The sequence below is a fragment of the Fundulus heteroclitus genome, chromosome 5, assembly GCF_011125445.2.
Source record: "Fundulus heteroclitus isolate FHET01 chromosome 5, MU-UCD_Fhet_4.1, whole genome shotgun sequence".
Taxonomy (NCBI): domain Eukaryota; kingdom Metazoa; phylum Chordata; class Actinopteri; order Cyprinodontiformes; family Fundulidae; genus Fundulus; species Fundulus heteroclitus.
The window spans coordinates 30,446,809-30,590,987 of NC_046365.1; the positions used below are offsets into that span (position 1 = coordinate 30,446,809).

The 144,179-nt window shown below is 40.2% G+C and overlaps 6 protein-coding genes across 9 annotated transcripts; 3 read left to right on the forward strand and 3 right to left on the reverse strand.

Moving 5' to 3' along the window:
* Positions 1-12,376: 12,376 nt before the first annotated feature.
* On the forward strand, positions 12,377-51,077 carry lpar2b (lysophosphatidic acid receptor 2b). 4 transcript variants are annotated; one of them, XM_012881782.3, is made up of 6 exons: positions 12,377-12,540; positions 12,722-12,851; positions 33,431-33,898; positions 36,225-36,719; positions 40,599-40,843; positions 48,636-51,077. In XM_012881782.3, the coding sequence occupies exons 3-6, from the start codon at positions 33,649-33,651 to the stop codon at positions 48,726-48,728; spliced, it is 1,083 nt and encodes a 360-aa protein (XP_012737236.2). In that variant the 5' UTR covers positions 12,377-12,540; positions 12,722-12,851; positions 33,431-33,648; the 3' UTR covers positions 48,729-51,077. The 4 variants fall into 4 exon arrangements, with proteins under 4 accessions (XP_012737236.2, XP_035993279.1, XP_012737239.2 ...); XM_036137386.1 differs by having other exon boundaries at positions 12,377-12,851; XM_012881785.3 differs by lacking the exons at positions 12,377-12,540; positions 12,722-12,851 and adding an exon at positions 32,126-32,145.
* Positions 51,078-53,689: 2,612 nt separating this feature from the next.
* LOC105939518 (calmodulin-regulated spectrin-associated protein 3) lies at positions 53,690-84,565 on the forward strand. The gene is given in 21 exon segments (XM_012881746.3): positions 53,690-53,743; positions 53,853-54,105; positions 61,681-61,958; positions 62,270-62,410; positions 63,890-63,976; positions 64,266-64,301; positions 66,075-66,122; positions 67,301-67,439; positions 68,716-68,855; positions 71,174-71,267; positions 71,355-71,406; positions 72,875-72,936; positions 73,021-73,051; positions 73,198-75,625; positions 78,220-78,341; positions 78,467-78,756; positions 78,840-78,936; positions 80,512-80,624; positions 83,161-83,279; positions 83,391-83,570; positions 83,572-84,565. Coding segments are annotated over 21 exon segments (4,908 nt in total). The 5' UTR covers positions 53,690-53,704; the 3' UTR covers positions 83,731-84,565.
* Positions 84,566-85,933: 1,368 nt separating this feature from the next.
* Positions 85,934-93,174, reverse strand: soul5l (heme-binding protein soul5, like). The gene is made up of 7 exons (XM_012881818.3): positions 92,954-93,174; positions 92,176-92,235; positions 90,263-90,344; positions 90,050-90,170; positions 89,139-89,278; positions 87,858-88,021; positions 85,934-87,736 (listed from the first exon to the last, which is right to left on the reverse strand). Coding segments are annotated over exons 1-7 (1,050 nt in total). The 5' UTR covers positions 92,956-93,174; the 3' UTR covers positions 85,934-87,255.
* A 1,618-nt stretch (positions 93,175-94,792) lies between these two features.
* On the reverse strand, positions 94,793-107,693 carry LOC105939592 (protein GPR108). The gene is made up of 18 exons (XM_012881828.3): positions 107,236-107,693; positions 106,251-106,370; positions 105,159-105,209; positions 104,885-104,976; positions 104,732-104,802; positions 104,416-104,615; positions 104,274-104,336; positions 104,084-104,185; positions 103,875-104,008; positions 100,872-100,947; positions 100,675-100,748; positions 100,470-100,587; positions 100,247-100,377; positions 98,796-98,839; positions 98,663-98,712; positions 97,500-97,583; positions 96,470-96,591; positions 94,793-96,353 (listed from the first exon to the last, which is right to left on the reverse strand). Exons 1-18 carry the CDS (start codon positions 107,329-107,331, stop codon positions 96,266-96,268), a joined length of 1,716 nt encoding a protein of 571 aa, XP_012737282.1. The 5' UTR covers positions 107,332-107,693; the 3' UTR covers positions 94,793-96,265.
* Positions 107,694-118,352: 10,659 nt separating this feature from the next.
* LOC105939603 (intercellular adhesion molecule 4) lies at positions 118,353-124,811 on the forward strand. Its single transcript, XM_012881839.3, has 7 exons — positions 118,353-118,588; positions 120,869-121,028; positions 121,134-121,209; positions 122,131-122,269; positions 122,360-122,692; positions 124,033-124,125; positions 124,267-124,811. The coding sequence occupies exons 1-7, from the start codon at positions 118,534-118,536 to the stop codon at positions 124,335-124,337; spliced, it is 927 nt and encodes a 308-aa protein (XP_012737293.2). The 5' UTR covers positions 118,353-118,533; the 3' UTR covers positions 124,338-124,811.
* A 756-nt stretch (positions 124,812-125,567) lies between these two features.
* ubn1 (ubinuclein 1) lies at positions 125,568-134,161 on the reverse strand. The gene is made up of 13 exons (XM_012881865.3): positions 133,880-134,161; positions 131,802-131,900; positions 131,627-131,722; positions 131,220-131,369; positions 130,462-130,544; positions 129,753-130,350; positions 128,945-129,015; positions 127,266-127,395; positions 127,059-127,183; positions 126,723-126,806; positions 126,472-126,615; positions 126,348-126,395; positions 125,568-126,266 (listed from the first exon to the last, which is right to left on the reverse strand). The coding sequence occupies exons 1-13, from the start codon at positions 134,108-134,110 to the stop codon at positions 125,837-125,839; spliced, it is 2,289 nt and encodes a 762-aa protein (XP_012737319.2). The 5' UTR covers positions 134,111-134,161; the 3' UTR covers positions 125,568-125,836.
* Positions 134,162-144,179: the final 10,018 nt, after the last annotated feature.

Sequence of the window (144,179 nt, forward strand, 5' to 3'; positions counted from 1 at the left end):
TCATTTGGCTGCAATAAAATGGGAATTTATTTGAAGGCTTTTCATATATCTTTATGAACTGGGGACTGGGGGTTCCAATAATTGAAATGTTGAATGTTGAAATATGAAATGTTTCTGGTGCCTCTTGGCCAGGTCTCCCTCGAAAAGGAGATTTTATCTCAAGGGACTTCCTAGTAAAATAATTAGGGTGCTGTGAGGAAAGAAGTGAAAGCATTATAACTAGAAATAAATTCAAATATATTTATTAATCCCAAAGGGAAATTAAATGTTGTTGTAATAGGGCTGGACGATAATTCAATAACAATATATATTGATCGAGTATACATATAGGGAACATTTAACCTCAATAGACGAGTGGTTCAGTAGAAAAAAAACCCACGGTCAATAAAAAGTTCAATAGAAGAACAGTTTTCCTCCCTTTTGCATTTTAGCCTATCATGAAGGTTAGTACTACAGTCATTACATCCTCCCAACCAATCACAATCATGGACACAGGAAAACTCCTTCACCAAGCTTCAGAGTTCAGAGAGCACCCGTTTAAGACTTTAAGAGTTTTGGTAAAAATTTGGTTGAATAAAGGGTTGTGTTTGAATTCAGTGTTCTTTATTTAAAAATAGGTCATTAAGCAACAGCATAAAATGACCAGGACTGCACTTAAAATATATTTTTTAATATAATAATAATTATTGATATCGATCAATATGATTTCTATTTTATCTATATGCTTTTTTCTTATATATATATATATATATATATAGTCCAGCCCTATGTTATGTTGTAACTCCTATTGATCCAAGAGTTATTGTAGATACTGATGGCAGGTTAAAAATGTAGGTTAAAAAAAAAAGAACACAGACATAGATGACAAAATTGGAAATGAATACTAGAATGGAGTAAGTTGGCCCTGATTTAAGGTGCAAATGAAGATTTTTGGTAAGAAGATGGAAAATTATGGAGGCTCCTTTACTTCTATGCCCTTAAATAAAATCCTGCACAACCAGCTGCCATTGAAAGTTGCCTAATAAGTCCTGTGTTTGCTTTAATGTCGGCGCTTATTCACCTGTCTTGAAGCATTAAGAAGGACATTGAGAGAAAACTGCAACAAGTCCTGCTTGCAGGTTACCAAAAATCATGCGAGAAAAATAGCAAACCTTTGGAAAAAGGTGCTGTGTTCAGAAATGGAGCTAAACGAAACACGGTGAAGATTCTTAGTCATCCAGGTCATGATCTTGTTTATTTTTAAACTGAAACAAAACTTTCTGACCTACCGAGCTGCGTCTCGGTGTATAAATGTGTGCGCGTTAGTGAGAGTGACTGGGTGAATGTGACTATAGTGTACAGCGCTTTGGGTGGTCAGCATGACTGGAAAAGCGCTATATAAGTTCAGTGCATTTACCATTTATATTCTAAAAACTGCGTAAATGGTCAGAAAGATCAAACGTTTAGATTAAAGCATGTTCAGCATGTTATACTGGTCCATTCAGAATACAGAAACAAATTCAAATGAGAATCTGTGGGAAACCTTAGCGTTCCAGACCCCGTTCCATTTACTCATACTGAGCTTGTGGTAATTTCTGAAAAAAAGGACAAATAATTCCATCTGTAGGTGAGAGAGGACCGCAGAGGCGTGCACCAACAAACTAGCAGCTTTTACTGCTGCAAAAAGTGGCTCTACAAAGTATAAGGGGCTGCACACCACACTTTTCAGGGTTAGTTGTACCAAAAAAAAGCATAGATGAGAAACTAGTGGTTTTTAGCAAACGCTGTGCCATTAAAGGATACTAGAGGAAGATGTGGTTGAGACCAGTTCAAACCAGCTACATGTTGCAAGTAAGCAGCAGAGACACGTGAAGGTCATTAATAACCGACTCTGAAATCAAAAATACTATATTATTTACCGCTGTTTCTCTTTTGTTGAAGACAACCCCCTAATCATGTGCTATCACACGTCTGATTGCTCGGCGCACAGAGAGAGATTGTAAAAAACTGCTCCCTGAACCGGCCTTGAGTAGCTCTGCTCGCTGATAACGCCCACCGCAGCTAGCGAGGATGTGTTTTAACACCACGTTTCTCAAGCAGTGACAGCAAATCATTTGCCGGCTTTTGGGTTTCGAACGAGTGGTTCTGTGGTTTTTGCACGGTGGAACAGAAACCCCTCGCTTATCAGACTAGTGAGCGAATGTGACGATGAGAGAAACTGACAAGTTGGTCTCTGAACTCATCAGGTGAGAGGACCAGAGAAATTCAACATAAATAGAGATTGAGATCTTTACTTTTTCCGAAAATACTGTTGTGAGACAAAACGCCTTTGGAGGGTTTGCGGGGTAAAGTACCTCCAAATGAGAGTTGCAGGTGGAAGGAATGGAAACATTTCAGAGAGGTTACCGAGCGAAAAGGAAACATTGAGAGACATCAGCTTGTGCTGCATGCCGCATGAGGCTGCAATGAGGCCCTTGAAGTCTTGTTTGAGGAAACGAGCAGCTGTAGTTGTAGCGGGTCTTTTTGTAGAAGCAGCTCTGCACGCTTGACTTGTGTCTAGTTGGTTATCCTGCAGACAAAAAAAGGAAACACTGCTTTACCCTACTTCTCTATTTGCTTTGCTCTGCATTACCTTCATCTTAATGACTTGGATTTAAGCTTTTTGAGATGTCATTCTTCTTGGAGTGTTGCAGCTTACAGTGCTGCAGCTTACAGTGCCTTGTAACACCCTCACCACCACCACCACCACCTGAAAACTGAAAATGTGGTCCATTCTTCTTGCAAAACAGCTTAACCTCAGTTAGATCGGATGAAGCATCTGTGAACACACATTATCAACTGTTGCTAAAAATTCAAGATTGGTTTAGCCTTTTTCTTGACTGGACCATTCTAACATAGTATTATGACTTGATCATTTCTTCCTTGTCTACCGGTTTAGTGTTGCACTGCTGGAACGTGAACTTCTGCATCAGCCTCAAGTCTGAAAATGGGACTTCTTATGGTTTTTCTCCAAAAAATGGCTTCTTTCGTGACAATTCTGCATAAATGGCAACTGTGGTTCATGGGTAGTCGTCTTGTCATCAGAAAGTTGTGGGTTCCGTGATAGCTTCCTCCAGCCGTGTGGGGAAGAAGGCACTAAAATTATCTTTTTAGGCCTTTATGCAAAATGATGTGTGTGGTGTGTCACTTTGAATGCATCATACGCACAGTGACCCATGGTAGGTGACAGCATTATGCTGTGGGGAAGCTTTTCTTCAGCGGGAACAGGGCCAGAGTCAACGGGAAGATGGATGGAGTTAAATGCAGGGTTGTTCGGGTTAAAAACTGCTAGAGGCTTAACAAAGACTGGAGGCTGGTGGTCCACTTCCAGCAGGATAACAACCATCAAACAAAGCCAGAACTAAATCCAGATCCAAATCCAATTATGAATTGAACTGAGGAAAAACGGGTTAAAAGCTCAGGGTCCACATGGGCAAAGCTGGTGGGCAGAACACCAAAAGACTTGCAGCTTTGACTGCAGCAAAAGGCGGTTCTACAAAGTGCCGACTCAGTTGGGCTGAAAATAAATGCACACCACACTTTTCAGATTTTTATTTTGGAAGTTCTTTGTATTGAAAAATAAGCACAACCTTGTGCTTACCAAAAATCCATTATGATTAGCGCTCATCGTGTGACGAAACGTGGGAAAGTTTAAATGAAACTAAAGATGTCTGCTTTTTCATTGGATGGTTTTATTCTGAACTTAGAGGGAAAACAGCTTCATTAAAGTGAGCAAACAAGCTGAAAGCCTAACCCAAAACACTTGAAAAGATTTAGAAAATCTGACTTTTCAGTATTAGCTTCTGCACATGCAGAGATTGATCCACACATGCAGCTTAACAAGTTCCAACCTAATGTGCGTTTATTCACCTTCACAATCCTCCAAGGCAAACCGAGCGTTCTGCTCTGGTCTGGTTTACTTACTTCCTAAATGAAACAAGCAGGGTCACACTAAGTTCCTGATCTCATCTACACTATATTTCCCCTTCCTTCATCCTTAAGCAGGCAGGATGTGTCGATCTGGAGAAGAATGGGGGGGAGGAGGTACCTCCAGAGAAGCCCCACTGACGGCTGGTGATAAACATGTTTGGACCCGTCTCCATCCTCGGTTGGGGTCGGAAACCGCCGCAGTCTTCCCGTCAGCAGCATTAAAAGAGGCGGTGGATGGAGATCAGTGATGGGAGTAATCACAGGGACATCAAGGCCTTCCCAAATATTCACGCCAGATGGCAATAAGCAACTCCACGTGTGATTTATGCACACGCAATCACGCAAAGTCACAATTCAAGCTTTTAGCACGTTGCACAAGACCCCCGTATAATTCTGTGGAAAACACATACTTAGAGCTGCTGACACATTCTGCAGCTTACACGCAACGGGCCCCCATGCTGCGCTTTGGGCTGCACATGGTTGCCTGTGGGAAGTGATCTGGCTGCCATTTGGCTGTTGACCGGGCCTTCCCTTTCTGTCTCTGCTGTCTCACCACACACCGGCTGAGAGCATTTATGCCATAAATCACTCTGAAGAACGTCTGCTTTTTTTGCCTCGCTGTTCTACAGGAATCCTCAAGCCTTTCCTTCCCTCCCATCCTGCTCTAAAACAGGACTTCCTTTTTGTCTGTTTGACTCTTTTTTTAGTAACAGAAGACATTTAAAAAAAAAAAAACCTGTTGACCTTTTCTTATTGCAGGATTTTTTTAATCAAATGTTTGTTCACGGGTACAGGGTTTCTCTAAGATTCCTAATGAATGTTGTAATAATTCAGTTAACAGTTTTCTTCAGTATTTCTGAAGATTTCCATATTTATTTGAACTTTAGTTCAATTTTAAGTCATTACCAGTCCAGAATTATCATCATCAGCTTATTTTCTTGTTTTGTTAAACCACTTAACTTTGACCTATGACTCATTTAGCTACAAAAAAAACCTCAGAGGTATTGTTTGTACATATAGGGAACATTTAACCTCAAAAGTATCTATATCCATTACCAACCAACCAAGTAGTTAGTTTCTGGAGGAAATGAAACAGCTCTCTCTTAAAAGATGATCTAACAGTGTATAAGTATACATTTTTGAAATAAATTATTTACCTGTCTTTATTTAAATGTTATTTTGAAATGGTCTTTCAAGAATCAGTAATATCCTTCTCAATGAGCAGTAAAAAAAATCTTGCTGGCGTTTCAACTAGACCAGGGGTGTCAAACTCATTTTGGTTTAGGGGTCGCATTCAGCTTAATCTGATCTCAAGAGGGCCACACGAGTAAACGCATTGCAAGATTAAATAGAACTAATAAAAGTGGACTTGTTGTTGATTTTTATAGCAAATGAATTTCACTTTTGCACAATATATTATGAATAACCTCAACGTTTCTAAGAGAAGTATGTGCAATTTCAACAATACTTTTACTCAGTTAAATATTTACTTGTGCATTATGCATAAGAACTGATCACAGTTGAAAATCATTTATTCACATTTTTTGGAACTTAAAAACACTGTCCTGCATGACAAAATACATCAAACAGATAAAAACTAAGAAATGATTGAAAATAAATTTTCTATATCTGAAGCTCAGTGCTACCATCTGCTGATTAAAACACAGCGCCCCTCGTGGACAATATAGGAACAGCAGATTTTCAATTAAACGAAGTACATGTTTTTTTCAATAACTGTTTTATCATTCTCTTCCTTTTATCTCCTCTTTCTTTCACCTTTTCTTTTTTTTCTTCTTGTTCTTCCTTTCCTCTCCTACTTTCCCATTGTAGTGTCCATATCATTTGAGATATTCCCCGCATGAATTATAATAAAACTATTCACATTCATAAATCAAACCGAGCACTATGGCAAAAGCAGTAATGCTCCACTTGTGAAAGTCAAATCTGATGAGCTCTTTCTGGCATTAAGACAACAATTCCTATTGCCACATTGCCAGACAGGACACTGGAAAAAAAAAATAATACTAATAATTTTTTTTTAATAAGGATAATGCATTTAGCCACCGGGCTGGACTAAATTGTTCGGCGGGCCGGAACCGGGCCGTATGTTTGACACCCCTGAACTATACCTTCTTATAGCTGCTGATCAGCTTTTTGCATGTTTCCACTGGTATTTTTTCCATCTTTGGTCAGGACTTTCTTCCCATCACCATAATCTTTCATTGCCTCCACAGATTCTCAATCAGAGTCAACACAGTACTCTGAGGCTGCTCCCAGATTGCTTCCAGTCAAGATTGAAGATTACTTTAAACCAAAATCTGCCAGGAGCATGAACATTTTAGTTTTTTTTTAGTTTTTTTTTTTTTTTTTTACATATTTAGCAAAAAACAGATTTAACCCCATAATGTAAAATGTATATTTTTTTATATCCAAGGTACATTTATTTGTGCAGCACTATTTATGTAGAAGGCAATACAAAGTACCTTTAACAGGTAACCAAAGCAACATTAAACTCTTCAAGATTTGCTCAGGAGAGCCTCATGTGTCAAACACCATAAAGTATTTCATAGAAACAAAAGTTCAAATTAAAATTCAAAACAGGTAGATTGCTTGAAAAATTGTGAAAATCCCAGTCAAGAGATAACTGTTGAAGTTCATGGCAGTGTTGGCCATCTTCAATCTCATGACTCAGTCACTCATCACGATTGAGCAAAATAGTTAATTTGTCAGATTTTTTGATCAATAGCTGCAGAAAACCATAATATTTTCAGTCATGATTGGGGTTTCAGGTTTTCAGCGGTTTAGGATCCACTATCTCATCAATAAACTTAAGACTTTCATCAAAAACTTCATCAACCCAATGTGACAAATGCTCTTTCAGTCTGTGTGTGTGTGTTTTTTTTGTATTACATACAGAATACATCTTTATTGACTAGAAAAAAATCTGATAAACACAAGACCCTAAACACTTTATGCATCAATTATGATAAAAAAAATAAATAAAAAATCATACGATATAAGAGAAATCAAGGTACTCATTCACTGAGTCGAGGAATAGTTAAAATAAAATTTAAAATATTGATTATGATTTCCTGTCTACCTTAAAGATGTTAAAACTGCCAGCCTGTCACCAAAAACAATTAGTTCCCTTTTGGTTTTGAACTTTATATATATATATATATATATATATATATATATATATATTATATATATATATATATATATATATATATATACATATATATATATATATATATATATATATATATGTATATATATACAATAGAAAGATAAAATAAGAAGGAAACACAGTTTTCATATTTATTAGAAAATAATATTCTACCTACATTGCACCTACAAGGTAATTCCCATATATTTATAGCAAATAGATTTGTTCATCAATCATCTAATGATTTATGCATTAGACTGTCAGTGTGTAAATTAAGGAACATTTACCTTCAGCACTGGCAAGTGTGAGGTACATTTTTAAAACTTAAATAAAAATGCTGCAGATATTTATAGAGATACTGTCAGTGATTTGGACCCAAATTGTTTAATGATGTTTGATTTCTGAATTGGGTTCATTGCAGTTTCTAAAATCAAAGACACAGAGCAAGGGCAGCTCTTGTAGTGAGTTATCAGTACGCAGGTGTCAGTATCTGTTGGAAATGGTTGGTAAAAGAATGTAAGCGTGTACTTTTGCTCACAAACAACACTACCTTGAATTGTGCTGTGTCGACTTCACTCAGGTTTGGGTTGTTGCTTCCCTCAATTCCAAAATCAAATTATTAATCCTAAATGAAAAATGTTTCCAACAGAGAGACTGTTTTAATGAGCGAATAGAAATCTGCCCTGCTTGCCTATACTTACTTCCAGATAGATCACCCTCATTCCCTGCATAAACGATCTTTGTGGCTAAATAACTTGCTATATTCTTTATCTGTGTTCCCAAAAAGGTGTTGTTTATTCCATCTACATATTCTCAATAAAGAGGCCTTTTTACAGACAGACCCTAGAAAATGGTTTGTTTACATCCATTGAGACACAAAATAGTCTTTAGGGTCTGGTAAGACTCGTAATGAGTTCCGAAACTTTTTGAACAGTATGAATTACTGTATTGTTGTGTGAATTAATCACTCAAACACAAAACATATTTCACTAAAACACTTTAAGATGCAATAAAACAAAAGCACTAAGGACTAAATGGCAATATTGCACAAATATTGACTTTGTTGGTTCTCTAATTTCAGTCACCCTTCTTCTCCAGGGCCCAACCACTCTATTAAAGTGCTGCATTGCCACTGGTCCTAAAACCAGGAATAAGAAAGGGCAATCAATAAACACTTATACAATCAACTGTGTGCAATTAATTCTGAACTGCCCAAATATGCTTCCTTAAAGTGCTGCATGCTATCTAAAGTGCTAAATATGCAAGTTAAAGTCTTCAAGTGAAAAGTTAAAGGTGTTAGACGTAACAAGCGGCTGTTTGTTACAGTGTAACAGACTCAGTCTTTTCAGCAGGGGGTGATAGCCCTCACAACTTTTGTGAAGAAGCTGTTTCTGTGTCTGTTAGTTTTGAATTTGATGTTCCTGAAATGTTTAACTGAATGCGTCTGGCCCTTCTTTGGACTCACCGTGCATATGCAGATAATGTACTGTTATCGTCTATATAGTTTTAGCTCTAAAATACAATTATATATTCTTTGTAAAAATCTTAGTAGATCATCTCTGTAGCCATGATGGTGCACTGTTTCCAGGGCATCAAGTTCAAAGCCATAGATCCTGCACAATGTATCCAAGTATTATGGCCACTTTTTCCGTGTCACAAATCAGCTCCTACTGTATTATGTCCTTCTATTTTTAAGGCCACCCTCTGATCTTTTGACAGTGCTTGATGGTAATTCATTTGAAAAACACTTTTGGAAGATGCGATCCTTGCTGCAAAGAGATATCATTTTAAGCTTAAAATTCAATAGTAAGCTGCCCCAGTCTACTCTTTACTCTGGCCGTCATCCTTTGATTGCCCGGACATGGGAGATTTGTTTGGTCATGTATTGTGTCAAACAGGTGTGGGAGGCCCAGGAATAGGCTTTCTTTATCTTCACAGCGGCCCCAACTGCTGCCCCGAGGCCGTTGTCAGCAAGCCTGGGAGGAAATAAGACAATGAAAAGACCCGGCACAAGAAATTGCAAACTACAAATGTTCAGTTACTGACAAGATACAACCTTTCTAACCAGGAAAGATGGCTGCACATGTAGAACAAACACAGGCGACAGACTCCTGTCTGCAAAACGCATCATGTGTGTAAACAGGAAGGGGATTTTATTACACCTTTTTTTATCACCACTATTTCTGTTTGCAGTACTGATGTTGTTTCCTTATCTTTTACCTCTCATTTTACGGCTCATCATTTGCAATGATGATCGGCCATTGACTTTCATTACGTTTATTGCTGTAGGGGGGCGGGTTGGTTCACTGAAGGTGTTGTGAAATGTACTGTTGGAAAATGTACAGATGGAACTTCATCAGTACTGCATACAGTACACCAAATAATAGGTGATTAACTTGTTAGAAATGGCCAAATGTATTTAATAATCATATTAAAAGTAGCGTAAATTATTACAACAGCATCCATTATCTCTCCCGGATCTATTATATATAGGCTTTTAATATGTTCAGTTTGTAGAATCAATAATAACTGGTGATAATGGCATGATTCTCAATGGTATTTTCATGAGGGCCGCTGAGAATCATGATGAAAATGGATTAAGACTGAGTTTGGCTTGCATTATGTGGTCGTTAAATACATGCAACTGATCTAATCTCTGCTTTAACCCTTTTACAACAACATAAAGCTCCAAACTTTTATTTTGACTTATATTTTTATATTGTTTTTTAAAATGACGTTTTTTCTTTTTTTTGGGGGGGGGGGGGGGGGGGGGGGGTTCCAAAACTCAGGGGAAAAGACATGATTACGAGACTAAATGTGACAAACATCTGAATTGTAGATAAACCTGAAAGCCTTTTGTTCCTGGGAGCTAGAAAGTCATTATAAAGCGGTTGTGTCTCAAACACACTCACTAATGATTACCAGCTATGTTCCAGGTAGTACATAAATGGTGGTACATAAAACTCAGATGAGAAGTGGAGAGAACTTTTATCATGCTCCCACGCGGTTTTTAAACCACATGTAAGAAAAAAGGTATTAAAACCCTCTGATTTACTGCTGATCTCAGACTGTATTTATTATTAGTTTAAAAGCATTAGCTTTTTTCCTTTTACTTCAACCTTTTGTTGTAATTACACTTTTTCAGATTCTCTTTTTTCTGTATCACACTTTAAAAACATAATTGTTAAAATAATAATCATTATAGAAATTATGGCAATGAGATAGAATTTCTAAAGCGCTTTTCTAGTCATGCAGAACCACTCAAAGAGCCACATTCAGTCAGCCACACTTGTGGATTCATGGACACTTTCATGCACCAGTATACAAATTGACAAACTTGAGGTGAAGCGCCTTGCTCAAGGGCACATCTACATGTGATGAGGGATGAAGCTGTAATCAAAGACAACTTTCTGGTTGCAGATTGAGTACTCTTTCCACGGTTCCAGAGTTGCCCCAAACATAACAACAACAATAATAATATTGATGGAAACTTTCTTAAGCTTATTTCCTTCTCATCTTTATGACACGCAAAACACTAAAGAACAGGTGTAAGTTTAAATGACAAACTTCTTCACGGGTTTCCTTTTCTTTCACAGTTTGTTTTGCCCCTGATTTCCTTCCAGACTTTTTTAACATGAGCTTTTTGTAGACGTTAATAGATTAATCCATCATTTGATTGAAGATCAGAAAGTATGTGTAACAGGTAATAAAAAATCTGATGGGGAGGCATATGACGTATTCAGGGAGTGGGCATCCTGTGTGTGGAGGCTGATTTATTTTGTCTCACAGAAACCTGGCTGCAAGAGGACTACGTTTTTATAAATCAGTCAACTCCCTCTAATTAATTAAATTTACACATTGCCAGGACTACAGGAAGAGGAGGAAGAGTAGCAGCCATCTTTCAGTCTGATTTATTAATTAGTCGCAGGCCGATTAATAACTACAATTCTTTTGAACATTTACCCCTCAGTTTCCCTCATCCAAACTGAAAAGCAATAAACCTTCTACTATTTGTTTTTTTATCGATCACCAGGCCCTTACTCTCAGGTTTTAGATAAGATCTCAGACTTCTTATCTGATTTAGAATTAACACTGACAAGGTTGTTGTAGTGGGAGATTTTAACATTCATGTTGACACTGAATGTGATAACCTTAATGTAGCCTTTAAAACTATCCTAGATTCAATTGGTTTTGCTCAAAATGTACATAAACCGATGCACTCTTGCCTTCATACATTGGACCTTGTGCTGACATATGGCATTGATTGTGAAGAATTGACAATACCTGTCCAGGAGTTTGATTCATGATTCTTGTCTGGTTGCTGTGGATGAGGGCCAAATGTGTAAATCTTTCAGAACAAACAAAGAAAACTGACAACCCCCCCTCCAACTTGTACTTTTTTTTATCTGACTCTTTTGGAAGAAGCTCTAATGGAAAGCTTTCCTTTCTTTGTGGCATTTCCTAGCAGAGCTTCATTAGTGAAATGACTTGATTGCAGTAAGAAGGCACTTCAGTAAGAGGTGGTGGCAATCTGGAAGAGTTTAAGTATCCATGTCATGTTCTATGAAGAATAAAGTCCATTAGTGACCGGAGGATCAGTTGTGATGAAGGGAGGGAAGGTATCCATTTCCCTGATTGAACATCACTGGTATCTGTTACCAAAATGTCGGTGGATCTAGAGAGGGCCATTAAGAAAGTGGTGATAATAACAGATCTGAATGTCTCTGTTCAGGTTTCTTCACTCTGCACAGCAGAATAAAATACCACAAAGAAAAACTGTGTTTAAAAAGTGTTGAACTCTTTTTAATAATGGAGGGACCCTCTCAGGATGGAACACTTGTTTTTTTCATCGGTCTTATCCTAATTTTATGGAAACCGAATTTTGGCTTTTTGTCATTTCCAAGTTCATAATCATCAAAAGTAACACAAATAAGCTCTTGGAGTATGCCAATGTGTGTACAATACGGCTATAACATCTGAGTTTCACTTTTTTAACTGCTTTTTTTGATGATACTGTAATTTATTGAGATGCACCTGTATACTTGAATCATTTGAGATACTGTTTATTCAAATGAATCACTGCTAACTTTGCCATAACATTCCTCTGCTTCCTTGGCTGACCTTTATCGCTAATGAACCACCTCCCACTTTTATCCTTAAATTCCTCGGTTTTTTCCCTCCTTATTTGTCACTCCTCAGTGCGCCTCTCATTGGCTCGTCCATCCCTTCGTCAGTCAACAGGGGGCAACAGGGGGCGGATACGGAGATCTGAGATTGGCAGAGGTAGCGTGGAGTTGCGGGTCCCGCTCCCTTTAGTGAAAACGAACCGGGCTGATTGGGAACAGCAGCCGCAGTGGCAGCTGGAACGCAAGGAGTGTGCCGCGCCCTTTCAGCTCCTCCTCTCGGTGGATCTTTGCGCGCAGGTAACGAGCGCTGAAACTACCGGAAGCAGCCGGAAAGTCCCAGTAGAGGCGACTGCAACTTTATTCCCCGCTTTAAACGTTGTCGGTACAAGAAGAAGCGGCGTAGAACTCAGTGACACAGCGCCGTTTCTTTAGGATTTCGCCCCACTTCTTTTTTGTTGTTGTTTTTTTTTTCTTCCAGCGCGCCGGACGCGTTCAGAGCGCGCAGGTGATCTCCGATGTAGATACAGCGATCAACAGCATTGTTTAACCACTGAATGTAATCTGAACTGGATATACCTGACGGACACGTTCACGGGCGCAGACACAAGGTGAGTTAATTATTTTTTTTGCTCCTCTAAAAAAAAAAAAAAAAGAAAGAAGAAGAAATCTTAATGTGGGTTTGAATAATGCGCACACGGGGACGGGTGAACTTTATTGCGTTTTGAAGGTCGAAGTGTTGAGCGAATTTCACAGTGGCGTGGACCGAGCCTGGACTTCATTATGTCCTAACGGACCATGTCCCATTCCCTTTGAGCGTGAAGCCACCGCAGGCAATTTCACCCCTGCTTTATGCAAAAAAAGGAGCCTTATCTCCCGAGATAAGACGTCTCATTTTTGTTTCTTCCTTTTCCCGGATGCCTAGGTTGCACATTCCTACAAAAGACAACACAGAGAGCATGCATTTCTGTTAAGCAGACCGGACTCTGTGCACTATAAAGCCAGAGTTTCAGAAGATATTAAACTTTTACTCTTCACATGTTTCAGGCATATATTATATTACTGTCTGATGATTACATTCTCACAAGGTTAGCTGCTTTATTTTGGCAATACATCGCAACTAAACGCTTTGAATAGAATTAAGCTGAAAGTGTTGGTTGAATCAACCCTTGGCCATTCTCTTTGGTCCAGCAGAGAACAGTAAGGCTGTTTTTTTTTTATATTGGCTGTGTTATCATGATCAGTTGAGTTAAACTTAAAACATGTATGATTTGTGTTAGAGGAAGTGATGATTTAAGTTTTTTTTAACCATCTTTGTACCTAGTTTAGCAGCTCTCATTGTTAAAGGTTTTGTTGCATTGTGAAGATAAAAGATCAGGATGTTGATAAAATCACATCTAACTTCATTTAACAACTTAGAACATAGTTTTTTTACAGTTGCTTTGTAGACTTTTCTGTTGATACATTTTGTGTAGAGATGCATCAGTCAGTCAGCCAGAGGTTGGAAACAGACAATATTCCCTGAAAAATATTTTTTTTCCCCTAACCTGTAGTTTTCTTACTAATCGGTCTATAAATGCGTCAATGTTTTTCGTTTTCTGTTTAATGCCAAACAGATCAAATTTAGGGACACACACTTTGATTCATAAATGGTGGGATAGTCACAGGATCTCATTGAGTTTTCACAATATCGAAACGCCATCATGTTTCTCATCTGTTTGGCGAAGCGCTATTCGGTGTCAGCGTGTCACGTTGCCTTGTAAAGTAAGTGGTTGAATAGGAGTTCTGGAAATAAAGGATTGGATTTCTATTTAGGATGCTGAATTTGAAGTTGTAAAAAAAGTATTAACTGCTGTGTTTTGCTGCTCATCAGTTTGGCCATAATCTCTGCTTACATGTAGATCGTTTGGCAGCAATTTTGACTGACAAATTTGACTTTGTCTAATTATGTTAGCATCGGTATTGGCTTTGGACCGTATCATGTTCAACTTTATGTTGATCTCAAAGTTTTTATTCAAATAAGACTGCATTTCATCCTGTCTAGCTTAAAATCCAAAATTGTTTGGCGAAAGTCGACCTAAATAAGTTTACAACAAAGATTTGTGAAACTTTTGTTCCAATTATGAAGATGCATGGCTTTTCTGGCATTCTGACCACCAGGACATGCCAAAACTGGACTGACTTATCGAACACCAATTACAGATTATTCAAAAAGGTTTGGCATGTAAAACTTTTTATTCATGTGAGCAAAAAGTAATCCCAAAAACATATTGTTAAAGCGCCGTCTTGTCTCATTCTCTTGATTCAAAGCTGCTTCCTCTTTCACAGAACCTGAGGCACATATGTTCCCTAAAGTGTTAAATAAAAAAACAAAATGAAATCGGTATTGGCCATGAAAAGCCTAATCGGTGCATCCCTGCCTGCCTCCTTTTCAGATTATTATAGAAACTTCTTAGAATAATTAGTTTTTTTTTTTTTTTTTAAATTAGTCAAGTATGTGTATACAAAAACTTGAAGATTCAAATCTCTGAACCACAAGGGTGAAAAATTACTCCTGTGGTAAACAAAGCAAATCTTTTTCTCCCCCAGCAAAACAACTGCTTCTTATGCATAGCCAGAAATCATGTAGCCTAACCCATTTGTTTGTGGAATTAAACAGATGAAACCAAGAAGGGTTACGCTGTGAAGTATCGGTTACATCAGTTTTATGTCACTGCAGAAGGGGATACCAGACTCCTGTATAGATGAGCAGAGTTCTGGTCTTACTAAGGAGTCAAACTGGGCTGGCTGTCTCCTGCGATGCATTGCACGCAGTGGCTCTTCTGTTAGAGGAGGAAAAGGAGGGAGAGAAGACCTGGGTGTGGCTCCTCTCTTAATGACTGGTTTGCTCTCAAACTGGTGTTTACTTATCCGGCCCGTTTCATTCACATACAAATATGGGCACGTGACCTGTAGAAAAACGCATAGCCATGCAAATCCATGGGGCCACAGAAGTGCGGAGGAGGTGACGCAGTGAACACGGTGTGGTCGCGGACTTCAAGCTCAGGCACAAATAGTTAGTTTGAGGTGCTGAAGTTCGATTTTTCGTTATTGGTTATGGTGTATATATTTTTTTTAATCAGATTTTTTTTTTTTTGTTGCTTCTTTAGTTGTAGTATTCTGAGTACAAAAAGACTCTACAGCAGGGCAAAGAGTAGGGGACAGGAAACGGTGTGGCTGTCGGGGGTTGTGAGGTATTTGCTTTGTGACCCTTGCTTATTTTCTCCTCCTCCTCAGCTACCCGCTCCTAATGAGTGGATTTTTGTGCAATTTTCCCTAGAGAATAAAGGTCGTCTTCATGTCCTGATAGATATTGAGTTAACGATGTCATTGCTTTGTTTGCACTCTGTTGTAAGGGTCCTGCCTGCTCTGGGCCTCTCCATTGTTTCTACACCAGCTAAGTAAGAATAGGTGCAGTGGGATTTCCCTCTGGGTTTATAGAAGCTGGTGAGCCTGCTGAGGGACGGCACACCTTGAGGACACATCCCAGATTTTATTTGCACATCATATATCAGTTTAATAGATGGCCAGCAGGAGTTATAATTCCTCTCCCATGCATGGGCTGAAGGAAGTATGTGCCTTATTTCTGCTCTGTTTTATTTATGGTTTTTTGTTGTTTGTTTTGTTGGGGCAGAGTTAATTATATAGTCAAAAGATCATCATACGATGATAATCAGTAGACTTGGTTGGGAAAAAATAGCAAAAGAGTTTTGGTAGACGGGAATCCAATGTGACCTTCGCTATTGCAGATGTCGGTGATTATATTTGTAAGTTAGATACTGTGATGATACCTAGGGTTAAATCTATCAGAAGTTTGTGGAAGATTTCTGATCTCTGATAATTGTGAAGCTTTGATACCCCCCCTCCACCTCCATCTTTTTATTTTAACCAGATATCAATAATCACAGGTTACGGATGAGTCTTTAGAAACTATGGTGGGTTGGATTTCTTTCTCTTTTGTTTTGTCTGGGAATGAACGGCTAACACGGAAGCTAACCGCTAAGCTAACTGGATATAAACACTAGAAGTGCACATGCGCAGCCAGCAAGCGGAAAATAACAAGGAACATGCACGCACACTAGCGTTATGCGATTGGCATTTAGGCAACCAATAAATAAGGTGATGCCCCTGGAACGCGATGGCCGGTGAGGGCAGAACCAAAACTCTGGCAAATCCATGCTCTTCGGTGTCAACAGCAGGGATTGGTTAGAGTTTTTACAGACCTGCAGCTCCCACAGAGAGTGATTTTTATTTATATATTTATTTTTAATACTTCCTTTTCCTGAATAGATAATGTATTTACTACTTTCAAGATGGAAGGAACATTATACCTAGTGTAACAAAGTGTTTCTTAACAGGATTACCAACTCTAGCTTTAATTCATCTCATTTGGTTCAGTTTCACTAACCACATCCAGGCCTGATTACTGTCAGACTTGCTGAAGCAGGAAATTAACTATGCTGCTCATTAATGCAAAACAGGCTAAAAGATCTGATCATCACGATCTAAAAGAATAAATAGATAAAAACAGACGACGAACAAAGTCTCGAAAATGTATTGGTCAGGAAAGGGATATAAAGTCTCTATAGAGTCTTTTGGACTCTAGCCAAGCACAGTGATAGCTGCTGGACAACAACAAATTACTCTAAGAGCACAAAGTAATTAAACTATTTTATTTCAGGCCTTCCTGCTATAAGCTGTTGATACTTATTTGTGCTGGAGAAGAGCCAGTGACACTCTCCATGTGTGAGAGACCAGTTTCTGTGTAACAGGGCTTTACTGTCACAAAAAACAAATGATACAATTAACATTACTAAAGATCATTGTGGCTGGCCGTATAGAAACAGATGTCTAAGTGTATGTTTTGGAGAATTTGGATCTTTTAAATCGCAGATGTCCAGAAAGCTCCCCACGTTTCAAATGCAACATGTTCCTGGACAGACGGAGGTTAGGAGTTCAAAAGGATAAAACAGAGCAGCTTTTAGCCCTGATTACTTTCCTAGTTTTCTGTTGGAAGTCTCTCTCTCACACAGCCTGTGTGAAACACTGTCAGAAAATAAATTTTTCATCTTGAACCCCTTTTGTTGTTCTATATTTCCTCTGAATTTAATTCAAAGCACTTAATTGATACTGAAGATAGCTGAATTTTGAGTCAGTGAGGGCTAATTTTCCTGTGTCCACCGTGCTACGCAGATTTTTATTTAGTTTGATCTAGGGCTGTGCATAAAAATCGATATAAAGATTAATATCGATATTTTTAAAAACGATTTAATATCGATATTCTGGCTTTCAATATCGATATACCTCCCAACCTCTAGGGGGCGTTATTTTTTTTATTTTTTTTCCCAGTGTCCTGTCCAGCAATATGGCAATAGGAATTTATGTCTCAATGCCAGATAGAGCTCGACAGATTTTACTTTTACAAGTGGAGCAAACGACATGACAATGGGAGAGTAAAGGAAGAACAAAAAGTGAAAGAAAAGAAAAAAAAGAGTAGAGGTGAAAGAAAGAGGAGATAAAAGGAAGAGAATGATAAAACCTTCTCTGTCTGCTCCATCACCTGGAAAGAGACACAAAAAGAACAGCACAACCAACAGACATAAAGCAACAGATACACTCGAATAACACCTAGATGCCATTGCTAAGTCATATATATTATTATGTAAGCTGACATGTGTAATGTGATATTTGAAAAAAGAAAGTGAAAGAACATAAATAAATAAATAAATAAATTACAAGATTACTGTATATAAGTGAACACTTAATACCTGGGACCCAGCACCTGTGGGAGATGTGAAAGTGCACTAGTTTAGGTGAACATTATCCAGAAATAGCTTGATAGTGATTGTGGAGAACCGAAGACCCTAGGGGGCGTTATTACAGCGCAACCATTACAGTTCACAGCGAAGGAGAGCGAGTGAGACGAATTTGTGGAACGGCCGACAGGATTTTAGAAGCTCCTTTGACCCTAAAATCAGATGTTTGGGCACATTTTTGGTTTCTGTGACACGTTAAATGCATTGAAGCAAATGCACTTTATTTTCCTGTTAATATGTCTGTGATCAATAAATAGAACATAAACATAATATTTGGCTGATTTTGGTGATTGAATCACTGAGCATTAATTCAAAGTAATAAATATCGATATTGGAATCAAATCAAGCTGAGCTATGTATCGAGAATCGTATCGTATCGTGAGCTGTGTATCGAGAATCGTATCGAATCGGCTCATCCTAGATGATACCCAGCCCTAGTTTGATCGAAATATAACTTTTTTTAAAAAAAAAGATTTGTTAACTATCTAGAAATATGTAATTTCCCCTCTTCTTTGCTTTTGAGACATCAGTGCTCTAATAGACTGAATTAAACTCCGTTTTACCTTCTGTGGCTCCGCAGATCCGGCGCGGGAGACATTTCAGGTGTTTAGCCAGCTGACTACCCTGTACATGGCTCTGTGTAATACTTTAATAAGAGGTTTTGATAATACCGTACCTCTGTGGAATGTTGACTGATCTGCTGCGCTTTGCACACAGCTTTTGAAGCAGAAAGGTTTCCTAGAAGAGCAGATAACATCAGATCAACCCGCTCAGACAGGCATTTCTGTCATTGCTTACTAAACTTCAGCTGATTGCTGTCTCTCTATTAATGCAGAAGCACATGGAGCCTCTGTAGGTTTCTGTGGTGTTTTTGGCTTAAATGAGACTTTAGTATTTCATTAACTACAGTTTCACTGCCTCCTCAGCAACACTTTGCATCTCACAGACACTCCTCCTTGCTGTGTGTGTGTGTGTGTGTGTGTGTGTGTGTGTTTGGTTGTGTGTGTGTATATGCTCGCACGCTCATGCTTTGCTAATGGCCAGGAATGAAAAATGGCACTCATTGACCTAGTTAGTTGGCGGTTTTTGGCCTACCCCTTGTTTTTAGCAGGTTCCAAGTGGGCCAGTAGGAGGTACTCTTGGCATGAAAGTGTTGAGTAAAACTGGTCAGTGAGCACAGCTCCAAACTAAAAAAAACAGAGATGGATGCACAGTTCAGAAGAACATCAAGAAATGGGCAACAGCACTCTATAGTCTTTCTCCTTCCTTGAATATATTGAATTGGTGGTGCAGTTAGCATTGTTCACTTGCAGCAAGAAGGTCCTGGGATCTTTCTTCATGGAGTTTGCATGTTCTCCCGGTACATTTTAGCTTTCTCTCCGCTTACACCAGCTTCCTCAGTCCAAAAACATAACTGGTCGCTCCAAATTGCCCTTAGGTGTGTGTGTGAATGATTGTTTGTCCTGTCTGTCTCTATGTTGTCCTGGGATGGATTGGCGACCTGTCCAGGGTGGACCTCTGTCGCCCGATGCCCGCTGGCGATATCTGTATCAATCGATCAATATGGTTTTTATCACCTGTGAATGTGCTGACGACGGCATTTTGCCAAAATGTGTCCTCCTTGCCCACACTGAAGGAAGAATAAAGGATGCAGAGTGCTAGTTAACCAATTTTTGACAACAACTTCAGTAAGAAATTATGTTAGTATTGATGTGATCGACACACAAGGTTTAAAACAGATGTTCTAATTACTTTTATCAATTGTTCCAATGCTGCTAATTGATGTAACACTGGGTGTATTACGGTGATAAATGGAGCTCCACCACTAAATTCTTAGAAGTAGAAGTTTTCCTTAACCGGTAATATTTAGGTCAAATGGAAAACTATTTTAACATCCCGCAAAATAAACTTCACCTGTCTGCAATGTTTTATAAGTAGGATCAAATTAAAATATGTGTTTGAATATTAATCTGTCTTTATGATTGGATTGACACATTTCTCTGTAGAAAGTATATCTGTCTTGTTGAAAGGTGCCTTGAGAAGACATTTGTTGTAAGTCTGCATTACATAAATCAGCTGAATTGAACTGAACTTAACAGGGATGATCTTATATATCCTTAATTTTATACTCGATACTAAACACTTCTATAGTGCAGGTATCTGTCATGTTCACAAGTGATAGGATGGAGCTGGAGATAGATAGATTGAGGCTTTTTCTGCAGTAAGTCTGTCTGTCCTGGTGGAGAAAATACGAGAAAAATAAATACCCAGATTTAGCGTTCTGTCTATGTTCCGATCCTCAGCTACGGTCATGAGAACTGGATCGTAACTGGAAGAACGAAATCTAATCTAAATCTGAACATCTAAAATAAAAGTTGATACCAGTGCTTTGTACAACATGGTAACCAGATATTTGTTTCCTAAGTTGACGAACTGTATACACTAGTAATTATTTATTTGACTTAGATTTTGTATTGTTTTGCAGGCTTTATCTACTGTCCAAATTATCTTCCCACTAATTTAGTAAACACGGATTAAAGACGTGGGGAAAAAAGAGACGGATGCTATGAAAAGCATTTACATGAACAACAGATTGCCTGGAGATGCATGAGCAATATTAAGTCTCCATTTAATGACCACAATAAATGGGCAAAGCCATATTGGCGCTTCAGTGTTCATTGATCAGAAAGATAATCTTAAATTCTTTCAGCATTTTTATGCTGTTGCCCAACAAACCACAGATCGTGTGCAAGTCCAGCAAAGTCTCTCTACATAGAAGACATGGAATGGCCTTGTATAAGTATTCACACCCCTGTAGGGTTTCCACCATTTGACACACTATAGGAAATAATATTTTTTTTTAGTTTTTGAAGTATATAGAATGATGTAACAAAATAGAACCCCCCCCAGCCCCCCCTTTGTTTTGATGACACACTCCTAGCACGTTCTCAATGAGCTTCATGACATGAGTCACCTGAAATGGTTTTGACACCAGCCTTGAAGGAATCCCCAGATGTAGTAATAAAAATAGAAAAACCATTGAATGTGAAGGCATGTCCCAATTGACAAATGTGAGGCCTCCAGTTGTTTTCAGGGCCCCAACTCTGAACAAATCCTAAATTAAATCAAGTACAATCACATTAGGAAGTCAGCTAATTGGTAAATGGAGAGCGGTTCTGTTCTGTGAAGGGCTCAGGGGTCTGTTAGAGAACATTAATGAACAAACGGCTTCATGCAGACCAAGGAACACCGCAGACATGTCAGGGATAAAGTTGTTAATTTCTATGTTGGGGCTCACGCATCGACCCGCAATAGTCAAGCGTCTCGGGTTTATTTTAATATGTTTACTTTTATATGTTTAAACCTTGATTTTAATTTTGTTTTAATCTCTGCTTTAAAAGGTAAAACACTGTTGTAATGTGTGCATCAAAGGCGCCAGTTCCATCAAAGACAAACATTTTGTTTCGTCAGGCTCTGTTTCCTGGTGAACCAGTTGCGTCTCAGTGAAGTTACCAGTGTTGCTCGAGGCCAGGATTCAGTGTTTGAGAGACACACCTCTGCAGCTCCACTTTAGCTCAAGTGTCAGGCCTCCACCTTCCAGTACCGGATCTTCTTGAGAGATACTTTCACGGATCAAAGGGAAAGAAGTACATGTGGGGAAATAAAGCGGGAAAGAGGAGCAGGTCTCAGGTTTCGGCTAAGGAGACAACGCATGGCTCAGATTCCACTTCCTCCCATCATATTGGCAAATGTCCAGTCCCCCCAGGAATTAACTTGACAAACTTCAGGGTAGAGTTTGCTCCAAAAAGTATTACCAAGACTGCAGGCTCTTAGCCCTCAGTGAAACGTGCCTCACTGATTGGGACTCCAGCTCGGACTTGTCTATTGACGGCTTCGGGGGTCCGTTTCGCCTGGGCAGCGGTAACGGTGTGGAAAACACCAGGAGGAGGGATCTCTCTGTACACTAATAGATGCTGCTGCTCTTCTGTGACTGTGCGAGGGTGTATTCGTACACCACATGTTGAATTAATTTGTTTCACTACAGCTTTTTTTGCATGCCCTGGGAGTTTCCACAACTATTTATTGCAATTTATACAACAAGCCTCCAGCACCATCTGTTATGTGGAGCACAAACTGAAGTCTATCTCTCTAGATGCACCAAACTTTGTCTTATGGGACTTTTAGCATATCTCTCTTTAAAAAAAGAAAAAAAAAAGAAAGAAAAAGTACGATTTTTATGCATGTGCTGCCCAACAAGATGGGACTAGACACTAGATTTATGATGTGATCAGTGAAGGAGGCTTATAAAGCTGTCCCACTCCCTCCTTTGGGCTCTACTGATTTCAAATGCATGTGTATGCTGCCCACGCCTATGACTGTCCTAAATAAATATAAAAGACTGGTCAGAGGGATCGGTTCTCTACCTGCATGAACGTTTCAGCTGTACTGACAGGGACGTAGTCCTATATTGCCCTTTTGCAGGGACATTATTATTCCATGTAAGTGTGTTAAAATCTATCCAAATACCAGACCAGGGGTTACCAAATAAGTCAAGTCTTGTCTACATAAGAAATAACTTGCTTTTAATGAGGAACACTCTCTGATCTCCATTTAGCCAGGATATAATAGTAACTGAAAACACAACAGTAAAACGAACTACAAATCTAAATTGGAGGACAAAATGTCCCCAAACAAACTTGTGTCAGCTTGAGCCAGTATGAACACTATTTCAGGCCTCAAGAATCCACGCAGTCGCTCTCGTGTCTCCTCAGATGGTTTTGATTCTGACCCTGAACTGACTAATGCTTTTAGCTCTTTTTATTGTTGTTTCGATATCTGTGATTTTTTTTTTTTTAGCGAGGACATCCAGGAACTTGTCCATGAACTTAAAGATACTCTGCATTTAACGTTAACTGTCAGAATGTCCAAAAGGCTTTTCACACAGCAGGAGTGAACCGAAGTTTTGTTTCTGATAATGTGTGTGGTCGCTCAGTGAAATCGTGCAGATGAGCTGAGTCCTGTGTTTCATTATATTTAAACTAAGTCCCTAAAGACTGGGGTTGTCACCATACTAAAAGTTCAACCTCGATATCAATACTTAGGAAAATATTTGGTACTCGATACCGTTTTTGACACCATGGGGATAAAAAGAAGACAAATAAACAAAAGGATAAAAAAACATTTTTTTGTATGAAAAACTCACCTTTTCCAATCTCAACACGGACCATGGTTTCTCAACAGAATCACAGTTGCTAGTTAAATAAGTGTTCAAATAAATGTTAAATAGCCCAAACGTAACACATGCCTAGTAGCGTGCTAGCCACAGCTAATCACACAACATTAACCACCAGTCGCGCTAACATCAGCAATACGTTTATTGCATTAAATTTTGAACGGGAACATTAATTTGCTAACCTGTCAGGAGTCATCATGCAGGCCAGGGCGTCGGTCCTTGAGATGTTTGGTCAAGTTTGTTGTGATGCTTGTCTTTGTTGCCACCATTTTCAAACACTGTTTGCACACAGGCTTATCAATATCTTTGGATTTCCCTTCTTTGTATGCAAAATGTTCATCATCGATACCATGCCAGATTAGTACTGTATCCAGATACAGCGTTTGAGTATCAATACTTTCCAGAATATCAATGTTTTAACAGCCCTACTACAGACACATATTTGTGGAAGGATGCTATTATTGTGCCTGTCCAATTGTCCAATTGTCTTAACACTGTGGGGGACTTCAAACCAGTAGCTTTAACTCTTATTGTGTTTCTGCTCTGTCTTCTCTAACCCCCAGTGGGTCGAGGCAGATGACAGTTCACACTGATCCTGGTTCTGCTGGAGGTTTTCCTCCTTGTTAAAGGTTTTTTTTTCCTCTCCACTGTCGCTTCATGCATGCTCAGTATGAGGGATTGCTGCAAAGCCATCAACAATGCAGACGACTCTCCCTGTGGCTCTACACTCTTTCAGGAAGAGTGAATGCTGCTTGTCAAGACTTAATGCAACGTGCTGGATTTCCTTAGAGAGGAAACGTTTTGACCAATCTGTATAATCTGATTTGACTTTGTAAAGTGCCTTGAGATGACATGTATCATGAATTGGTGCTATATAAATAAAATTGAATTTAACTGAACTTCAGTTTTGATGAAAAACTTTGAATGCTTAATCTGATCTGACATGTTTGAAGCAGATTGAACATCTCTTAGATCCGATGCAGTTTGCATACAGGCCTTGCTGAGGAGTGGAGACTGCAATGCTCACTCTGCTAAACCTACTTTTTAAATACTAGAATTTTAATGGGACACGTGCCAGACTTTGTGAATTACTTTTGCTTTTAACACAATTCAACTGCATATTTCATACCAAAAGGCTCCTTGAACAGTTTGATCTAAGTAATGATCTGGTTGGTTGGATCCTGGATCCAAGGCAGCAGAGCAACTCTAAGATTGAAAATATACTTTCACTGAGTCACCAGGGCTCTGTGCTTTCACTTTATCTTTTTGTTTCGTGTCAGAGCAGACATGAAAACAGATTCATAATAAAGTATGCGGATGATTCTGTTATTGTTGGTCTCCTTCAGCACGAAAGCAGCCACGGTCCAGTGACTGACCTCGTTCAGCGGTGTGAGGAGTCTTGCCTCCAACTGATCAAAAACATGTTCATGGATTCCAAGAGGAAACATCACAAGCATGAAATCTCTTTAATTAAAGGTCAGGCCATTTGAGAGTGTGTATTATTACATATGTCTTGGGACGGTTGTATATTATAAATTTAACTTTGAACCTAACATCAATGTCATTCCAAAAAAAAGTAAAAAACAAAGCAACTTGACTTGTTTTCCGTAGTTGAAGACGTTTCGCTTTTTCTCCAGGAAGCTTTCTTAATTCAAAAAGTCTGGAATAATGTGGAGTACCAAGCTGTATACTACTGTCCAAACAAAGGCCTTGTTATGGCTTAGATAACAAGCAAATTCAACCGAAACAGGTCCACCCCTTAGTAATGGGCGGTCGTTAAAGACATTAAGCCAGCAGATTGGACCGAAACTGGTCCACTCCTCTGTAACGAGGAGTCGTTAGGGTTGTTGTTGGCCTGGCTTAAAGGAACGATGTTTTGATCACCCACATGAGGGTGAGAATTGAGGTGATGATTGGCCAGAATTAATCCTATAGTTGTATTGTAAGTTTTTGAGAGTTGGAACCTAAGGCCTCCTCCTCTGTTTAAGGTTGTTTTTTTCTCTTTTAACGTAGATGGCTTCCTTCACACCCCTTTCAAACCATCTCTCTTTGTCCAAAATGTGAACGTTTTGGTCCTGAAAATAGTGTCCTTTGTCCTTAAGGTGTAGGTGGACAGCAGAGTCTTGACCTGAGGAGGTAGCTCTCCTGTGTTGAGCCATGCGTCTGTTGAGAGGTTGTTGGGTTTCTTTAATTTAAAGATCAGAACATTCCGCACAGGAATGTAGGAAAAGACATTTTAAAGCCAGCTTTTTTCCTATTGCTGTTATTGAAATGCACAAACGGTTAACTGCATATTTATCTTGATTGCCCTCCTCTTCTGGGTCCTTTGATTTGTTTAACTGAGCACAGCTATATTTTATAGTTGTAGTTATGCTGAGATCAGTCTCCTCCCTCCCCACCCCCCCAGTGCATGTGTGTTTTGATCCACTGCAAAACAAATCTACCTACTGGTACAAATGAAGGAATCTTGAACCTTGCAGGATCAGAACCGTCTTTATTGGTCAAGATGTCAAGGAATTTGACTTTGCTTTCAAGCGCTCAAAGCATTGAGACATAAGAGATAAATATATACACTTTACAGGAAATAGAAAAGGGTAAAAGGAAGCGTGTGTCTTTAAACACACTCCTATTGTGCAGTGGCCGGTAACTCCAGCTTTGACTCATCATTTCACTTCCCAACTGTCCCAACCACCGGCTTGGGTGTTTTGAAGAAGTCTAAAGCAGTGTTTGATTATAAAATAACAGCCCAAGGTTTGAACTTATCACAGACCACTGTTGAAAAGGATTAAAGGAGTATGGCACAACTGTAAACTGTAAACCTAAGAAGACATGACTGCCAACCTAAACCAAAAGGCTGGGCAAGGAGGGCATAAGTGAGGAAAGCAACCAGAAGGCTAATGGTTACTCTGGAGGAGCTGCAGAGGTACATAGTTCAGGTGGGAAAATCTGTTGACAAGACAACCATTATTCATGCATTCCACACGTTACGAAGTCCCGTTTAAAGTTTGCTAGAAGGCAGAGAATACAGCAGACATGTGGGAAAAAAAGCTGAGACCAATGCTGAACTCTTCTCTGCATGAAAAACATTACACTGGGAGGAAAACTAATACTGGTTATTGAATGAACCATTGCGGTGGCAGTCTCGTGCTGAGGGGACTAATTCAATAACGATATATATCAATCGATATACTTACATCGATAATAGAAAAAAACATCAATAAAAAGTTCAATAGAAGAACAGTTTTCCTTTTTGCATTCTAGCTTATCATGTAGGTTAATACTAGTCTCTACATCCTCCCAACCAATCACAAATGCAGACCTAGGAATGCTTTGTCACCAAGCTCCGCCCCCTTTAAAGAGTTCAAAAAGCGTGTTCTTTTTTTAAAAACTTAAACTAATTTAAAAGTTGGTTGAATAAAGGATTGAGTTTGAATTCAGTGTTTTTGTGTTCTGTATATAAAAATAGGTTGCAAAGCAACAGCCAAAATAGCCAGTACTGCACTTAAAATATATGTTTTGAATTTGATGACAATTATCGCTATTGATCAATATGGTTTTTATTTTATCGATACACTTTTTTTCTATATAGTCCAGCCCCAGTGGGGACTCCAGCAGCAATACTATAATTTTTTTAAATTTTTTTTATTTTCTTACTTTTTATTTAGTGTTTTTTCAGACTTTTATACAGCTTAGAGACAAAAAAAATTTTTTTTTTGGGGGGGGGGGGGGGGGGGTTCGAGTATGCATCCAAAAATAATTTTATCAGTTCATTTCCTTCCAGTGATAATTCTTTCTCAACCTCATTAGTATACTAGAACATTTATTTTAAGATAAGTTGTGAAACCTTTTTTTAACTTTACATTTGTGCACTGCTAGGTATTGGTCTATGAGATAAAATGTTGCACTTGTGAATGCAATATGACAAAAGTTGGAAATAGTTTAAGAGGTGAGATTTTTCTTCTTTTTTTTTTTGCAAGGGACAGAGCACTGTTTGTTGAACTTGACAATAATTGCTTGCAGCAGTTTCCATAGCCTTTTAAACATTTATACACTTTTATAAGTGCATGAGTAAGGTTAATAATATTACGTCCATTTAATCTGTCTTGACCTCCTGAAACGTGTTCTTAGATTTCAAAGTATCTCATCATAATTGCCACACTAAAAGCTGTAACTGAAATGTAATACTTGAGCTGTTGAGATGGCCACGAAGCTCCACTTAGTGTATTCGTTTTCCAAAACACAACTCATTGCTTGGGCTTCAGTGGATACTTTTTATTTAAATATCTAAATTCCTGCTTCCTCCTTTAGGTTCTTGTGCGTACGTATTGACAGTAAATAGCCTCCTTTTATAATTTATGCCGTGGTGTGTTTTGCATCACTTCTGCTGAATTAACATTAACAAAGAAGTATTAGATTGAGGTATAAACTGAAGTGGGGAATTGGTCAGTTTTAACTGAATGAGTTGTTACTCATTCATCTTTATTGTCACTGCCGGCCAAACCACTGTCTTTAATTCGAGCAAAACCACAAGACAGTGGTTTGACTGTTGGGACTTCAGTCAGAGTAGGTGCTGCTGCTGCTTCTCACTTGTATATTCTGCAGCCACTTCTATAATATGTTAGGCTTTAGTTGTTCTCTGAATTTGATTTATTTCTTTAAACAAACAGATGAAAAACAGGATGTTAAATATTGCTAGTAGAGCATGTTTCTTTCCCCCCCACAGGTTTCCTGTTGAATGCACATTTGATATATTAGGCTTCCTTGCAGATGCGTCTGTATCTGCAGACGGTACAGAGCTAAATGCAGTCCAAATGCAACTGCCGTACCGCAGTCTTTCAAGTTATAGTGCGTACCTGCAGCAGATGAGCTATCCAGCGATAAAGTTGTCGACTGAGAAGTTAAACAGGCCTTTTGGCATATGTTAATGCACATTTTCACATTCCTCCTCTGTTTTCTTATAAGGCTGGCAGATACAGAGAGGCAAAAATTCATTAAACCCTGTATTGCTTTTTAGCTGCCTAGTCAATGTTTTTCCCTGGTGACTTATTTTATTCAGTGCATTTTCTGAATGCATGCACTGTATGGGTAAATTCAGCATGCCACTTTCAGTGGCGTGTTGCAAAATGGCGACGCACTAAGAAATGTTGCCTGGAATCTAGCAATTTTCAGCTCAACTGGCCCAGAAAGCTAAAAAGCATGCGTATGCAAACTGTTTCCATTCACGCTGACAGCAACACTCTTCAGTGTGGAAGCTGCTATGGTGGGAAGAAGACTCAATGTTGGCAGTTTTTCGTACCAGGCATTTTTAAAATGAAGTCAAAGGAGGTGCAGAGCTCTATAAAGATGTTTTAAAAGAAGCTGCTTTCTCAATGTTTGTATGTCTGCAGTCCAGGCTGGGAGGGTTAGATAACAGGCTGAATGAAGTACGCCAAGGTAGCTCTGTTTTTAAAGCTTTAAATCAGAAGTTTTGAAAACTTGGAAATGTTTGCGGTGCTTTGGAAACCTCCAAATTAAGTTGTGTTTTTTTTTGTTGTTGCTAAGATTACACATGGAGAATGCAGTGTGAATAATAATGACAACTTATAGTAGGAAAGCTAAAAAACATATGTTGACTGTGGATCTTACATTATACTTGTTAAAGAGAACTTGAAATTGGACTGAAATTGCACTAGTAGGTCAGCACCTTACACAAGCTGAAGAGCCAAACCAGAAAAGGTCACACAGAGTGTAGGAAGCACAGCTGAGAAAGAGAGAGATGGAAATAACAGACATGTACTGTATTGCAAATGATAGCAGATTTTTTTCATGGGTTTGTGAGGCTCACTAAATGTTGTATAGTTTAAAAATGTTATTTTAAGAGATGCATAAAAATCTGGGTGTACAGTTTCAGGTTAATGGTTCTGCAGGTGATTGCCCTTAGGTGTGTGTGAGTGCATGGGTATCTCTTCTGTGTCTTTGTTATCCTGTGATATCGGTGTACCCCGCCTCTCCCCCAGTGACCGCTGGAGATTGGTACCGCTTACCCGCAACCCTGCACAGAAAAGCGGGTGTAATGGATGGTAAAATGCAAAACAAGACCTGTGAAGGTCTTAAATCTGAACAGATTTAAGACCTTGAGGCCTCAAAACAAGATGGGAAACTTTCTGTGACTTTTAAAGACTCGGCAGAGAGCCTGCATTAAACTCGCATCTTGGTGCTGCTGACAATGTTTTCATGTGGAGCAGTTGTCTGAAGTGGGTGGCTAGCATTAGCATGCTTATGCATTAGCATCCTCAGTTTTTGTATGATACATTAAAAATCAGGCTTTTAAAATATTTTTATGTGCTCCCAGGTAATTGTGTGTGGATAAAACGTAAAAAAAACTGAGGAATATAATTTTGCTGTTTTGCTTTGAACATAGTAAAACTTGACTAACAAGATTCAGGACATAGAGTTACCATGACAAAGGCAGTCTAGGAGCTGCAGCAGCCTATACAGTCTCCTTCCCTATAACTAAACCGCTTCTTTGACAACTTCTAGTCTTTTGTGGTAGTTGGGGAAATTTTCTCATAGTCTACAGCTAAAGTCGATCTTGGCAAAAAGCCTTCAGTTGCGGTAAGATTTTCAGGTGACATGAAATGTTTGTTTGAAATCCCCCAAAGGGGCTCCGTGATACTGCGGTCTGAAAACTGTAGTTGGCCTCTCTAGAACTTTCCCTTTTCCCTACTATTTCAGTATCGGGTTCCCCAAAAACGATCCACAGCGATCCACCTCCTTTTCATGTTGACTCTTTTCTGAATGCTGCTTTTATTATTGTGACCAAAAAGTAGATCACTCAAAATAACTATTACACATTATGTGTGGTGTTTCCAGGATATTTGGGGTGTTTTCTGACCAGTTGACCTGACAGAACCCTTTTTCATGAAGTTACCCCTTATCCTGTAGCTTGAAACAGCACTTTACTTCCAGAGTCCTCATGTCAGCTGAAGTTGAGTTTTCTTCCCCTTGCATCACAAATCTATTAATTTTTTTTGTACTACCTCCACCTGACCGTGGCTTAGTTTCAACAGAATCCCTCATTTTCCATTTCTTAATTCCGTTTTCTATTCCTTGGAGATCCTTTTCTTTTTTGCTATAACTTTCTGTTTTGCTGCCTTCTCTCCAGATCCTCTGATAATACTTTGGCCTTCCTAGGAGTCTAAATCTAACATCACCCCATACATCACTGGGTAAAATATAGAAGGGCCTGTCAAGAGCACAAAAGTTTAGACCTTTTTGCACGCATGTTACAAGCAAACTTATCTTAGGCAAGGATGGTTACGTTTAGCCATTTTAACCCCCTACCTGGCAAATATTCAGGTTAAAGGAACTATAAGGAGTCCTAACACCTTGTGGCTCAGATTGATACAACAGCTTGCAGATCACGACAATCTTATATGCCGTTTTTAAACCCTGTGTTGCTGTTGTAAATTTGTACTTACTTGGAATGAGTACAGTGTTGTATTTTCTATTTCTGGTCTGCTTCTCTTACTTGCTTAGGAGACTGCTGCTCTTTAGCCAAGATAAAATGCCAAAATGCTGCGCTCTGTGCTGGGAACCCTGGCAAATCTGCACTGAAGTAGGTTTGAAAGGAGAAAATCATGACTCAGACATTGTTGATGGAGAGGACTAATTGTTTATAAGAAAGTCTTACTTCCATCCTAGGTGACAAATGAGAATGATTTAGAGTACTTTTACAGTAAATATCTTACTTATAGTTCCTTTAAGTAAAGTTGTGATTAGGGTTTTTATTTTAATTTATTTTGTCATTATGATTTTAAATGGATCCAACACAACTGTTAATAACTAATAATTGGCTATATTACATTATCTTTATTTCTGTCTGACAAATGGGCAAAAAAAAAAAAATCCGAAACTGTGCCTGGATATCTTAACTTTTTTGCATAGCTGTAGTCGTCAATGTTCATGATTTCCATTTACTCTTTTATTTCTTCAGATTTATGCATGATGTTTTGGTGCCTGCAATCCCCCCTAACATGCAGTCTGGTCTATTGACAGCCATGATTGCTGCAAGCACATAAAGTGATGCATGGATTAGATTAACAAGAATACGAAGGCTCTGAACAGATACGATCAAGGGTTTGCTTCTCACCAGTTAAAGCTTGTCTCGGGGCTCTGACGCATTAAGGAATGCGTTGATCTGATCTAGAAATCATTGTACATGCAGATGTGTTCGTTAGATTTGCTTTTAAGTTTGCTCATCTTTTATGCTGCAGTTTGTTAGAAGACTGAGTGTGGTGCACGTGGTCTTCCTCTCTTGAAACCAACTACCAGACCTTACAGCAGTCTAAAGAAATTATGTAGGTTTTTACTTCCTGTCTTCACGTAACACAGAGAAAGGCACACTGAAATAACACAGGCCGGGTTAATATCGTATCATTTTATCTGGTTAGGTTGAGTTTTACAGCGGTTCAACTCTGTGCTTTCCTTTTCATGAAGTTATTCTATAATAAAAAACATTTTTTTTCCAATTTTATATATTTCATAGAACATTTTATTCTTATCCCACCTCCTTTGTCTCCAAATTGTTTTCTGTTTTTGATTTGGCGTTTCTTTCCACAAAGCGGTTCACTGAAGCTTCCTCCCTGTGATTGTGTGTGCGTGCTGCGTCCTGCATGTTTGGATTGAGATGGAGTTACATAGTTGGATTGCGTAATTGCGAGGCGTGTCTCAGCGGCTAGGAGCTGCTCTGCTGTTTCCACTGCCGAGCTGGCTGAACTTGGATCTGATGGCGCTGCCGTGTTGTCGCGCTGCTCTGATTTCACGGGCGAGCGGAAAGTATGTCAGACAGTGTTGACTCTAAATGCAAGTTTACCTTAAACAAAAGATTAGAGTGGGCTCCTGCTCTCTGAGATTTCAATATGTGTCCTGCTGTGAAGGTGGGGTTCTGCTCTGGACTGAAATTGGTTCCTTGAATCAAATCGGTGAAGTTTTGTTTTTTTTTGTCGGGACTTTGTTTCTATCGGGCACATGCTTCTCTCACTGTGAAATCAGAGATATCTTAGTTTCTCACGAGGAAATGAAAGTTTAAAACCGAAATCTAAACTATGATCTAATTCCATTTCTTTAAATCAATAGCAACAATTTTCTAGTGTTGCTAATTTGGTTAAATTTCAGTATTGGTTTCCAAGTAAACATGCTGATTGTTTAGAATATTGTGGTGCTCTTTATAGACTAAAACTGAGAGTAGAACAAGCTGATGAGAGCTTTTTAATTAATCAAACCATGATCTTGTGTTAACAGCCTGCAGTCTGCTGCTCAGCAGAAATACCCCTCATAGGTGACTACAACTGTAGTTTTAGAAGAATGTTACTTTAACGGGAGTGATTAGTAACATTTCCTTAGCTTCCACACCGTGGCTATCCATGTTGTAGTTTTATTTTTCATTGTAACCTGAAAGATTTCCAATGACCAATATTGTCTTTTTTTTAATATAAGCACGAGTAACTGCAGAAACTTTCTTTAAGGCAGCTGACTGACAGTGTGCAGGCTCCTTTGAGGTTTTTACATCCTCTCTAAAAGCACACTTCTTCTCCATGGCTTTTAAGCAAGTCTAAGTGGACATTTGACAAAATGTTATTTTATTTTAAAATTAATTTTATTTACATTGCAATATTTAGTGTATTATATTTGATCTCTTTTTTTGTTGTTTTTTTTGCATTGTGTTTATGTATTTTAGCTTTCAGTTTTTATCTTAGGCTCTGCAACTGTGATTTCTGTACAGCACTTTGGTCAACCCCGGTTGTTTTAAAAGTGCTTTATAAATAAAGTTTGAGTTGAGTTGAGGAACGGAAAGGCAAGGGTAGGACTGCAGTACTTTTTCTGTCGTCCAAACTTTAAATAAGCTATACCTGAATCTATTTTTGTCTGGTTAAAGGAGCTGTAAGTAAGATATTTACTGTAAAATCAACCTAAATCCTTCTCATTTGTCACCTGGGATGGAAGTAACATTCCCATTTAATCAGTACTGTCCATCAACAATGTCTTGGTCACATTTTGCTCCTTTTAAACCTAGAGGTATGGTCCAGAATCTTTTTAAATCAATTAATTTATGTCTTTGCAGACGTCCTTAATGCTGTTGGGGACACCTAAGGGAGTAAAGGCTCGGGACTTCAAACTGGATCCCGCTAGTCATCCTTCCAGCTGATGGCGAGCCGACCTCCAAGCCACTGAAGAAGACAGCTTTAAACACCTCCCTAATCTTTGGTCTCTGCTGCCTCTCTACAAAGCGGCCATCTTTTTCAAGTCTTCTCTAACTCCGCATTCTCCAGTGATTTCATCATGGGTTCTGACTCTTCTGCTGGATGCTTCACCAACGAAAGTGTCAATTTTTTTTATATGAATAGCAACAAGAACATCAGTAACGTTTGGCGCAAACGGGACTATGCTGTGGTCACTTTGGGCATGCTCGTCTGCTTCATAGTTATTTTTTCAAACCTTTTGGTCATAGGAGCCATTATCAAAAACCGACGCTTTCACTTCCCCATCTACTACCTGCTGGGAAATCTGGCATTTTCAGACCTCTTCTCAGGTAAATATAATTTTAGTTGTTCTCTCGTAAGAATTTACTGATTTTCTAATTATTGTGTACATGCACATGAAGCTCATTAAACTGCAGTAAATGTCTGCTTTACCTAAAACACCCCATCCTCAGGTAATTTATCTAGCGTATTTGACTTTTTTATATTCATACTTCACTAGGTGATTGAGGTTTGGAGGTAACTCAAAATTTTGGGGTAAAAAGTCACTGAACTTCTTTTGGTCACTGTATCTCTCTGCAAGGAAAATATTACAAAATATATCAAATCTTTTCGTAATACCAGCATTTTTCTTTTGACTAAAAGTAATGTTATGTTTTGTAGTGGCCTACCAAGACTCTCAGTATGAATTTCAGAGAGTCTGTGGAAGCAGATAAAGATTAGGGTGATGGCAAGGAGGTCTTCCTACCTCAAAGAATGACTTCTTGCAATAAAAAGTGTGATTTATTTTTATTTTTTTAAAAAGGACAATATTCTTGCAGCATTTAGGTAGACAGCATCATTTCTGCTTCAGTTCCAGCTCCAGTCTTATCATTCTGATGGACACAGGGCTGATAGCTCAGCTTGTGACTCCCAACATGTGCCACCAGCAGTGCTTGTCCAAGTAGGCCTATTGCTTTCTTTATATAATTAACCCGTGTTTTACTCGTAAGGGTTGAACTACACTACAGTAGTGCTGTATGGAAGGGAAGTCAGATTACTGATACAGTCTTACTGCAGCTGCAGTGAAACATTGTCGCTTATTTGGACCAGACACAGAGACAAAAAAACACACAGCAGAAGCAAAGGTGGAGGGAGATGGAGTTTTGCTTACAGACAGAATTTCTGCAGACTAGCGACAATCAGAGCAAATAGTGTTTTTGTCCGAAATTTGGAAACGACCACAGAGCCGTTTACTTGTTGAGATTATTGTGTTAATGTTGTGAATTGAGTTTAAACAGACGTGATTCTCCTCATATTAGGCAGTCTCTGTATGTTGAGGCGTTCATGAGAGAACAATTTTGTGTAATTTTCTGTTTTAACCCACTAACTGAATGATAAAGTGTTGACACTTTTTTTTAACAAGTAAAACATCCGTTCTTCCATGTCTAGTTGGTTAAAAATGAGACAGAGTTGACTGCATCCACTGTTCCTGCTGAATTTCGCGCTCCCAATGCAGGAGGTACAGATTCTATACCTGAGGGAACTCCTTTGTCACAACAGTGGAGCCGAGCCAACTGCCCCCCCCCCCCCCCCCCAACCACCACTAATCCCCTGACCTCGCACGCACACACTCCAAAAATTTTACATGATCTCATATTGAACTTTCCATAGAATTTAAGAGCTCTGGTTATAAATAATTTTAATCTATTCTGTGATGTGGTTCATTGTTTACTGCCTCAGTAGACATTGCATACATGAGAGCGTTCTTGTACAACTTGATATTAAGTCATAGTTTAGGAGGTCAGGAAAGTTTTTGACAAAAGAAAACCAGACATTAATTAACATTTTTATGTTCGCACTACTGGTGCAGCTTTTGGTGTAACATCTTCTTCTTTAGGCCGAATCATGCTTTGAAAAAACAACAGCGCCTCCCAGAGCCACACAAGAGTCACAGAATATGGTGCAACACATGTTCCACTAAAAATTTGCAGAGACATATATCTGAACTGTCCGTTTAGAGCAAGGATCTTCAATTTCAGTCCTCAAGGTCTGATGTGCTGTAACTTTTTTATGTGTCCCCAGTCCAACACACTTTAGATAAATAAGCAGGACATTAGCAGGACTCTGGAGAACTTAAATGCATGATGAGGAGCTAATTTAGCCATTTGAGTCAGGCGTCTTGGACCAGGTTGCAATTTATTGGATTTCTGACTCTTAAAAGTAACCCTATATGCATTTATCATTTGTGAAGCCCCACTGTTAGACACCTCAAAGGTTCATTTAAATGTTTTATTTCTATTTTACTAACTCTTTAGTTATATGGGTTTTCTCATTGAGATCCAAGATGTCATTTACAAAAGATCTGTTCTGTTAAAACAAACACAATTTTTTTTTTTAGACTTTTGGTTCAGTAACTGTTCTATTTTTTTTTTTTTTAACCAGGTCGCGGCATACAGGCGATGCTGAAGCAGTGTGTAATTTTCTGTTTTGCGGCCGTTAGTGTGCACCATAGTAGGGACGTGGAGATGTGTCGGGAAGTTGTCAGATCTGCACTGATAGATGTGGAAAAAACGTGTGCATGACACAAGACCTATGGATTATTCCAGATGTTTAGTGAAAATGTGCACCTTCTTGTTTTTATTTTGGGCTGTAATCTGTAAAACGTTCTCCCTTCAGGTGTCTCCTACCTCCACTTGATGTTTCACACTGGGCCCTGGACCATTAAGTTATCTACTTACCAGTGGTTTGTTCGTCAAGGGCTAATCGACACCAGCCTTACAGCGTCCGTCCTCAACCTTCTTGCTGTGGCCATGGAGCGACACCAGACCATCTTCAACATGCAGTTGCACAGCAAGATGAGCACTCGACGGGTTTTTATCATCATATTGTCAATCTGGATGATTGCAATATTTATGGGTCTTTTTCCCACCATGGGATGGAACTGTATGTGTGACCTGGAGAGATGCTCCACCATGGCCCCCCTCTACAGCCGCAGCTTTCTGGTTTTCTGGGCTGTTCTCAACCTGGTGACTTTCTCCATAATGGTGGCCGTTTACACCCGCATCTTCCTCTATGTGAGGCGCAAGAGCAGGCAGATGTCGGAGCACACGACCCAGACCAGACACAAAGAGACCGTACTCAGCTTGATGAAGACCGTGTCATTGATCTTAGGTAAGGTGGAAACACATGTTAAATGTCTTCATAAGCTAAACTCCTAAACTTCAAAAGTTTGTTAAAATATCTTAATTTTAAGCTTGTAATTAAGTAATTTACCCATTTTTAGGATAGAATAATCTCAGTTTCAATCAGTTGGTTTCCTTGAATACACAGACATTGTAAACATATTCCATACATTTATAACGTATACCTAGTAAGATTTCTAGCAAGCCAAGGAGCTTAGTGTTGGTCTGCTTCATCTGGTCTAAACCCATTTTTCATGTGTAATTGGGATCATTGTCCTGTTGGAATACCCAATTTTTCTCCAAGTTTCAACCTTTCAGCATTACAGTTTAGGTGACGTAGAAGAATTTGTGTTTTTTTGCTTTATTAATCTAACTACCGCAATGTACCAGTAGCTCTGACTAGGGCTGGGCGATATGGATTAAAAAACAAATCTCCGATTTTATCATACCAAATCCGATTAATCGATTGTTTTTCCTCCTTTTTGTTTAATAAAAAGAAATTAAAGAAATTATTTTAAAAGCTTGCTTTAATGTCAAGCATTTCGTCAGGGAGTTGACCTGAATTCAAAGTGCAACTTAAAAACAAGCTGTAAAACAAGGTTGTAAAACAAGATGGCAGCCGTGCCATTATAAACAATGAAAATATAACAAATCATTTGCTGCTAGTGGTATTACACATTGAGCTAAGAACAGGCTTCACTGCACTTATGAACTTCAAACTAAGTTTAAAAAAAAAGTAAATAAGTAAATGAAGTACCTCGTATTATGGTAAAAAAAAAGTTTCTACTTAACAATATTTTGACAATACATTTGCCTAAACATATATTCAGCATCACATGCTGTTCTCTTCATGGAAACCCAATGAGTGTATTGGCAAAATAAAATCCAGACTTTCCAAAAATGAAATCTTAAAGAATTGTAAATTCGAATTAATCGATTAAAACGATTTATTGCCCAGCCCTAGCTCTGACAGAAAAACGGCTCTGCACCATGATGCCAGCACCACTGCTGCGATTTGTTAGATACTACAAATTTGAAAACCTCACCGCAACTCATTCAAATATTATCGCAATTTTGATAAAAATTGCCCAACTTCTGTCTCATTTGGGTCAAGTTGGGGTAGGTCGTTATCACCAGAGGTGCTGGTGCCCATCTCCAGCGTTCACCGGGCGAGAGGCGGGGTACACCCTGGACAGGTCGCCAGTCTATTGCAGGGCAACAGAGACAAACAGGACAAACAAACTTTCTCGCACACACTCATACCTAAGGAAAATTTAGAGAGGCCAATTAACCTAACAGTCATGTTTTTGGACTGTGGGAGGAAGCCGGAGTACCCGGAGAGAACCCACGCATGCACAGGGAGAACATGCAAACTCCATGCAGAAAGACCCAGGGTTGGACTTGAACCCAGGACCTTCTTGCTGCAATGCAACAGTATGGAACCGGTATTTGTAGTGCTGCTGTCAGTGAATGAGTGAGTGAGAAAGAGCGAGCTTCTGGACTGAAATGTTGGAGCCACTTCTCCAGAGTGAGGGTTACTGTTCCGTGTGCTCTGACGATCATGGGCACCACTGATGTCTTCACCTTCCAGACTCTTTCTAGTTCTTTCCTGAGCCCTTGGTATTTCCCCAGTTTCTCGTGCTCGTTTTTTTCCCCCTGATGTTTCCATCACTCAGGATGGCCGCATCGATCACAACGGCTGTCCTCTGCTACTTATCAATGATCACAATGTCCGGTTGGTTGGCCATTATCATTTTGTCTGTTTGTATCTGGAAGCCCCCAAGGATCTTAGCTCTGTCATTCTCCACCACCTTGGGAGGGGACTCCTATTTTGACCTGGGGGAACCTAGTTGGTATTCTGAACAGGTGTTTATGTGCCTATACCAGCCACTTGGTTAGGGTGTTCCATTTATTCCTTCCCTGCTAGTATCCTACACCCTGCTGTGAGATGCTGGATGGTTTCTAGGCCCTCTCTGCACCTGGAGTCTTCCCTGGTAAGGTAGATCTGGGTCTCTAGTGCTCTGGGGCTCAAGGCATGCTCCTGTGCTGCCATGATCAGTGCTTCAGTGCTGTCCTTCAGCCCTCTCTAGTCATTAGTAGGATTTAATCATATCAGCCATGTCCGCTATCTGTCGGTGGTACATCCCATACTGGGCTTTTTCCTCCCACAGTCGTTCCTTCAGTTCCTTCTTTTCCAGCTTCCATTGTCTGAGACATTCAGTGAGTATTTCAACCCTTGGGGCCATCTTCCTGATATATTCTTGGAACCTGGATGTTTCATCTTCAATGCTGGCTCTGATGCTCACTAGGCGTTTTCCTTCTTCTTTGCGCTTAGTGTATAGCCTGTGGATACTGGATTTGGGGTGGAATCCACCATGCATGGTGAGTAGCTTCCGTGTTTTAACATCAGTGGTCTGGATTCCCTCCTTTGGCCAATTTTTTTTATCCCGGGGTTATTCTCCCCCTGCGGCACCAATGATGGCGAAGACAAAAAATGGAACTACAGGAAAGGTTTGCTATAATGTCAATAGAGAGTTGTACACGGATTTCTGTAAATGGAGTAAATAACTTCCAACATGACATTTTTAAGAAAAAAACCCCCAGTATAATTAACAAATAAAAAAAAATACAATATTTATTAACTCAACATTTACCATGGGTATGAATGTTCTTGGGCTTAACTGTATCGTTTACTGTTCTCCCTACTTTGAAATTATTTTGGGTTGAATCATATCTCTATTGTTCCTGGATACTGAGTTGTCCAAAAATATAATTTTTTACCTGAGTGTGACTCATTTACCAGAGTACCCACAGAAAGTGCTTTATCTCTACAATCTGCATGCAAGACATTTTGTTTTTTGTTTTGAGGAATAAGTAGGGTTTTTCATAAAGTTACTCGATTCATTAGGTGGAGTCTCTCTTTTTGCTGTAGTTTTCCTTTAGTTAATAGGAATCTTCTCCTCTCTCCTTTTGACAACTGAAAAACAGTCCAACTGCTTTATGGATGCCTTTACATGTCTACACTTGTCAGGGCAATCTTTGCTTTCCCTACATACCCTCATTCACTCCTTTCCTGTAACGTAGCTCTCGTTTTTTTTTTTTTTTTTTTTTTTTTTTTTGCCCTTGCCTTATTTTTCTTAAATCTCCACTGCTTCTCCTCCAGAGCTGTGAAGTTCATTAAATTCCTTGAATTTTTAGAAAGTGTCCCGAGCCTTTGTCCTGTCACTCAGCAGCCGAGCGGCCAGGATTCAGCCGTTAGACTTGTAACGAGGAAAAACTCCCAAGCATGCCTGGACATGGAGTTGCATAATTCCAGTGCTGTTAGGAAAGACGGCTTTGACAAGGTTGGAATGACAACCCTGGGTGAACAGGAAATTGTAATCCACCCGTACCATTTTTTTTTTTTACTTTTTCTTTTATTATTTAGATTTCAAACGTGTTAAAGTAGTTGCCTAAAACTGGAGTTGGAGAGGAAAAGTTTTAGGTTAAAATTAGAGGGTGAAGCCGGGTGGCTGCGACCGCTGGAGGTTTGTTTAGGTTTTTAAGGAATGCGTGACATGTTTTAGGTCGTACCTCTTACTTCCACAATGTTTTACCATTTCTCTTCGGTTTGTTTGTGTGCATATATTAGTGCTCATGTGTGTGCATTCCTGAGATACCTAATGAAGTGTTATCATAATAAAACCCGATCCTACAGACTAAACCCATTCCACAAGCCTTCATATCTCTGTGTGTAGGTCTTCTTGGTGTCCATTAGGAAATCTGTAGATCACTCCCTCAGCCACTGTTGATTGCTAACTTCTCCATAAGATGTACGCGTTGCTTTTAAGTTGGGGATCCTCTTAACATCTTTGATTTCTCCCAACAGGCCTCTTCGTGCTCTGCTGGACACCCGGTCTTGTTCTACTGATGCTCGACGGTCTCGACTGCGAGAAGTGCAATGTGCTGCAGTACGAGAAGTACTTCCTGGTGCTGGCCGAGTGCAATTCTTTCGTCAACCCCATCGTCTACTGCTTCAGGGACAAAGATATGAGAAGGAGCTTCAAGGAGCTGCTGTGCTGTTTGTGCCCCCGGAGGAGTGGCAGATCTGAGAGAAACTTTACCACCCTTGAGGTACTGTCTGAAACCAACGAAGATGACGCCACCAAGCACAAACAGAACAACCATTCGCATTAAAGACTGCTTTTGATTTCAAGCCAGGCACCTTAGTTGACTGCAGCTTGACAGTTTTTCTGCGCAATTTGATTGCAGTTTTTTTTTGTCTTTACAGTTAGTTGAATAGTTTATTAGCATATCTAAACAATAAAGCAGAAATGTTCAGGTACAGCTGGGGTAAAAACAACAATGCTACCTTTTATTATGCTTGCGTCCGAGTTTTCAACGAACATAGTTCTGTAACATATGTGGACTCGGCAAGAAATGGATATTTTTGACATCTTCATTTAGTATAAATGGGCCATGACAAACGCGGACCTCTGCCGTATTCAAACAACTCCTGTCTCAAAAAAAACATTGCAGCAGTTTAAGCGAACGCACAGTGGGCAACAATATGTGCAGCGCGCAAAGCTCGCCAATGGGTTACCACGAACAACACAGAATGTTTGCTGTGTTTTTTGGGGGGGAAATTTTCCCCTTTTTTATTTTTGCTAATTGAACACAGGTTTTCCGAGTGTAGTATATTCTAGTCCAGATTTGACTAATCCAGGTACCATTCATGTGGTAATCAAGCTTGTCTAATTTTTAAGGTGCTCGTAATGCCTCAAACCTTTATGGAATACAGGTCTCATAATTTTCTAGCCTAGCTAAGCAAGAGTAATAAGGATAATTTTATCCTGAAAGGAGTCTAAAGTTTAGGTGTTTTAGTCAAGTGGAGGGTCGAATTGCAGAAAAAGCAACAAAAAACCCTGAGATAACCCTTTTGATTTAATAACGATAGCAAGCAGATGCTAACTTTAGCGTTAATGCTTGCAAATTTTTAGGTTAGTATTTGATTAGAGGGGAACATTTTAAGTAGCTGTCTGTTATAAGAAAGCAAGTATTACAAATATCTTATTGCAAGTGATATTTATACAGACTTAAAGCTGCAGTAGGGAGTTTTTAGAAATACGTAGACTTAGCCTGAAAATTTAGCAAGCACACCTTAGTGGTCCCTCCCTCTTGCTCTCTGCTGTGCTACAGCCCTCCCTCCACAGCTCTTCCCCACAGCGGAGCCTGCTGTGCTGCTCCAATGTTTTCCCGTCGTCATCTGAGCAGGTGCTCAGAAAAATTGGCAGTTTTCCTGTAAAGCAGGTTGTTTCTCCATAGCCGTTGCCCACCGGCAATCTTGAGTGTTAATGACGATAGCGCTGTGCGGGGGAGCAGCTTGTACGCAAAAGTGATCGTCACTGCTAGCAACCAATCAGAGAGCCAGACGTTTCCTCCTGGCTCTGATTGGTTGTTTCTGAGCAGGGGCGATATATTTCTGCAAATTGCAATAGAGCTTGATTTAATTTTATTTGATTTTATTTTTTTCCACAGATTATCTGTCTCACATTTTTCTGTCAGGCCATAGTGAGAGTTTTAACAAATATGTAAAAAAATATATATAAGATAAGATAAAATAGTCTTTATTGATCTCACAATGGAGAAATTCACTCGTCACATCGGCTCATACAAGAAGGTGCAGAGTAGGGAAGGTGCATTCAGTTATATACAGTGAATCTTCATATATATAATGGATCAAAAAGAATACCAAAAAATACAAAAAAAAGGAAATAGGACTGGGCATATGATGTCTCATATATACAAAAAGTTAAAGTGTAGCTTTTATTTTTCGGTTGCCTAGTTGAACTGACCAATAACTCTTTACATCCTGCTCTCACTAGAGTAGATCATTGATGGCACACCACCTCCTTCGTCCATTTCCCATGTAAACAAGCATCGGTTTCTGTGTAGATATAAACTCACCTGCAAACATGCCAACAGTTTAAAGGTTCGTCAAGTAGCGTTAGCTTAAACCGCTATGGCGTGCAATGTGAACTAACCTTTGGATTATGACCTTTCCCTTACAAAGACTCTTTGTTGTCCTGTCTACTTCAGCCGACCAGCTGGACTGCAGGATGCAGTCAAAATGAACCCTGAGGGGGATTACGCAATCTGAGGGACACGGCGTGACTTGTCGTTGCGTGTCACTTGGTGCCTTTAAAGCACATTGGGTTCATCTTGCTGAGGCATGCTGGAACAGTGCAGATTACTAGACTTCAGCAATGGACAGGTTTTTCAAAAACGCAGACGCTTTTAATAAAACAGGTTTGTAAACTACAACCGGCTCCCTACCTTGGAGCATCTGTCGCCAACCAGACTCTACTATTGTTGTCTAGTAAATAATAATAATAACAGGCGTCTGATTTCTGATACCGTCGTTATGCTTTGCTTTCTACCTTTCTGCTTGTACTGAGCAGGTTCTAGTGAGAATCCAGGAAGATTCTCTAGCTGTTTGCAATCTTGGATCTTTTATTTTGTTCTTCCCCTTGTTTGTTCTCCCACTTAGATTAAAATAAGGTAAAAAAAACCCAAATCATGCCTTTTTAGATAACTTGTTTTAGAAATCTCTAAATTGTCATCCCCCTCTTGTTCATAAGTAGTCTGTAGATTAGGTTCGCTTTATCTCCTTAAACCTTAGATCATCTGTACCAAACAGGCAGCTTAATTAATGTAGATTCGATTGTCTGTGTTTGATTTGTCTTGGGTTTTATTTTAATTTTGTTCAACTTGTTTTTGTAGATTTAATTCTCAATTTATATTTTTCCCTTTGATTCTAATGTAAAAAAAAATCCTATTTTAAAGTACGTAAAATGATTTGTGTTTCAGATTGATGATATCCGTTTTGAGATTGATTTGATTTTGAAAACCAGTAAGAGCACCTGCAGATTTTAAAATAGTGGCTATTTATTACAGATGGAGTTGTTTTAAGATGGTAAACCTCTGGTGTTGCACACCCCAGGTTAGCTGCTTGGTCCTCGTTTACTAAATGAAGATGCCAGTAGAGTTTTCCACAGAAAAGCAAAATAACAGTTTTTTAGCTTGTTGAGTGCAAGTACCCACATCTGAGTATTTTCCAATACGCTACTACTTAATGCCATTACATTACATGCAATTAATCTTAACATGCATTCTATGCAGTCACAATTACCTTTTAGTGTTATTTACATATATAATTACAATTTCAATGCAATGAATAATTGAACTTCAACATTTCCTGCCTCTTTTCTTTCAAGACAGACAGCTTTGCCATATCTACCACCTGCATAAAGCTCTTTAATCCACCTCACCGTGCGTAGTTGGCTTCTCTGCAGACCTCCCCACTGTGTTGCATGCAGGACGATGCTCAGTACTCTAAAATCGGCCTTCATCCTCTGTGCAGTTAAGCTGACGAGGAACACTGAGCTAACGACGCTTGTCCAAGTATCAGTGGGGAGGCTAAGGGCCGAAACGCCTAGCAGCAAGTCATGGATGTGCGTTTTCACAGTCGTGTAGTTTGGGCAACACCGTGACGTGGTGGCGGCTGAGGAGCTCGTACCCCGGCTCCAGTGCATTGAGAAGACGTTAAATTCCCGTGTCATAAAGAAGGCACGACAGCTTTTAAGCCCCTCCGTTAGTTCATCGGGCACCGGTTGACCTTGGGCATCTTCCTGCACTTCTCCAGAGGTTCAGCAGAAGTTAGCTGCTGTGATTCCCTGAAATTGCTGGCAAACTCTCTTTAAACTCCGTTGTTTAGTTATTGTTAGATGTTTTCCCAGAAAATGCTAGTGTAGTGTAAAAGTGCTGGAATTCGATCCTCAACTTGACACCTATGCTGAGCCTAATTTGTAGTCCGCTCTACATTTCTCACCTTTGTTCACTTGAACATACCTCCTAAGTTATGGAATGGTGTGTGCGCAGACTGATGCCGTGTTATCAGAACCCTTTTATCTATGAGGACACGGACATATCAGACAGATCCTCGATGCCGTTATCGGTGCATCCCTACTTTTACCAGAACCTCACTTTAAAATCCCTAAATTATCTCTTTTTAAGAGAAGAACGTATTGGAAAGTGTTCTTTTCAAGCTAATGGATGTCTGTCTAAAGGCGGAAGAAATGGTTATTGTCTGTGGATACGCTTTATAGAGGCATTAAATAACACACAGATTCTGTATAAACTGCTAATTATTTGTTGACATTATATGAAAAGAAGTGGACATATTAGAGAGAGCTGCGTACTTCGCCGTGCACACCTGACTGCTGCTGTCCGACAGTGTGTTTTAAGAACTGTGGTGATGGGAGATAAGATTTTTTTCAGATCTGTTTGGACTTCCAGGACATGATGTTGAGCTCTGTGCCACCTACACAAGAATTTATATACTATAGGTATTTCTCCAAAGATGCACCAGTTACATAAATGAGTGACGACTTGTCAGTTTGAGTAATTCTGGCATAACTGTACATGTGTCACCTCATGCTGGAATTTACTGTTGCAACCTGATTATCTGCCGTTTGCAAGATCCGTTCCCTTTCATGTACGTGGTACAGACTGGTCAATTTGCATTAGGGCTATTTTTGTTTTGCCTTTCAGTTTCAGCTAAGTTTGCCTGCTAAGCCGTGTTTCTATGCCTGCAAGTGCAGCTTATTCATGTATATGCATGCAACAAATGCAAATATACGCAGTGAGATTGGTATCTTTTCAACTTTTTGTCACTGCTCCAATGAGGAGGACAGAGGATGAAGTTTATCAGAAAAACGATGCTTTTATGTCTCTTAGCATCAGAGTTTTGACTAGGTATTATAGTCCCTGGAGGTCTGTGACTGTCTTTCATTAATAGTTTTTACAGCTATGGATGATGTAATGGCCAGAATCTAGGGATTTTTGGCTAGATAGGTAACCATCTGTTAAAAAAAAATCATTACTAATTAAGTAATGGATTAATCTAAAATGTTCCTGTCTTCAAAATAAGATGTAAACTGTAAAATTGCAGTGCATCATCTCTACTGCTTTATGAAACAGAATATAGTCCACAAGCTTTTTGCATCTGTCAAAAACTTAGAAGCGCACCATTTCGCAAGTTATTTAATTTTAGATGTACTTTTTTGAGTTTTTGTGGCACTAGTGGCCTTTTTTATATCAAGTGTAGGTTGACAGGAAAGGGGGAGCAAAGGACCGCAGGTCATTCTCATTTTCAGTCATCTAGAATGCATCACTGATCCTTTGAGCCGAACGTTAAACCCAGTTTTGTCAGCAGGATGGACCCCCTACCCCCCCCCCCCCATCACAGCTTATCATGTTACTACCGAGTGTGCTGTCACTCTCTGTGATCTTCTGTACATTCAGTACGTTGCAACACAAGTAATGACTGGCCCCAGTAGTGTTCAGGCACTCTGCTGGAAATAGTTGTGCCGTTGGTAACATTTCCGTACACACTGTTTTCACTCTTCATGCAGATCGAATTCCGTATAAATGTTATATATCAACGTGTTTTATTACAGCAGAACATTCAGGGGAGACTTTGATTAACGCCCTTTAATGACTTCATCGCCTCGTGCTTAAACCAAGCCTCCTTTTTTAAAATAATTTTAAGTTGCCCAAATACCTGGAATCGCTCTGCTGCCTCGTGCTAATGTTACGTAGTTTGTCGTCACCATAACATTTCTGCCTCATCAGTAGTTTGTGTGTGTGTGTGTATGTGTGTGTGTGTGTGTGTGTGTGTTGGTAGGCTATGTTCTTTTGTTTGTACTGTCTTAAGTAAGTCCAGATGTTTGCGGGATTTTAAACCAGGTCACACTTCTTGCCACATTTCCTCTGACTTATTACTCTGGCATGTTCGCTTGTAAATATGCAGTCACACGCACAAGGCCAGGAAGTGTACTCACACGTATCTTGTCTGTGTGTCCGCATTGACATGTTGATGTGACAGCAGAGATTCACGAGAACAATGTTTTCCGTGCGCTTTGTTATTCGACATCTACATCAAAGGGAAGGCCCGAGCAGGAAGAGAGCCGAGGACAAGTGTGTCTTGTCCTCGGCTCTGCTCTTGGTAGCAAAATGTGCGGTCGGGCATGCAATTGAAAGAAAGTTCAAGTTATTTTATTCCAGCTTATTAACCAGATGTTTGTGTATTCACACAGAATTATTGTTTTTATATTTCAGTGTTGCTACTTATATTGATATTTTACTGATGGTGTTGGGTTTTCATTTTCTATTATTTGGGGTTCATTTTTTTGTTAAGACAAAATTACATTTGATGAAAATAAATGGACAACATGACTAGATGTGTCTTTTTTATTTGCATTACGTTACATTTGTGTCCACCTGCTTTGCTTCTCTGTGATGTCTGGAGAAATTTGGACTTGCAAACCTACAGCACCTTGCCAAAGGTTTTAACACCCGCTTTTTTGCATTTGGTCATAACTCGTTTGTTATCCAGTTTTCTGTGATAGACCAGCACAAAAGAGCACACAACGAATAAGTGACGCGTAATCAAAAGTTATCGCTTAAAGCAGCAGTAGGTGACTTCTGTGTAAATTTATTTTTTACAAATTTGTTAAAACTGTCACTATGTCCTGACAGTAAAATATGGGACCTATAATCTGTGAAAAAAAATCTAACTCCTCTGGCTCCTCCCAGCAGCCCTTCTGCAGAAATACATCGCTCCCGGTCAGAAACAACCAATCAAAGCCAGGAGGAACCCAAGACTCTGGCTCTGATTGGTTATTAAGTGTAAACCTGCTTTACAGGGAAACTGACGGTTTCTTGAGGGGCACCTGCTCACAAAACAAAGATGGGTAATGATTGGAGCAGCTCTGCAGGCTACACTTTGGGGGAGGAGCTGTGGAAGGAGGGCTGCAGCCCAGCAGAGAGCAAGGGGAAGGGACCTGTAAGGTGTGCTTGTTCAAATGTTCAGGCTAAGTCCACAGATTTCTCAAAACTCCCTACTGCAGCTTTAAGCTAACCCTGAACAGTCTCCACTGAGATGCATGGTAGTGGCATCATAATGCCGAGGCTTCAAAAGGGTAGAAGTCTACCCTTCAGCAGGACAGTGATCGTAAACACACTGCCAGAGCTACAATAGAACCCTTCTGATCAGATCATGTCCATGTGTTAAAATGGCCCACTCAAAGTCCAAAGCTAAATCCCAACCAAGAACTCGCTGCAAGACTTGAACTATGGTTCAGGAGCTTCACATTCCCCAAAAAGGAATAAACAAGATTTTCAGTCTCTAGATGTGCAAAATTGGTAGAAACCTACCCAAAATGCTTTGCAGCAAAAGATAATTCAGCAGAGGGGGGGTGAATACTCTGCCTCATTCCTTCCACTTCAGTTTTCCTTTATGTTGGTCTTTCACATAAAATCAAAACGAGACGCATTCAGATTTGTAGTTGAAACGTGAGGAAGTTTCAAGGGGTGTGAATACTTTTATCAAGCTGTTGTGCTTCTCATTCCTGTCTTAATCAACTTGAGTCCCGAATCCAGAAGTGGTTGGATTAGTTTTAAACATCAAAATTACTACAGTGCAGACTTAAATATAGGATTCTTTTTATTTTTTTATTTACAAACAGCATATTTTTGTTCATGGTTGTCATGTGGCGCCCCCTTGTGGCATGCTACCCTGGTTAGACTGTAACAGCTATCTGTGGGATTAACCTTTTTTTTCTGACTGTCTTCTTGGCTTCTTGGGCTAATTTTTTTTTTTTTTTTTTTTTGCTTGTTTGGACACGACTAACCCACTCCCCATTGTTTTCCTCTCTTTCTCTCAAATTTCACTTTCACCCAACCCTCTGCATCAAACCCTTTTATTTCCCCCTCTCTTTTTTTCCCCCCCTCCCCTCGTCCTCTACCTCACCTCAACTTCCCCCTCTACCCTGAATCTGCCTCTCCTACTATCTGCCTGTAGAATTCGAGGCTTCAGACCATCCGGAAGGTAGAGGAGTGCAACGGGTCGTCTCTCCTGGATCACGATTCGGAAGTCGTCGTTGACAAACAATAGTGTGACTCCAGCGTGACCGAAGCACCCCCCTGAAAATGATGTCTGCTGACGTTTCTAGGCTTTAAAGCAGACGGCCCCAAAGGTCTTTGTCTCAGACCAACAGACTGGCATGAATTCGAAGCAACTTTCTTCTTCTTTTTTTTTTTCCCCCCTAAGAGACCGAGCTTATACTATGCTATATTATCCCGTCTGTTTTGAACATGAACTACAGTTTGATTTATCTTCGTAGACAATTATCTGTGGATTTTTGTTGCCGTTCTAATTGTATATTCCCCCAAAGAGATGAAGACAGACCCATTGGAGCAGTGTGATGTTCGCTGAGGAAGTAAAAACTACAAGGACAATTACAAAGATGGCCGTTTTGTCACGGATCAACGCGAGCTAAGTCCTGCCACTCTGTGTCTGCTTCGGCTGCTACATCAACTCGTCGTTCTCTCTTCCCGTAATTTAGAAGCACATTATTGCTAATGTTAAAAAAAAAAAAAAAAATCTGTTCAACACATTTAGTACTTAATCTCTGCACATTGATACAAATTTGGGATTTAAAGTCAGAGATCACTTAAAACGAGAAATGTCGCCACAGCGCAAAGCCTCCGGACATCACGAACCGAACCGATCCGCCTTCCTCTGGCTGGAAGTGCCGCATTGTTTTCTGCTTCTTCTAATGCAACAAAAAAAAAGAAAAAGGGCAGCTGAATGTTTGCAATACAGCTAAGAAATCAAATGTTTGTTTGCACTTGAGATTATTTTGTAAGCCATAAACTGTAAATAGTAAAAGTTGTAACTTATCAATTTTTTTTTTTTTGCACCAAAATCTGTCTTTTGAACCGTCTCATGCTGTGTTGAATATGTGCAGGTATCTGTTAATCGAGCGTTTTGATTGCCAAGCTGTGTAGCTTACGTTTTCAGACAGATTTGCCTCTTTTAAGGAGCACCAACGCGATAGAAGGGTAGAATTTGGTTTCTTCAGAACTGTAAATGTTTGTTTTATGAATTATAACTGTTTTTATTTTTATTTTTTCAGGTTAAAATTATTTTTGATTGGAATCCCTGGCAAGGTTTTTTTATTCCAAGTGTAGCTGCAAAACTTGTTCCAAGCTTAGCAAAAATGTTTGTCTGTTTCTGCTCGCATTTTAACAATGAAATTAATTAGAATTGCAGATTCAAGTGTTTTTTTATACATATGTATTTGTCCGAAATAGATATTTTAGGAGCTATATTTTATTTTTAATTTTAACAAATGCCCTTCCCCCCACCCATGCATGTAATTTGTTTCATGTCTTTTCATGGTGAAGCTGCAAAGTTGAATGTCTTTTATTGGGATTTTATGTGATAGATCAACAAAAAGTAGTTCAACATTGTGGTGTGGAATGCACACGTTATGGTTTTCAATTATTTTTTTTTTTTTTTGTGTGTGATTTGCATTAGCATTCAGCTCCCCTGAGTCAAAACTTTGGATAACTACAATTCATTGCTATTAATGCAGCAGGTCTTTTGGGATCATTTTCTTTCAGCTTTAGAAATCTTTACCCATTCTTTGCAAACAAACGTATGCTCAGTTACATTGGCTTATCGTCTTTGATGATAATTATTATGGTTTTCTCGTTTCTGCCGTTCAAGAAAGCTCTGATTTTGGGGGGTGAACCACTGATAGTTGGGTTGTCAACAGGTTAACTTACACCATGATCAGATGACTTGTGGAGGCAATTTGTTGCTGTTCATTTAATTTAGGGAAGCATGCCACACATTTTTTGTTTTTTTATATTTATTGGCAAAAATGTTGAAGACAGTGCGTGACATTCCTTCCATTACATGTTTGACTTTGGGTTGGTTCACCATAAAATCCCAGTAAGATCTTTTAAAGCTAGGTAACTTGTGGAAATGTTCGGTGGGGTGTGAATACTTTTTTAGTCGACTGTGTTTGAGTTTCACTTTTTTAAAGTTTTTTTTATATATATATAAAAAGCTAATAAATTGGCTTGATGACTCCATGTGCTTTTTAATAATTACAGGCCACCTCGAGATTTTGTTGCCGAGTTTATGCGCAATGTGTCTTTGTAAATATTTAGATTTAAAACTTTGTAAAGGGACGATTTAAGGTGATCCGTGCTCAGAAGCAGTCATGCCAGAAGCAGCTTGGCTTTATGCAAAAATCAAACAAATGTTGCTTTTATTGTTAATGCCATTCTGTGGCGCACCCAGGGCTAGTAAGACAACAAATTAAGGTTGATTGTATTTAATATCAAGTGAAACTGACATTTACATGTGAATCACCCACAAAGTTTATAGCTTTAACCATCTCCTTTGTCTGTTTCATCAGTGATAATGTCATTAAAAACTTGAAATACACGTCCCTTTGACTCATGTTTTCTTTTTTGTCTTGCTGTCAGATTTCTTCTTTCCTCTCAGTTTGCTTTGGGTTCTGATAAACGCCTGGGTTTCATGAAGTCCTTCAGCTTCTGTAAGGATGGTTTGCGTTCATTTGTTTCTTTGAGAGGAGCAATCTCCGGCTCTGCGCTAAGCTCCTTTTTGTTTTCCTGAGAAAATGTATTTTTTATCTTTTCTCCCACTCGAGCCAACGCCTCTTTATCCTTCTCCTTCCTTCCCTCCGCAGTGTTCGGATCAGACTGCTTCCTCTCTTTGCCGAGTACCTTCAGTGATTTGGGGGCCTTCTTGTCTCGTGTCAGGATGGATTTTTTCTTGGATTTTTTGTCCTTCCTCAGGTTGTCCAGGTTCAGTGTCTTCAGAATGTCTTTCTTTTTGCTTTTCTTCTTCTTCTTCTTCTTGGGCAGCGCCCTCTTGAGGTCCTTGACGGCGTTGTGCAGAGGTGACTTCTTTTTCTTTTTCCAGAAGAGGACTTTCTTCAGGGAGGAGCCGCCCATTTCTAAAGAGGCTGCGGGTGAAACCCAAACCTTGTATAAGAAAAATAGGTATTTTAAAACCAAAGAGCATTCAAATAAATAAGAAGAAACAGATTATCTGAATATAAGAAACATTTGGAAAAACATTGAAACTGGCACAAAAAGGAAATCTTTTATTTTATCTGATTTATTCACATATATTTGAAATGGGTAACATTTAAAATTTGCCACAGATGTTTAATAGACATCCTATTAATTACCTTATTGTTTCAATTTACCATCCAAATTCAAGCATAAATGAATGGTTATGTAAAAAAAAACATTTTACACAAACCTGTTTCCACAGATATCGACTCACCTGCCTGTTTTGCCAGTCGGCTAATTTTCCTCCTAAGTTCCTGCTGAGGTCCGCTTCAACCCCGGTCTGAGTCTGTCCCTGCAGTTACTTTCATGAAGAAGTGTTCAAGGAACCACCTTCTCTGTATCTGACGGAAGGATTGATCACAAGACACTAAATTCATTTCCCTGAAGGCAGAGCTCAAAAGGAATCGACTGGAAGAACAAACTGGTTCTGCTGCATTCTCCTGGGCTGGTGCTGATACTTTCCCCGCTGTTTTAAAGGCACGGAAACAACTTTGCTTCCTCTAACTGGATGTGGATCTTATAACATCCAAAAAGCACCGTGATGTAATGCATTTTTGTTTATCAACATGAGAAGTGTGACGTATATTTGTGTTCAGGTCCCTTTTACTCCAATATCAAAAACTAAAAATCACACCAGCTGCCTTTAAATGTACCCAATTAGTGACAAGAGTCCCTATGTTTGTAGTTTTTAATGTAAATCCAGCTGTTCTGTGAAGGCCTCAAAGTTTTGATGGAGAACATCAATGAACCAACAGCATCATGAAGACCGAGGAGCACAGCAGTGGGTCACGGATAAAGCAGTGGAAGAAGTATAAATGGGGGTTGGGTTATAAAGTATTAAAAGCTTTGAACACCTCCCAGAGAACTGTCCAACTCAACATCTGAAAAGTAAGAGTATGGATAAAGTGCAAAACCTACCAAGAAATGCCCAGTCAACTAAACTGGGCAGGAGGGGAAAAGGGAACATGAACCAGTCAACATGAATAAGGAAATCCACAGCTTAGATGGACAAGTCTGTTCATGGAACAACTATTAGGTAAGCATTTTGGAAATAAGGCCTTTTTTTTTAAACAGAAGTTAAGAAAAAGATGTAAGAAGGAGTATCTGAAGTTTGCCAAAGGCCACAAAGAAGACACAGCAAACGTGTGGAAGAAGGTGCTCTGGTGAGTTGATACTAACAAACTCACCTTTCTGGTCTTCATGCAAAGTGGCAGAAACACCGCCGATCGCTGGACGCATTAAATCAGAGATGATTCATCATGATGTCATGCTTTTTGTCAGCAGGGACAGCAAATGTCAGCGAATGGGAAGGTGGACGGAGGTGAACGAAGGAAAATATTGGAAGAAAAACTCTCTGAGACGGGGTCAGAGATTCTTCATCCAATGAGACCAGATTAAAGGCTGCACAGCCTGAGCTACTTAGAACGGCCCAGTCAAAGTCCCGACTTAAGTCCAAATTTAAAAGGTTGTTTCCACACACAGTCTCCATCTTATCTGAGTGAGACTGGGCTATTTTACAAAGAAGAATAGGCAAACATCTAGGTCTCCATGTTTAAACCTGGCGAAAACAGTATTTTGTTGCCCATAAACACAAAGCTTTTCAAATTTATCTTAGATAGATAGATAGATAGATAGATAGATAGATAGATTTTTTTCAACTCCTCTGCTGTCTGTACCAGATTGTTTATCAACAAATATTCTTAGAAGTGAAATAGGAGGATGTCAGGTTGTGCTTGACAGAGGGCGCCGCCTTGTGGAAGGATTGCGTCACTGCTACGGCAATCTCCCCAAAACGCAAATCTCCAAAATCGTCATCGAGGGCGTCGATCTACCGTAAAACATTTGTGACAGTAATGTTGCCGCTTCAAGGGTTGCATGTGACAGAGAATCAAAAATGAACGATCTGGTGAGGATGTTTTCTGCAGCGTGCTTTCTGTTAGGTGTGACGTTTGGGGGGCGTGAGCTTCATTGATGGCTCAATCAGTGTCCTGGCGACACAGACACCATCCAGTAATTATTGATTAATTTTAACTACAGGTTACATATAGTAGCATTTTTTGCTTTAAAAGGTTTTTCATCCTTGAAGTTTAATTTATATGAGCACGTGCTTGCATCGCAGGGTCCTCCTCCTCCTCCTCACCATCATCACCATCACCATCCTCCTCATCCTCATCCTCCTCCTCCTCCTCCTGCTGCTGCTGCTCCTTCTCCTTCCTCCGAGCGGCACGTCGCAGCCATGGTGGACTCTTCCAGCGCCATGAAGAAAACCTTCACGGTGCCGGAGATCAAGCCGCTGGACAAGTACGACTTTAACCGGGCCAGGATCTGCGCCAGCGTCCGGTGGCTGCTGTCGAAATCGTACGGCTCTGCAGGTACAGGCTCCACGTCGCCCCGGCGCCTCTTTGGGTGGGGCGCTTAATAATTGATCCGGCTATATATGTTTGCTCTTGGATTGTGCTGTTGTTATCCGGGGGGTGGAAGCTCGGGCATCCTTTTGCTCAGCATCTCCCGATCTCCCCGGTTGACGCTCCCACGGCCTACCGGCGTCTCTCGGGGCGCGCAGCTCAGTCGTAGGGGCTGCTAAACCGATGCAGGGCTTTCGGCCAATTATTTGACGTGAAAACGAGGCTTGTCAGGGGGGGTTTCCTCAGTGGTCTGTGATGCATAACTGGAGGGGCTGCAATAGCTGCAATGCAACATTGCCTATTGTCAGAGCCGGGCATCATCAGGCCTGTGGAGGATTTTTTTTTTTTTTTTTTTTAACCAAGCAGCGTCAGCCTGGACAGAAAATGCTTGATTTCTTTTGTAAATTCTGTCCGGAACCGGGTTTCTACCCGTGCATATGCTGCACACGCGTGGGTTGGCATGTAAAAATGGGTCAGAGCTTCACAATATTTGTGTCAGTGTTACGCACGCACGCCGGGGTTGCAGGAGCGCGTGCTGGCGTGTGAAGGTGACACTGCGCGGCAATAAATTCTTATTGTCAGTGATGTCTGCTGCGAAATGCGTTACCTTAGCGAAAGCGTAACACGTTAATGGGATAGCAGGTGCAAAATCAGCAGAGTGCGTTCATTGGTTCCAGTAAAATGGGTTTGGATAGGTTGCGCACAGATCAGTCTGATGCAGGTCCAATTTATTCTGCTGTAGGAAATTGACAATATGCTTTAGAGGCTCTTTTTTTTCATGCGTGGATCACAATTTTCCTTCAAATCGACAAATAGAGTGAAAGCAATTAGTCGCTGTTTTCAGTTTAGCCAGATTTAAGATTCGTCTATCCACTCGTCTCACCTGGAATATAATCTAAACGCAGCTGTGTTCAATGTGGGCATACATTTTCATGTTGGAATGAGTTTACGGATGCAATTTAAATTTATTTCTGTCACAAACACAATTGAGGGCATCATCGTTTATATCTAATCTAAAAAAAAAAGGCCATATGCAGGTACACATCTCCACCAATATCAATAGTCCCTCAGCAAGTTGGAGAGGCATTGTGTTGCCATAGAAAATTAATTAAATTAAATTCAGTTTTATTTATAAAGCACCAATTCATGAAACATGTCATCTCAAGGCACTCTCCAAAGTCAAATTCTATCAGATTATACAGACTGGTAAAAAAAATTCTATCTAAGGAAACCCAGTAGGTTGCATCAAGTCTTGACAAGCAGCATTCACTCCCCATGAAAGCAAAGAGCCACAAGGAGAGTCGTCTGCATTGTCCATGGCTTTGCAGCAATCCCTCATACTGAGCAAGCATGAAGCGACTGTGGAGAGAAAAAATCCCCTTTGATGGGGAGGAAAACCTCCAGCAGAACCAAAACCAGGCACAGTGTGAACAGAAGCACACATTGATCCAGTAATCCGTTCTACATTATATGGTAATAGCGGATGATCTGTCTTCCCTGGATGATGTCACAGCTAAAATGGGATGTTGTTCTGGTGTAGTATTTGAGTAGTTTCGTGTTAGAAAATTAAACTAGTTGGCTTCTATGGCACAAAACCATCTTGTTTCATTGTTGTTCACATGTTTAAAGCTGAGAGCCATTCCAGAACCGTAATGTCAGCCTGCTTTATTCATTCTAAACCTAGTTTTATTTACGTGTTTGGTATCACGGTCCTGTTGGAACAATCACATTTGTCAAAGTTTCAAAAAGCATCTCAACTGTGAAGTGAAGTTGAAGGATTTTTAAGAAATGCCCTGTTTTATTAATTCATCAATCATGTGCAGTGCACCACTGACAGATCCTCGGCGCGATGCCACCACCACCGTGCCTGACATTAAGGCTTCTGAGTTCATCACTGATCGATTGAAACGCTCCTCTTATCATAGCTGCCAAACAGCCAGACTTCTGTCTTCTTCTCTGACGGTGACACATTTCTCCAAAAGCTGTTTGAATTGTCCAGGTGGGCAGCTGCACAATGCTGTGTTGAAAATGTCGAATTTGGAGCGAGGGTATTTTTCTAGGTCAGCACGTTCTCTGTCCGATGGCTTTACTGTGGAGATTCATGCTGGCGCCATTTGTCACAGGCTTGGGTTTGCTTTTTTATCAACGTAATTACCCAATTTCCTTTCATCCGTGGATGACTGATTTGTTTAGGTGATCTAAATCTGGACAAAGTTGGGCGTTCCAGTAGGACAATAATGTCAAGCAAACACCCAAACGGGCTTTTGGATGTATTAGGCTGTAGTCTGCACATTAGAGAAGCTTGAAACTGAGCTTTGACCAAACTGAGGAGGTTCCACGTTTTTTTTTATCTGATGCGTAGGCTTTGTCTGTTTGTGAATTTAGGAGTCACTCCATTCATCATCAGCTGCTTGTGTCGAGGCTCAGACTCCGCTGACTAACACAGTGACGTCACACCGCACCTTACACTCCAGTTAGGAGAAAATAGCCCGGCTGCTTTTCCTCTGATGATGATCATTATCTTTATTTGGCTTTGCAGCATTCACTTGAATGAAATTAGTCCTCTGTATTTAACCCGTCCTTCAAGGAGTAGTGGGCGGACACTCTGTGGTGCCCAGGGAGCATTCTGGGAAAGAATGCTCAGGATTTGAACTTGCACCCTTTCCAGGACTCAAACACCCTCCTCTATAGGTCTGCACTCCCTCAAGCAAAACATTTCAGTTGCAATGGCTTTTATAGACGTCGCTTATTTAGTCTGGTTAGTGGGATGGGAAGAGCAGAATGTCTTTGTTGTTGTCAGCTGGGAATTGCTGAGTGGGTGCCCCACTGAATCTTAATGGAGGGCTTGAAAAAGAAAACAAAACACCAATTAAACTAATAAATAACATTTGTTCACCAAGCGCATTTCCAACACTACCAGCAAAACGCCGACTTCTACTTTAATAGCTTAAGGTTTTATTTTCTTCTTTAAATTCTTTTTGCCTTTGTTAAAAAGTAAAAAAAAAGGGTTTATTATAAATCTGTTACTGTTTATCTTGTCTGTATTTTTGTTTTGCTTTTTCAACTGAATTGATTAAAAAAAAGGCGTTGAATGCAGCAAAAGTCCACATGTAGCACAACATCCAGTGACACAGCTCTGCCTTTGGGTTAAATTACAGCGCCGCTCAGACGTTCACATGCGCTCATCATCTGCGGCACCGTCATCGGTTTTAGGTCCACTCATTATCCACGATGAGATCATTGTCTAAAACAACTGGACACACATGGTTACATTCCCATAGTTATAATCTCTCAAATCAACACAAAGGTAAAAAATAAAGAAATTACATTCATTCACTTGGAGAGGTCATCCCAGAAGATTGATGCTAAGCTGATTTTTTTTTTCCAATCATAAAACCAGTTTTGACATTTGTTTGGGAACATTTTCCTGTTGTAGCACCCATTTGCATCTATGTATAAACCATCCAAGTCAGACACGTTCCCCTCAGTTTATTGGATGTTGGTTCACGAGGAACCCTGGAATCACAGAGGTTCAAGCTGGAAACTGCTGACACACCAGTGTTACGGTTCGGAACGAAACCACTTTTAAATCACCCGCTACTACCATATAATGTAGAACAGATTACTGGATCAATGTTTGCTTCTGTGCTTTTTTGTCTCTCTTGTTGTGTCTCTGCTCTGTCTTCTCTAACCCCCAGTCGGTCGAGGCAGATGACCGTTCATACTGAGCCCGGTTCTGCTGGAGATTTTTCCTTCTGGCTAATGGGGAGTTTTTCTTTCCACTGTCGCTTCATGCTTGCACAGTATGAGGGATTGCTGCAAAGCCATGTACAATGCAGACGACTCTCCCTGTGGCTCTACGCTTCTCCAGGAGTGAATGCTGCTTGTCGGGACTTTGAAGCAATCAACTGGTTCCCTTATATAGGAAATTTTTGACCAATCTGTATAATCTGACCCAATCTGTATAATCTGATTGAATTTGTCTTTGTAAAGTGCCTTGAGATAGCATGTGTCATGAATTGGTGCTGTATAAATAAAATTCAATTGAACTGAATTGAAATCACCGCATACCGAGAGCGTGCCGACCAACAAAGAAGCCGCTGCTGCAAACACAACACCTTCGACTCACTTCATGACACAAAACAAGCAAAGATTGAGCTGTCCTTACTGCAAGAAGTTAGAAGACTGTATCAGCTGTCATGGTGATAGTCTCTTTCTCTGCCAGTGGTTCTGGTCCATAAAGTGAATGGAGTGATGAGGCAGGAGGACGAACCGATCGTTCTTCCTCTGCAACTCAAATCAACGGTCAGATGAGGAACTCTTGGACGATTCTTGCTGATGACTGCTGCAAAAAAACTTCTGACCACAACTGTAACAAGACATAAAATTAGAAACGTGCACTTGATAGGGTAATAAAGCTTCTGAAACCGTCAAACTGTGGCTGTAAAAAAAATAGAAGGCTGACTTTTACAAAACATCAGACTTGTAAACAAATCCCCGCCGAGAATGAAGCATCTTTCTTTCCCCAGGCGTGTGTTTGCGTAATGTTGTAAAATCTAACATATTTCTCCTTCCCTAACGCGGTTAGAGTTGTTTATATGGCTCCTGCTCTGCAGTCCTGTCTCATCCCCTCGTCCCTGATTGGGACAAATGGCTGTAGGGTTTCCATGGTGACCAAAGGCCCTTTCGTCCCCCCCTACAGCCCTCAGCACAGCGTGTCACTCAGCTGTGAAGTCCTGCCGATGCAGAGACGCGGTTGAATTTTCTCCTCTAGTCTCCTCCCGGTGGATCAGGGAAACAGGCCAGAGGATGCGAGGAAGGAGGACTTACATAAGGAAGCCTCACAACAGCGACATGCAGACAGGGAAAGGAGATGAAATCAGTCCCTGCCCTCGTTAGATGGCATGTTTAGATGAATGCAGACAGAAAACAGCCGCTGCCATTAGATACGTGGAAGAGCTGCAGACGCTGAGCTTTATTTTGCAAAGAAGTCCCTTTCAGTTTTGAGGATTATCCAGAGGAGAAATGTGGGTCAGCTGCAGAAACGTGCATGAAATGACCCACTCATCCTGGTCTGAGATGACTTGACGTGCACGCTTCCCCTTTTCTTCTCTCTTATCTGAGTCGAGCTGTTCATGCAGATGATGACATTATCCTCTCCCGCAGTCACTTTACTGTCACCTAATTCTCACTGTTGGAATAAAAAAAAAACGGCTCCATGTTTTTTCCAGAACTTACTCCGTTTTTCTTTTTCTTTTCCTGCGACACCCATCGCAGTACGGCTGCGGTTTCTGTGCAGCAAGCCATAACAACGGTTTGTGTGTCGGACAGTTTCTTCACTGAAGCTATTCTCTGCAGAGATCACCGGGGATTTCTTTATCAGAGAACAATGCAGAGTTGCCTTTTTTTTTTTTTTTCTAGAAGTCTCCTATATCTGCAGAAAGGTCAAATATTTAGTCGATCTGCACCAAAGTACTGGGTGTAAAGGAATAGATTGGTACGTTTACGCTGTAACACCTATAATGTACGATTCATATGATTTCAATGCAGTCCTTCAACTGGCAACATTTGCATGCAATCTTTAATTTTTCACTCTAAAAAAACACAAGGAGTGTTTATCATTCTACTTAGCGGGTTTTTAGGTGTACTTGTAGCAGCCATGATGTTAGGATCCACTTTCTTAGCAGATGTGTTTATTTATTTTTTTATACTGCCCACAAGAATATTTTATATATTTGGGATATTTGTTTGATAAAAATGTAATTAAAAGGAGACCAAATGACATTATCTCACATTAATCTCAATGCATCAACAAAACATCTTATTTGTATTCAATTCAATTCAATTCAATTTTATTTATATAGCGCCAATTCATAAAACATGTCATCTCGAGGCACTTTCCAAAGTCAAATTCAATCATATTATACAGATTGGTAAAAAATGTCCTATATAGGGGAACCAGATGATTGCTTCAAAGTCCCGACAAGCAGCATTCACTGCTCCATGAAGGTAGATCAAGAATGGTTATGCATTTAACCCCCAAAATTTTAAATATCCATAAATCGTTTATACCTGCTTATCCATGCCGGGTCGTGGGGGGCTTATCTCCAGCGGTCATTGGGAGAGGCGAGAGGCGGGGTAAACCCTGGACAGGTCCGTAACAGGGCAACAGAGACACAGAGGACAAACAGCCACACACACACACACACACACACACACACACACACACACCTAAGGGCCATCTGGAGATACAAATTAACCTAACAATCATGTTTTTGGCCTGTGAGAGGAAGCTGCAGTACCCAGACAGAACCCACGCATGCACAGGGAGAAAATGCAAACTCCATGCAGAAATCACCCCAGGCTGGGATTTGAACCCAGACCATTATTGCTGCCACTGTGCAGGCCCACTTAAATATCCATCAAATACTTTTTGTAGTATAAGTGTGTTTTACAGAGCCTAAATGTTGACCACTCATATAAATGTATTTTACCTTTCTTGTTTTTGGGTATAAACTAAGACAACTTGTTGAGCCTCATCCAGCAGTCCTTAATACGGTGAGATGCCTGATAAACATCCGATGAAGGACTATAAATCTCCCCACAAGCTTTCATCCATTTAATCAGAGACGGTTTGTTCATCAGGGCGATTGGGCGACACACTACCAAAGAGAGAAAGAGAGAGAAGGGAATTTATAAGTTAAACCAATCAATCTGCGTTAAATGTTACGTTGAGTACGTCACCTCCTGTGTCCCGCCTCTTTTTGGGCGATTTCAAAATGGTTGAATATCGCCCTGATCTCTCTCATAGACGTTCACGTTAAGAACATTTTTTTCAATACGCAGGCTCTGCAATGCATTCTCTATGGCTTCCGGGAGTGCTTGCGCTAACGTATTTACGTCATACAGTACGTAAATCTGCTGGATTACTGTCAGGTGTGAGAAGAAGAATGTCAGAGTATGAATAAAGTTTGATATAAAAAAAGTGTGAGAAATGTACTGGAGCATTTAAAACCACACCTACAGCAGCAATAGAAGTAGAAATGGGAGAAATGCCATTAGATTTAAGAAGAACAAAACTAGAAATAAATTATTGGCTGAATTTAAAAGGTAATAACTCAGATCATCCAACTTGGGAAATTTTAAATCCATGTTGGGAAAAAGAAAATAAAGAAATGAGGAGTTTTGGATGGACAATTGAAAAGAAAAGAAAAGAATTTAAAATAAATGATTTAGAAATTACTCAAACAACACCAATATCAAATATACCACCATGGATTTTACCAGAAGCGACAGTAGATATGACAATAATAGAAAAGAAACGAGATAAATCCTACATAATATTAATTGTAAGTCCAAACTCACAAAGCACTGACGGTAAACAGGGTTTACGAAGCTGTCAGTTTACCCATTAGATGGGTCACTTTAGCTATCACTGCAACTATTGCCCCCCCTGACACATTTGGCAGGAGCCGCCACTGCATTTAATACCCGTATGGCCAGACAGACTGTCTGACTTGAGGCTCTTTTTACCTTTTTCAGAAAACGTCCCAGTGGAGCTCCGAGAGCCGTTTTACAAGGACCAGTACGACCAAGAGCATCTCAAGCCGTCCGTCACCAAGCTGCTCCTCTCCCCAGAGATCTACTGTCGAACTCAGGCCCTGCTGGCTCAGGGACACGGGGGCTCCACGCAGGCGTCGCAGGGGTCCCCGGCTGATAACTCGGCCCTGCTGCAGTTCCTCACTAAGAAAGGGCTCTCCCCTAAGGTCCAGGATGCAGACGTCACAGAGGAGGACCTCCGCAAGACCCCCATCAACACGGTGGGCCTGACTTTATTAATGCTTCATTCTGGTTCTGGACATTAGGAAGTGAAATCTGCCAAGCTTTCAAAGTAAGACAAGGAAAAAAAAGGAAGATTTAAACATGAAGAATAAGACGAGAGAAAGAGGAAATCTAGTTTTTGGGTGTTATTTTCTAACTGAGGGTTTATATAAGCGTTTACTGGCATAATCTGAACTGTATCTATGTATAGTTGCACATTATGACGCTAAATAACCATCTTGGTGCCAGTGTTCAATCCCTATTCCCTCTCCATTCATTAAATTGTCCCTTCTGTGTCTGATTGGTGCAGAAAGCACATCTGGCCCTCATCGAGTCGATGATGTCACTGTCTGCCAAGGAGACGACTGGCCAGGTCAAGATGGCCGCGGAGGCGGAGCAGATCGGCGTCGGGGCGCCGTGGGAGAACGCGCTGCTGTTTTGGGTCAACAAGGTGAGCTCCAGAAAATGACCAGCGCTGTGGTTTCTGACAGGGTTATTGCTTTAAAACTTACCGTTGATGATTTACGGCGTGTTGGTGAGAATACTCTGAACACAACTCTGAGAGGATTTGTTTCAGTGAGAACACAGACGGTAGATTTATTTGGAGAAATGCCCTTATGTCTGTTAAATATTTAACTTCATTTACTAAAAAAAAAAGAAGAAAATAGTCTTTTCTGTTAGGCTTTTTCGGATCTAATTAAAACATGAAACATTTTTGCACAGGTAAAAGTTCACGATGCAACCAGAAAATCATCAGATTAACTTTCTGCCATCAAATAGGGGATTTTTTTTTCAATACTAAAATCTGTGTGTAACTCTGTCTGTGCCTTTGCCACGGTCACGCCTGAAATTCCACATTGTAAGAAAATAAACTAATTTCTTATCTAAAACTCTATACTAGACTTAAAACACACAATCTTAGCCAACATTTAAAAAAACTAGACTCTGTGTGTATTGTTTTTTTTTGTCAGGCTTTCTTGAAATATTTTCGAGCGATCCAAACAACAGCTCCTCAAATATACTGGAGGCCTTCTTTGGGACTTGGCTGGCTTTCCACAAACTTTGATTTTTGCTCCTTGTACCTGCCCGTGTCAGTGAATTATGCAGCGTGAGTTTAGAAAATTAGGTAGTGGAGACAAGGAGAAGAGTCTTAGGAAACAGGAATTAAATCCCACAAAGACCTGACACAAGATCTGAGAGAAGAACCAACCTCCCGGACCCCGGGTGTCGGTGTTCTGCGTCTTTTGGATGTGTCCTGAAAGCAATCGCTCACCTGTCTCCCTGCTCCATCATCAGACTCTACAGGAGCCAGCTAATAGCCAAATTATTGGATTCAGAAAGGGATCAAGCAGGGAAATATCTAACACCAATTTTTAAGGACCCACATTTTCCACCCCTGGTTTTCTGTTTACAAAAACCAGGGGTGGAATGGAGCCAGAGCCGGCACAAGGTTCAATGAGGCCCAAAGCAGACCCTCCCTTTGGGGTCACACCTTTTTTTTTTTTCTTTCATATTATTTTGAGACCTCTTTAAATGTCATACCAGACTCATAACCTGCTTATAACCTGCTCTCCGAATGCCTCAGGCAGGTCTTTACCATGGGGTTCACTCTCACTTCAACAGTCAGGAACACACCAGACTCAGTGTCCGAGGTTTAACCAGAGAAAACCTTAAACATACAGAGTGAATATGTCGTAACCATGTGCTCCTGTTATACTCCTGCGTGTGGTTTCAGGAATTTTATGTGGGAATAAATGCAAAGGTTTTCTTAATTGTTCCGCTTTTTACTTAGATTTCTTAATTTGCCGCCTAGACTTTGCAGCATCCTGAGCAAGCATGTGGCGACAGTGGAGAGGAGTGTTGACAAAGGGATGAATGGATAGATGCCGCTTGTCATTTCTTTAATAACTGTGTGTTTCATTACTTTCAGCTGAACCAGAAGTTAAGAGAAAGCACAGAGGAGGAGGAGCTTCCTAAGTCACAAACGTGCACAGACCTGCAGCCTCTTCAAGAAACGGTAAATAGATAAGTAACAACGAAACCTACGATGCATGCTCACAGATATGTTTGTCTTGCTTCTTCTGCTAACATCAACCATCACTAAAGATAGCTCTAACCACACCGTGCTGCCTAAAACTAACATCAACCCTAAGAACCAGAAGAGAAGCTCGGTATTATTTCTAAAGGCTGACTTTCTACTAAACGGTGCCTCCCTGCTGCGATGCTGCAGCTTCTAACACTGGCTTCGGTCTGCTTCTGTCTTCTCTCCCCCTGGTTCGCCTCTGTTGTTCTTTGCTCCCTGGCAGTGTCAGTCCAACCGCTGGTACTGGAAACTAGTCCCCGTAAGTGAACTCCTCTCTTGTCCTATTCTTGTTTCTGTCTGTCTGTCTGCTGTGGCTGGCCTTATTGTGCCTGCTGGAAATGCTGCACATTATTTCCTACGTGTCCTCTCGTGAAATAGGTTTCTCAGGATCAGTACTGGTTAAGCCTCCTCTTAAAGGTTATAAAGTGAGCGTTTTGTTTGTGTCACATGATCTGTACCTGCTGTTTTTTTTTGTGTGTAACAAACTGATGCTTGTAAATGTGTTTCTGGCGTTTACATTCAACCATCGGATTAAACAAGTCCAGGGAGGGAAGGGGGGGGGGGGGGGTTGGAAAGCAGCAGAGGGAGATGACCTATAGCGCATTGCAGAGGCAGCCACATCCCCTGATCTGTTCCACAGTTTGTCACGTTAAAACCGCAAACGTATTTATGTTTTGGACCATCACAAACAGTGCATCCTTGTAAACTGGAAGAAAAATATGCAATGGTTTTCAACATTTATTTATGAATAAAAACTCTAAAACACTTTGTAGAACCACCCTTTGCTGCATCACAGATGCGATTCTTTGGTGTATGTCTCTACCTGCTTTGCACATCTAGAGACACTTTTGGACATTTGTGAGGATCAGGTTTGATGTTCAAGTGGATTCAGATCTGCATATGTTTTGTATGCAACCGTTCTGGTGTAGCTCTGTGTTTACGGTCGTTCTGCTGGAAGGTGGACCTTCACTCCGACTCAAGTCTTTTCGTAGTTGAAGACGTTTCGCTTCTTCTCCAGGAAGCTTTCTTAATTCAAAAAGTCTGGAGTAATGTGGAGTACCAAGCTTTATACTACTGTCCAAACAAAGGCCTTGCAATGGCTTAGGCAACATGCAAACACAACCAAAACAGGTCCACCCCTTAGTAATGGGCGGTCGTTAAAGACATTAAGCCAGCAGATTGAACCGAAACTGGTCCACTCCTCTGTAACGAGGAGTTGTTAGGGTTGTTGTTGGCCCGGCTTAAAGAAACAAAGTTTTGATCACCCAAATGAGGGTTGATTGGTTTCTCTCTCTTAACGTAGATGGCTTCCTTACTCCAGACCTTTTGAATTGAGAAAGCTTCCTGGAGAGGAAGTGAAACGTCTTCAACTACGGAAAACAAGTCCAGTTGCTTTGTTTTTTACTTTTTTTGGAATGACCATGACCTGGATGACTGAGAATCTTCACCAGCAGACTCAAGTCTTCTGCAGCCATGGGTTTTCTTTGAGGATTGTCCTGTATTTAGCTCCAGTTTTAGCTTTTTTTTTCCACACACAGAGTTTTGTATGTGGGCCAGAAAGTCGAGCTTTAGTCTCATCTGATCAGAGCACCGTCCTCCATATTGTTTACTGATGTTCTCTTAACAAACCTCTGAGGTCTTCACAGAGCTGCTGTATTTATAGTGAGGAGAAATGACACACTCTGTTTACTAATCCGGTGATATCTGAAGGCTGTTGGCTCTATTGGGTGCCATACAGATACATGTCATGCTTTTCAGATTTCTATTCGCAAGAAATTTTGAAAACTGAACTGTGCTCTACTTTCTATTGCTCTGCATCTTCTAAAATCCTAACGAAAGACATAGATTGTGGTTGTGACGTGACAAAAGGTGCGAAAGCTCGAAAAGTATGAAGACGTTCGCCTGGTACGTTGTCTCCCTCTCCTGTTTCTCCTCCTCCGCCCTCAGAGCAGAGCCGTGTGACGCCGTGGTGTGACCGGCCCCCTTGTCATTTATGCCTGTTTCCCTCTCTCTGCCATCCCTCCCCATCCAGCATGCTATCGCTTTTTGTTTGAAGGAGTCGGGGAATAAACCTCCTGTGGTAACGTATTACACCTCGCTCTTCTCTCACTGCCATCCGACTGTCTGACTGACCGACCGATCGATCGCCACACCGCTCATCTTCGACCCGACTGACTGATTTCCCACTAACCGTTGCTCCAACCCTGAGGCTGGGCGGTTCAGTTTTAACCCATCAGCACCAGCTTACTCACACTCGTGTTTTTTTTTTTTTTTTGTGTGTGTGTGTGTGCTGGAAAGCCGTGTAAAAGGAGCCAGGGGTTCTGATGTTTCATTGAACATCTTCAACCTCCTCCACCAAGGCTGTGCAGCAGGAGTTACAGAGTCATGCAGCACTCGTTTTGTTTGTCTCACCTGAACCATAAATGGGCGGAAACCATCATCTAAGCAGCAACACCCACAGCTTTTGAAATTTTAATATTTTGATTTAAACTGTTCAAAGTGTCACCGCTTTCTGTTTTAGTTGCATGGACACTGGATGACACTCACATTTTTCTAACCAAGGCTTTTTTTTTTTTTTCATGACCTTTTCTTTTCATGATTAAGCTTTGCCCGGCACCATCTGATTGGTGAATGTGTTTGTGTGTGCAAGTATTTATTCAATGTAGCTTGTGGTTTTTGTTTTTTTTCTTTCTTTTTGTGGGATTTTCTTCTCGCTGCAATTTGCCTGGCTTCACAGTTTCAGTTTTTGATTCTCATGTGATGGAAAGCTTGCGCTGGCTGGTTCATGTTTACAGGGTTCCTACACATAATTCCTGCTAAATTTCCAAACCGAAGTAATCTTGACCCCCGTAGATTTCCGCTGTGCTCAGGCCGTTTTGGGTCCATTTTAAAAATAGAAACACAAAGAATCCTAGAATCTTATATTTAAGGATTATATACATCAAGATTTAAACAGTGAGTTTGCAAGGACGGACGGATGGATGGATATAGGGATGGATGGATTGATGGATGGATGGATGAATGCATTTATTCTCCATATTTATTCAAACCTGGAAAAAAAGGAATCGAATGCCAACGTTAGACTGCATGGGAACCCTGGACTGTATTTCTTTTGCTTCTTTTAAGTCTTTAAGTATTTGTGCAAACATGTCTGAGCTCATCTTTCTTCGTGCTTTCTTTTTCCTGTGTTGGGGATCTTTTCCTTCTCACCTCCCCATCTAAACAACCCTTTTCCTATCCTGTCTTGTTCTGCTCTAGATTCGCTACAGAAAGGACAAAGTGCAGTCCAAGCTGACTCCTACATTTCCTTTGGTTTCTGCGGTCAAAGATCTGTCTAATGGCTGCGCCATAGCTGCTGTTCTGCACTACTACTGCCCCAGCCTACTACCTCTAGAGGGTACTAATGAGAACACACGCTGATGCTGCATGCAGAAATCCCTACAGTATAAAACATGATCACGTTTATGCACTATTTAGATAATAGGCTGAACTCTTAGAGCTCCTTTCACATTAATTGGTACTCCTGTTGAAGATGTGTACAAATCCATAAATCCTGCTTCCCTGCAGTAACATAATATCACACTGAGCATAATAAGGAAAAATAGATTTAATCTGACTACATTTACCTCCCAGATTGAAAGATAATTGTTTCCAACAAAATTGCATGCGCCCCAATTAATGTAGCTGATATATTTTCATTTATTTATACTTTGCTTTTTTAAATTCAGTCCAATTGTCTAGGAATTTTACTTAGTAAACAGGATGTTTTACCTGGGAAACTCTGTTTCATTTGGCCACACTTCAAAATGGGAAAGACGAGGAAACATATCATTAAACTAAAGCAGATGTATGTATGTAAGTCAAGAAATGGCTGCAGGAAAATACACATTTACCTGAATCTGGCCATATCTACAGTCAGATGACCCTGTGGAAAAGCACGTCATGCCCGCTGTGAAATATAGCAGCGGCCCTCAAACTGGGCTCCCCGGACCTCCGGAGGTGTGGCCAAAAAAAACAGAGTTTCCCAGGCAAAAACATCCTGTTTACTGGGTAAAATTCATAGACAATTGGACTGCATTTAAAAAAGCAAAGTATAAATAAATAAAAAATCTTTCAGCTATATTAATTGGGGCACATGCGAACCATGGGTTAGGGGTCCATGAAACGCATGTTGTCAGGCCTGAGGAGGCACTGCTGAGGATGCGTCAGGTAGAACTAAGTATCACAATGGACAAATATTTAACTCAGTCCACTTCATCAAATAAGGTAAAAGCCAAATCAGCTAAAATTAGAAAGTATGACAGCAGTTACATCGAGTTTGGCTTTTTCGAGAATGAGGATCTAAACTTCACCAAATCTCTAATATTAGGTGTATTTATATATTTTTTTAAAAAAATATACATAATTCCTAATGTATTTAACAGTACAAAAGGCTGTTTAAAAAATATTATCAGCATGAGGAATCTAAAGGAGTCCTTGGGAAAATTGTACCGCTGCTAGGGGTCCCTGGCCACGAAACGTTTGAGAACCCCTGAAATAGGGTAGCTGATCGGTCATGTATACATGGTGTTAGGATTATATTTATTTCTACAAATTTAGAGGGTTTTTTGCTCAGCATGTGCATTACCATCATAACACACACATTCATGTGCCCCTATGTGGTCTGGTTCCAGATGTTTGTCTGAAGGACACCATGTCTGTGGCGGACAGCGTCTACAACCTGCAGCTGATCAAGGACTTTTGTGAGAGCAACCTGCAGAGCTGCTGCCTCCTTGCTGTGGAGGACCTGCTTTATGCTCCACCAGCTCTGCATGTAGGCATTAAGATCTTTGACAGTAATAATTATCCTAAACATCAGATATACTGTACCGTGCAAAGGTTTTGTGTCACCTGTGATTACTTATTATTTTGCCTGTAAGCTGCCAGACTTTGTTTTAACCATTTAATAAGGGCTTGCTAAATATTTCTTTATGCTTTCTGAGGGTCTTGCAAGATTTTCTTTTGTCTGCGCCTTTTGGATTTTGGCTGCATTTCTACTAATTCCTAGTACCTAACCATCATCGCATCCAATGTGGTGTGTGGTAATAGGCAAGGCAAGGCAAATTTATTTATATAGCACAATTCAGTACAAGACAATACAAAGTGCTTTACATGATTAAGATATAGCAAAATAATAAAATGTAGATAGAAAATAGAATAAAAGCAAGTAAGGATAGAATGTAGTAACAAAAAAGAACATTAAAAACAGTAAAACTGTTTAACTAGAACAGTCAAAGGCAATTTTAAACTGATGTGTTTTTAATCTTGATTCAAAAGAACTCAGGCTTTCCGCACTTTTACAGTTTTCTGGAAGTTTGTTCCAGATAAGTGGAGCATAGGAACTAAATGCTGCTTCTCCATGTTTGGTTCTGGTTCTAGGTATGCAGAGTAGGGCTGGAGCCAGAAGACCTTAGTGGTCTGGAGGGTTGATACACTGATAACAAGTCTGTGATGTATTTAGGTGCTAAGCCATTCAGGGATTTATAGACTAACAGAAGTATTTTAAAGTCTATTCTCTGAGATACAGGGAGCCAGTGTAAGGACTTTAGAACTGGGGTTATGTGCTCTACTTTCTTAGTCTTAGTGAGGACGCGGGCAGCAGCGTTCTGGATCAGCTGCAGCTGTCGGATCCACTTTTTAGGCAGGCCTGTGAAAACACTGTTGCAGTAATCAATTCTACTAAATATAAACGCATGGATTAGTTTTTCCAGATCCTGCTGAGACATCAGTCCTTTAATCCTAGAAATGTTCTTCAGGTGATAGAAAGCTGACCTTGTAATTGTCTTTAGATGCTTTTGGAGGTTCAGGTCTGAGTCCATCACTACTCCCAGATTCCGGGCCTGATTGGTGGTTTTTAGCTGAAGCGACTGAAGCTGTGAGCTAACTTTTGATCTTTCCTCTATCGGTCCAAATATTATTACTTCTGTTTTGTTTTTATTCAACTGAAGAAAATTTTGGCACATCCACGTATTGATTTCTTCTAGGCATTTACTCAGTGCCTGAATTGGTTCATAGTCACCTGGTGACATAGTGATGTAGAGCTGTGTGTCGTCTGCATAGTTATGGTAGCTGATGTTGTTGTTTTTTTATGATCTGAGCTAAGGGGAGCATGTAGATATTGAAGAGGAGGGGACCCAGGATGGACCCTTGGGGAACCCCACATGTGATTTTGTTGTCTCTGATGTAAAGTTACCTACTGATACAAAAAAGTCCCTGTCCTTTAAGTAGGATTTAAACCAGTTGAGAGCTGTACCAGAGAGGCCGACCCAGTTCTCCAGGCGTTCTAACAGGATGGAGTGATCGACAGTATCAAATGCTGCACTGAGGTCCAATAGAACCAGCACGGTGGTTCTTCCACAGTCTGTATTTATATGGATGTCATTAAACACCTTGATAAGGGCGGTCTCTGTACTGTGGTGAGCACGGAAACCTGACTGGAAAACATCAAAGCGGCTGGTCGTTGTTAAGAAGGTGTTCAATTGTTGAAATACAACTTTTTCAATGATCTTACTGATAAAGGGGAGGTTTGAGATGGGCCTGTAGTTCTGGAGTAGAAATTTGTCTAAATTGTTCTTTTTCAGCAGTGGTTTGATAATTGCTGTTTTTAGGGACTGGCACCCTAAAGATGAGAGAAGTGGAAAGGTATAAGAAATTATTGGAAAATCAGCCAAAGTCCAAAAGAAATCTTTGTAAAAGCTTTAGGAAGCCCAATAAACTGTTGTTCAAGACGATTTTAAAGAATTAGAACCAAGAACGACACCTAACAATGGGGGTTTAAAGAAATCAGTGGTAGTCTGATTGAAAAAGTGTGTGTGTCTACTAAATTATGTTTGTATGTACAAAAAGCCTCTTGGTAAAAATTAGTCAGCTAGGATGTGGTCAACTTATTGCATCTCAGATGCACCTTGATAGAGGACATATTTTATAACAGCCATTTGCTGGCAATCAACATTAGATCAGTGCAGGAATGAGTGGAAACGCTGTTTGTTCAGTGTGCGAGTTGTGCTCTTTGGATGATATTATTCAGCAATACTGAGAATATATCCTTCGTAGCACAACATAAAGACAATGTATCCATTTCCTTTCCTGCAGCTGAATATAATGAGCTTCATAGCAGAGATGTTGGAGTGGTTTGAGGTTAAGAAGCCAGATTTTGTCAAGCCCATCGAACCCATTGACCTTACAGGTTAGTGCCATTCACTCAGCTTTCTGTGTTGTTTCTAGGTGCAAGTTTTAATAATGCAAACCCTATATTTGTGTGTGTACCCTTTAGATGTCTCAGGATTACTCGACTGTACAAGTCCTGTCGGTGGGAACAGCAACAGGTACCAGTTGCCTGTTATTTACAAAAAAGATGCATTCAGTGTATATATATATATATATATATATATATATATATATATATATATATATATATATATATATATATATATATATATATTATTTTTATTTTATTTATTGAGGAACCAGTCTTGTATCAAAGCTTGATTTAACAACATATTACTCAGCAAAACCAGAAAAGAAACACCACAAAACACTTTTCAAATTCAGATGAGGACAAGTTGTTGTTCTCACAGCTCATGGAAACACGATTCCTTTCTCTAGAAAAGGGAATCAATAAAAAGACACTGTGTAATGTAAACAATTATTTGCTTTTTATTTTACAAAAATGTTCTAAAATATTATGAACAGATTTATAGATACCCTTTAGATACCCTTTTAGCAAACTATAAATCCATTAATTATACCTATACTCCAAGAATCAACCCTAACCCTATATATATATATATATATATATATATATATATATATATATATATATATATATATATATATATATATATATATATATATATATGTATATATATATATATATATATATATATATATATATATATATATATATATATATATATGTATATATCCCTCCATTATCTAACACGTCTGTAGACGTTGTCAAGCTGTCAGCTTAACCTTTGAAACAGAAGCACACACATTGTCCATAGTGTTTGGTTCTGTTGTTTTGAATGACCATCTACGTCCCTATTTTCATAACATGCCACACAAAGTGTAATTAGCTTTTGCAAACAGGAAGAACAGCAATACTGCACAGTTCTTACAAGCATGTGGACGGTTGTATATGAACACAGAGGGAGTAATCATTGAGAAATGTCACAAAGACAACTAAAATGGCTGAAAGTAATACTTATGAAGCCATGTGTTTTTTTTAATCTAAAGCTTGAATAAGGAATGCATTTCTTCTGTGAACTTTTCCTCTGCTAGCAATTGGTAAATAAAAGCTGATTTCATCTGCAGCAACATCCATTGTTAATAACATGAGCTGTAGTAAATGCAATTGGGCCGTAAGCAAGGGTTTATGAATCAAGGGAGGTTCTCCATGTTCTAATTCTTACAAGGCATTTGGCACCCAAAGGTATAACAGAAACCTGAGACTCCTGATTTTTAAGATCCAGGGGTGCCACTTACATCGACAGGAGTTTGCTTTGACAAAAACCATGATCCTGGAACGCCGTTTGGAGTCACCTGAATAGGTTAGAGGTTAGAGATCAAATCCGAGGTATGACTGAAGTCTAATTTGTGTCGAAATTGAATAAACAAAAAGGGATGTTACATTTTTTTCCAGTTTCAAGTTATTTAAGAGATGTGATTTTCTTTTTATTTGATATCAGAAATTTGCCCTTGTCTGAAAAAGTCTTACCGGACACAGAAAGACTGAAAGTTAAATAACTAGATTCATTGAAAGTTAAATAACTAGATTCATTTCTCTGACAGTGGTTCTCCGTCGTTCATCTTCAAACAACCGTTTGTGCCCATCTGCTCTCCAGTATCTCCAGGTACGATAATCAAACACTTTGTATCTTAGCACCGCTAAACGCTTTGTTGCATTTTTACTCAGTATTTTTAATTACACCTTGCAGAAAACAAAAGCTGGACAAAGAAACAAATCAGGTATGTCAACATGAAAGCTTTTTTTTATGGTAAATGTGTTGTATTCGTGTTTTAATTTCTCACTCTTCTTACGTTGGCTTCTGTGGTCTCCGCTTCTGAAATGCTCGTTGGCATCCATCTTTGTGTCATCACCCACCGCCTCGCAGTCGTCCTCTGTCAGCAGTGACTTTCAGCATCCCATTCGGCCTGGACAGTGATGTTGACATTGTCATGGGAAACCCAATAGATTCTGTCTTTCGCTCCGTCAGCACCGACAACCTCACCGGCACCCCGGCTCTGAGCTCACCGCCGGCATCAGCAGGGATGACTCGTGTCCCGTTCAGCCCTCCGGAGGACCTCAGCCATCTGGTCAGCGCCTCGGCCCCGTCGCAGCGCTCCTCCTGGGTCCCCTATGCACAAACAGCGCCGCTGGGAGAGCTGCCGACCATCGAGGAGGCTCGGCAGGTGGTTCATATACCAGGCGGCAAAGACAGGAAGAAGGGAAGAACGACGGAGAAATGTGGACGAGAGGTGTTTGTGGGCAGGCCGGAGCCCAGGCTGTGCCCAGAAGGAGCTCCTGCAGGTTTCTTTCTTCACTGCCCTGAAGAGGACAATCCTCAGCTCAGCAGCTCGCTTCCCTGTCGCTCCGGAGTCCAGTATCGACCCGTCAGAGGGGATGCCGGGAACGCTGAAAGGCAAGGTAGGAGAGAGATATCCAGGAAGCACTCTGATATGTCCCGTGATGACGACTCCGTTCTAAGAGATGGCAGCATTGACTCTTCAGAAGCATCAGATGATGCCCCCAGAAGCGTCCCCGGGAATATCCGACCGTCTGGAGGCAAAGGGAATCACAACAACAACAGTCCACGGATGACGAGCTTTGCCGAATGCCGAGACAACAGACGGAGACACCCCGCCACGCCCGGAGAGGAGTCACCCTCAGCTCCGACCCCATCAACCGCAAGCACGCCCCACACCCCTTCCACACCAGTGTGCAGCCAGCAGGGGAGTCCGGGGGTCAGAGGGTCCGAGCCCGGCTCTGAAGCCTGGGAGCTGGGAGCCCGACTCGAAGAAAAACGCAAAAACATCGAGGCCCAAAAGAGACGGATCGAAGCTATTTTTGCAAGGCACAGGCAGAGGCTTGGAAAAAATGCTTTCCTCCAGCTGAAAAGAGAGCAAGGAGAGGGAGGAGTGGAGGGGCCGGAGGAGGATGGCTTGACCCTCGAGGAGCGTCTGACCCGCATGGAGGAGCAACTGAAAAAGGAGGAGGAGAAAGACACGGAGAAAGTTTCCAACCCCCCTCGTTTGGAGAAACAGGTCACCTTCTCCGTGGACAGTAAGAATGGAACGGAGAAAGAGAAAGGAGCAAAGACAGGGGTGGAGAAAGGCGCAGAGAAAGGAGCAGAGAAAGCGGGAGAGGGTGTCATCGTGGAGTACAATGAAGTGGTGCAGAAGCTGAGTGAAGCCCTGCAGTCGCTCCAAAAGGACATGCAGAAACTAACGGAACAGCAGCAGCAGCTCATGAGCAACCAAAGACCCAGAAATACACCCAAAACCGCCCCAAGAAGCAACTGCAAAACCCCTCCTCACACCCCGACAAAGACACCCCCCAGAACCCCGACTCCATCTAGGAGCGCTACTAAGGCTTGGGTTATCCCTGCTGCTTCCAACCCCCCTGTCTCTTCTTCCCCTTCCCGCCGCGCCCACCTCCCTCCTTCCTCATCCACCTCCCCCAAAGTGATCATCTCCAGTTCGTGCCCAGCTCCTCGAACTAAACTCCACTCCTCATCCTCCCCCCGCAGTCCCAAACACAGCACCCGCACCCACCACCAGCCCCACCCACGGCCCTCTGAGCTCAAATTCCCTCCGCTGAACCGCGTCTTGACACCAACCCAGAACGTGGACACCATCCCGCACCTGCGCCGCGTCTCTCCCAGCAAGTGTCAGGTCCAGACTTCGTCTTCCTTCCGCATCGGCGGACCTCGGACCCCTCAGGAGGGTCCTCAGCCCACCCAGCAGCCGCCACCCGACGAGAGCACCTCAGACACGGGGTCGAGCGAGACGCCCACCCAGTTCAGCCTGGAGTTGGAGCAGGAGGATGCAGAGTCAGTCGGAGAGCTGCCGGTCTTGCCTCAGTTCAGACAAGAAAGGCCCAGGGCGGCCGGGGGCAGCAGCTCCAGTGCTCCTTCTGAGTGTTCGTTTGAAAGCGACACTCTGTCCCTCTCTGCTGCGTACAGCGCAGGAGGCGAAGGAGAAAGAGGCGAAGGTCCTAGGCAGCCCTGCAGCTTGATTGAGGTGTCGCCGTCATCTGTCGGAGGGCCAGAGGGGGCCAGCGATGAACCAACTGATGAGGGCCATGAGTTTTCCTCTGATTCCATGAGTGACCACACAGAATCTGCCGCCGAGGCTGCAGGAGGACCAGTTCATCAACAGCAGGATCCGCTAAATCCACTTAATCAAGCCACAGAGGGCAGCGACGGGCCAGAAGCCCAGACCGAACCACCAGAAGAGCACACTGGGCTCATTGTGACAGCAGAGCCGAGCGGGGGGAAGAACGAGACTGGAACAAGGGGAGGAATCGGATTCTTCTTTAAGGTTAGTGTTTAGAATTGCTGCTTAGCCACAAAACACATTACTGCAGCATTTTCTGCCTATAAAAAAAAAAAAAAGGTTTTCTAAAAGTGTACGACATTGATTAGCGCTTCCCAGGGTTTCTGTTCACTTTCTAAATGTTTGATTTTGTTTATGCATTCTCCATACTTGAGTAAGAATGGGGGAAAAAAAATAGAAAATTTGTGGCTCCCTAATTTATTCACTATTCTCTATAAAATAATAAAAACACTGCATCGAAATACTTGTTGTATCCCTTTAAATTTTCCTAATTTTTAACATTTTAACCACAAACTTCATGTTTGTTATTAGAACTTTATACTATAGACCAACACAACGTGATGAACAATGAGAAAGTGGAAGGAAAATGATACCTGACCTTCAAAATTGTAACACAATTAAATGTCTAAAATGTCTTGGGCCTCTTGAATGCATTCAGAAATACAGTCAAGAGGTCCAAGCTAATTCTGGAGGAGCTACAGAGATGGGAGTCCAATAATGGGACAACTATTAGTTGTGCACATTACCAAATTGACACTAACAAAGACATCACTCTCAACACACAATCCCAACCATGAAACATGGCTAAAGCACCATGCAGTGGGGATACTTTCTTAAGCATGGACAAAGAAACTGGGAAGATCGAGGAAATGGAATACAAGATAATTCTGGAATAAACTTTGATAAAGGCTCCAACAGACTTGAAACAGGTGTTGAAGTTCACCTTTGTGACAATAACCATAAACATACAGGAATGATCTAATGGAATGATTTAGATCGACAGATTTTTGTGGCAGAGCGGCCTAGTCCAAGTCCAGACCTACAAATCTGGGACAAGTCTTGAAAAGGAATATCCAGATGTTCTACATTGAGTCACTTTACAAGGAAAAAATGGGTGAAAAATGAATTCTCAAGAAATGTAAAGCTTGTAGCGATGTGGGGTGTTTTCAGGTGTTGACAAATGCATTATTATTTTCTCAGATTTGTGTTAGTAAAAAAAACATTGAAAACCATATTAGCATTGTGTTTGCATTTGATTTGGTCTTTCACAGAAAATCCTGATGAAAAGCATTGAGGTTTGTGATTTTAATATAATGTGAAAAAGTCCAAGAGGTATGAATACTTTGTAAATAGTGCTCCCAGATTGGGTGGATGTCCTTGCAATTGGACTTCTTTTGAACATGTAGGCCTGGAAAATGTGTTTGGGTGGGTTGTTAAAATTTGGGCTGCTTTTCACAACCTTTGGCGGGTTTTAGGGACTATTCATAGGAAAATTCTATCAAAATAGTTTCCATTGTGTGGCAGAAAAGTAAAAAAAAAAACGTGTACATTGTAATAAATGTACTCTTTGCACTCATTTTATTTCTGTATTTTTCGGACCATAAGGTGCACTGTGAATAAACATGTCTATGTGTGTCTATATCCACACATAAGGCGCACCGGATTATAAGGCGCATTAAATATTATTCCCAAGTGTGTAATATCACTCCGCCCCTCTGCGTACACAGCTATCTCTGAGAGGGAGAGCTATCTGTCTGAATTAACTTACTAGGTTTATTGTTGCTAGCGCGTACTCTGGGCGCATGCTTCCTTACATGAATGCACTTCTAGTTTAGCCATTACAGTCAGGCAGTCTTGTAGACAGCTCAGGAGTCCGATCAGGTAGTGACACAGTGTGCCGTAATGCTCCAAATATCTATTGACCGGAGCGGCTTTGTTGATAACCAAAGTCGTACTTACACATTTTAACAGATTTTTGAATGCATTGTAGCACATAAAATCAGTCAGTAAGCACAATATATAAGGCGCACCATAAATTTTTGAGAAAAGTTTAGGTAGTTAATTAATTGTCTAGAATCTGTCAAACCCGACATCATCAATGATTAATACTCATTGGCTAAATAAGTTTGTATTGGTCATAATTATAAACGCGGTATTAAGATTTCAACAGATTAACTTGTTTTATGGCTGCCGCTGTGCTAAGCTATTGATGTTATTAGCGTTGCTTGGAAAAGTCATCTTTGTGTGTAGATTATTTGGTTGCCTGATTGCACATTTTGTGTAGAAACTGAATGTGCACCGTTTTTCTCTTTGTTTTAGTGCTATTGTTTGCTAATAGTGCGTTCTTTATTAAATGTGTTACTAATAGTAGTAGTTATGTGAGTCACTGAGTAATGAGTAATTCTACATTTTTAACATCAATGCAATAGAGGTTGTGATTTATTTTTATTTTTTTTATTTTTTTTATTTTTTTTTTTAGTTGGGCAGGTTTTACGTTGGTTTTGGGCTGAAAACTATCAGTCAGACCTGGCGACACTGATTGTAAAACTGATTGTAAAACAATTCCAAAACCCTAAAAAACTGATTTTCTTTTCAGAATTTTGACATCACCAGCTTATCTTTTTATGTGGAGCTTATTCTACACATTTCCAAAAAAAAAATGGACCAAAATTGACCAAGAGATCTAAACGTTTTTAAAAATCCCTGGGTTGTCTACAAAGGTTGTTGTGTTTTGCACCTTTTAGGGCCGCCACAGTTTTGCCACTTATGTGGATGATGGTGCATCTGTGTGTCTGTAGGAGGATGTGCACAGTGAAGGGGAGATGGCTCAGCGTAGAGCTTTGCTGTTAGAAAGACAGCAGAAGAGAACAGAGGAGCTGAGGAGGAGGAGACAATGGCATGAGCAAGAGAGAGAAAGAAGGTAACCCAAACACATAAATACGCTTGCAAAAAGTTGATGAGCAGACATTCTTTTGTTTAAATTTTGTCACTTCTTAAAAGTCAAGCTTCTAACATAAAACCCACCTTCTTCCTTCTGTTTTTCAGACCAGCATCCTCTGAAAGGAGAACGGCATCGCCTTCCAACACGCCTCCAGCGGTCACGACCTCACCTTCGCCCACCCCTCCTGCAACCCCAGCTCGGCGCGACGATTTTACACGAGGGGAGTATGAACGACGACACCAGCTAAGAATCATGGAAGACCTGGACAAAGTCCTGAAGCAGAAAACAAGCAATCATCCAGGCCGCACGTCTGCTAAGAATACCCGCTCAAGGCCTCGCAGCATGACCAGGGAAGAAACCAAGCTGTCTCTCAGTCCCGCCAAAGGAGCAACTGGTAAAATAGTAACAAAGAAGAAACAAATAAGCTAACAGTGTGAGTAGTTTCAGATTGTATTGATTTAACTTTTGTGCCCCCAGGCTCTAAGCTGACGAAGGTCTACTCACACTCGTCACTAAACCTTGCAGCCACAGAGGAGCCTGGAAACAATGGCGACTCCACAAAGAGACCCCAAAGGTACACCACTGAGTAGAACATTGCTTTCCCTGTTTTCTGTCCAGCCCTGCAAACTGACCATGACAGCATAAAACAATCTACAGCAGACGAGCAATGTCTAAAATGAATGGCTTTTGAAAATAGAAAAGAAAATCCAACTGAAACCTGCCACAGAAACCGAGATATGCTTCATCCATGAGCTCACCTTGTGCTGTACGTTATATGCTGCAGGTGAAAACGTTTCCAAAAGTACAATTTAAAAATGTTACTTTGATAAGGTGCCCATCACACCGGAGTAAGGCCACAACACAATGTTAAAAATCAGCCAGAACAAGGATGGTCTCTGCAGGATCTTGGGAAAATTTTCGGCGGTGCTTTGTGACTGCAGTGGCCTCCCTATTGTGTGTGAAGGGGCATACGAGTTTTGAGCATGCACTGAACTTCTCTATTCAAAAAGTTTTGACAACAAATTAGGTTCCTGGGTGTTGTGTGGAGGAGGCAGGCAGCAACAGGGCCTTAGCAGTCCTGCAGGGCTTGGTCATCAGAGAGATTTTATACGAGAAGTGACCCACACTGGTCACATGTCAACCAGACGTCACCCATACCCAGATGGCAGCCCTCCAAGTAATTTAATATACTGCTTTTTGAAGCCCAAATGCAACTGTCACTGCTCTGACTGCAACCAGAAGTATCTAACCGAGCTATTGAACCAAAATATCCACTTTTCAATATATCCACTTTCTAAATTAATATAGATGTTGCCTTCACCGGTTTCCCTGTAGATGAGGCTTCCAGCTGTGGAGAAGCGCACACACCTCCAAATTGTACACAGTCTACATAGCCGAATGAAGCTTTCAGCCTACCACACTGAAATTCATTAGGAAACGAATTCTGATATCAGACAAATATAAAATGACTACATAAAAATAAAAAACAGTTCTCAAAGAAAGATGTTTATTAAGCAAAAAGATTGCCCAAGACAGCCAGTATAACATGGAAACAATTCTGCAGAGAAACGTGGACCAAGCACTCAAGCACTTGGCCTAAACACATATAAGGTTTAAGGGGCAACTATGTTTTCACATTGAAAAAGAGATGGTGAGGTGTGTGGATAGACCCCTTATAATAGAATTAAACACCCATAACAATGTTCTGCCCTCTGTTTTGGCAGGTTGCATATTTGAAGCTTTACTACTGTAGAACTGTCATGTCTTCCTTACATTCATAGCAAAATAGTAATTTTATGTTCTAAAAATAGGCAAACATTTGACAGAGGAATCTGTAAATGAGAGTCAGGTAAAAGGTAGGATTTTTTTTAATTAAACATGTGCAGAAATTCTGTAAAGTTAAAAAAGCTGGTTTATGTCCAAAAGAAAACAACAACTTAGCTTAACTCTAAAAACAGGAGCTCTGCGGAGAAACAATTGTTGTGTTCCCTGCCTTGTTTGTCTGGTTGTGATAACTGATGATGAGGTTAATTAAAAAGAAATAGTTATAACTGACTCCACCCGTCCTCCATCTCATTCCTCGGGTTTAAGCGGATCGTGTAAAGAGATGAAGGCTCATTGTTCTGTTACCTGTGTTTTCCCCCAGCAGCCGTCATGATTCGCCTTCGCGATGCGTGACTCCAAGCAGACCGATAAACCAGAACGGAGACAAAGACTGGGAGACCGGTTCCAGTGGGACCTCACCCGCCCCGGAGTACACAGGTACATCACTAGAGAGCACCGTCCCGCAATCAGTGTTGTAATAAATAGTAGTGCCGCAACAAATTCAAGTCTTGTATAATTAACCAGTCAGTCTTGAGAAAGTGAATCATTTTCCTCCAGAGGGAAGTATTTTTTGCCTTTATATTTCTCAGTGCTGCAGTTAATGGAATAAGAGATTACAGATTTAGATTTAGATTTTATTAGTAGCTTAAAATAAGCTACTAATGAAATAAAATGTAAATCTTCCTAAGTGTGTAATATGACTCCGCCCCTCTGCGTACACAGCTATCTCCTGAGAGGGAGAGCTATCCTTATATACGTAGACGCGTCATTGGGCGGGTTCTGCCTATGCTGCGATGCGTCAGAGCGTCCGCCATCTTAAATGTGGCAAATCTGCAGTTACTCAGTCACTAAACAGTATCAGAGGGACTTTAATCTCAGAATATACTTTGTATTCGCAGTATTTTTGTTTTTGTAATATTACGAGTTTATTTTCGTATCCCTTTAGCTTCATTCTCCTGAATTTATTATCCTAAAGAATAAAAATATTTAAAATAATCTAACCTGGCCCTACTACTCCAGGAGTGAAATAATTCTGCAAACTGTAATTCTGTGCTTCCTGACTATAAAGTTAGAAACTGACCTTACTACAAATATTAAGACTAACAATAAAGAACAAACAAAAATACTCCTGACAAAAGAGTAAAAAGTCTGCAATAATAAATGAATGTATCTTATCTTAATATTCAAACGATTAGGCTTAAACTGTGTTCCAGACTTTATCAGAATTTCTTGAAACTTTGGCTAAAAAGATCTCCATTTATCCCGATTACTCTGCGGTGGAACGGAAAGGGAGGTTAGGGTTTAAAGGTCTCGTTCCACATCTGTTGTTATCCAATTCCAGATAGAAGCCTATCAATGGGGTGGGTATTCTTAGCCACTAGCCTTTGGGCTGACCTCGGATACTTTGACTGCAGGAATATCCCAGTAGAATGATAGTCCTTAGTTCAGGGGTCACAAACATGGTGCCTGCGGCCACCAGGTAGCCTCTAAGGACCATGTGTGGTGCCCACAAGCCTGTTAAAAAACAAACAAAAAAAAACGGCACAACCCTCCAGTGAGCTGCATTTAAAATGCTATTTTATTCTGTTGCTCTCCCTTTTTAATTATACTTATATTAACATGGATTTAAAAATTACAAAAGCATTAAAAACATATTTATATTGCGTAAAGTTAAGGTGAACTTGGACTCTTGTAGTTCAAAGGTCAGTACAGGTAGCCCTTCGTATGACACGGTACCATTGAAGTAGCTCTCAGTTACAAAAATGTTGGCTTCTCTCCCTTTCTGACTTGCTGATGTAGTGGAGGTGTCAACCAATCAATAGAGGACACAATGCTGGAGATGCTTCAGGAAAGTCTCCAAGGTTCTTCAACCAAAAAAAAACCTTTTAAAAAGACATTTAAATATAGAAATGATTATAATAACTGGCCGTATAGATCCATAATCATTTCATTCATTTTAAAATATAATTAGAGTTTCAGCTAATGATAAAATGATTAAAACTATCTAACTTTCTCGGCTGTTTTTTTATGAAATTTTTATTCAGATTCGGAAGAGATTGGCAAACACAAATAAGGACTCAAACACTGTTTCTGTTAGAATATAAGGCCCACATTTATTATTCCCCACAGAACACAGCAACACAAAACAGCAAGCACTTCGCACACGCAAAGTAGCAAGCACTTAAAGCAGACAAGCTTTCAAACAGGCGTGTTGTTCCATCTCTTACCATGGTTAGGACTGGGAAGTCGGTCAGTCCGGTTAGAGCACAATCCACGCGGCCGGGCGTCCACACAACCCACGGCTGACTTCAACGACTGAGGGCGGTGTCCTCCTTTTTAAACCAATAAACAAAGTATCAGATGGGAGCGAGAGTGGCCACTTCTCCCTCCCATCTGAGCTGTTCATCCCGTTTCCAAAACAAAACCGTTCCCAGCATCTCAGCAGTGTGTGAAGCAAAATAATAAACCAAACTCAGATAATAGCGCAAATATAAGCAAAATAAGGAATACAGAATCAGTCTTTCCCACAACACATTGTCATAGGTTCCCACCACAAGTTAAAACAAGTTATAGCAAAATAACACATGTTGTTCTTAGTTTTATGTGAACTGAAAAACAGAGCACGAGCATATATGTTGCTCTTAGGTTAAAACTAAGCAGTTTTTCCCAAAATAAATTGTCAAAGAACAAAAATAATTCTTTAATATATCAGCTGGAAAAAATACCATTCATGGTGACAACTCGCTCAACTGATTGCTGATAAAAAAAAAATGGCAGCAAGTTTATCAAAATTCAAGGTTTTCTGGCTCTTTACTCATTGAATGATAACAGCAACATTCTGACCACAACTAAAATCAGAGGTAGCTGTCTTTGTGAGCTGAGGAAAAAAAAAAAATTGTGTACGCTACAGTTTTCATAGATGGATTTGGCAAAACGAACCTTAATGATTGTGAACCTGTGTTTGTATTTTCAGGCCCAAAACTCTTTAAAGAGCCAAGCTTAAAGTCCAATAAATTCATTATTCACAACGCCTTGTCACGCTGCTGCCTGGCTGGGAAGGTGAACGAGACACAGAAGAACAAGATAGTCGAGGTTGGGGTCTTCGTTTTCTTTCTTTCTTTTTACCTTTTAGCAGAAATGTTGCAATTAGCGTCTGAAGACTGTAAACAAATTCCTCTCGTCTTCCCTTCATTCCTACTCCAGGAAATGGAGAAGAGCTCTGCCAACCACTTCCTCATCCTCTTCCGCGACACCAACTGTCAGTTCAGAGGCGTTTACACCATGAACCCCGACACGCAGGAGCTGGTGCGGCTGGCGGGGGTGGGCCCGCGGTCGGTAGGCTCCGGCCAGGTGGAGGCCATCTTCAAATACAGCTCCGACAGGCAAGCAGTTCAGCACCATCCCGTCCAAAACCATGGGGATGAGCGTCGACGCCTTCACCATCCCCAGTCAGCTTTGGCAGGGAGGAGGTGGAGGAGGAGCGGCGGGTGGCGGCAGCAGCAGGAGAGCAAGTGTCACGAAGAAGGTGGCCGTCTCCAAGTGAGGAGGAGTGTAATTAGAATGTTATTACAGTGAAAAAGCTATTCAGACACATAGCGATGTTATTTATGTGCACACAGGTGGGTCCTCTTGTGTGTAATCTCTTTCCCCTTAGATTCCCTTTTAGAATTACAAAAAAAAAAAAAACACATTTCTATTCCCTCAACATCTCTGAAAGTGTCCACGGTGTAACTTTAATAGAATAGCTACTCATCCCGAAAAAGAGGAAACGGGGGCGTTTCTTTTTAGAATGTTGCCAATTTACTGCACCCGTTAATTGTTTGAAGTTCAAACTCCAGCTTTTCTGTTAAAGAAAATCCAACAATTTTGATTTGCACTTTGGAAAACCTTTTGATAGGCCGGAAAGTTCCTGTTTCTCTCAGCCTCAGCCAAACGGCAGAGAAAATGCCTTCAGGTCAGATCGACTGACTGGACTTTGATTTTTTTTTTTTTTTATTGTTAACTCTCCCAGTACCTGTTACTATGTGGATGAAAGCACATTTGATAGCCATAAACGTGTGATGCACAGATGAACTTTGTCCGACTTCAAGAAGAGTTTGTTTGGATGTTATTTATAAACCCGGCAGTTTTCAGACATGATAACTGCAGCATGAATGGTTCTTTTACTCTATGTTGTGAAATAATATCACAATGTAAACGTGCGATCTAATGAAACCGATAACGTTTGAGCATTAGATGCTGATTTAAAACCTGTTTTTGTACAACACACTTTCAGCATAGGCTAACGCCAAATGATGTGCGAGAGGAGCCTGGACTGTCTCAGGTGGAGATGAGTGCTGTTTAACCAATAAATAAATGCAAAGTTCAATTTCTGTGAATTACTTAATGAGTCTTTCTTTCGAAAATCAGATGTTGCTTCTGTTGAACGCCACAGCCGCTGTCTAAATGAGAAACAGAACCAACATGAAGTGTTTTTGTAGCTTTGGAGGTGAGGGTGTCAGAATTGGGAGGCCGGACTCCATGCAGTTGATAACCCAGCAGATAGCCGCCCCTTAGCGACGGTAAGTAGGAAGCACAGTTGTAGATCCCAGACCCCAGATCATGGCAGGGTTGCCCATATCAGCCGGGACATGCCATGTTTTGAGCCAAATTGAAGTGTCCCATATTTGACACTCCCTGCCTTACTTTCCTAGACCTAAATAAGGAACGAACGGGTTGGCTTCCTCTGACATCAATGTCTATTTTTCTCACTCTGCTGAGTTCTCCTACTGTTCTCCAATTTTGCATTATTTGTTGTTATTTCAACTTTCAAGCATGCACCACAACTTTTAACATTATATTTTCATGTCTTTCTTTTCATAGGAACATTTGCTGTGACACCATCCAGGGTGACAGATCATCTGCCATTACCTCTAACATAGGAATGGTTACTGGATCAGTGTGTGCTTTTTTTTTTTTTTTTTTTTGTGTCTATGATCTGTTTTGTCAAACGACCAGTCAGTCAAGGCAGATGACCATTCATACTGAGCCTGGTTCTGCTGGAGGTTTCTTCCTGTTAAAGGGGAGTTTTTCTCTCCTCTGTCGCTATGTGCATGCTCAGTATGAGAGATTGCTGCAAAGCCATGGACAATGCAGACAACTGTCCACTGTGGTTCTACGCTTTCAGGAGGAATGAATGCTGCTTGGGTTTCCTTAGATAGGAAACCCAGTCTTTTTGATCAATCTGTATGATTTGATTGAGTTTGACTTTGTAAAGTGCCTTGATATTTCATGTTTTGTCAACTGGCGCTATAGAAATAACATTTAATTGAACTGAGTTGACAGTTAACCATGTCCCCCCCAAAAGCTTTCTGGATTCTAAACATAAAAGTTGTTAAACTTAAAACTCTTTGATCAGTCTCACCTAACAAGGTTCTGGACACCTCCTGTTTTGAGACGCAGAGCCAACACCTGCATGGACAAGAGTTGGCTTAAGCTAAACTTATGGTCATTTGAAGTGACCTGTAGGAAAACTGTGCGTTATTGTTTACATCCAAGCTGTTTTCATGAGAACTAATCTAGCTAATATTGTTGCAACTTCAAACCTGAACAGGTTTTAAACTCATCTGTGTTCAACTTCTGAGCAGGAACCAGTACCGCCCTCCTCAAGCCGTCTCTTGTTTTCCGATCGTCAGTACAGAGGAGGTCGAGTCGATTCATCACACGTGGCAATTAATCCTCGAGTCAAAAACCATTCACTCACAATGTTCGACAACAGTGTTTGCTTTATTGCGCCCTTCTCAGAAGATTTCACCAGGTAGCTCTGAGATACATTGCTACAGAAGGATTTTTTGAAATTTATATACATACATTTTATTGCATTGGTTTGATGCCGCATGATTCTTGGGGATCTTTGGTGCATTCCTAATATATTTACAAACCATGATTACTTTTTTTTTTCATAAACACCTCAGCTCATTCAGCTTAAGTCATATGTGCACAAAGAATCAATAAAGGCCTTAATTAGAAAGTGAACTCCATTTTCTGTGTGGAAGCCAGATTAAAGGTTATTGCGTTGGGAGTTTTTTTAAGCTCAGTTTTGAGAAAGATTAAAGCAATTTCCAACAATGATACAACTTTTTGAAGGTGAAAGACTTAAAGCATGTAGATATTCTTTTTGGTGTTTTTTCTACCTCCCTGGATAAACTGTTTGTATTTTAAGAACTTAATACTGACACAACCAAATCTAGTGGTAAAAGGTTTCCTTTAATTACCACCGATTGGCCTTAAGTTATGTGATTTGTCAAATTGAGGATTTTAAATTATGGAAAAGGAAAAATACAACAGGTTTCAGGTTGGAAATTATTTAAAATGTGCAAGAAGTGTTTTGCTATTTTTTTCTTTTTCTTTTTGTAAGCGAAAGAAAATCAAAAGGCTCAAATGTCCAAGAGCTTAACATTTTAGAAGCCAGCTTTTAATTTGCGGGCTCTAAGCAGTCACTTCGCTTAGACTTTGGGGAAGCTATGTTACTTGGAAGCTCATTTAAATGACATAATGCAGAAAAAATCTATTATTACTGATGAAGCTTACAAACTTTTGCCTTTAGGATGATTATCACTGCAGCAAAGATCCCGTTGAACATGCACGCCCATTTAACAATGACTGCGCCGATACGTCGCCACACGAACAGCAGAAGAAGAAAGTCGGCGACGGAGCTCAGAGAAAGTAGAAGCTGCACAGAAAGTTTCAGCAAAGTCAACCGCGGGGACGGTTCCCTTTCTACAGATATACTGGTCTACTGTGGTTAGTCCCTACATCGTGTTTTTCAGTGTAAAGCAGACTCCCATTACGGTCATAACGGGTCAATTTGATTAATATATTGGAACCTAACATTTATGATACCGAGCCTACAACGCAGCAGCTGGATAACTTTAGAGTGACAAAGTGAACGGACATATTCTGGCTGCAGGGGAACAGCTGTGGTACAATGAGAGCAGACTGCATATTGGGGGGGGGGGGAGACAGAGGAAAAACAAAAAAGTGCATTATTTCTGTTTAGCTAACACGATATGTGACAGCTTCAGTGTTGCTAATGGAGATCCTGTGGTTGGACCTCGGTGTCAGGGTCGGCTTGTGTGTCCGCAGAGCTGCCGGCCGTGACGTTCCACACGCCGGCGTCGTGCTCCGGCTCCAGCGAGGGGCTCACAGAGGGCGGGCCGGACACGTTGGCGGCCGTCGGGCCCTGTGAGACGACGACGGAGGACGGGGGGTGACTGAACGCGGCCTCGGCGAGAGGCTCGGACACGTTGTTTGCCGTAGCCTCGGTCGGGAGGACGGCTTCGGGGCCGGAGGGCAGCGGCGAGGAGGAGTTGACGGTTTTGTTTGAGGTCAGGTCCGATGGAGCGAGGTAGGGGGAATCCGACAGCATTTCCGAAGGCGAGTCTGCCTGCAAGTGGGTGGGTGTGGGCCGGGGAGTGTGAGCAGGAGTGGGCTCCCGTGGATCTGTGCAAACCGGTTCACCTTCGGCCACGTACCACACCTCGTTATGCCTGTTCACCAGCTTCAAGGGACTGCAAACACACGAGGCAGAGCAAAAAATAAATAAAATAAAAGGAATGGTTGGAAGTATTTTGATGGTTGGAAGTTTCCAAGGAAGAGTGGACCGAACAGGAGCGGAGCAGTGTCTCCTACCTGTCATAGCCAACGCCGTAGTGGTAACTGCGGTTGTAGGAAGCGTGAACTCTCTCCAGCTCTTTAGTCAGCAGGTGAGAGTGAAGCCTGGAGGTGACCGACAGCATCCAGCCTCCGTAGCTCCTCACATACACGTCCATCTCCGGCATCTCTGTGAAATACAGCTGAGCAACAGACACGGGGAAAATATCAGCCAGCAGCAAAAACTGCATCACTACCGATGCTGACAACCACTGGCACTAAGACTGTTAAAGTGGTTTCCATCCTCTCTAATCCAGTGTCTCACCAAAATTAAAGGCTCTTTCTGTTTTTCATTTTCCTGTTCAGTAGCTGGCCCTTAGTTTTCTCTAAGCTATCAACTATGACCCATTTCAGGGGCACTAATGTGCATAAACACAAGTTATGAGATTTGTTTGAGAACATAATGAAGAGCGAGGAACACAGCAGAGAGGAAAGCTGGCCAGAGGTTGACGGGTGGACAGCTTGGAGGCTGAAGACGGGGCAGAACTGGCTGAAAAACGCCCCGACACTGGAGAACAGGTTCACCCTCCAGCGGGACAATAATCCTAAACACAGCCAGAGCTACAATGGGATGACCTGGCTCAAGGAAAACTCATGGTCCGAGACTTTGTGCCAAGAGTTGAAAGTGAGGAACAGAGACGTTCTCCGTCCTTTCAGACTGAGAATGGCCAAATATTTCCCTCTTTGTATGCAAAGAGAAATGGAGACACACAGCACACCAAAAGGATTTAGAGCAGTACCTGCAGCGACACGAGGTTCTGCTAAGTATCGACTCCAAGGGGCCGAAGACACAAGCATGCACCACTAATCAGATTATCTGAATGCAATGAAGCACTTCCTATCCACTCAAAAAATTCTGCACTACTTTTTGTTGACCTGTCGCATAAAATCCCATCTAAAAACATTCAATTCTGTGGTTGTGATGTGAGAAAATCAGAAAAAGTTCAAGGGCTGTGAAGAATTTTTCACGGCATTGTGTTTTAGAAGATGATCTATTCATGAATCTTTCAGATTAATCTGCGTTACGAGGCTACACCCTTTATTCCTGTCCCTCTGAGAGAAAGCGGCACTGGAGTCAGCCTCAATTTTCTGCGCCGGTGCTCTCCATTGATCTTGAAGCGAAAAACCCCTCTGATTGAATCACGCACGGCTCCTCAGAGATGCGCAGAGTTTAACCTTCTAAGTTGCAAAGGACAGCTCAGGACCCGCCACAGAGAGACTGCGTTCCTCCTGCAGCCACAGCGTCCTTCCCCAGCTCACCTTGTCGTTGACGGGTGCCGGCGTTTTGTCCTGATAGGCTGCCGGCAGCGGGAAGTTGAGCGTGTAGACGGCCGGCTCCCACAGCTTGGTTTCCTCTGGGACCCTCACCATGACGGGGGCGGTCATCTCCATCTTCACACCTAACGCAGAAAACCCGCGGAATCCAAATAAGTCACCCAGATCCGTCTCTCCTCTAGGGCTGAACAATTAATCGCATTTTCAATATAATCGTGATTTAAAAAAACGCAATTTCCAAATCGCAGAGGTCTGCAATGTTTTGGCTATGTGACAATTAGGGAATTAGAAACGTCCATTAGGTGTCGGTAAAATGTTTAAAGTGGGTTTGCCTCCACATGGAAGGGAGGACAGTTGCAGCAGTGAGATAATCAAATTTTATTACTTGTTTTAGAGTTTGTATAATCATACAAAGCATTAAGTACAGGTCAATCAGTTTAATACATAGACTTGCTTGTTGGTTGCACTTTATGTTCAACAAGGATTGATGTCCAATTAAATTAAAAGCTGTTCTCTTGAATAATATTCTGATCAATAGAAATATTAAAAGTTCATATTTAAAATAGTCCTTGTTTACAAACATCTTTATTTAGAGGCCATTTTTGTTGCTTGTGGTTAATGCAGAGAAAAGTCAAAATTGCAACTTTGGTTGAAATATATCGTAGTCAGAACGCAATCATTACTGCTCCGAGTTTAGATGCTGTGAGTGTTTTATCAACTAATCCACATGGCGAGGAAACAAATTGATTTGTTGTTTGTATATATTTTAAAACACATGATAAATTAAACTGGAAAATAAAAAAAATCGCATTAAATCGCAATATTAAGAAAAAAAAAATCGCAATTAGATTATTTTCCAAAATCGTTCAGCCCTGCTCTCCTCCCCGTGTCTTTACCTTCGTCGTTCGCTCCGTTGATGTACTGGAACAGCCTCCTGAAAGCCATGGCTGCTCCCACTCCCATGAAATAGGCTTCGGCATCTGTTGTCACCCAGCGAGTGGGGCCGATGTGTCGCACCTCAACACACACAAAATCAGACAGATTAAAAAAAAAAGGGTGTGAGCAGAGAAGGTTTGTGTTTGAGCTGCGTGCCGGAGTTTCAGACTCACTTCGTATTCGTCCGTTTTGCAGACCAGCTCGTATTCCAGGCACTCCCTAGACTCGGTGCAGAAGCTGGTGTTGGTAGCCGGTCTGCAACAGAGCGACGAGATATGCGTTGATTATCCAGCCATAGATTTTCATTCTAAGTACGAGGGTAAAACACAGTTTCTGTGCATGCTATCGCATAATAATCACGGTGCCCCCATTTCTAATCTGTACACAGGCGTCAAACACAGCTTCAACTGGAAGGCCACAGGACGGATGGAAGACAAAAGTGCGTCAAAACTCTGATACTGTGCTGATAGATGGTCGGATATGATAAACCCACAGAATGACAGATAATACAATCTCCAAAAGGGTCAGATATTAAATCCCAGAAAATAGCATTCTCCCCCGAGACGGACTGTGAGGTTTAAGTAACCAAATCGATTTCAGTCTGCAACGTCATTGATGGCTTACAGAAAAATACAGGTCTACACTGCAAAAACGGAACTAAAAATAAAAAAAAAATGTTCTTAAAATGAGTGTATTTGTCCTTGATTTAAGCAGGTAAATAAGATGATTTGCCAATGGAATAAGATTTTTGTCCTTAAAATAGGAACAACTCATCTCCATCATCTTATTTCAAGTGCAGGATGTCTAATTATCTTATTTTAGGGGTCAAAATACTAATTCCATTGGCAGATAATCTTATTTACCTGCTCAAATCAAGGAGAAACACACTAACTTTAAGAACATTTTACTTATTTTTAGATCTGTTTTTTGCAGCCTAGCGTCAAAGACACTGCAGTCTAGGTTGATGGGAAGGTTCTACGTTTTTGCAGGGCAGGATCAGAAAACATGGCTATAGACAAACCCAAGATTGTTGGGTTAAAAAAAAGGAAGGTAAAAAAGTGAGTTTATATCTCTAGAGGGGAAGGCTTGTCGATCCAATGGTTTCAGTGGTGCTTTTTGTGATCGGTTGTTCCTGTATCAAAACAATTCAGGGGGAAAGTATCACGGTCACAAATTACATGTGGGATCCATGGAGGCAAGATCTGGGCTGAATAATTGGCTCCTAACTAGGTATTTGATGTTTTACATCAAATGTAGCACGTTGCATCGTCTTGTTACTGAAAGGTGATATATAAATAAACTAGCCTTGGTCCCATTTTCATTGCCTATTTAGGTTTGCTTTTTCTTAAAAGCATTGTATTTAGTCAGCCCAACTGGTTTCCAGACCAGGGTCGTACTATAAGCTTACGCCCGCTTAGTGAAATCCATATGGAGCCAGAGTAGACGCTCTGGTTGGATGACAGGCAAGCTACAGTAAGCAAAAACGGGAAAAACTTGAATGGCACAGGATAAATTAACTTATCCAGTCTGGCCTGTATGTAATTGTATTGATGATTCATTTTATTTGTCAAAATCTATCACTGATGCAAATTATTCAAAGGTAAATTAGTAAATCTACAGCCATGGCTGGTGGCCTGGATGGATCTGTGTGTGCTGGCTATTGAAGCATTAACCTGTTTTCAATATGGCCCAAATTCTTATAGCTTAATTTCACAATCCCCTCAATGGTGCAATTTTCCCTGGTGCCTTTTCACCTCTTTCTATCTCACGTTTTCCTTCCACCAAACTTTCCAATAATAGGCTTGGATATAGTACTCTGTAAACAGCTAGTTTCTTTTGTATTGACCTTTTTGTGACTCTTCTCTAGAGGGTGGTCAATGATCATCTACTAGAAAACAAATAGCAGTTTCAATGATATTTTACCTAATTATTAGCATTTAGTGATGCACCTGGAAATTGCCTATGAAAATTATATAGCCAAGAATCTTCGGGCTATTTACCATGCTTAATTCAGATTTTAGGTTGAAATTCATAGCAAATATGATCTACTTGGTCTTTGTGTTGGAATCTGAAGCAATCAACTTACCCCACACTGCCTTCAATCGAAACCACCAGGGCCAAAACAGCTGCGGCTGTGATAAAAGTCCTGGAAAAAGACACAGGTGACATGATTCTTCAAACTGTTTTTTTTTTTTTTTTTTTTTTTTTAAATCAAGCCACACCGAAAAAGGCTTTGAAGAAGTAGCTGCAAATGTTGCAAATAGAGCTCAGAAAGTGGAAAAGCAAAGACAACATGGTGGGCTGTCAAAAAGAGAAAAAACAAGAAAGCCAAAGGATGCAACACGAAAAGATGCTAAAACAGGAGGAGGAGACGCATCCTGGCAGATCAGGTTGCTGCTGCTGCTGCTGCATTCAGGAGAGGGTTTCATCACTGCAGAGATGGAGCAGGACACGTGTTCCTGCTGCTGTCGCGCAGGGGAGAGAGGGAGAGAAATCTGCTGCATCATCAGTCTGCTCTCCAAACCAAAGGCGTTTTAAGGTCAGGGAGGAACCATGACATCTCCTTCACCTGAATGTTTGGGAACAGCTTCGACTAAACACGCAAAGTCTGCCAGGACGCTGTTGTTAAAAAGCTTTAAATTGCACATGATAATAAGCAATGTTGCAGGTAAAAGTGCGCTCTCTTCTCTTTCCCCCCCCCAGAATGAACGCAACCTGCCAGATATTGCGCAGCAATCCCTGGATGTTAAAAAAAAACACCAATAAGTTTAGCTGCGCATCAAGCCGATGTAATTAAATAGTCACTAGAAAGAGGGGTTAAAGTATTCATCATGATCAATGTTCCATAGAGCTAATATACTTACATGGTGCCGGTGCCGTGTATGTTCCACCTGTGAGGAGCGCGCAGGGCGGAGGACTGATGGAGACTGCAGTGTGCTGCACCCGGACAGGAGCCGCTGCAGAAGAGAGGGATCCAGGGTCCGCCTCCAGGCCCACAGGAGGGAGGAGCCCACAGAGGGGGCACAGGGCTCTGTATGGGTTGATTTTCAATGACCGCTGAAATAAAAGTCTCCTATCAGCCACACCCGAGAAAACAAAGAAGGAATTGGTGTTTTTTCCTGGATGTTTTTTTTTTGGTTGCTATTTTGCACCTCTCTACATTACAATGCGACTAAAAAAAAACTTACTTTTACATTAGATGATGTTCCATATAATGAAGCCATTTTACCTAACATAAAAACCCTTAAAGGATAATATTTAGTGTTGCACGGATACCGATACCAGTATCGGACCGGGCCCGATCCAGCACTAAAAAGGTGGTATCGGAATCGGCAAGTACCAATAAATAGGGCACCGATACCATTTTGATGTTTGTATGTCACTTGAACGCAGCCTTCTCTCTCCCGACTAGTATTATACATGTTATATAAGTTCATGAAAGTTGCGCTATTTTGGCATTTGAGAGCCAAAACTCAGGGTTTTAAAAGAGGTTATTCAATTATTAATGTGATTTTACTGTCTTACTGTTGCACTACTATTATACATGTTATAATTTCACGAATGTTGCACTATTTTGGCCTTTGAGAGCCAAATGTTTATTCAACTATTGTCACCCATTTCAGGTAGGCAACAAAAAGTTCTACTACCCTAAGTAATATGCAGTTCTTCATATATACACACATCAATTTCAAACAGATGGTAACGGCCTATACTGCACAGCCAGGTATCGGGTATTGGCGCAACACTAATAATATTACTCCTTGTTTGATGGCCCTCCATGAACCACAAAAACATGTCATTCTGTTACAAATTATGAAAACCACTTTTTTTTTTTTGAAATTATCAGCATTAAACAGGTTTTATTTGCTCATTTCAGATTTCTTAATGTGTTTTGTTTTTTTGTCTTAAAGTTTAGATCACTAGACGAATGTTAATATCAGACAAAGATGGCCTCTAAAAAAATAAATAAAATTGATTTAAAGCAAAAACTTTAGATTAACCAATTCGACCCCATTTGAAAACATATTAATCCAGTTAAATCCTGAATTAACTGCCATTAACCACGGTATTTTAGACAGCCAAGTTTAATTTTTTACAACCCACACCCGGGGTCATCACTGAAAGCGACACGTCACGCCTTAATCTAAAGAAATTCAAGACGAGATGAGAAATCACCACTGAGCCCAGGACCACAAGGGACTCTCACACATTTGGAAACTATTCTGAAGGTGTGCATCCTGTTAAATCGAGGGCAAACTGTATTTAGGGAAAAATTATCTCACAGTAAATCCTAAAGCAGAATTTCCAGGAATCAGTTTGTGACCTTGGCCTAAAAACTCAGTATCAAGTGGAGCAGAAAATCTAATGGGTGGCACAACCAGTTATTAGGTCAAGGCAGCAAATATCATTTCACAAAAGGAAACATTTGTTTATGCAGATTATTTTGTTTTATCTAATATTTTATGATAATCCAAAACATTTAAATTGGACCAAAAATAAGAGCAAAAAAAAAATTTAAGAAATTTGTGTAGGGGTAAATACTTTCAAAATGACACTGCAGCTCACTGCCATAAATTTTGCTTTGCCTGAGAGCTTTTGGTTCGCTTAATTGATTCAGATTGATTGAATTGACCCGCCGGAGTGTAATTGATATTATATTATAATCATGTACTTCATGCTTATCCACACGAGAAATACCTGAAGGCTTTCAAAAACTCCAACTTTATTGTGACAGTTCATACATACATCCATTAACCTTCTGTAACAATAAAAAAAAAAAAAAGAATTCTTTAGCCAGCTCAGGTAAATGTTTACCGGCTGACACCTCTGGAGTCCCTGCATGTGGAGACGGGTTACCTGTGTGTAAACACTGTGCAGATCTGTCCCCTCTGGACAGGAGTGACTGTGGTTAAATCTCAGTAGCACTTTCATGTTCTCTCACCTGTGGGTCCATTTCGAAGGAATAAAACTAAAATCGCAATGAAACTGAGCTGTTGGCATCCCGAAACACTATGCGGTTTGAAAAATGTAATTCACTTCTCGCATGAACAGTCATATTTACAAATAACCTTTTAATAAATGATCATCTACCCTGTCCGGCTGCGCGCGCGCTGCTGAAGTCGACTGCAATTAATCAAAGAAGCTTCACAACAAGAGCAAATATGTTAAAAACCAAAAGCGGGTAAATTCAAAAATCAGTTCTTGCTTTTCTCTGCTCAGATAGACTCGGCCGTGCCAAAAAAAATAAATAAAAAAGGACACGTGGCCGTTGCTCCAGTTGTTTTAGAAGCTGATCACACCGTTGCTTTTACTTAAAGGTCCTCGAGTCAATGTGGGGAACAAGCAGGTCGTCTTCAACCACTAAAGCACTAAATTACAGCAGCACTCCAAAAGGACACATGGGGGGAGGAACGCCTAAATCCTTCAACACAGACAATGATACTGCAAAAACATTTCAATATGCAAAAAAACAGCAACATATTGAAATAAACAGCATCCCGCTGTTAAATATTTCAATACATGAACCGAGTCGATGAGAAGAAGAGTGTGTGGTGCTGTGTGGCTGGTGGGGGAAACTGCTGTTGTCCATATTCCAAATACGACGACGAGCTTTTGAATTCGTTCACCTGAGAATGGGCTGTTGTATCCAAAGGGAAGAAAAATCGGTTTAAATTTGTGTCGCCTCACAGCCACACACGTCCCCCATAGTACACGAAAAGATACAGGCGGCCTTTAGAAGTACCGTTTTAAATAGCTGACATAAACACACCCAAAAAGCAAGTCTTTGTCTAAAAATAATAATCATCTTTGGAGAAAAACAGAGAAGGGAAAAAAAAAAAACTGTGAATTTCGGAGCTCTGTTCCATATCTCCACCCGCCCCAAAAAAAAAAAAAAAGAAAAAAACTTCTGAAACTCTTCGGGCTCTGGGTGGACTGTCTCAAAGAAAATGGAGAATGTCCATCATGTTAGCCATATTTTTATAATTATAAGGTTTTTTTTTTGTTTTGTTTTTTTTGCATAGCCAGACAGTGGGCACGAGCTTTGCAACCACTTTGAAGAGTTTTAAACAAAGAGCTGTCAGTGGAAGCGGGGAGCCGTGGTCCGTTTGGGCCCCCTGGCACCCAGCTGGCCTGGGGCTGCTCCGTTGGTCCCTCTCAAAGACGCAGCTTTCTGCTTACAGGGCGGGCTCTTTCTGACGCTCGCGTCCATTAGACGTCTTCTTCACTTTGGAGATTCCTTCCAGTACACCCGACTCTGTCACTCTACACACAAATAAAGGGGGGTGGGGGGTGGAGACATCCTTATTACAAGTCAGATTAACATAATTTAAAATGTGGAGTGAATAAAAGCAGGAAGAGGCGCTGATTCTAACACTTACACTTCGTCCATCTCCACGTCCTCTTCGTCCTGGGGAAGCTGCAGGTAGGGGTTATTGGATGCTGGTCGGAACTTGTAGCCCGTCAGCACAAAAAAGAACAGAGTTGACACTTCCACCAGAAACTGGGGACAGAGAAAGGCATGGACTTTAAGAGGGAGAGCTCAGTGATTTAGAGTCCGTTTTCATTATACACCAACAGCCACACTCCAAGCATTCCTTTTATTTTGATGGATGGATGGTTTACAGCTAAAGAGAACCCAAAAGTCAGTTTCTCTTAGCATTAATAAAACCAATAATGATGTTCTTAAATTACAGAAATGCAACTCAAAATACTTTATTAATCCCAGAAAAAAAAGAAATGTCGCAGCTTGTTAGGTTCAGGATGGATCTCCTGTAGCGGTCTGTCTTACAGCGGTTCTGAAGAAGCCTCTGACTGAAGATAGTTGTTGTACGAAAGTCTGACTGAGAGGAGGCACAGATGGCCTGTCATGTTCTTCATTTTATGAAGAATCCTTTGTAAAATCATCTCCAGGGATTCTAGAGCCTTATATAATGTTCATATCTTCTCTTTTTTTTAAGCTCCAGGTCAAAATCATCAAAATGAACAGATAAAGGGGTTTGAAATACCCCCCGTGTCTAATGAATCATTACATGGGTTAGTTTTTGAGAACTGAATTACTGAAATCTACTGTTTTACAATATTCTAATATACTCGATCATTTCTAGTCTTGGTAATACAAGAATGACTAAGTTGCATCTACCTGGACATTTTGCTCAACGCAACATCAACCAACACTGACGCCCAAAACCTTTATGACCTAAGGAAATTAAGAATCTTGACGTGTCAAGAACGGCTTTACTGATGATTTGAGATGAAGTACGAAGTTATTTAAAAAGGTTAGTAAGGTATTATTCGGCCACATGTCAGTGAATAATGATTCATCATCTATGATTCAGAGAGAGCTCCAGAAAACGTTTGACCTTTTAAACACTGGAGCTCTGCAGCAAAGTCAGACCGCTGCCGTCTTACCTCATAGCACCACTGCCACTGGAAGGGCATGGTGATCTTCAGCAAAATGGCTATGATCCTCGTGAAGTAGATGTAACACACGATCTGAAATAAGCCAAGAAATTCAGTTAATGACCAAAGGTCGGATGTAAATGTAACGGGTGGCATTTCATTGAAGATCCTGTTGACTGTCAGAAAGCCTCGCTTTGCAGTGGTGTGTTATATTCATATCACCATGATAAGTTTTTATTCAGCCTCAGTAATGATTACTCTGTCCACACAGGCATCAACCAAGGCTAGAAGTTGATTAGAGTGTTTAGGCAAACAAACAGATTAGATAATCATATTTGACTAAAATAGAATATAAACAGCAATATCGCCTATATTACTAACACCGATGTTTGGCTAATGCAGTTTTACAGTTGACAGAAAAAACATCAGGGGTCTCATTTCTAAAGCTTGCGTACGAAACAAACGGGGACTAAATCTCGCAGTGATCTACAAACAGAAAGTTGACATTGGGACACTCAACCATGCGTTTTGGAAACGGGGGAAACTGGTGAAGCAGATGCTGAGCTGCAGCCACACTGCATCAGAATTCCTCTCAGAAGCTCAAATTATCTACATAAAAAGACTTTATTCAGAGATGGACTTTATCACAAGCAATCAAGACTAGTGTTATTCATGCTTGCATTGGTGAGCCATAACTATGCATTAGGACCTTTCAAATTAATTTTTTTTTTAAAAAGGGCCCACTAGCCAACCTAAATCTTAAATCAGAGTCTGCACATTTCTTCACGTTTTAACAATTTCTTTTAATGTGGACAACATATGTGCTTTTACCTCTGATGTACACATTTAATGAAGGCCTCTATGGGAGCTATTTTCTGTTTCTTTGTCATTTTCTCCATGATTGCCATTGCTAACCATGATATAACATAAGCTGGCTCTTTTAAAACACGTCGACATTCATAAGGTGCTGTGCATTGACCATTTATGGCTGAACAGGACGTGTAGAGAGCAGAACATGAGGCGCAACCTGGTACGCAAACGTACGGCCTTTTCGGATTTTAGGCGTAAGCAAACCGTTGCTATGGATCCGACGCATGTTTCAGAAATGAGAACCCCGATATTTTACCACAATCTGCAAGATCTGTACAGCCGAGTACATCTTTCTTTCTCACCATGACGTAATAATGCCTGAACAGCTTCAGCTTCTCCAGATTCATGGCAGCTGGAAGAAACCAAGACCAAATTAACAACATTAAGGACAGACATCAACTTATGTTCGCTTGACCGACTGAAAAATATTCCAACCTTTCCCGTCTGTGCTTGACGCCTCCTGTAAGTGACGGATCGACCTGTGAAAACAAAGATGATTGACAATTAGAAAAATATACATGGACTACGGCAATCTATGAATATTTAAATCAGGTCAGTTCTTGTATTGTGTTAACTACAGATGGAGGGAAGCCTGGGGTGGAAATTAAACGGTAAATGGACTGGATTTATACAGCACTTTACTAGTTGTATTAGAAAGCAAGGTCTGCCTTGATGTTGCCAACTATTTTGCAACTTTTCAGACTGCTCTACTGACTTTTTTATTCAAAAGTGACAAGCAATGACTCTAGTGATTGTTTGAGACTTTGGCAACAAGCGAAAGCACCGACTGCTCTGAGTTTACCGTCTCTTCAGAAAACCATCAGCTGTGAGCCTCCCGCTGTGAAAGCTCTGACAGGCGGTCAGTCAGCGTCGCCGTGCTGCTGCAGCAAACTCAGCTTTAAATCCGTTTCCCATTGAAAACGAGTCATGCATGAGCAAAGCTTCCACTAGTTTACGACAGGGCTGGACGATTTAGAAAAACCCTGTTAAGGTATAAAACCCGCTAACTTGGCTGATGGGTTAATCACATTTACCCGCCTTTGGCCAAGGATGATGCTAACATCCACCTCTGTCAGAGTTTAGCTTTACTGGCCCCTTATCGGTGATCGATCAGCCGGAAACTCAACATCCGATAATTTTTCGATCAGTGATGCAGAATACTTCATCAACTGGATGGTCAAACCACGACACAGTTTGGTGTGGGAGTTAGTTTACTCATGAAAACAGACTCAAAGAAGCACATTTTAGGAATCTAAATATTGGCTCAATGTTTTTGATCTGGGTGTATCCTATATTTCCCAAACTTTTCCAGGCCAGGGACCCCTTAGCAGCAGTAAAAAAAAAAAAAAAAAATTCCAAGGACCCCTTTAGATTCCTCATGCTCATAGTATATTTTTAAACAGCCTTTTGTACTGTTAAATACATTAGGAATTATGTTTTTAAAAAAATATATATAAATACACATAATATAAGAGATTTGGTGGAGATTAGATCCTCATTCTCGATAAAGCCAAACTCGATATAACTGTTGTCATACTTCCTAATTTTAGCTTTTTACTTGATGAAGTAGACAGAGTTAAATATTTGTCCATTGTGTTACTTAGCTCAACCTGACACATCCTCAGCAGTGCCTCCTCAGGCCTGACAACATGTGTTTCACGGAGCCCCAACTCGTGGTTCGCGGACCCCCAGTTAGAGGGACACTGCTATATTAGTCTCCTAACAGACTGTACCACTCTGTTAAATCTCATTTTAGTTCCAAAAAACTGAAAGTTCAGCTCTCTGGCTGTTTTCTGTCCAAATTTCCCATTTTAATCACCAAAATCCTCTTAATGATCTAAAATAGAACCCTATAATTAATACAGCTTCTTCGTGCTAAAACTGACCAGACGACGGGGAACAGGATGGCTCCGCAGCAGATGAGGTCGACCAGGAAGAGGATCTCCTTCCACAGATAGTACTCACTGGAGCCTTCCTCTGTAGACTCTATGATGATGTAGGCAACATTAGCCAGGACCTGGGAGCAAAAAATCAAGTCAGCAAATATCAGATACATGATGAATGTGCATACATCGCATAAATACAGTTTTCCCAGCACACACATGGTACCTGCAGAGGGATGACTATCATGAAGATCTTCTTCTCCTTGTCAGACAGGATGTATTTGACAAAAGCCCAGCCTGTGCCAATCAGCGCCAGCGTAATGAACAGGAGAGCCCCCTTCAGCCTGACAGTCGCATAAGTAGAAGCACATTTCCTTAAAAACATCTACGATTCAAACAAAGCAGAAGAAAGGACTGCAGAGACATCTTACAGGTGCGTGATGTAATACATGACGGCCCAGCCTTCAATAGGATGTCCCTCGGTGTTGATGAAGTGATAGTTGATCTGTGAAAGGCAGAGGCCGTGGACACAAAAGCTACGGTAAGTCTTGTGATAAAACAGAAAAGGCCCAACGCAGTAATCGTGCGCATGAGGCGATCATAATTTGCACTGCGATTGTGTCCTTACACTGTGGAAAACTAAAGATGTGGACTTGGTGAACGCCAGCGCAGCCATCAGCCAGTGGATCTTAAACACACTGTACCTGTGAAGAAGAAAAGAAAAATTTACTTATAAATGTAGATATTTAGAAAATTGCTGTTAAAAGATGTTTTTTTTTCATCTTCTCCATCTTTTTATTCCTTTTCAACCATGTGTGGTGTATCATTTAAGAAGCAACCCCCACCCCGCAGTGCCCAACAGGTGGCACGACTCCTGCAGGAAAGCTGAAACAGCACCTTGCACTCTGGTTGTCTAGAGCAAAGAATAATACAGGAAGAAGATTTGCTTTTTATGCGAGTTGGCCATTAGACAGACTGGGATCATGTCAACCTTTCATTCCTCAAAGTTTTAATTTCAATACGGATACCAAGAAAAATGGAAGCGCAGGGTTATTTTCTTAATAAAGATTAAAAAAAGCAACAATTAAAACCAGTATCTGTGTTTTTGTTGTCGTAATTAGTGCAATCCCTGTAACTACAAGGGGATTTAGGCCACAGTTAGATAAAAAGATGAAAGATTAACCTATGTAGTAAAAAAAAAAAAAAGGAAACATGATATCACTTGATAAATGTGTTGGGATGAAGTTTGCACTTTGGATTCAGCTGTTGAGCAAGTAGTTGGAAAGTTTCCCAACATTATAATCAGAGATATGGTCCGAAGGAAAAATGAATTCATCAGCAATTCTGTTCCAATTTTTCTGAATCTAATACCTGTTTTTGACTCGTTTCTTCCAAACACTGAGTCTAAGGTTACAGCTTTTGTTATTAAGCATAGCCACCAAGTCTGACTGAGCAGAGGAAGTGATGGCGCTATTACAAAGGTGTTAATAATAAACAGATGACCTAAACTTGCGTCGTCCGACATGTTTAATACTTTGCTCCAGTACAAACAGAGGTTTACGGAACCGTTTAGACTCCTAGTAAACACCTGTGCTCATACTCACAAAGAATCCTAAGACTAAAAGTAGCTCTTAGTGACATCATTTTAGGAAAAATCTTAGAATTTCCCAGATTTTAAGATTTTTTTCTTTAAGTTTCACCTCGGTTAGAGGTTATTCACAAGGCATCTTCAGTCTTAAGATAGATCTCCTAATGTGACAAAATGTTAGGAATAGTGAAGAGGATCTTTAGCGAGCCTAAGAGTGTTTGAAGCAGGAAGATGGTGGAAACGGAGAGAGCTGATTGGCTGATCCACCACCTAAACAGAGGAGGAAATGAGCACAGAAACTTATTTAACAATAATACGATTATTAATATGTAGATAAGATAAAACTTTATCATCCCCATAGAGGGAAATTAATTAGTTCCTGCAGCCCGAAGGGTTAAAGGCACGGCTCTACGAACGTAATTTTATTGAGGATAAATAAATAATAAGAAAAATATTAAATAGTCATGAAAAAGTGGAGAAATTTAAAAAGACTCTATATAAAGGTGGTGAGAAAGTATTTTCTGTATGGCATGATAATGTTGGTAGCTTGTGTTATGCCATCTCCTCGCTTTTGATTGCTGCACCAGAAAAGTCACTGTAGCTAGGGATGGGCAATAAGGACTAAATAAAATAATTTATCACGGTATATTGTGGTACTATTGTGATAACAAAGTGAGGATAAAACACTATTACCAGCTTCTTGTAGTCTTTTTAGATAACTGGTGGCCAGTTACAGCCCCATAAACACATGCCCTTAAAAATACACATTTAATAATGTAACATAATAAAACAAAATTCAATATATGTGTCACCAGCACATTAGTTACATAAATATGTCATTTCTATCACTAAACTGCACACAGTAACTGCATTTAATTATATTTTTGAACTTATTGGCATTTATAGTTGCTCTCCCTTGCAGTGCCGTCTCTGGCATGATGAGTTACGTGGGGCACAAAAACTTAACACCTATTAGCAGCAACAAATGTTTTTGTGATGCATACAACCCGACTTTGATCAATGTTAAATTAAACAGATAAATTAACATAAACCAACACTAGAAAATCCATTTCATATACGCTAAGTGTAATTACATTTTTATACATGAAGTTATAAATAAAGGCCCACTCATATTGTTAATTTATTGAACAGAAAAAAATTCACATCAATTCTTCAATGAGCTAGCCAGGACAACCAACACTAGATCAATATTTTAGTTTCCATTTTGCTATGTTTTATTTTGTTTAGATTTTCCTCCATTTTATTTCCAAAATTTTTTTTTTACTTGCTTTTATTTTGTTTTTATGTTCCAATGTTTTAATCATGTAAAGCACTTTGCACTGTCCTTGTACTGAAATGTATACAAATAAATTTGCCTTTCAAAGATGGTTGGACGCTTTCCGGCAGAACTTAAATATAATGCGTGCATTTCCAGTATTTTGATTGGATGATCCGAGCTTGGGCCACATGATCTGTGCCCCACGGCTGTCTACTGAGTTCATGTTGGACATGCGCACTGTGATTTCAGATGTCTGCTATTTAAACAAAGGTTGGTGGGCCAGCACCAATATCAAGGCACCTCAAGATGATTTAGACAACTGAGCTTCTCAGTTTTCTGCCAAACTTAGATATGTAGACACAAATGTTTCTAACAGAATTTTATTGGTAAGGGTATCGGTCTTTTTTATGGTATTGCTCTATAAAGAACGATCAAGTCCCTCTGATTATTGTGCACATAGAGCTCCACAGCGACATCTGGTGGACCCTGGCCCCAATTACAGAGACGCCACAACCCCCTTGGCAGTTACCTAAGCCTTAGCTTGAAAGAGTCACATGAAAAGTGCCTAATATGTTCACAGAAGGGAGCTCCTAATCTTTGAAAGCCAATCCAAGTCCTGTTAAGGTTTAACTGTATCCCACTTGATGCTGCAAAACCTCCAAGGATATAAGAGATATGACTAAGAAATTAAGCTGCCAGAAACTTAGAAAAAGGAAAGTAAGAAAGGTCCGTGTCACAATTTGAGTGTAATTCATGTCGTGTACCTGTGCTTCATAAGAGTGTACACCCAGACCATGGCAGCAGTGAAGAAGACTCCAGCCATATATATGTAAAGGCGAGACAGTGGGATTTCTGCAGCAGACAGGTAGCTCCCTGGGTTCCTCTCTATCACGTCCACCTGCAGGGGAACATCAAATTACCTCTTGGCAGGTGACTGAGGACACACAGACTGTGTCAAAAACGCTCAACTCACCGTCAGAGAATAAGGCCGCTTATTCCCAGGCGACCGGTTCTGACAGTAGTGGAACCTTAGGCTGTAAAGACCTTCTGCATTTGGGCCAACCACCAACTGGAACTGTACAGGAGGGGACACGTTAAATCAGAGAGGACAGCCAATCAAAGCCTGCCAAATGATATCTAGGGGGAAAGAGAAGGGCACTTACGCTGAAGTTGTAGAAGCCATTAGTTTTGTCCAGGGCTAAAACTGGCTTGGTTGTCTTGTTCAGCTACAAGAAATTCCAGTTAAGACGCTATTTTAAAAGAGCAAATCAAACAAATATTCAGGCACAAAGAAGCACAGCTTACCAGGAATGTGGTTCCCTCCACTTTCTTAGCTTCCCCAACAGGGTTTGGCTTTTCTTCTGGCTGCTGTTCCTTCTGTTGATCCGCCGGTGCCTCTTCCTTTTTACCTTCTTTTTGCTCTTCTGTCTGGCTTGACTTTGCCTCCGGTTGGTCACCTGGTTTCGGCTCATTTTCAGGAGCACTCTCTCTAACAACCCTTTTTTCTAAAGATCGTAGATGCAGGTATCAAACACAAACAAATTTCCGTTAAGTCACTTTAAAACAGCTGCGTCGTTCACGCTGCAGCTTTCAGGAGGTGTGCCACGTCAACAACACGAACCTTTCGCTTCACCCGACTTGGCTTTGGCGATCAGGACATTATCTTGAACACCCATGGCGCTCACGTTGACTCTAGATGAACAGAAATGATACACTTTACCTTCGCATGAAGCTGTGAAACGCCGATGACTGCTGATCCTAAAAACATACACACCTCAGATTCTTGATGTCAATGAGAAAGAGAATGAGAGGCTCATCACCGGTTGGCTTTGTTATCGTGAGCGGGCACGTCTCAGTCTCCTCAGCCTACAGAGAACACAACACAGTCCAAGTAAAACAAAATAACATTAAATAGACAATATATGATCGAGGAGCTAAAGAAGGATTACTTGCGTGAGAAAATAGGTTTCACTAAACAAGCACTGAGGTACCTAACTGATTAAAACCTGGAAATAACCAAATGTTTAGTTATAAAGGCGGGTACTTACTGTGTAGGATAACACTTTATTGACCCGTGACCTGGACAGGCTAAAACCAACCTAGAAGGGGAAAAAAAATGCCGGTAGTGAATTTACATGCCACACTTGCAACATACTATAAAATAAATAAGAATCAGCTTTGGCTGTAATTGGTTTTCACCAACGGCTAAATAAAAAAATACTAATGAGAACACAAACTACTAAACTACTCTGACGACAAGATTTGTGATTTTAAACTGTGTGTGTGTGTGAATATTTATACACTATGTTGGAACTCAGAATGCAGGACAAACTTCTACATCACCGCCGAGGCCGTACTGAGTGAGAAGACTTCCCATAATCCACCCTGAATCCTAATACATCAGGAGTGTAACGATCAATCTATTCATACGGGAAATTTCTAGTATGGGTACTTTAGTTCAGCACTTATTAACCAAATTAACAAAAAGGCGGTGCATGTCTGTGCAAATACAGAAGGTTTATGTTCATTTTATGGGTTTCTCTGTGCTGCGACAGTCACGATGGAGAAAGAAACATGGATGAAACAAAAGCTTTGTTGAACAACAATAAAGTATGTCGCCGGCTCCACAATAAACTTCACTGTTCGCTTCTGTCAAAAGACAACATAATTGATCATTAAAAAAGACACACACAGAAATAACATGATGTGCTAACACGGCTGGATTGAGCAATCAAAAATAAACCCAAAAACCTGTTTAGGTCAAAGCAAAGAAGGAACACCAAAGCATCAGCAGATGTGCTAAAACAGACAGTTGTTGAAAACAAAGGTTTTAAATACAAGCTAAAAAAATAGCAGAGTCATGTTCCCAAGTTTCCTCTTTTCAGCATTGAGTACTTGCACATTTCCGCAGTGAGTAAATTAGCCAACTTTAAATAGTAAGAGAAACTGCATCCGTTACCTCAACAATATAATATGATCATTTCTCAACCAGGATCTACAAGAAAAATACTACGATTCTAACTCCGAGACTACTCACTTTACCAAAAAGAAGAACAACTGACTTTGGTCAGCTTTCCTTTTTCTTCATTTCTTCTAAAAATAAAAAAAAGGAAAGAAAATCAGAAGAGAAAAGACCTTACTGGATAGAGGTTGTAGTTGACAAGTGTTTCGTCGAGCCACAGGGAAGACAGGCTCACATCCAGAGTTCCGTTTGCAAAGAAACCAAAATTGTTGAGATCAACAGTGAACCGTGTTTCATTCTGAAAAAAAAAAACAAAAAACAACAGACACAAGTTAAAGGGTTTTGTCATAAAATGCTCAACCGAATAACCGCCGGTTAGCTTCCAGAGTGAAAATCCAAAACAAATTTGTTAGTGTTAGTCACAGTCAAAGCCATTCAAATGAATGTGACCTTTGGACTAAATAAAAAAAGGAATTAGAAGTCAACGAGCACACCAACAATGATTCTAATCGCTGAAATACTGCTTTAAGCTATTTCCTTGAAGGTTTCATGGAACCCATCTATTAATCTAAATTAATAATTAAGCAGTGTTTTAAGATTTTGGGTTACAGCTGTTTAAATTATTTCAAAGGAAATTGACTAACATAAATTATCCCAAAATCTAAGTTTTCAAAACACCGTCTTACTTCATAACCTAAACAGGTGATCGTGACATCGTTTAAGGTCCATTTGTGCACAGTTTCAGGTAAAATCGTTGATCCACAACCCTTAGCATGTTGCTAACATGCCTACGTTCGTATCCGACCCGATCTAAGGTGCTCCACGACCCAAACCAGCTTTAGATCAGCTTTGTTGACCGTGTTTTCACAAATTGTGATTTAAAGGCTCTCTAAATCGGAGAGGAGCGACACAGCCGCGGTTTGACCCTTCTAAGTGTTTATGAACTTGAGCAGATCAAATAAAATTGAGGCTATATAAATAAAAAAAAAACAGCAAAACATACAAATCGGAGGCTGGCTCCTGCAAAGCCTTCTTTGCAAACCAATACACGTTTGACATGATCACAACAGGGTGACACACTGTTAGCACACTCCGTCGTGTTAGCTCAGGCTGCCATGCTAACGCCGACAGAGCTCCACACAGCAGCGGAGTGGCGGACTTACCTTCAGGCTGAGCTTGTGTATCCTGGCGTTGCACCCCGACAGCAGTACCACCAGCGCCATTACCGCCCCGCAGCCGTTCAGATGCGCCACAGCCATCACAACACCCGCTAACGTCAACGGTTAGCCGTCGACAATTCTGCCAGATGGCCAAACAACAAGCTGGCTAGCAGTCTTTTTTTTTTTTTTTTTTTTGCGCTCCCCTATCTCAAGTAACGGTGAAATGTACCTTCATGTAAAAAACGAAACACTGCCTAGGCACACAAACGACCTCTTTGGTTGATAAATCACAACCCCGCGTTTTATGTTTTCCAATTTAGAAGTTGTCTCATCGCGTAAACTAAACGGCTAACTCGTAGTTGACGTTGGCAAGCGTCCACTTCCTGGTTTCAGAAACGGCGTAACAGCCGGGAAGGTCCAGACGCAGCCGTCAGCAGCAGCGGTACGAGGTTGCTTTTTTTTTTTATTATTTTTTTTTTTTTTACCCCCACCACAGCTGGACTAGATTTGCATCTTAGGCTATTATAAAAATAAAAAAAAATAAAAAATTTCAAGGCTCTTTAGCCGAAATATTATAAATCGTGTCAAGCAGGATTTGTCTGCGCCTTGTAGGCATTGCCCCATATTAGGTCACGTGGTTTCCGTTAGACGTGACGTGGAACTGAACGGCCCTCCACGTCGTACCGGATCTCTGCGAGTGATAATTAATAAGCAAACAAATAAAAATGTAACAAACAAGTTTAAAAAAAAAAACGATGGGTTATTCTTTGAAGTTTTATTACTTCTAAATAGACACTTTGGGTATCTTAATGGCCCTGAAACCTCAGTGATCATCCATCCATCCACTTCTGATACATAGCTGCTGGAGGAGCAGATCCTAGTTTCACCCGAGATCTCCTCCCAGTAGGACGTGCCCTGACCCCCCACCCCCACCCAAGAAAAAACACCTAGGGGCATGCCCAAACCACCACTCCTTTCCATGCAGAGAAGCAGCAGCTCTACTTCGAGCTCCCCCTGAATAGCAGAGCACCTCACCCCGACTCTAAGGCCGAGTCAGGTCACCCTACGGAGGAAGCTCATTTCAAAAGCTTGATCTAATTCTTTCGGTTTGGATCCTTACTTCATGACCATAGTTGAGGGGCAGGATATGAATGAAGACTACTAAAATTATCAGTTTTTGAAGAAAAACTGTGACAAGCTTCCATAAAGCTGGCAAACGTTGCTTAAGACATTTTGCAAATTAAAGATACTACCTATAAATAATGTATGAGGAAACAAAGGGAGGTTTATGGGGCGAGTTGTTAGCAGTTAGACACCCTCGCCCCACCATTTTGCATTTTTAAATGCACAATTAATGTGTTTAAAAATTTACTAATTTTAGATACAGCACAGAAAAACTGCCACGTTTCAATGTTAAGTCAAAACACAAAACTAATTAAAAAATTTCTACTGCTTATGTTAGAGTTGGGAAAATGTTTCATGTGTGCCATACCTATTAATAAATAGATCAGTGAGAAATAACCTCTATTTGTTCTGACATAATTAGCAGTTTGCAGAAATGTGGTGCACTCACTGTTCCTCCTGAATCTAAATAAGTTCTTCTGCATACACATTTTCAACTCCTAGAGGTTAACAACTTTGAATTAATTTTAAATATAATTACTAGCACTTTTTAAATTTCTATTTTGTTTTCTAATGTAACGTAGTGCATTTCTGGGTTAACAAAATGTATTTAAGCTTGCTATTTGCTGTTGGTGCTTTGCCTTTCTTTGTATTTTCTTCTCAGAAGTGAGGACAAAATTACTCAAAATTACAAATATCTCCAGAAATCTTTTAATTCACTGCTTACTTAAAGTACTTAAAATTATTTCCCTTGTTTTTTAGCCTGAGAAAGCTTTATTGAATTACTGTGGAAACTGAATAGAAGGAAAATTACAGCAAAATCATTCAGAATGTGTGCTTTATCCCAAGCAATATTTATTCATCAAATAAAGGGACTGAATTGATTGTCAAGCAATACACATTATGTCATACAATAAATTTACCTCCTCTTTGGGTCACAAGATACAAAAAAACAAAAACATACTACGTTTAAAACATGATGCAAAAATGATCAAGCATGACTGTGTGAAAAAGGCCTAAAAAGGATATTCTGCTATGGGCCTCATATAACATTGTTGCTGTGAGGCTAACATGTTTTACACATTACTGAGCATTTGACACTTCACAGTCCAGTGGCTGTAGGAAGAACACATCATTAAAACCAATACAAATATGTAAAATAATCACAGAAATGGACAGCATGCTGTCTTCAAATTACGAATGCTTCAAGTTTTGATCCTGTTTGCTAGACGTTTGTCTGGGTTTGACAACTGCTTTATACGGCATCCAGATGTGAGGTATATTCCCATCGAAGAGACCAACAAATTTTGCGTCGCCAACTGTGCAGTTCCAACGATAATACCGCAGCTGCAGATTCAAAACCTTCAATTACTACATTATCAAACTAAACGACGTAACAAAGGCAGATATTTGGTTGTACCAATTCCTCAGTTGTTTATCAGAGGTCAACAAGCAAGACGACACACACCGGATGAATGAGTAAAACATTCTAATTATTGTTTTAACAAGGCTTGCACGTATATTCCAACCTTCAATAAAGTAGCTTTAGGACTACTTACACACTACATCAGCGCTTTCCCATTGAAGCTGCACTTTCATTGCATTTGCCGATGCATCAGCATAAAACAAATCCTACATAATGACCGTATCTTTCTGTTAGAGCAGTGGTTCTCAAAGTGGGGGTACGACTCAAATTGGGGTAAGGGTGACATCGCTAAATCTTAAAAAAAAAAAAAAAAAAAAAAACACGTAGCCAAAATGCTGCTGGTAAAGCACATTTGTACAATAAATATTAGAAAAGATGAAAACCGTTTAGAGTTACAGTTAGAAGCAATATACTGGCTGATGAAAATTGAGTCACTGATCTTTCCCGCTGTTATTTTGTGGACCAGAAACTGGAGGGTTTGTGAACCACTGCTCTAAATGATATGGTTACACGTTTATGATGAAGACCTGTGGAGGCAAAATGTTTCTCCATCTGTTTCAACTGTCTCTGTAGGACAAAGTATCTCTGTAAACAGCACATTTACGGCCCATCTCCTACATTTTGTGACAACCAACCGTTTTGAGGCGTAAACCAAAACAGATCCATCCTTAAACGCTGATGTTGGTTCTACTTTACATGTTAAACAGGAAATTCAATGTACCAGAGTGTTAACAACATTTCAAGTAACCCTAACGCATGGCATATGTTTAATCCTTTTTAATAGTTATGTTCCATGTTCCAGAGCTATTGCTGACGACTGGAGCAACGATCACGCTTCCTCCTTGAGCCAACAATGAGGGACCAGCGGCCGGCGTCACAACAGAGGAGGAGATGGTGGAGGATGCAGCGCTTGACTGTCCTGCACACAGAAAAAACAAAACAAATTCAGCTGATTGGGGCACATGCATGGCAGAGGATGTAGGTAAACCCTAAGGGGAATAAAGAATCTCATAATCACCTCTATATGCGTTCTGCAGTTTCTCTGCAAGATCGTTCATGCGTTGTGCCTTCAAGATGCTTACAGTGACCTCCAAAGCACCCTCTTCCCTGTAGTTCTCGACCATCTTACTCACCGTATCCATCCGGTCGGCATTCTCTAGATGAGACTTGGGAATGGCCTTGCCATCTTTCTGATTCGTGAGACTCCACCTAAACCTTTTGAATTGTTCCTCCAACAGCTCTTCCAGATGGTTAAAAAGCAGCTCTTGGACAGACATGTCTGCTCACTTCAACAGAAAACAGAGAAAGTTAGTTTTCAGCTCACTTCATTGGCTCAAACATGCTAATTTTTGCACAATGTTTATAATTAGAGGACATGTTAAAAATCAGCTGAAAAACATTCTTTCGTGTCAGGATTTTATTGTTCTTTATGCTTTTTTAAAAAAAACCTTGTTTTAATACTATGTAAAGCTTAGATGTGATTTATGTTACGCAGCGCTTTTGACATTGTGAGGACTCTTTATAAATAAACATTACCTACTCTCTAGTATTATTTTTTGTTATTTTTTTTTAGTCTTTTACATCGACTTGAGGCCCATTACGATTCATGCGTCAAACAAGCAAAAAATAATCAGCCATCTGCAATTTTCAAAAACAAGAATACATCACGCAGAGAGCCATTCAAAAACATTCGTACTTCTTGAACCCCTTCACATTTTGTCAGTTTCTCAGATTAAAATTTGTTTATTTCTGAATTTTATGCGATAGAGTAGACCAACACAAAGTGGTGCATAAACGTGAAGTGAAAGTGTCAAGAACACATGCCTTTTCAAAGTTTTTATATATAAAATGAACTAAATACTTGGTTACTCTTAGTGGAAAGCTGCAGGCATCCAGTTAAAGATGAGGCTGTACTTGTCTTTCTGTTGTTTATTAAGTTCTCAGTTTAGTCCACCTTACAATTCCTTTGTGTATGGTTATATAAAGTACACAGGTAAATAACAATCACCAATTAGGATATTGCCAAGAAAGTCTGAGCAAATTATTAATCAAACCTTTGTAATTAACTTAGAAATACTGCCAAACAGATAATAAATAGTGAACTACTTCCTAGAAAGCAAGATAACTTCAATATCTTGAATAAAGCAGATATTAAACATCTGCCTACACAATAGGGAACTCTATATATACATAACATAACATTAACTTTCTTTAACATTTGTCATGCTAACATGCAATACTCAATGATACATTACCTAAATACAACTGACCTTAGGCATTAGTCATTTCAATCCAACTAATAATATTAAACTTTAAAAAAGCCATCACATGCAAATGGCACAAACAAGAACCCCCTACAGTTAAAAACTGGATGGACATTGAAGAAATTCACAAAGACTTACTTTTATAAAAAGGTTGCAAGAAGCAAAACAGAAAGATGTATATTAATTATAACTGACCTGTTCTGTGGACGTTGTTTTGTTTGTTATAATTTGTATCTTTAGAAACAATAAAGTACAAATGAAAGTGTTGCTCTCTTACAATCCTCCTGCTCTGTCCTGTGCTGCTACTTTGGAAAGTGCCAGAATATTGGGACTTTTAGTTGCTGTCCTTAATTGTGATTGGTCAGTGCTCCAGCCAATAATGGTGCAGAGCAGCTTTAATGCACAGGCAGTAAAACTTTTCCACATGAAAGGTGTAGAGCTGTATAGGTGATTTAGTTTTTTAGCAGCACCCCATATGAGGTGGTCTGATCGCCCTAAAAAGTCCCCTTTGTCTTTCTCACAACTCCAATAGAAGTTTAACAAATCTCAAACTGTGTTTTCTGTAATCTGCAACTGGTGCAAAAATATTTTATTCGGGTTTGAGCTGTTTAGTTGATATAGGTTTTAGGCAGGACCCCATGTGAAGTGATATAACACTCAGAAAAGCCCTTAAAATGCCTTTTTTAGTTTGTTTGTTTGTTTTCACAAATAAGCGAACTAAGCGGTTGGCCACCAGGGGGGCCCCCCAATGTTTTTGTGTTTTTTTTTTAACAATTAAATAACTTAAACAAGTGATATAAATGAATGAATGATGATGAAACAATTTATTTAATATGTTTTGTGACAGTTTGTATTCAGAAGTTTTAATAAAAGAGTGAAGTATTTTAAGTATCGTTTGTTTATTTATTTATTTTGTATTAATACATAACCTCACTGTATTCGTTTTATAATAATAAACCAATAATCTTGTAGCATAGGTGATTCTGCGTGGTAGGAGGGGGGGGGGGGGGGGGGGGGGGGGGGGGTTGGATCAAATTCTGCTTAGGGCCCCCAAGAGGCTCGGGCCGGCACTGCAGAGTCCCACCATAAAATGGTCCGCGTTTATAAAGCTGAATTAAAGTGAGAGTCGTGTGTGTTTTTGTTTTATGTTTATTTGTATTGACATTGTATCAACACATTTAAAGAGGCAAATAACCTGTTGGGGCTAACAGACCACATGCACACTAGGGTTATAACAGTAGCGCATTTTGCTCGCGATAAAGTAGGCCAGCAAGCTTTGGTAACAGCAGTGGGTACGAAAAAAAGAGCGTAGAATGTAGTGGCTCGAAATTCTGAAAGATTGGTTGCATGAAAGCCACATCTGGATCGAGATAGTCAGCGCTGCAGTCTAGATTAGTTTACACACTTCCACTGGGATCACATAGAGTAAGAGCTGTCGATCAAACGTGTTGATTTAAAGAGTCTGATTTTTACGCACCGGCTGGATTCTGCCTCTGGCAACAGGAGACGGACGCAGCGGCGACACAGTTTTGAAGCAGTTTCTTTGAGTCTTTGAGTCTCCTTCCGAAGTTTCCCAGCCTGCAGTCGGAAGAGCTTTTTTTTTTTTACTGTAAAAGGCAGACCCTCTGCGCCTCTTCCCACCAACCACCAGGAATGGAAAAGAAATGGCGGTTTGAGGCTGCTCTTCAAACTTTCGGTTTTGAGGAACAGGAAGTTACTAGAGGGTGAAGAGGGCAGCACTTTTCCGCTGATTCGCTTTTATATAAAATAGCTTGAGGTTAAACAAAAAAATAATAATTCCATATAATACTGATTCATCAAAAACTCACTACATGTTTTCTACCCATATGTTAAAAACTAAATCCGTTTTCTTGCTTTAAAGTCCTACATACTGACAGTGGCGGGGCTAGACTTTTATTGAGGTGGGCAAGTCTATCTGTGGGGGTGGGTCGGGGGATGGGGGAAGGGGCACAAACTATGGAGAGGAAGTTGTTTATCAAATAATCATTTGCAATTGAATTTTTTTATGTTAAATATATATAAGTACATATAAGGCACAACTGAGATGAGATTTGTGCATTTAATAACAATGTAACAAAAATAAAACAACATTTTTTTTGAATCCATTTTAAAATGATTTTATTTACTCTTAAGTGCCAAAATGGGCGCCCTGGACGCCTCCCTGGTGAGGTGTTCCGGGCACGTCTCACCGGGAGGAGACCCAGGACACGCTGGAGGGACTACGTCTCTCTGCTGGCCTGGGAACGCCTTGGGATTCCCCCGGAGGAGCTGGCCCAAGTAGCTGGGTCTCCCTACTGAAGCTGCTACCCCCGCGACCCGACGCCGGATAAGCGGAAGACAATGGATGGATGGATGGATGCCAAAATGGGCTGGCCCCTTCCTATTTATCTGAACTGCTCCACCCTATACCTTTGCATGTTCTTAGATCAGCGGACCAGATGCTTTTCTCTCTCCCTAAATGTCCTTATCAATTCAGAGGAGACAGAGCTTTAGCAGTTCTGGCTCCTATGTTGGAGGTGGTTGAGCAGGCTTCATCTCTTGATGCTTTTTAAACTCAGCTGAAAACACACTTTTTTTTCTTTGGCTTTTAACCCACAGTGAGATTTTTTTTAATCTGTGTTTCAATTGTACTTTTTTTTTTTTTTTTTACATTATAATGTATATTATGTATATATTTTTACGTATTTGTTTTAGGTGCAGCACTTTGGTCAGCTTCTATGATGTTTTTTAAAGTGCTCTATAAAATGGTATGGTATGATAAAGTATAAAGCACAACCTGGCATATGTATGGTAAAATGGCCTTTACTTGTATAGCATTTTATCAAATCCAGAGGACTCTACAGTAAACACTACATTCAGTCACTAATCCATTCCCTCACATTTATTCATGAGCAACTGTGGTTGTATGTTTGATTCCAGCTTCCCCCGTCACATGTTTATGTGCCTCTGGCCAAGGCACCTAACCCCAAGTTTCCTACTGATCTGCGTGTCAGTGTATGAATGTGTGTGAGATTGGGTGACTGTGGCTCTAGTCTGCAGCACTTGGAGTGGTCAGTATGACTGGAAAAGGGCCGTATAAGTTCAGTCCATTCACCCTTTACTCACTGATAGTGGTGACCTTTGTTGTAGACACATCTGCCCTGTATTATGCTTTTGTATTCTGTAATACATGTTGTAAGTGAAAAATATTTGTAATATTTTTTATAAGCGTATAATTGAGTCCTGTATGCCCAAATCTTGGTATTAATCCTTCCTCCTTTCTGTTCCTTCCAGTCATCATTTCTCCTGTTCCCCTTTTGATCCTATAAAAAAACATATTTAATTCTGTTTTTGACTCTGTAGTGGCATCAGCCATCTACTATGGTGGTGTTGTCTGTTGGCTGCAGCTTGTTAATTTAGGAAGCAGTTGGATAAGATCATCAGGAAGGTCAACTCTGGTGTACGGGTTCCCCTTGATCGAGCGCAGGTGGTTGGAGACTGGAAACCCAAAAATACCATACTGACCATACAGTACAGCTTATTATTATTATTATTATTATTATTATTATTATTATTATTATTATTATTATTATTATTATTATTATTATTATTATTATTATTATTATTATTATTATTTGTAGTAGTAGTAGTAGTAGTAGTAGTTGTATTACTGATCCTTATGTGTATCTGTGTGCTTCCATTTGCCTGTCACTTGAATTTCCTCTCTGAGGGACAATAAAGGATATGCCTATTCTATTCTATTTTTGTACTCCATAGAGCATAGGTTGATGGCAATTCGACTTCTCTTGTTTTATTAAAATGTTTCTCCTCTCATCCAAAAGGCTTATTCAGTTCTGAAAATGGTTGAAAGTAACACGTTTATAGTTTCCATTCAGAGCAAACAGGTTCATTATGATCAATAATGGGTCAATTAGGATATATCTAAAAGGTTGTCGTTCTTGTCAGCTTAACTTTCCCTTAACTTCTGTGATATTTTTATTATCATACTGTGAGGATACAAGAGTTTTTATATTTTGTACTTGAAATCTGAAAATGATGGCATACATCCCTAATCAGTGCACTAGAATGATGCTTTAAAAAAAATGAATTAAGTTCAGTTTCAGCTAAAGTTTAGCTTAGTATAGCTGACTAATGCCAGTTGTATTTAGTTAATGTATCATAGAGTATTGCATGTTAGCATGACAAATGTTAAAGAAAGTTAATGTTATGTTATGTTTATATAGAGTTCCCTGTTGTGTAGGCAGATGTTTAATATCTGCTTTATTCAAGATATTGAAGTTATCTTGCTTTCTAGGAAGTAGTTCACTATTTATTATATGTTTGGCAGTATTTCTAAGTTAATTACAAAGGTTTGATTAATAATTTGCTCAGACTTTCTTAGCAATATCCTAATTGGTGATCGTTATTTATCTGTGTACTTTATAGTACACTGACAAAATGTGAAAGGGTTCAAGAAGTACGAATGTTTTCAGTTTCAGCTAAGCTAAAGTTTCAGCTAAAGTTTTATTACCAAAAGCTTTTACCAGCTTTGGGTAATAAGATAACAACATTTTCACCCCTTTCCTTCAATAGCTCAAACTCAGTGAGATTGGATGTATTTATCTGGATCTCTATTTTCAGATTTTGGCACATATTCCCAATAGGATTTAGGTTGGCGCTTTAGCTTGGCTAATCCAGCACATGAATATGGATTTTATTTAGATACATCAGAGTAAAAGGGCCTGGATGCAAATAAAAAGCATGCTGTTCAGATTTTTAAAAGCTAAAATTTTCATGAACAATGAACAACGTCCCTCACAGTTTTGTACACCTTTCGTGTTAGTTAATCAGGTAAGGTTTAAATGGGGGGGAGTAAGGCACACCAAGACTTGATTCTAGAGTAAGGGAAACATGTCCTCTGCAGTGACAAATCGTGGCTTTCTGTCACACTTCCATCCAACGGAGGAGTGATTGATGGTTTCTTTCTTTTTCTGACTGCATTTTCAAAGGATAAAGTTTAGTAGAGGGACGATCATCAGGGGTTGGGCTTGGTCTCTTAAATCCAGCGAAAGGAACCTTTTAGTATTGTAGCATAGAAATGCATTTTAGACTAAATGGGATGAAGCAGAGCGGAGGCTGAGCCGGGCCATCTGGTCCAGCACCAGCGTCTGGCCTAACACATGCTATCCAGGAAGAAAGTTCCCCCAAACCTTGAAGACAGAAGGCTGTTGTAAGATAAGATAAGATAAGATAAGATAAGATAAGATAAGATAAGATAAGATAGGCTTTATTGATCTCACATTGGAGAAATTCACATGTCACATCGGCTCAGTAATCAGTAGTCATAGGAAGAAGGAGTCAAGTAGGACGAGGTTCATCAAATATACACAGTGTGTCCTCATTATACCATGGATCAAAAGGAGTAGGTAAGAAAAATAAAAATACAAAAAGAAATAAGGCAGAGGATGTCTTCTGTACATACACGGTGACTTATATGCATGTGTATTGACATATATTGGGGTGTAGTAACAGCAGAAGTCACTTCTTTCAGGATTATTGCACAGTGTATTAAATAGAATTGCACATTAGTTATTGCATGTTGGTTATTACAGTTGCAGTTATAGTTACGGTTGTGGTTACAGTTATAATTACAGTTATCGTTGCAGTTATTTTGCAGCATTGTATAATCTGATGGCAGCAGGGACGAATGACTGGCGGTAACGCTCCTTTTTACAGGCAGGGTGTCTCTGCCTGTCACTAAAGGAGCTGCTCAGCTCCTCTACATTGAAGATGTCATTGAAGTTCATGTGTCTGCAAAGAACAGCTACCCAGTACTTTGCTAATACGGGGTAAATGCAAGAATAAGTAGACAAAAAGATATAACCGAGCATGTTTGTCAGAGAACCCCTGTTTCAAAGGAACACGAGTGAAACATTAAACCATAAAAGCTGTGTGCTTTAAGAGGGTCAATTGTTAAATGTTGGGTATCATTTCTCTGTTGCTGAAGCAGATTCATGTAAACGCGAAAGTTAAAAATCTTAGGGGAATGAGAAAACGTACTTATATCCGCATATTTTGCATTTTTTTTGTGTTCCTCGGCGCTGAGTCGCAGCCCATCCCTGTTAATCACTAACAAACACACTGGAGTCATATTCAAACTCAATTCTTCCCCTCCATGCTGTAGCATTACACTGGATTATTCTTGACCCTCCCTTCCTTCCTCTCCTGATATACCAACAGAGAACGCCCAGGGTGGCTTTCAGGGCTTAGACCAAAGGAACTGCCTGATCATCATTGCAGAACAAGCACACACACACACACACACATACACACACACACACCAACATTTCCATAAAAGCCTGAAGTACCCTGTTGTTTTCTCAGAGCTCCAAGCCTGCGTTCCCGGCAGCATCAAGGATCAGACACTCAGAAAAGGTCTGTGTCATTTTATCCAGTTAACAGAAGTCAAAACTCAGACACCGGGGAAGGATGTGTGCAGCTGGATGGATGCTAACGCTTGTACTGATTCGCCTCATCGGGTCAGGTGAGTTAAATGAACCTTGGGATGAGCTTTTTACAAGACGGTGCGACAACCTCACATGGACCAAATCAGATTATGGAACGGCAACATATGTGTTATTTATTGCATCAAAAAGAGTAGATAAGAAGCACACCATCACAACAGGGAGGCGATTGGTTGCGAATAAACTGTGATTTCTAACAACCTGTGTTGGTATGTTGATGTTATATGGGTTTTAAGAAGCCTGAAGAAATAAAAGTCACAACTGCATGTACTCAGATCAGAAGTAGATGGATAATGTGTACAATATCTGCATATTTAGGCCAAACACATGGAAGTATAACCTACTTAACACACTGGTCTCTGCACTGTAGTTAAGACAAAGTCCCAATTTGTTTGTAAAAGACTAAGAAAATAAAGAAAACAAATGTAATATGCATCATTTAATTCACACTAATGTGGATTTTTAAGATCTATTATAAAATCTGATTGATTTAAAAAAAATATTAATTATTTTTGTAGAATTGCAAATAGTAGAAATGGATTTCTAAATAGTGAATAAAATAAATTAGAATATATATATAAAAAAAAAATTAGAGTTGTCTTAGAAAAACAAATGTATGTTGTGTGCATGTGTAGTAACATTAAATCTCATGATTTCTGGTACACAAATTCCAAAAGCTTATGTAGAAAACTTATTTTCACTCTTTCATCTATCACTAAATAATAATAATAATAATAATAATAATAATAATAATACATTTTATTTCAAGCACCTTTCAAAACACTCAAGGTCACTGTACATGTAAAAACAATAAATGGTAAAAGCAGTCGTCATAATTAAAAGAAACAACACAAATTACACAGAGGAAAGTAATATAAAATCATAATGAAAAGGCACTAAACATCTGAATTAACCGACAAAACATTTTAATCCATTTTAAATAACAATGGTTTCAACCTTTATTGGCTCTCCATAGGGAGACCGTCCGCCTGCAGGCTGGCAAAGGGGGATCCATAACAATAAACTTTGACAGCCAGCACGTCTCCTGCGGGTGAGATCATCAGATAGGAGACCAGCCTCGGGGTTCACTGGAACAATGGTCAATTCAAAAAGAGGAGTAGGTTCTTTTGACTTGGGCTGGGTGTCCTTCCTTCCTCAGAGGAACACGCTGGGTGTATTCAGCTTGTGAAGAAACAATGGTTCACAACAGATCAGCAGAATGGGTAATATTTCACGAGGTGGCAACTTTCAGTTGACCCTGCCCTGCCTTTTGCAAAGGCGGGAGATCCATGAGGTCATGCCTGGCGTTGCCAAAATAAATAGATGAAGGGATGTGTTGTTGTATTCATAAATAGATATCGTGTTTCGTAAAGGTTTTAGCATGTGCTCATGTTAAATATACAACACAGAGAAAAAGACTCAACATGATTAGTTTATTGCTTCATTTGAATTTATAATCTCTGTGCACTTTAACCAGATTAAGCTTTATCTATTTTAGGTCAATTAAGATGTGTCTTTAAACCATAAGACTTTTTACACATCTTTCCAGTTTGCTGTAGTTTTGGCCTCCAGGCAGGTTTGTAGGCCAACCTGCTCACACACACCTTTTCACTTTTGCCTACACATTAGCTGTGAGACTGGGATCAGGGTTTTTGTTGTCCGCTAAAAACATTTACTTTGTTGTCCCAAAACCTCTTTCTAAGTAATTTGGTGTCATGTGTGGTAACATTGCTTGTTTAGAAATCCCACTTTCTCCAAACTTTTGAGGTCTTGAGATGATTTGTGAGATCCTTGTACTTGAGCTGGGATGGTGTTTTCACTTTTACAAGTGTCCACTTTTTCCTCCAAATGTAAGACAGCTCGATAAAACCTAACACATTGTCGTTTTTGTTCCATGAAACCACAGGACGCGTCTCCAGAAATGTATGTCTTAGTCCCTGAGAGCTTCTGTAGTCTTACTTTTTATGTTGCTTTTTAAGCAATGGCTTCTTCCTCTCTGAGTGGCTTTTCAGTCCATGTTGCTGCATGACTAGTTTTACTGTATGCCAGCACATTCACACGGAGTTTTGCTTTTGTTCTGTGGCTGAACAAAACCAATTTACTGAAATGTTGGAAAGTAACCTATTTGGAGCTGACAATGCCATGACATCATCTTCTGTCTTTTAATAAATTATCTAGTGTACGTAAACTTCTGAATTTGAAGATAGTTTCTCTCTGTCAGTAAATATCGTGTTTCAGCTGTAAATAATGTATGACAGTAACTTATTTTTTCTTGTTCTTCTCGCTTTCTGTTCCATCAGCTACCTCTTCACCCTTAATCACTCCTGCTCCACCTCTTCCATCCCATATATCCCCTCCCTCAACAAACCTCCTGCCCCCAACCTCCACCGGCGGCCGTGCAGAGCTGGTAGCCACAGTGGACTGCAACCTGAAGATTTCACCTTCAGTTCTTGTGGTCAGGTACATTCTCAAGAACTGGGAGGAAAGCAGTTCTGCAGTTCTAAACCTCTGTCTCATTAGAAATAATCTGGTTAAGGAACATGCCAACAAACTCTCCTGTTTTAGGTTTGGGGATCCAGCCAAAGCTAACTGCTCAAATCCAAGCACTGGGTTTTCATTCCTTGGTTGGGAAAATATAAAGGTAAGCAATATATAAATAAATAAGAGAGTCTTATTGTGGAGTTTTAATTAAAAGAGAATAAAAGATTTTGAAATATAAAATGATACAAGAATACACATTTGTGTTTTTTGTTAATATAGAAGGCATGTTTGTATTAAGCCATTTAGGGCAAGGCTGTTTATTAATACAATCTAATGCACAGACACTTAGTGCTGTTGATGCTTAACTCTAACTTGTGGATCCCTATGACTCCAATGCTCAACATCTTTAGTCTTTGGTTCTACGTATCAGTCAAAGTAGCAGGTGTTCGGCTCAGGATTGTCCGGCCTTAGTTCACGAACAAATCAGTGATTCATTGGGTAGGTCTTGAAGAACTCGGGTCAGAATCTAAAGCATGGCTGGCCTCACTTGCCTCAGTTAAGATCATGATTCTGGACAAAAATTGCATCCATTAAGATGGTTTGAAGGTATAAATCAGACCAAAACTTGATGATCCACAAAACCTCTGAGAAATATTCTGTACACCAATTAGACAAAAGTGGAACCTTCATGAAGGTGTGCGTCCTGTCTCATCTGGCATAAAATAACATCATCCCAACATTAAAACACGGTGGTGGCGTGTGATGGTCTGGGACTGATTTGCTTCTTGAGGTCCTGCCTGACCTGCTGTGAGATTTTGGAAGCATGAGCTATTTTCTCTACCAAAAAATCTTGGCGGGAGAATGATGGGCCAGCAAATTGTGAGCTTAAGCTCTAGCAGATCTGGGTTATGTAACGTCACAATGATGCAAAGAAGTCCAGCAAGTTCCCTGGATGGCAAAAACAAGAAGGCTCTGGCGCACTTTAGTCTAAGATTCACTTTAAGTAGTTGTCACATTTTTGTAATCTTAAAAAAAAAAAAAGCTCCACATGTTTTGCATTTGTGCCTTTGTTCAAATGCAGGGAGATCCGCTTTACACAATGGAAAATTTCCTGGTGTTGAGTGTGGACAATATAACGGAATGGAGCATCAACCCTATATGCTTTGCAACCTCTGACCTGAGAGGGCCGTGCAACATTTCACTCCCTTTAATAGTCTACAGTGAGTTAACAATTAAAATGTTTTTGTTTCCCCCAACATATCAGAACATCTAAGCGTTTTAAGGTGCAGGACCTCTCCTTGCCTCCACAGAGCCACCAGAAAGAGTCTCCATCCAGTTTTTGAATCACACCGGCCCGATGTTTGAGAACCATAACTACACTCTGCAGTGCACAGTTCAGGACGTTGCACCCGTGGGAAAACTCGTTGTGACCTTCTATAGAGGACAGACCCCACTGGGTCGGTTCCGCTCCAGCAGGATCGCAGAGAAGACGCCAGTGAACGAGACCTTCACTCGGATCGTCACTCCCCACAGAGGGGACAATGGAAGCCAGTACTGGTGTGAGGCCAAGCTGGAACTGGGACCTACAGGACCGCAGCATCCTCCGGTGGAGATGTCGCAAAACCTCCCTGTGATGGTCCTCTGTGAGTGAACCCCATCTCTTCAAACTTTTTAACTGTTTTAATGATGAGATCTTCACCTTCACTTCAGAACAAGAATGTTCACCATTTTATTGGGATTTTATGGGACAAAAACACACAAAGTGATGCAGAACAATGAATTTGAAGGAAATAGATTTAAGGTTTTTAAAATCTTTCACTAATTATTTGAATCTAATTAGTAAATACAGTCTGCCCGCATTTTGTTTTATCTTAGCATTGATCCAGAGGTTGTGTAAACGCCTTGGTGGTTTCTTTAGAGAGCATTATTGGAAAAATGCTCTAAATAATAATAATAATAAAAAAAAAAACCTCCTGCTGTGGAGTTTTTTTTATTGGAAAAAAAATTCCACAGCAGGAGGCCGGGGAAAAAGCTTTGGACATCAGAATCAGCTTTAATTGGTAAGCTTCTGCACACAGATTAAGATTTAAGATATTTAAGAATACCAGAGACATAAGAAGGGAAATAAAAACCTTTTGGTAAATATGCAACTACACCGCTAAAAAAAATAGAAGATTTTGAAGGCACATTAAATTTTTATTGAAAATAGAGCACTGCTGGATATCCACTCTGAACAAAAGGATGCCACCTAACTTGATGAAAATCTTCAACCCACAGAGGAATTAATCCGAAGTCACGGAAAAAGTGAAACTGCAAAAAAACGATGTTGCAGGCTAGTTAGTGCATTTTGCTGAGATGTCATTGCAGCAACTTAAAATGGTCCTGAGCAACTAATATGGCCACTAAGTGCTTGGACAATGCCTGACAATGTCTGGGCACGCTCCTTATGAGGTGAAGGCTGGCATCCTGGGGTATTTCCTCCCAGATCCTGAGCAGGGCATCACTGAGCTCCTGGGCAGTCTGAGGTGCAACCTGATGGTGTTGGATGAACCTAAACATAATGTCCCAGAGATGTTCTGTTGGCTTAAAATCAGAGAAGCATGGAGGCCAGGGAATGACATCAATTGGTTTGTCCTCCAGGAACTGCCTTCTTGCTCTTGCTGCCATTGTTTATCCTTGTGAGACCCACAAAGGAATTGGAACATAACTGAAAGGATCTTCCCCATCGAGAAACATGTTAGTGGCAGCAGCATGCTGAGGGATGCTTTCCTTCAGCAGGGAGGGGACAGCTGCTTGGAGTTTATGTGATCAGGTCTACACAAAGTCATTTTCTTTCAGGATGTCTCTGTATTAAGCTCCTTTCCCATCATGTCAGAAGACACTAAAGTTTAAAACTTGACAAAAATGGGAAAGTTTAGAGATATGGATATATTTGTAACCACAATGTATATCAAAAACGTCTGCCATTTTTCCCCCCTTTAAGGGAATCCAGAAGTTCAGCCGACAAAGCTGCACATGAAAGAAGAGAAATGTTTAGAGTGTGAAGTGGAAACAACCCAGCCACTAGGAGGAAGGGGTAGGTTCCAAACAAGAATTTTATATTAAAAAAAAAATTATTCACCTTATTTACCCCAATTAGTTTAATCATTTTTAATTTTCATGATGAATACTAGGTAAAAATGGAAGGCTTTTTAAAACTGTTTAAATTTTCTTATAGGATCTACCAACAGCTACAGAGGAGGCTTCATATCGATAGCGCTTCTTGCTCATTTGATTAACGGACTTTGAAACGTGAAGGAAAACAGATCGACACCCAAGTGAATTTGGTTTGGACTGGTCCTGATGGGGGAAACAACTCAGAAGATCCATTTCTTTAAATGAAAGCCCCCCCCCCCTTTTTGTTCCTTATAAAAGGCCACAAACAGTAGGTTCCAATAAAAGAAACGGCTCTCTTATAAAGAGCCATTGTTGAGGTACATGTTCTGACAGTATTTGACCAACTCTTGCTCAAAAAGTTCAATCCCATTTTTCTGAATGCTGCTTTAAAGAAAATATTTTGTGCATTATAGCCTTTTGGATATTGTCAACTAGTGTACATACTTATGTTTCTGTCCAGATTAAATGTTGTGAAATGTGCCTTTAGGCCTAACTTTACACAGCAATTGATAAATTCAATCATTGTTTAAATGTTTGTAGTGTCAAAATAACAGCACTTCTTAAAGTTGAAACAGGTTTGTAAAAATACAGAAGACAGGAAGTGTTTCCGTTGTCTTTATCGACCGTCTCTGGTGAATTTAAGATGTTCAGAATTTAATGCCCCAGATGCCCAACAGTGCTGTGTGCAATTTGACCCCTTAGAGATAGTTTTACAAATGTGTCCTCACTTCAAATATATATTTGACTAACCACATAAAGCAACAAGGAGAAAACCTGTGCAGTTGTGAAAAAGCAATCACCCCCTGCCTGAATCAGATTATATTTTTGATAAAGCTAAGAATGATTTCATAAGCCACACCCAAGTCTGCTAATTGGCAGATTTGTAGAATTAAGGAACCACTAGAACCTTTCAGGCCACATGAAGTAGGCAAAAAGAGACAAAACCCAAAAAGCAGCAAGTCTCAATAACAGAACACCTTTCAGTCTGGAAAGGCTCGTAAGTCAACTTCTAAAGGCTTTCAGATTCTAGTGTAGAGCCAGTATTTTTGTAGGGGTTTCTTGGCTGGTTTTCTTCCTTTTTACATTGCAATATTGACCTAATCTATCAAAAAAAAAAAAGTTTACAAATGTACCCGTTAGTTTTCCAAACTCAGGGTTTCATGGTAACAAAACCAAAGTAATATGGTTATACTTGTTGGCCCTCACCAACCCCCCATGCAACATGCTGAGGACGACCAGCAGAGCACAAAGTTCTTCATCTCTCCACTTTGCTGAAGCCTTCAAGCCTTGGATTATTTTGGCAAACTGCTCATTACAAATTTACTCATAGCAGAACATCTGTTTTTTGCACAGAAGACCAGTCAACTGTAGCTTGACGTTGCTCTGTAGTAGGTTTCAACATTCAGCCTGGGATAAAACTTCTTTGCAGCTTTATTTATTTTTAATAAGGAAAAATTAGAAACAGCGCTGGAAGATCAGGGACAAACGTGCATAATGTCCAATTTAGGACAGCAAAGCCATTTAACTGTCATCTCATCTTTAAGAGCTTTGACTGGGCTCCAATAAACCCTCAGGAATTACTATAGATTAACAGGAGGCTCAGGCATTTTACATTTATATGAAAATTACCTCTACTGTCCGTTTTGGAGTTGGGAGGCTCCAAAAGATCTCCCGTCTCCAACCTGCAACAGCTGGGGCAAAACGACCTGACTTTCAGGGAAATTGATTGGGCTGGAGTGGGGTGGTGGAGGAGGACTTCTGTCTTCCATCCCAAAGCTCCAGGGCTTGAAAACAGCCGTCGCCAAGTAGTCCCTGGAAAGTGCATGGGGCTGCTCAAGAGCCAGCGCCTGCTCAGCAAGGATATCCAGGAGGGAACGTCCAGGAGCAGATGTGGCGATGGCTGCAGGTTTGTCTGCCTTTGAGGGCGACGAGACAGAAACACCCGACTCAAACTTCTGTTCTTCGGTTCCCTGAAGACTCCTGCACCCATCTGTAGCTTTGGAAGCCCCACCAACAGAAGACTGACGCTTTTCAGCTTGAAAGCTCTTGGCTTTGTTTACTCTGAACACATGAGAACATGCACACTGTTTGATAAAGATTTCAACTGCAATACAAGTCATATTGCTAGATTTAAAAACGTACGGCAGTGAGAAGAGACCTGACAACTTCCTGCTCTCCCTCATCAGCACTCTGAAACAATAATGACATAAAGACAGACTTGAGATGTCAATTTAAAAAATAAAAAAATAAAAAAAAGGCTGCATACCTTAACGGCATCCATCCTTTAGGCCAAAGTGATTTCACTTCATTGTCAAGCACAGTTTTCAGGTACTCCTCAAGTTCCTGCCCTTCTTTCCCCTCATTTTGACATTTCTCCAATTGCCCTTTCAAAAAGAGATCCAAGCAATCCCTGCATGTTACAATAACAAAAAGGATCACAATAAGAAGCCAATAATCCACATTTCCCTTTAGTCCATATTGAACAATTGAATAAGGAACATTTTTGCACCAACCCACCTGATCTCCTGATTCCACTGGAACAACTTCTTTGGAACACCTTTTCTGCTACTTTTCTCCTCCATGTTTTCCTCCTCCGTTACCCTGAGGTGGAGTTGGAAATACAAAGTACTAAGGGCAATGTGCGCTGCTTCCAGTTATACAGACAGATTTATATACATCATTTTAAGAGTCATTTAAAATGTGGGGTCAGTCTTCTGATTTAGTTTTCTTAGATTTAGATGAATGAAAATGTATAACCTAGATAATGCATTTAGATGAAAATTGAATTTTGGCCATCACAGTTTATGTACTTTAAAAACAACGATATTTCATAAGAAACAATGATGAACTTACTTTAAAGACTTGGCCTGCTCATAGGCCTGGCAACTTTCCTGAAAACGCGCCATCTGCTCAGGCATTGATCTGTCAATGGCCTCATTAAGTTTCTGCAGTGGATCTTCTGCACCAAGAAGTTCCTCCTTAAAAATAAATTGGTGTTAAAAAACACGAGTCACACACTGCTTGTAAAGAAATATAATTCAGACTCCTAAGCTCACTGACTTCGTGTGTGACGAGCAGTTTCTTTACTCGTTTCATCAGAGTATCTTTGCTGCAGGGCATGAAGGAGGACAGGTGTTTGTAGAGCTTTGAGCGAAGCTGGCTGCTCTGTTCCTGACACTGCAGCTCAATACTGAAGCGAGACAAACATGAGCTGAATGCCACACTCAAAATGATTAAGACATAAAAATCAACTTCCTAAATCCACTTTAATCTGTCAATTGATGTCAGAATAATTTAGCCGCTTAATAAAAATGTGTTACAATTGGAGGACCAGAATTAATTGTATTTGTTTTTAAAAGAAAAACAGGATTAGCTGCTATGGGGAAACTGCTTCATGTTCAAACCAATAGCTTCAACACAACACTCTTGTGCAGCTTCCATGTTCATTTTTGGGGGAAGTCGATGTTATAGCTTGAATGAGGGTCACAGCTTTTGAGTTAACTTATTTTATGTTTTTATTGCACACATTTTATTTAGTTGTACGCGTTTCTCTACACCAACCAGCAGAGGTAGATATAAGAGCAAGAAACTGTACTCAACAGTAGGATTACTTATTTCTCAGGTAGAAGTAAAAACATGCTGTAAAGCTATTCCTAGAAGTACATTTCTTTTTTCCCCAAAACCTTACAAATAAATGTAACTAGTTGCTTCCCACCTCTGGTGACTTGCAACATTAGATAGACAGTGAAGTAATGGGACAAAAACAATGTCACCTCAGCCTGCTTTTCACTGGAGCATATCATCAACCCAAGCAAGGGAATTTATTTCTGGGTTAGCTTGCGAGAGGTAAAATTTGTATTTTGTAGCATTTAGGCTACACAGCGCACAGTTGCTGGCACCATTGCATTACAGCAAGTAGATATTTGGTTCTAATCTTGAAAAGAGGGCCATTTTTTATAAAGTTCTCATGTTATATGTGTGAATGTCTTTTTTTTTTTTTTAAATGGGTGGTCTAGCTTTCTCCCAGAGTCCAGAAACATGACTGTTCGCTCTTATTAAGCCTTTTAAATTGCCCTTAGGTATGAGTGTCTGCATGCATGACTGTCCCTTCTGTGTGTCCCTGTGGTGGAGTGGCCATTTTTCTGGGGTGGCTCCTGTCTCTCGCCCACTGGAGATGGGCTGCAGCTCCGATACTGCAAGGCTAAACGGGTATAGATAACGAATGAATACCTCCACCTGAACCTTTCAGGAAATTGGAGTAATGCAATTTTATTTTTTATATAAAAAGGATTCTAAATATAAAAAAATCCCCATTAGGTCCCTTGGAAATTCAGCAGACTTATTAATATCAGGGTACACAACTTCTGTCTTATCCACTCCACTTTTATCCACTTCAGTGGAGCTGGGCTTAAGTGACAGACTTTGGTCCATTTAAAGTATTTTATCTTTTCCATTAAGTAACCAGCAGCTACATAATAGTTTGCTTTGACTAGCATGTTATTGAAGCACCTAACAAAAAAAAAAAAGTTTGCCTATTTTGAGCTTTTGTTACCTCAGAAGTAGTAGCAACTGTTATACAAACTATGACATAATCTGCTTTACCCAAGAAGGAAGTGCAGCCATTTGCAGGAATACATGATCAGTGTAACATTACACAAATGGCGCTCGCATAATGATCGCATGCAGTTTTGTAGTTTCAAAGATATTTACAGCGAAAAGCTTGTTGTGGGTTAACTTACTCGAGCAGAATTGAGTTGATATCTGGGCTGAAGAACTTGAGTTTTGACTCCCCCTCCAATGTCTTGGCAGCCTGAAAAAAAGTGAATCTGCTGTACATCTTTACATTCAAACGTTTTTTGGAGTACTTTAAATTCAAAGGGGTGCAACAAAAAGGGCTTTGAATAGGTTAAAAAAATATTTACAAAAAAAAAAAAAAAAAAAGAGTATAGAAGCAAAACTTTAAAGCAACATATGTTGATTTTCAATTCTTTCTTTTCACATTGAAATCATTTAGTTGTGGTCTGTACAAAGTAGAACTGCAACACTTCAGTCTGCATTCCTCAAATTTACTCCCACATTCCCCATTTATCCTTTTTCTGGAGGTGCGTCTGAGAGCAACTTGTTTTGGTGTCGTCTCTTTAAATCTAAAGGAAAGCAGCTCTGCATCACATACTGTGACATAATTGTTAAAAAAAAATAAAAATAAAAAAAATGTAGTAGAGAAACAGAACACTAAACAGCTTGAAAGATGACCTAAACAATATAAATATATATTTGCAGCACCTAGAGAATAAATTACCCTCCCCTGTACACAAAAAATTTAACAGCTAAAACATGGATTTTGCATGATATGTCCACTTTAAAGGAAGAAACGGTGCTACAGTAAGGAAAAGAAAAAACAGCAATGCAAGGCTATATAAAGACAAAATTTAAACCATAAATGGTAAGAATATACAAAAAAAAAAAAAACATCAATTGATAGCAAGTGTAATATAATCCCCATATCCACAAAAATCACATTCAGTTACCATCATAAGCAAATCTTACCATCACGAGAGTCCTAACGCTTTCTTCCAGCTCCAAGGGAAGACCCTCAGGCAGAGGGGCGCTCTGAGACGGTGCCACAGGACCGGCTTCTGCCTGCAGCTGAAGTTGCTCTGAGTGAGGCTTCGGCAGCTGGTTGGTCTTTCCCGTTAAGAGTTGGGGTTCAGCTTCTGACTGAATGTCGTGTTGGATCTGAAGATCGGATCTGGCTTTGATGAGCTGCGTTTCAGCAGCCGTTTGAGGAAGAGATTTTGGTGACAAATTCTCTTCGCTGACTTCTAACAAAGAGTCCAAGTCTATATCAAAGTCCACTGTGCTGGCTGCTTGGATCAGAGCGTGGTCGTTAGTGGAGCCGATCAAACTGAGGAGCGGGTCCGTTAGACCAGAACCGCCTCCCCCAGCCGCGTCTGCCTGGAACAGGGAGGCTGGGGTCGCGTCAGGAACGACAGACTGCATCTGATTTGCCTTCTGCCGCTCCGTTTCCTTCTCTCGCTGAAACTTTTTCAGCATGCTGGTGACGCTCAGCATCTTCGCAGCCTTTTTCTTCTGTTTGTTTCTGTGGATGACCTTCAAGTCATCCACCTCTGTTTTGGACACAGTGCTACAAAGGGAACAATCACGTGAGTGAATGAAGTCAAATGTTTTCAAATCCCATCACACAGACTTCAGTCAGGAGTGTCTTTCCCCCCCCCCCCTCTTTGAGCAGGTGTACCTCAGTTTTGAGTTGCTCTTCATCTCCCTGATAGCTTTGCACCGTTTCTTTGGCTTATCATGCTCCTCATCGAGTTTACGTTTCTAACAATGTACAGCGAAATGCGGTATTAACATACAAATCCAAAATTAACAGAGTTTGACTATTAAATCTCACACAAAGTGGTACTGGACAGTTAAAAAGAAAATCCAAGAGTGAGGATACACCAGTTCAATAACCTAGTTCCATGCTGTGGAAGTTTTAGTACCACTAAAAGCATATAAGAAAAAAAAAAAATAAATCAGAGAGCTGTGATGTAAAAATATAAGTGTTGAGACATTTGGGCTAATCGGGCTGAAAAAGAGCCAGAAATCCAGCTAACAGGAAGGCAGGTGTTCAAGGGGACCAAATACAGCAGATTTTTTTGCCCTCTACTTGAAACATGTTGGAGTTGGAAATGTTGGCAGCCTTTTGTAAATCTCAGAGTTAAACAGGCAAATAATGACATTCTGCAGGAAACACAGCCAGAATCTACAGTGTAGGTGATGCTAGACACGCCAACCTTTACAAGGTGACATATGTCGTAAGATCGTGTGCAATCCTTTTGTCTTTGTTTTAGTACAGCTCTCACACAGATTACATATGCCCCTAATATAAATAACCACCTTGATCATTACCGTTATTAAACACTAAGTCAGTTAGAATCTTTATCAAGGCTTTACAAAAACTGAAGCTGCATTTAAAATGATAAAAAAAAAAAAAGGTGAAAGTCAGCTTACACCGCCTGTATTCGCTGGCTCAAATATTCCCTCCTCTGTTGAGCAGTCATCGGTGTCTGTGTCAGAGGTCTGACGAAAGTGCAGCATGCCTGAATTCACGTAGAATCCACCAAATTTTGTTGTAAGGGAGAACGGCACAAACTCGTCATACTGGAGCAGAACCACAAAATAAATGCCTGTTAATTTTACAGTTAAATACTAGTGAGAATAACTAATTAACAGGGCCAGAAATTAAAGTTAAACTACAACAAAGTTCCTCAGAAAACAATTTCTCAACTTTACTTTACCAGACTTGTCACATAAATTGGATTGTTTTCAACCCAGACAATCTGAGAAAATAAAAATCCATAGCTATGGCAATTTGATTTGAAATGGATAAAAAAAAAAAAAAAAAAAAAGATTCTCACCGCCTCAGAGTTGTCGATGAAAGAATCATCATCGTCATATCCAAACCCAATGTCAACGAGGTCCTGAATGCGGTCCTTTTTCTTACGTTTGTCACCCTGGAACAACCGAACATTAAGTAACTCAGTCCTAAAATGATAAAATTATAATATTTACTGTTCACTCATGGCTGCTCACATATTTTTCCTCCAGCTTTCTGGCGATGGCAGCAGCTTCATCCTGTTCTCTCTTTTCTTCCAGTTCAAGTCGGGTCAGAGGGACTTCATCTTCTGTTTGCTTTAACCGGCAACGTCAAGCATCACATTAAATGTTATGGTCCAAACCAAGTAAAACGTTCTGCTTTCCATTATATGGAGCTAATTTTTTTTTTTTTTTTTTTTTTTTTTACATTCATAGCACTTCAAAAAGGGTAGAGATCTAAATGTTTCTGGTGCAACTTCACCAACCCCAAGGTGCATGGAGAAGGTGAAACATCTTATGTGCTGGAGACTCCAGCAACAGTACAGGGAAACAACTTTATCAAGGTGTAATGATGTTTCCTAGCATCTCAAGTGTTGCTGGAGTCTTCACCTCACCAGCTCTCCAAAAGTATACAGCAACAGACAGTAAATATGTATTAAGCTGCATAATAATTCTTGTGAAGATCATCTATAACCCTTGTGATATTTGTTCAGGTGAGCTCCCAAGGTCAACGGATTACCAAAAATAAAAAAAGTCATATTAGATCATACAAGCTAAATCCTTCAATTATCTTCAATCCAAAACAGACTTGTACAATAAATATTAACTTGAAAGACTGTTGGTGCATTAGGTTTAAAGATTAAAATGCAAAGTAGTAGAGATCTGGTATAAGCCAATTGGAGCTGTACTGAAGTTGGAGCTTTTTAAAAAGAAAAAAGAAAACATTAAACCTAATAAAAATACATTTGAAGCTGCTGTGATTTAAGTCCATGTTATTTTTTTCACATTTCATGCAAAAATGGCAACAGATAAGCCTTATTGTAAACATAGCTTCTGTTCTTCCCAACAATTAGTTCACCCATAATTAGTTGGCCAGGTAGTTTGTGTTTTGATTTTCAAATAGAAGCAAATGGATCCAATTCAAAACTCTTTGTGACAAATGTTTAACTTTTTTCGGTAAACTTGAAGAATGCAGGACCTGCAGTCACTGCTTATTAAGATCAGTGTGGAACCCTGGTTAAAAAATAAAATACAACTAATGCTGAAATAAATGGTCTGGCATAGTTTGAGAGCTATACACTAGAAAATGCAGCAGTTCAGTCTGATTTTGATAGGCAGCTCGATCATTTTTGCCACCATTACTTGCGCACGGGGCGTGGTTTGACCGCCATTCCCAACAACGCGTTGTTCCGACACACGCATTAATTGAAGTCAAAACGCTGTGTGTATGTATCGTTCTCTCCCTTGTTTATCCTCGTTTACCTTTTGTCCTTTTTCTCTTCAACCTTCTTGTTTTAGTGTCCATATAAACATGAAAGTTTCCCTGCATAAATTATAAGAAAGCTACTTGCACATATAAATCAAGCAGAGCCCGTGTCTGATGCCAGTTCTAGACCAAATTTAGCAGGGGGGCCAGGGTGGGACCAGTGTTTTTTTCACAGGGGCACAGAAGATTTTTTTTTGGGGGGGGGGGTTTGGGGGGGGGGAGACTTAACAGGTCAACATTTGATCGTTTAATATATTAAGTAAGCCAAAGAGCCAATTGTGGCTCTGGAACTGCAGGTTGCAGACCCCTGATCTTTTCTCAATACAGTGGGAGCTTAACATGAAACAGCTTAATTGTTATTTTTTTTTTTATATTTTTTTTTTAAATTATTTTATTATTGGGTAAAAACTTACAAAAAACAAAACAACAACTGACCCAAATGACCAGTCAGTCACGGTATATTTGTCAGCATTTATCATCCTAAAGAAATTTAATATCATGTTTTTAGTACAGGGGCCAGGAACAATTCTACAGGGGCACAGGCCCCTGTTGGCCCCTGTCTAGAACCACCCCTTAGCGGAGCACTACGGCAAAAGCAGTAAGGCTCTACACTAAAATATGTATATAAAAACATTTTACTACTGCTTCTACTATATGGACAGCATCTGATGACATAATAAACTCGGATTGGTCTGGCAGGCTTTCTCTGACCTCCAGCTTTGCTCTCCAGGTCATCTCCTCCCTCACCACCTTAATTAAGGAAAGCGCCCACTGGTTTCCATGGTGACAATCACAAGACAACACCTACCTTCCTCTCCACCAGCTCACAGTAGTTAAACTCAGGAAAGCTCTTCTTGTCAGGCTCAAACAAGGCGACAACCAGCCGCACGGTCTCGACGACAGACGGCCGCGCTGACCCGGCCGCCTTGTCCTCCTGAACACCCGCAGGACCCCGCAGGGCAGCCTGAGGTGAGCTGGAACTAAACGAAGCGACGCCGCAGCTCAGAGTGGTGAGATGAATTCTCCGAGACTCAGCCATTATCTCTGACGCGCGGACGGCAGCGTCGGTTTTGATGCGAAGGTTGCTGCAGCTGGAAGGGTTCAATTAACAACAAGTGGAGGCAGGTGCGCGCCTCTGGTTCTAGAGACGTGCGCCTCACCGTCGGCCAATGACGTAGCTGCACAGGTGTAAGGAGTAGTAAATATTCAGCAGAATGAATAGTATTTTTTTATCTTATCACAGCAGCATATTATTATTATTAATATTATTATTAGATCTCTTTTTACTAGGCTATATAAATAAACCAAAAAGTTTTAAAGAAATAACCTGATTTAGTGCACAAAGTTCAAGGAATCTTTTTTGTCCTCGTAGGACAATTTGTTTTACAGCTCACAGTAGCAGGCAAACAATTCAACAACAATCACTCGGACAAAAAATAAAAAAATAAAAAAATAATTCAGTAGAGCAAAAGCTGGAGGGACAAATTAATATTTTTGTCTATCTATTTTGTCTTAAGGCTAAACATATATTGTGTTTTATGCCGCTGATGCAGCTGCACAGGTGTAACAAGTAAATAGAATAGTTTTATTAATCTTACCACAGCACCATGCTTTGCATATTATTATTATTATTATTATTATTAGATCTATTTTATTAGGCTATATCAATAGACAAAAAGTTTAAAAGTAATCTGATTTAGCACACAAGGTTCAAGGTTCAAGAACTCTTTTTTTGTCCCCATAGGACAATTTGTTTTATAGCTCGCAATAGCAGGCAAACTGTTAAACAACAATCACTCGAACAAAAAATAAAAAAAATAAAACAAAAACAGGTTAATCGCTTATTCAGGAGAGCAACAGCTGCAGGGACAAATTCATATTTTTCTCTATTAGTCCCACAAGGCTAAAAAAATATTGTGTTTTATGCCGCTGATATTAAATTGCTGTTATAACCTCTCTCAGTGTTACAGAGTGTCTGCTGTGTTACTGGTCTTTTAAATGAATTGCTGCATCAGAACCACCCAGGCAGCAGGCGATCATGCTGCGACTCTGCTGAGGTGTTAACAAAGACATAGTGGGTGTAGCAGCGGCCTTCAGCTTGCCTGCATTGTTGGCTCTAGTGTTTGGCGTATTCTTGGTGACAAGACTCCACAGACTCTCTATTAGATTCACTTCACTTAAAAATGTAATGTCAGGTTGGGGTTGGGTGAGTATGCAGGCCAATCAAGCCCAGTGATACCATGGACATTGTAGAGGGTTGTTTTTGGAAGTGTGGGCAGGTGTCAAGGTTTGTTGGAAATTTAGTCAGCCTATCCATGAAGCTTGTCAGAAGAAGAAACTTTATTTAGATAGCCCCTTTCACAGAAAAAATCACAAAGTGCTTCACCAAAGGCATAGAGAACCAAGAAGGGACAGACCTGTCTCTGGATCAGAAGAATACGAGGACTGTGTCAGCTGACTATGCCTCATCATTTTTGTTGCTTGTGCTCCTTTTACCACAGTTTTTCCTTACACTCAACTTCACACACTCACACTCACACACACACACACACACACACACACACACACACACACACACACACACACACACACACACACACAAACACACGTACGCACGCACACGCACATGCACACACAGGTGCGCATGCAAACCGTAACATTTCTTTGAAAAATTTAAAATCCTGTTTAAAAAAAACTATATTTTTTGTTATTTGTTATTTATTTAGTTTCACAACAAAACATAAAAACAGAATCATGTTTCATTAAAAAAGAAGAAAATGTGATGGACAACTGCTAAAAACCCCTCAATATAACAAATAGATATAACAGGTGAGTTTATTTATTTGATTGAATTACAAACATAAATGGCCTTTTTTTTATTATATTCTATTTTACTGATATGCATGTGACAGGGAATGTCCACGTGTTCAAGGTTGAGAGATTTTACTCAGAGGCCAATATTACTGTAATACATACTAGTTACCACAAGAGGGCGCCAAAGATCTTTCAACGCGAGTGAAACCAAGGCAGAATTTCTGTTCAAATTGTTTATTCACATTTTGACTATTCAAAGTTACTAGGAATAGTGTGCCCTCTCTATAACTATGTGTCATTGTCAGTTATTTAGAATTTATTTACCTCTTTAGTTTAAATTTGTATTTAATAAAGATAAAATTTGCCCTCTTCCACACAAATATGCCTCTGGTGACATCACGAAAGGCATGGGGGGTAACTCATCAGATGTCTTTTAGGGTTCATCCATTTGTACTTTTCCTTTTATTTCCTTTTTATTTACAAGTTAATCAAATTTCTACTTCAGACGAGTTTAATTTTCTGCACAGCTGAAGAAAAACATTTGAGCCACATGTTAGAGTGATGCATCGATTTTTAAAAAAAAAGATCATTAATGAAACTCATGGAAGCTGACTGGGTAGAGGACCACGGCCTACTTAAATTCCTAGATTTCACCATCTCAGATCATTTTAATTCAGTTCAATTCTATTTTATTTATATAGCATTTATTCACAACACGTCATCTCAAGGCACTTTACAAAGTCAAATTCAATCAAATCATACAGATTTGTCAAAAATGTTCCTATATAAGGAAACCCAGCAGATTGCAGGAAGTCTTGACAAGCAGAATTCACTCCTCCTGAAAGAGCGTAGAGCCACAGTGGACAGCTGTCTGCATTGTTGATGGCTTTGCAGCAATCCCTCATACTGAGCATGCATGAAGCGACAGTGGAGAGGAAAACTTCCCTTTAACGGGAAGGAAAAACCTCCAGCAGAAGCAGAACCAGGCCCAGTGTGAACGGTCATCTGCCTTGACTGACTGGGGTTAGAGAGGACAGAGCAGAGATACAGAAGCACACATTGATCCAGGAATCCTTTCTAAGTTAGAAAGGGTAATGGCAGGGGATCGTCCCCCCTGGATGATGTCACAGCTAAAAGAACGCCAGACCACTATGAAGAGAAAAAAAACAAGCAAGGCAAGTTTATTTATATAGCACTTTTCAGTAACGAGATGATTAAAAACATTGTGACAGAACTTAAAGTTAAAACCGGAAATAACAACAAACAATGTAAATTGGAGAACAGTAGGAAAACTCAGTAGAGTGAGAGAAATAGACCCTGATGTCCTCCAGTAGCCTAAGCCTATAGCAGCATAACTATAGAGGTAGCTCAGGGTAACATGAGCCACTATAACTATAAGCTTTGTCAAAAAGGAAAGGTTTAAGCTTAGTCTTAAAAGTAGACAGGGTGTCTGCCTCATGAACTGAGAGTTGGTTCCACAGGAGAATAATACCAGACAGAAAACGTAAGAAAAACTTCCCATGGGTCAGCGATTAGGACAGCAGTCCTTAAATAAACTATGGTTCAGACGGCATGGAGTGCTTATGTTTTGGCAAATCACAGCATTTACTCCAATTACAAGTAGCAAAGAACCCACCTGAATGTAAAAGCTGAAACAGGAATATAAATCAATGCCACGTCACCTTTGTCATCCACATCAAGAGCTGTCATAGTTGGAAGGTTACGTGCTTTACCCTCAAACACGTGAGGTTGATCTCTTTGCAACTCAAATGTAACTCTAAAGCTTTTGAATCTTTGTGAAATTCTCTCAAAACTCACTCAAAAGCCACAGTGGTGAGCTGATAAACCTGATTGTTACACATCTTGTGATGTCACCGACCTCTAGATGGTATCTTTATTTTGTCGATTGCTGTAACGATTATGGTTAACAAGGTTAATGAATACAAGGTAAAATAAAACTACTTGCCACTTAACTTGATCTGTGTCTATTTTTTACAGCTTATTGGTATAAACCCAGACTTCAGTGTTTTTTTTTTTTAAGGAAGAATTTTAAAGGCTGGGAAAAGGATCAAAACAGCGACTTCTCAACTTTTTCAGCCTGCAGTGAATTGATTTTGACAATCACAATAACGAGATAATTGCAATCTGTCACCATGCATTCGGTGTTAGCGTATCACAAAATAACCAGTCCAAACCTAATCCCCCCCCCCTCCCCTCCACACACACACACACACACGTCCATGATATGCATAACACACACACGGTTCCCCACTTTGTAATTATAAATGAATTTCACGGTGTGAAGCTTTTAATGCAAATAATATGGATCTTTTTTTTTCCAGCCTCTCGCCAACAGGACTGAGTGTGTTGCTCCGAGTTTGAGTGTGTGTGTGTGTGTGCGTGGGGGTGGGGGTGGGGGGGATCAGATTGTTTGACTAGCCTTCCCTCTCAAACGAGTTAATGGGATGGAAGCTATTTGCCTCCATAAGCTTGAAGACGCGAGGCTGAACAGAAGTGTTGAATTAAAAAGAAGGAGAAGGCGTCAATAAATTTGCACGACACAATGAACTAAACACACCAGGCCAGAACAAAGACAGACAGATGGAGGCGGCAGGGGTATCATGGGTCTGTGTGTGTGTGTATGTGTGTGTGTGTGTGTGTGTGTGTGTGTGTGTGTGGTGGTCTGCTTGGTGACAGGGACCCCATCAGTGCAGGATCAGAGCAGGAAAATTGGAGGACAAAGTTGGAAGAGGGGTGTGGGGGATAATTTATCCCGATCGGGGAGGTGGTGTCCCAGAGGTGCATAATTTACTCATTCATTAACTAGACCAAACAAGAGCCAATATTAATTAACTCCATCCTCTGTGCCCCTCGCCCTGTGAAGCGCGCGCTTTGTTGTCAAAGGGCCACACCGCATTCTTGGAAGCGAAGGCTTTAAAACGGAGGCCTGGCGGGCCAGAGGGTGAAGTAGGCTGCAAGGAGCTATTGTGTTTCTGAAAGTGATGCTTTTTTTTGAGACAGAAAAATTACTAATACCTTTTAGCCAGTTTTAGATTTTTGGAATTGCTTTTATTGTGCATACATTTTATTTTTTTGCGTGTTTACACACATACAACACATTTTAGAGGAAAATATTTGTACATAGCTCCCTTATTTATAACTTTACATAAAACTGAGACCATAAAATCCACATAATTTGTTTTAATACTATTCCAAAAGTAGTTAAAATTATTATTCTAAGATCATTTTTGTGTAATTGATATTCTGTGCAGTGCTATGCAAAAGTATTCACACACCTTTGAACATTTTCCCATCTTGTCCACTACAACTTCAGACTAAAGGCGCTCAGGCCAGATGAAATAAAATTGAAAAAAAAAAATAAAAAAATCTTAGACTACATGGAAAAAAAAATTGTGTCGTGGAAACCTAACACAGCACGTCACCCTGAAAAGACCACCCTCCGTGGTCAAACATGGCGGTGGCAGCATCATGCTGTGGCATGATGAAAGCTGGTCAGAATACTTTTGCAAGGGACTGTGAGTTATTACAAATAACTGACCTGTATGCTTTAGTAATACATGAGGCACTACTGCTGTCTTACTTTAAATAACAACTACTGCCGCTCATCATTTCCATCTCTCTGAAACAAACATTGGCTGCCCTGCTCAAAGTTCCTTATACTGAATGTTTGGAAGCCCAAGTTTTTCTTTTCCATTAGAAGTGCTCTTGGTGTACTTTAGTGTTGTAGAAGCTTTGGTTTATTACTAAAGGACTGGATAGCTTATGGCGCTCCAGAAACGAAACAATCCCACATTTAAATTTCTCCAGAAGCCATGAACAGGTCAACCAGAACACGCTGCACTTTCACTTCCAGTCTGCATTTTTGGTAATGTATCCTTTTTTTTTTTCCTCTCGAAACTTTTAAATTGTTGAAACACTGCTTTGATACTTAGCCGTGCAAATACAATGTATTATTATAGTTTTGCCTTAATGAGCTACTTAAAAATCCATCTGATAATGATCAGAACTCAGAGGCACTAAATGTGGAGAATCCAAAATCTCTCATAAAATGTTTTCTTCCATCATCCACCACTTGGGGGCGCTCCTCCACTGACTCTGCCTCCCGCTGTCAGGCCCTGCTAACTTTGATTAAGGTTTAAATTGGCTGAATTTAATGAACGTTGCCTAATTAGGCAGGATAACAGCTTTAATTGATAAGTAATTATTTGCCACAAATTGTTATTAATTCTACAGCTCTGTCATGTAGTGCTCTAACTCTAATCTCTCCTCTATCTCCCCTGCCCCTCCTCCAGCAGCCCCCCCCCCCACACCCCCACCCCCTTACCCCTCACCCCCCACCCCCCAGCAGCATTTTTCTATTTATGTAAACAAGCAGGAGTAAACAATTAAACATATGCTGGGATGGGATACTCCGGAGGGCCTCATCAGGCTGCGCTGGGCGGAAAGCACAGTTTAAGGGAAATGATTTGCTCTCATTTGTAAATTTGAACAATAATTGTTTTAACTGTCCTGACGTGTTGGTTCTGTGCCACCTGCTGCAGGCTGTCACATCTAACAGGCAGACATGCAGGGAAATAAGCAAATTGGTCCATAAGTAAACAGGTTTGTAGCATCATTTTGGGGGGTTTCCTGGGAGGTTCTGACCATCCAAAGTCGTGCAAATCGATTAGGTTCTTTGTTGTTTTTATATGATATGTGTGTTCTAGAAAATCAAGGTGATAAATTAATTCAATTCAATTTTATGTATATATTCAAAGCAATTCACCATATATATCGCCAATTCACGATACATGTCATCTCAAGGCACTTTACAAAGTCAAATTCAATCAAATCATACAGATTGTTACAGAATCATACAGAAGTTTCCTCTCTCAGGAAACCCAGCAGATTACATTGAGTCTTGACAAGTAGCATTCACTCATTCTAAAGGACGTAGAGCCACAGTGGACAGTCATCTGCATTGTTGATGACTTTGCAGCAATCCCTTATACTGAGCAAGCATGAAGCGACAGTGCAGAGGAAAACTCCCCTTTAACATGGAGGAAAACCTCCAGCAGAACCAGAACCAGGCTCAGTGTGAACGCTAATCTGCCTCGACCGACTGGTGGTTAGAGAAGACAGAGCAGAGAGAAATTAGATTATGATATGTATGGTTCAACATGATCTCCTATCTTCTATCCATGTTTGTAATGTCGTTCCTCTCGGGCTTATAAACTCTTTTGCTCCAGTTGTTGAAATATTTTGGTTTAAAAAAAAAAAGTGTCAAATACAGGAATTTGAATGAATTTAGTTAATTGGGGGTTCCAGAGGCAATGGCCTTTGGAAACCAATAATAACTGAAGGGATTATTATTAGAGTGTTTGCAAATAAAGGAAAACCCATGGTGCTGATTCTCTCTGGTTGATCATCATTCTAACTATACAATACATTTTAAGAAAACAATTAACAAAATCCCGGGTTCAAATACCAGGGGTTTGTGCTGCAAAAATCTTGAAACCAAGAGAAATAATTTCAAACATTTTCTCACCTTTAGTGCAACATAAAGTCAAAACCAAACGTTTACATACATTAAAGACAAACACCTGTTTTTCTTTCCCCATCACAGTCGCACATTTAATCAGACTAAACTTTCTGTTATTTAGGACGATTAAATCTGCTAAATGTGAGAATGAGCGATATTCTGTTTAAATGTAATGTTTTATTACTTTAACGTCAGTTTCTGTACATTTACATACATACATACATACATACATACATACATACATACATACATACATACATACATACATACATACTCAGTGCAATAAGCCATGCACAACAGTTTGCTGGGATTTTGGCCCATTCCTCCTGACAGAACCGGCTAAATTGGGTTAGGTTTAGGCATTACCTTGCTTACACTTAGCCTTTTTGCTCTCCACTCATCTTTTTTTTAATGGGCTTGAAATGGGGACTTTGAAAGACAAGGACTGTATTGCCTAAAGGCACTTTGTAACTAATTTGGGTGATCTGTGTCCATTTAGAAGAGTCATTTGTGTTCAAACTTTAACTTCAAGGCTGATAATTGCTCATAATGCAATATATTGTGTGAAGTGCACCAGTACCCTCTGCAGGCAAACGCTCAGCATAATGCTGCCACCACTGTACTTTACCTTTGGGATGGATTTCCCAGGCCCTTTATCCTCAAAATAAATAAATGAATAATAATTAAGGCCTTTGTTCAATGAATGCACTGGGTAACCTTCTGTTAGTTTTGGGGTAGGGGATTCTTCCTCTTTGAGTGACCATTCATGCAGGTACAGGACTTGTGTCAATGAATGGATGTTTTTTTTTTTTAACAGCTTCATGCCGGGAAGCAGGGCAGGATTTTAAATTCTGTTTTATAGCTGATTCACACGTCTCACATCAGAAACACAGAACCCGGCTCTTTAATGGACACTATGATACCAGCACATTTTTTTTATGGTGTTTGTACTTAGGCATAATCATTGGTACAAGTGAATATAGTACACTTCAGCTATCTGGAAACTGCACCCAAGGGTGAACCAGAGATGTGGAGCTCTACAATTATCGTCCTGTTGGGGCTGACTTTTTTTTTCTCATGTTGTCACACAAGGAATGTGTGTTTGAGGTGTTGCCTCTACATCCGGAGGTTTGTCTCCACCGGTGTTGTGATCTTACACAACCGTGATGTCATGATCTGGGGCATTCCCAAATTCTTTAAAGGCACAGTGATCTTGGCATAAACTACTGAATATGAACAGCCATACAACTTATTTCCCCTCATTATTCTGACGTTTAGCAAATAGAAATGATGTTCATTGAAATCTTGGACCTAAAACTGGAAACTTTAAGTCTGATTCAATGTCAGACAGTGAGGGGAAATTTTTTACACAGTTTATTCAAACATGTAGTTTCAACTGTGCTTCGCTGTGATTCCATGTGATTGCATCTCGTTGTGTTGTATCGTTTTAGGGTTTTTGAGATGATGCTGAGACACGAGAACTTCTGAACCGTGAGTTCAGAAAACAAAATACCGCGTGCACCAAAGAAAATCCGGCTTCAGCTATCCAATGTCAGCACTCGTCACCAATCTGACGGAGCTATTCATCAAAGTGATTTAAATGAGATGCAAAATTGAAATGAACTGACTTCCTAATTAAAACATCCGTCCTCGTTTACAGAGCAGCTTTAAGCTAAGCTCTTTGGTGGTACTGCTGGGTTCCCCAGTCCCCCTCCTTCCTCCTCCATGTCTTCATTCTCAGCAGATGGTTTTGTTGGGCTCCAGTAGCCAGTGGCCAAATAGACTGATCTGTTCTTCCTCTTACATGCACTACAAGCCCATCAGCTTCCAGCGTTGGTTTTTAACACCCTTTCCTTTCCGGCACATGTGCGTGCACGCGTGCACGTAAGCACGCACTTCAGATGATCAAGATACAAGAAGCGAGGGTATTGATTGGGTGGCTTAATGTGCATGCAAATTCTTGGAGCCTGTGCATGAAAAATTGGCATCCCCAGTACTCAAATTATTATATTTTGAAAACGTTAATTTGCATAGCAGATTTCCCCGAGGGGTAGGGGGGTTAATTAGGTCTATTTCCGTGCGGCTTGTGCCAAGACAGCCAAGGAAAAAGGACGGTGGGCAGAAGAAAGAGAAAAGACGGTAAGGGAGGAGGTGGGGGGGGGGGGGGGGGCCCACTTGGTGATAATTAAGGTGGCATTTTGGAAGCTATCAAGCATCAAATTTTGGGGCTTAAAAAGGAAAATTTTATGAGGAGGCAATGAGTCTGTTTTAATTGAAACAGAAGAGAAAGTTTGGGTTTTTGCTACTCTTTGGCCTAAATAAAGCCTTTTGCCTGTAACTAAGGGAAATCTGACAGATTATTTAAATGCTATTCTTCAGACAATGGGAAACACAAATGAATTTAACCACAGTTTGTATTTCTCTCCAATTTTCGGCCACAAGTATGCTCCCAAATTAACTGGAGAAGATTTATAATTGCATGGAGCGAAGGGGGAAAAAAAACGTTCTGAACAAAAGTGGGAAGTTTCTTCTTTTTTTTATTATCCAAGTTTCTTTTTTTTTTACTTTTGGAAGAGAAGGTTTCTGGCTGGACAAAAAAAAAAAAAAAAAAAAACACACACACATTAGGAGTTTGATTTCCAGAACTTTTAGCTGTAGTAGCATCTAGTTTCCAGGTCTACGTTTGCACACAAAAACTGCAGGATCAAAAGCGGTTTCCTAACGGCGAATCTAGATTAGACTCTTAATTATC

Bases quoted from the DNA above. Each gene is read 5' to 3' on its own strand.
- lpar2b (XM_036137386.1), top strand. From the start codon at position 33,649: ATGGGTTCTGACTCTTCTGCTGGATGCTTCACCAACGAAAGTGTCAAT. The intron at 33,899-36,224 runs GTAAATATAATT...TTCTCCCTTCAG, and splicing joins ATTTTCAGACCTCTTCTCAG to GTGTCTCCTACCTCCACTTG. The intron at 40,844-48,635 runs GTACTGTCTGAA...ATCTGCCTGTAG, and splicing joins GAAACTTTACCACCCTTGAG to AATTCGAGGCTTCAGACCAT.
- soul5l (XM_012881818.3), bottom strand. The intron at 90,171-90,262 runs GTGAGTCTGAAA...GTGTGTGTTGAG, and splicing joins GCAAAACGGACGAATACGAA to GTGCGACACATCGGCCCCAC. The intron at 89,279-90,049 runs GTAAAGACACGG...TTTCTGCGTTAG, and splicing joins CAACGGAGCGAACGACGAAG to GTGTGAAGATGGAGATGACC.
- LOC105939592 (XM_012881828.3), bottom strand. From the start codon at position 107,331: ATGGCTGTGGCGCATCTGAACGGCTGCGGGGCGGTAATGGCGCTGGTG. The intron at 104,977-105,158 runs GTAAGTACCCGC...TGTTCTCTGTAG, and splicing joins ATAAAGTGTTATCCTACACA to GCTGAGGAGACTGAGACGTG. The intron at 97,584-98,662 runs GTGAGAAAGAAA...GGCTTATTTCAG, and splicing joins TCAGGCATTATTACGTCATG to ATCGTGTGTTACATCTACTT.
- LOC105939603 (XM_012881839.3), top strand. From the start codon at position 118,534: ATGTGTGCAGCTGGATGGATGCTAACGCTTGTACTGATTCGCCTCATC. The intron at 118,589-120,868 runs GTGAGTTAAATG...CTGTTCCATCAG, and splicing joins GATTCGCCTCATCGGGTCAG to CTACCTCTTCACCCTTAATC. The intron at 121,029-121,133 runs GTACATTCTCAA...CTCCTGTTTTAG, and splicing joins CCTTCAGTTCTTGTGGTCAG to GTTTGGGGATCCAGCCAAAG.
- ubn1 (XM_012881865.3), bottom strand. From the start codon at position 134,110: ATGGCTGAGTCTCGGAGAATTCATCTCACCACTCTGAGCTGCGGCGTC. The intron at 131,723-131,801 runs GTGAGCAGCCAT...CGGTTGTTCCAG, and splicing joins GAAAGCTGGAGGAAAAATAT to GGTGACAAACGTAAGAAAAA. The intron at 130,545-131,219 runs GTAAGCTGACTT...GTACATTGTTAG, and splicing joins AGCCAGCGAATACAGGCGGT to AAACGTAAACTCGATGAGGA.